The sequence below is a fragment of the Leuresthes tenuis genome, unplaced genomic scaffold (assembly GCF_036924035.1).
Source record: "Leuresthes tenuis unplaced genomic scaffold, fLeuTen1.0.hap1 SCAF_16, whole genome shotgun sequence".
Lineage (NCBI taxonomy): Eukaryota > Metazoa > Chordata > Actinopteri > Atheriniformes > Atherinopsidae > Leuresthes > Leuresthes tenuis.
Window position 1 is genome coordinate 27,142,786 of NW_027325370.1, and position 114,471 is coordinate 27,257,256.

Below are 114,471 nucleotides of genomic sequence, written 5' to 3' on the forward strand. Positions count from 1 at the left end.
GGCTCAGATGATGGGCTTTAACAATTGTGGAAAATTCTGTGTGTCCTCTGTAACAATTTGGATAACTTACTCTTACAATTTAGAGTCACCAATTAACCTGACATTCATAACAAAATGTTCACCATGCATATTTAATTGCCTTTGGTTTTACAAATTATATCCGTGATTACTGTACTGTTGCCACTGTCACAAACACCAAAACTCCTAAATAGAAGCCACATTATTACCAAATATTACTTTAATAGTTTTACAGTCTTTTATGATAGTTTTATTATCATTGTCAATAGACAATTCTTCTGAATTGTTGAATTCTAATAAGTTCAGTTCAGTTTGGTTTCATTCATATAGCCCAAAATAACAACAAATGTCATTTTAAGGCACTTAAAAAATACAATTCAATTCAAGCCAATTAGAATTAATTCATAGTAATACAATCAACTGCAATACCAGATAACAGCAGATTACATTTAATCTTCTTTCCAATTAACTTGCCTGTCCTGAGTGTGCACAAAGCGTGGTTGAAAGAAAAAAAACTCCCTTTTAACAGGAATAAACCTAGATCAGAACCAGAACCAGGAAGGAGAGGTTGTGCTCATTCAACCATTCAAAGGATACCTGTTGGAACAGGGAACAAGTTAATGACAACAATGATGCCATATGTTCATTGAGAGTAAAGAGAGCAGAGGGAGGAGAAGTGCATCATGGGAACTCCCCCAGCAGTCTGGGCCTATAGCAGCTTAACTATGGGATGTTTCAGGGTCATCTGAGCCATCCCTAACTAAAAGCTCTATCAAAAAGGAAAGTTTTAAGCCTAATCTTAAAGGTAGAGAGGGTGTCTGCTTCCTGAAGCCCAACTGGCAGCTGGTTCCACAGAGAGGGGCCTGATAACTGAAGGCTCTGCCTCCCATTCTGCTTTTAGAAACTATGGGAACCACAAGGAAACCTGCAGCCTGAGAGCAAAGTGCTCTGTTGGGGAAATATCCAACTATGAGATCTCTAAGATATGATGGAGCTCGGTCATTAAGAGCTTTATATGTGAGGAGAAGAATCTTAAATTCTATTCTGAATTTAACAGGGAGCCAATGAAGAGAAGCTAAAACTGGAGAAACATGATCTCTGCTGTTAGTTCTCATCAGAACTCTGGCTGCAGCATTTTGGATCAGCTGGAGGCTTTTCAGAGAATCTGTGGGACAGCCCAATAATAAGGAATTACAGTAGTCCAATCCTGAAGTAACAAATGCATGAACTAGTTTCTCTGCATCACCCTGAGACAGGATGTTCCTGATTTTAGCAATATTACGAAGGTGAAAGAAGGCAGTCCTAGAAACCAGTTTTATATTTGCATCAAATGATAAGTTCTGGTAAAAAATAACTCCAAGGTTCCTCACTGTAGAACTAGAAGCCAAGGAAATACCATCTAGAGTAACTATATAACTAGACAATTTCTCCCTGAAGTGCTCAGGTCCAAAGAGAACAACTTCAGTTGTTCCAGGTCTTTATGTCTTCAAGACAGGCCTGTAGTCTGACCAACCTATTGGTGTCATCAGCATAACAATGGAAATTTATGCCATGCTGTCTAATAATGTTACCTAATGGAAGCATGCATAAAGTAAAAAGAATTGGTCCAAGCACAGAACCCTGAGGAACTCCATGACTTACTCTGCCGTGTGAGGAAGATTCTTCATTTACAAGAACAAACTGGAATCTATCAGATAAATATGATTTAAACCAGCCTAATGCAGTTCCTTTAATCCCAATAACATGTTCAAGTCTCTGTAACAGAATTCTGTGATTGATCGTATCAAATATAAATAATATTGAAATTCCTTTATGCATTGTTGTGAATTTTCAAATCTCTGATAAGGTTGACTTGGTAGGCTTTTTTAATAATCATTCTATTTCTCTCAGTTTTTTGTTTTAGTTTCCAAGAACATTTCTACTGTTTGTTTAAATAATCCCACTTTGGTAAATCAACCTTTTTTAAAAAACAAAGGAGCTCATCTGAATGATCTCTTTATCTTTTTTCAGACTCTAACAAAATTTCTTTCATATGTAAAATCTGCCCATATTCTTTCCATTCTGCTTCTACTGCATGAAATCACTTTACTGGTTATAACAATAATGGTTATAATAATAACAATGATTATAATGGTAAAAGTAACAGTAATAATAATAATGATAATGATAGGTTAACATATTGGTTACACCTGCTTAGCAGTGAAAATGTATGCAGTATCTCCTGAAAACAGAAAAAAAAGAGCAATTTCCTCCCGGATAAATCAAGTTTTCTGATTCTGAAACATTGCCCATTGAAGCACTTATAAGCACAGGTTATTTGCACCAATGAAACAAGGTCAATTTGGAGCACAGCATTAATTTGAGCATTTTCCATTATTTCATAAACGTTAGCCAACTGCCCATCGACCACAGAGGATAAAGTTACAGCCTTCAAAACATAAGATGGAAGTTCGACCATGCAAGGTAATGTGAATTTGGTATTTTGCTAAGTACAGCTATGATTAAAATAAGTCAACAAACTGCCTCGTGCAGATTAGAATTGGTTCATGCTAGCTTAAGGTATTCTAGAATGTTCTAGTACCTCACTTGAGTCCTTCATGATTATGGTGTCCTGAATCAATATACATATGATCAATTAACTTTGTGCTATTGCTTAGTGGATTTTGGTTTGTTAGCATTATTATCATTAGTTTACTGTAGAATGTATTACCCAAAGGCCAATGCAGCTTACATCCTGTAGGTTTCTGTTCATTCTGAATGCACAGACTGTTCAGCTACTGAACTGAATCAGGTGTGGATCATAGTTAGTATAAAGTGTTTATGTGGAACATAAAAAGCTTCATATTACACAGTAAAATATCATCTGATCATGTGTTTACAGTTAATCAGATGTCATACCTGCCTGGATGAGGTGTTTCCATGACACTTACTTAGTTTTACAACAGGTACTATAGGTAGCATGTGCAGGTACTTTAAAAACAAGATAGATGTACATTATATGGTATTAGCAGGATACTAACCAGGAAGGAACCATATATGTGAATACGGCCACTGCTTTTTAAGGTGGAAAACAGTAGATATTAAACTGCATGATGGTCTTTCATGTCAGGCAGTTTTCACAGTTTTTGATAAAATGTGTTTATTTTAGAAAAGTTTCATGTATAGTATGTTATCTATCTATTTTGAGGGGCAATAAAGTCACACTACTGATGTTGGAGAAGTGTTTGAGTAAAATAAAGATGAAAAATAAAATATACTTGCTGTGGAACAAAAGCTGCTACACATTTGTAACAATTTCAGCATACATATTCAAAAATAATTCGATTTTCTGCCAAATTTAAACTATTATTTTTTCCCTTAGTTAAATTCCCTCGGGAACTTGTGTGTTGTGTGTAAATGGAGCACCCTCTGCTGGGCCCTTACAAGCCCTCTGCTGCCAGTAGGTTATACAGCTGTGGTACGTTGAATGTGATGAATGCCAATTATTTTTCACTTTACTACTTTTTAGAATGTTTCACAGAATGGTTTTTTATTTATGCATTCATTTATGTAATTTTATATTTGTTTGTTTAGCATTATTGGGCATAATTTGTACAGTTTATTCACATTTAGGAGAGCTTTCTAATTGAATATCTGCTTTTGTTTTATTGTAACTTGGTTTGATAGGATCATCATGCTGTCAGGGACTTTGCTACTTTGATCAAATTGAAATATTTGTGTCATCACAGTTTGCTGATTAATTTTATTCCTGATATTTTTTGTGTGTTTTAGTAAATATGAAAGCTTCTTACTATGAAGATAGCTGTAAGAGACCTAATATGAATCTGCTTCCAGCGGGTATGTTCTTTGGGTTATTGTATTCTGTCTACATTGTTATACTGTTGCCAGTCTTCTATACACTGTCCAATTTTTGGAGCTCATTATTCCAAACATGGATGTGGGAGATTGAAAATGAATGTTTACGATAAGCAGCATATAACAGTCCAATATGGAAGTGTCAATTAAGGGGAAAACCTCCTTGAACAGTCTGGTTGGGATTGGGTCTAAAATACAAGTTGATGGTTTAGAAGAGACTATTGCTGTTGTTAGAGTGGTGAATATGATTTATTTATTTCTATATTTCTATTTGTTCCTGGTGCTGGCTGGTTTTCTTTGTTTGTTGAAGGCTGGGTGGGGCGGCTTGGAGGAGCGCTCTCACACCTTTCGCACCTGTGGCTTATCATCAACCGAGCACCGGTTAAAGCCTGCTCTCTCCTGTGCCAGATGATTGCCTCTCTTCAGTGTGTAACGTATGCCTGCTCTTGCGCCCAGCCTGAAATCAGTTTTCCGCTCAGCCTTCCACCGAAACCAGCCATTTTATGACATCTATTTTCCAGTCTCCTGTTCGCCTCTGGGTCCAGTCTTCTCCAGCTCTAACAGTTAGCTCAGAGAGATCAACAGCACTGTAAACCCTAATAACTCAAAAATCATTTTAGTGATGTTTTTAAATGTTTTAAGTTTACATAAAATAAAAATCACGTTTGCAGTTGCCTTAAATTATCTCAATGTTATCTTATAAATATTGATATTCCTCAACTTATAATTAGGGAGTAATTCACTCAAAATTTTCAAAATTTTTTAACTCATAATCTGGGGGACATGTACTCTTCTGCATTCTAAACTGAAATACTGATGTTGGCCCACTACACAATTCTAATCAACTAATAATGTTAGAAAACTTGAAAGTGACACCACAGTGACAATTTAACAACTTTTTTTATTCAACACAATGTGCTTTTAAAAAGGCACGAATCAAAGGAGCTCAGTCAAAACAAAGTGCTCGTTATAAATTCAAATAAAAGGAAATTACTCCAGCAAAACAAAATATGTTTTAAAGTGCAGTAAGTGTTCATAGTTCCATATTCTGATAGTGGCCATTGCTACAAAGGGTGGATTGTATTTTGGGTCTCCATCTCACATTATTCAGTAAACATTATGATCAAAATTTACAAAGGATTCATGATAAAATTCAACAAGATTCTAAGTACAATCCATCCTCAACAGCAAAGACAACTATTAGAATGTGGAGCCATCTAACACGGTTTAAAAACATTTTGCCACTTACGTTACCTTGAAGGCTGCGACTCACTTTTTTAAAATCAAACATTCAAATAAAGTACTGGTTTCTACTATGCTGTACTTCAAGTGGCAACATCAAGGTAGGCATTAGACAACAGAACATTGAACATGTATAGTGCATGAATTGAATTGTCATTGTCATTTCCCACAAGTTATTCAGTAAATAAACTTGGGCTACACAATATGTCAGTGTTGTGATATTTATGTATTAGCAATCAGTGTATTAAATGTGAGGTAGAAGAGGCTAACTGTATAACATCTTAAATCAGGGTTGTACAGTGCAACATATGTTGCACGTGCTACATCAAAACATGCCTGTGTTATGAATTGATCTGCCCTGTAGTATGGATGCTATGGGCAGATTTAGCTACAAAACTAAAAATCTTGTTTCGAATCTCGATTTAAAATAATCCTTCTGTATCATATGTCTATGATGGTAACACGATTACCCTTCCTGGTAGTTGTAGTCAACTGTGGTTAGTGATTAACGTTATGTCTTGTGTATTGAACACCAATTCCTCACATTCACAGCTTCACGCTCTGTCCCATGCGGCTGGGTGAGCACAGGTACACAGTGGCTAACGTTACTCCCACAAACATGAGATTTTTTTTCAACCTGTTCGCGTTGAGAACACGAAAGAATGAAAGACACCCCGGACGACACAGACAACAACATAAATTAAGTTAACGGGGACCCACCAACAACGACCGAAAACGCACCAACGACAAAAGTGAAAGCTAAAACGTTTAGCTACAACACCGAGTGGGAGCAGGAGTTTGCCTGGCTCAGGCCCGGAGTGGCTAATTTGGAGGACCGGGACAAATTCCCGGTGGGCTGGTCTGATGTTGGGGCCACAAGGGCTGGTGTTCTCCTTTCTTTCTTTTGGGCCGGTGTTCAATGGCAACTGGCCACTTCCGTTGCTCGCTTTGCGTTTGGTGTGAATCCAGGGTCAGGCGGATCCCAGCCATTCACTCTGAATGGGGCGAAGATTGTATCGAGCTCGTACTTAGCGATTGAATCATGTCATCATTATAATCAGGTGCGCCTTATGTATGGGTTAAGTAGAGAAATAGACCTCATAATTGAGGGTGTGCTTTATAATCAGGTGAGCCTTATAACTGGGAAACGTTGTCTTGTAGCCCCTCAGAGTCAGAAGATACAGCACCAAGCACAAGCCACGAGCCCACAAGTCCAGAGTGGACAGGTAGGATTACTCATTGAGTGAATATTATTGTGAGAATGCTGTAAAGAAAAAAGTGCCCAGAGATGCTAGATGATTCAGCACTACATTAATAAAACTCACCTGAATTGATCAGAAGGCTTTGTAAAAAGGGGATAATTATGACCATTTTAAAAATTTGATTTAGTGTCAGAAGCAGAGCCAGGAGTGATGAGGGGACAAGCAAGGATTGGTTACAATATAACCACTTTCTATGCCCAAACAATCCTAATGACCCGTTATACTTTTATCATTAAAAGTAAGATAGTAAATACACAAAGCCCACAATTGAAAGGGAATAGGATGAAAGTAATATGAAATAAACCTGCATATTTTGCCATTGAAAATATCTATATTTGTTAAGTCAAAATTAGTTTTCCATATCAAATGTAAGGTTATAATTACATTATTTTAAAGATAGCTCGTGTTCTAAAGTGGACTGAGGGATGCAACTCCAGGGCTGAAAATGAGTCAGGCCCTGGCCTGGCTAAAGTTCAATGTGGCAAAGCTGAAGAGGTGACAGGCATGTGTGCTACAACTGTCAGCTGTCAGCCTCTGTAGCACTAGTACTATGTGCTGCAAAAGTTAACATACAGCCCTGCTTCAATGTGAAGTAGAAAAGGCTAACTGCGTCACATCTGTGTCACAAAATCTGCATGCAGAAGTCCTACTGCATCAGTTTCCTCATTCACCCCTCTCACTCAGACCAGTGTGACTAAACTTCTCACATGAAGCCCTCCTACTACATGCCCGCTGGACCCCGTTCCTAGTAATCTTCTCTAATCCATTGCTCCTACTGTAACTGCAGCAGTCACGCATGTGATTAATGCTTCACTGAGATCGGGCACATTTCCTACCACATTCAAGCAAGCTCAGGTTACACCGCTGCTCAAGAAACCTTCCCTCCCTCCAACTCATGTGGAGAATTATCGGCCGGTCTCTCTCCTCCCGTTTCTGTTTAAAACCGTTGAAAGGGCGTCTTTAAGCAGGTCACTGATTACCTCTCACATAACAACCTCCTTGACCCAAACCAATCTGGGTTTAAAAGTGGACACTCCACCGAAAAGGCTCTGTTGGCTGTGACAGAAGCCTTAAAAGAAGCCAGAGCGACAGCTGTACTTATCCTGCTCGACTTATCAGCTGCATTTGACACTGTCAACCACAGTATCCTTTTGTCCATACTCTCTAGCATGGGCATCACAGGGAGAGCACACTCCTGGTTTGAATCATATCTCACTGGTCGGTCCTTCAAAGTATCCTGGCTTGGTCACACTTCTGCAGCGCACCACCTCGCCACAGGGGTCCCCCAAGGCTCAGTACTGGGACCTCTTCTCTTTGCCATATACACCACCTCACTGGGACAGATCATCCGATCACATGGCTTCTCATACCAATGTTATGCTGATGATACCCAGCTCTATCTGTCATTCCCACCTGATGACCACACGGTCTCAGCACGAATCTCAGACTGTCTCTCTGACATATCAACATGGATGGAAGCCCATCACCTCCAACTTAACCTCCCAAAAACTGAACTGCTTGTCTTCCCAGCCAAACTAACTATACACCACAGCATCTGCATCCAAACCGAATCCCTATCTCTTGCTCCATCAAAGATTGCTAGAAACTTGGGTGTCATGATTGATGACCAACTAACCTTCAAAGATCACGTTGCCTCGGTTGCTCGTTCATGCTGCTTTGCATTACTAAACATAAGAATGATCAGACCATACCTAACACAACATGCCACCCAGCTCCTGGTGCAGGCCATGGTCATCTCCCACCTTGACTACTGCAATGCTCTCCTAACTGGTCTCCCAGCCTGTGCTGTGAAACCTCTGCAGATGATCCAGAACGCGGCGGCGCTTCTGGTCTTCGATCAGCCTCAAAGAACACGTCACCCGTCTGTTCATTGAGCTCCACTGGCTGCCCTTAGCCGCCCGCATCAAATTCAAGTCACTGATGTTAGCCTACAAAGTGCTTAATGGAACGGCTCCCATCTACCTGAATGCTCTTGCAAAGGCTTACGTCACAACTCGGTCCCTCCGTTGGTCCCAGGATTGTCGTCTAGCAGCTCCTACACCACGCCTAAGACAATCCAAACTCTTTTCATGTGTCGTCCCACGATGGTGGAATTACCTACCGAGCGCTACCAGAACAGGGACGTCCCTGTCTATCTTCAAGAAACTCTTGAAAACCCAGCTCTTCAGAGAGCTATGCATATGCCTGCACTCTATCTCTCCTCTGTCACCTCTGACAGAGTCTGACTAGTGGGTTCCTTCTATGTAGTTTATTGTAAGCTTTTTTGAAATAGCTTGTTATATCTTCACTTGCAAGTCGCTTTCGAAAGAAGCGTCTGCTAAATGCATAAACATCTTAAATTTGGCTAACTGTGTCACATCTTAAATGTGAGGTAGAAGAGGCTAACTGTGTCACATCTTAAATGTGAGGTAGAAGAGGCTAACTGTGTCACATCTTAAATGTGAGGTAGAAAAGGCAAATGATTCCAAAAAAAAAAAAATTCAACAAACACTGAGCCTAACCCTGAACTCTGAGTTGACTTACCCTGTCAAGTGAAACTCGAGTTTTCAGTTCCAGAACAGCAAATATGTCTGCAGACCCTGCACTGTGACTTTCAGCAGGTTCCTCAAGGCTTTCTACTGCAACTTCGGCACTATTATTGTCTGCCAATACAACACATTCACCAGAGTCTGAATCACCACCATGTTTTCTATTTTTTTGTGCACTGAGTAGCTATTACTTCTGTAATTACAGTTCTTGAATGGGCATGCTACCATCTCATGACTTCATAAATGACTTCTCAAATGACCAAATAGAATTTCCTCAGAAAAGGGCTGCTTGAAGTTACACAAAGGACACGTAAAACAATCACATGTTCCTTCAGTTGCATCTACTCTACATGAAACATTATGAGATCTTAACAGATGAGCTTTCATTGCTTTGAATGATGGAAAATACAAATGCAACTGCCAGATACATGGCAGTTGAATATTGGCTATGCACTACAGTATAGTTCCAAAATAATTGTCCCCGGGTATTTGAAGTTGCAGCACACAACATGCACTTCCACTCCATTGGGCCAAATTCACCCTGCAATTTGAATATTTTCAATTAATGTCTAAACCATTTCAGCCATGTTTTGCACTTTTGGCTATTCAAAAATTGAATTTGTACAAGTTAAAATATGTTTAAACATGATTATACCAACCAGTTGACAACACATCAATAATGTCTGTTCTGCTGCAAAAAAATCTAAATACTGAATAATTCAGGGCGAAAATCAGGGCGAAAATTTTTTATTCAAATTGGTACACAACTTACAAAACTCATCTATTGGCACCTGTCGGATGGTGAAACACTGACTCTCTGTAGCACTCTTTGTAGTCACATATCTGTACACAACATTCACACAAAGATGATTTATTAATGCTCAAAAACATTTTTAAAATAATACAATGATAAATTAAATTTTTAAAAAGTGACTCACGTTATGTTGTTAAGCGTTGTTCGTTTCACGCTAGCACACACATACACACAGCTCGACAACGTAAAAGACTGACTGTGTAACGCGGACACTTATTAAAATAAGTCTACTCACAGTGCGCATGTGCATTACCGGTGTTCTGCTGCTTTGTCGCGAATTTCTGCTGCCACATAAACCGATAGGTGTGTCAATCGATTGAAGTTACCCTATCGAAAAATGCTACTTTATGTTTTTGCGCCTGCGCACAGACATTTTTCCAAGTTGGATTTGCACGCCCAGAATTTTTTGAGACCCTTGCAGCTGGTTGCGGCTCGTCAGTCCACGCTGTTAAGCATGAGTAACATCCTCAAAATTCCGATTATTTCCTCTTTTGGCCTAGTTAAAAAGAACATTCAGCATGTAGATTGTACAATGATCGTTGTCTTGAAATTAAATATCAAATAATTGCATGGACTGTGTCATATTATCCTAATCCTTGCCTCCATCTACTGTGTCATATTATCCGTAATCTGTTTCGATTTTGTAGATGAGAGAAAGTTCAGTCCTGAGCTTCTCTATGTGTAGCATGGGGTATGCCCTCACAGTGGTATTCAGAGCCTCTTCAGGGAATGTGTTCAGATGCCGATCAAACAGCTCTCCCTCTAGCAGCACGGCACTCACAAGGTGGCTGGTGAAGGAGAACCTGTCCTTGGCATGGCCCAGGATTGTGTCACAGATCTGTTAAAATAATAAAAATGTATAGTCACATACACAACACAATTGTAAAAAAAAAAAAATCTTCTACTAGTGTTGCCATGAATGTGGCCATGATCCATCTATCTACTGTCTCAAAGTATGCATTTTGTTATTCATGCAGACTTATACTGTATCTCTGTGAGTATAATGGATAAATAATGAATGAATTAAAAAATGACTACCATCAATTACTAACTTTTCTATTACTTGGTTCCAACACTTGAGTATGCCTGCATCATTGGTCAGTAATGAATGCAGATGCCTCTTTTGACAGCCTCTGAAGCTTCTCTTGGTGTCCTAAGGCTCCCCTTGACCTTGTGGTACCTGGTGCTTCTTGCAGCTGTTGTTGAGAGAAAGCTTTAGTCCCTGAAGGGAGTCAGATCACAAGTGTTAGATTATGACTGAGACAGTATGTCATTGTCATTATCAACAATTCCTGTCTTTTTTTTAAAAAACTGTCTGTTTTGCATAACTTTCTGGAAATGGCTGAAATCACATTGCATTGGAGCCGGTCATTGTCGACAAGAGACCCGTTCTTGCACAGCGTGTTTTCCATCGATATATCTCAGCACAAGCACCAACTGAGTCTGTGTAGAGACGTCTGTGGTTTCATCTACTTGCATTGCCACAAATCTAACCGATTTAACCTCCTCCATAATACCTTCTCTGATGACAGATGCCATGCAATCCAGCAGCTCATTCTGCACCCTGAAGACTGTGGCCATTCTTAGGTGCTCCTCAAACACCTCGTTCAGCAAAACCACTAAGTCAACCAGTCCAACAAAAATCTCAGGGTTGCTGGACCCCTAGCTTTCATCCATTCCTCGCAAAGCTAACTCAAACACGCCACAGAATGTTACAGTCAATAAGGCGGCCTAGGATATGCCGGTTCTTGCTCATCTCATCGTTGTGACGACGCACAGCTATCCTGTAGCTCTCATCCAACTGTGTTGCTATGTTTACTCTCCCAAAGGCCAAAGGTTTTAGGCAGATGTCCATGTGCATCGTCGATGCTTCATGTTTCTTCACCTTTTCCGTGAGATGGTGCATATCAGTCACACCTGTATTTGTCCAGGCGGTGTCCATATTGGTATCGGGCTGAATTAGCACACAGGGGTAGCAGAACAGAGGGTTAGCCACTTCGCACCTTGCTAGCCATGTTTTCCACTCGTACCAGTTCCGGGAAAATCCGTGACTGTATGTTTTTCCCAGTTTTGGTGACACCTACTTGATATTTAAATTTGGTCTGGGTGGTCCTAATTCTTTAATAGCCAATTTATCAACATTACTTTGACGACTGAACGGTAATTCCCACTATGAACGTGTGTGTGCTTGTACTACCTCTTTTCTTATTTTTTTTTTTCGTGCTTTATGTGTCGTCTGAGCACGCATCAGTGCGTATGACGAAATCATACCATAGTAATTAATTGTAGTGTCCAAAATTTAAAAAAAATATCTCAACAAGTAAAGTCTATGAGAGCGCCTGGGGCGATTTTCTATCCAACTGAAATCATCCCAAGGGGGTGGGGCTGCTGGTTGGGAAGTGTCATTCAGGCTGCTGATTGGACAACAATATTAAAACTTAGACCGGCAAAATAAACTATTTTTTTCTCTCTTTTTTTTTTAGCTCTTTTTGAGCCAACATGACTTGTGCAGGTTGACTGATTACCTTCCTTTTCAGAGGGGCAACATTGTCCAGTGTTGTACGCATTGAAGCTATAGTGCTGTCAACAAGAGAGTCAAGTTCTACTGGAGTAAAATTTAGGTAGCCGTCCTCTGTCATATCTGCACATGGCAGTGAAGAAAAGGATGATGAAATCAACTCTTTAAATCTGGTTACAGCATTCTCTGATAGACACATTCTATATGTAGAATTCTTCTCAGAAGCTGCATAGTCAAGTAATGTAAATTCAAAAGTTATTAAAAAATGGTCAGACAAGACAGGGTTATGAGGGAACACTGTTAACTGTTCACTCTCAATGCCATAAGTCAGCACAAGGTCAAGGGTATGATTAAGGCAATGAGTAGGTCTGTGAACACTTTGACAAAATCCAAGAGTCTAATATAGAATTAAAGTTAATATTTAGGCTGTCATTTTCAACATCTACATGAATATTAAAGTCACCCACTATAATGACTTTATCTGTACTCAGCACTAACTGGGATAAAAACTCTGAGAATTCAGACAGAAACTCAGAATAAGGGCCAGGTGGACGATACACAACAACAAACACAAGAGGTTTTTGTGATTTCCACTTTGGGTGGGAAAAACTGAGAATCAGAGATTCAAAAGAGCTAGAACTAGTCTTGGGTCTAGGACTGATTAGTAACCCTGATCTGAAGATCGCTGCCACTCCTCCTCCTCTGCCTGTGGTTGGAGGAACGTGAACATTTAAATAGTCAGAGGGAGTTGATTCATTAATGCTAACATGATCCTCCTGCTGCAGCCAGGTTTCTGTAAGACAAAATATATCAATATGATGATCACAGATCAAATCATTCACTAACAGAGACTTCCAAAGGAGATATCTAATACTCAGCAAACCACATTTAATAGTTTGATGTTTCTGTTCAGTTAAAGTTTTTGTTTTAAATTTTTTTGCACAAGAGGATTTGCTCCTTTTGTGTTTTTGATTGGGGGGGGCAGCATCAGGTGGGAAGCCACAGAGCAGTGTGTAAGACTACAACTCTGTATCCTGGTCTCAACCCTGGGTTGTCATGTTTTTGGATGACTAATAAATTTGTCCATATTTCTAGAAATGTAAACCGGAAAAAAACTCTAAGGGCTTATCAAGTGGTCCTCCTACAGATAAACATTCAACATAAATTTAATTTACAGTAATGTGAAGAACAACATAAGACAATTAGTCTTGGAAGCTGCATCTGCAATGGAAGTCCTTAACATGGTCCAATCATATTCCATGGCCCTAACCTCACCTGATATGTGAGAAGAATTCTCCTGGAGGTGTGAGTTAAAGACCTCGTGGACAGGGGCCTCCACCAGACGTTTCCAGTTCACCCTCACTACTCGTTTGGGCTTACCAGGTCTGTCCAACAGTCCCCAGGAGGGAAGGTTGTGACTGTTGTGCGTATGTGCCAACAGCCATTCCTCCTCCAACTTGCAGCCACAGTGAGGTGATCCTCTCACTCACCGGGGAGAACTCCAACACGAGGTGCTCACCTGGGGGCTTGTGAGTATCCCCACACTCACCCAATACAACGCCTCTTGACATGGGCAACTCCAGAGTATCAGAGAGTTCAGCCTCTCTCCAGGAGTTTGGTTCCAGAGGGAACACTGTCTGTGGAGGTGAACCCAACTATATCCAGTTGGTACCACTCCACCTCACACACCAGCTCAGGCTCTTTCCATAGTAGCGAAGTGACATTCCACGTCCCTAGAGTGAGTTTGCAAAGCCAGTAATCCACCCAGCTCACACTGCATCAGACCTCAAATTTCCTCCCCGCAAGTGATGGGCCCATGTGGAGGTTGCTTCCTGACTCCTCTTCGGACTGAGTGCTCGACGGCAAGTCCCCCACCCCCATCCCAGGCCTGGCTTCAGGGGTGTGCCTTGTCTGTCTTTAAGCCATTAACAATTTGAATCTACTTCAAAATGAATTAGAATGATGTTCTTGGCTGTCCAGCAGATTAAATAATCCAGCTAAAAGCATGTAAAAATCTACACAATGCCTCCAAAAAAAACAGTTGTAAATTGATATATTTTGAGGTCCTCCATAGAATGTATCTCACTCCTAGGGAGTGCCATCTCATGAGGTTAATTTTGTCCCTTATCTTTTAACACATGTATTGGAGTTGCCCAGGGGCAGTGCATATCTTGAGATATGGGTGTGCAGCACTTTACCTGACCTGCTAGGTGCCACTGTGCCATAATTGCCCAAAACTGCTTCTATTGACCTCTCATGTCAACAATAGAGCACAACAATTTGATTGCCTGACAGCAAAAAAAAAAAAGATGCCAGTGATGGCAGCCTACTCCTTCTCTGTTAAGTTATCAGTGGATGTAATCTATTCTGGACATATTTTATTTGAAATTGTCAGTTGTGAGGATGCACATCCACCACAGATACATGGACTGTCTTTATTAACACAGTCAGAAATCTATATTTTGAGTATCAGGTCTCAGACCTAAATTGCTACTATACACTTCTTTTAGCTTCTGCTTTCATGCTGCACTATGAATGTACTGGATTGGAAGGTGTGGTTACGGTAAGGCATTCTTATCAAATATACAATTGTGTTACTTTTACTTTAATATGGTAAAATAAAGTTGATAACAAAATAAAGAATCAAGGTGTTGCAATGGTCCAGTCAGAGTCCAGACCTCAGTGTGACTGAAATGCTGTGGTGGGACCTTAAGAGAGCTGTGCAGAAACCAAAGCTGCAAACCTCAATGAGCTGAAGCAACGCTGGAGAGAAGAGTGGGCCAAGATTCCTCCACAACCATGACAGAGACTGATGACGTCCCACAGGAAACCATTACTGCAGCTCACTGCTGCTGAAGCTGCTTAATTTTACACTCACTGCTGCTGAAGCTGCAGGATCAGGGGTTCACTTAGTTTTAGAGTTTTTCCCGCACAGCTTCTGCACTTTGTCTTAGTTACTGTTAAATAAATAATGACAATATATTATAATATTTCATTATGTCCTAATCCATAAAACCTTATTATTGAAAGAGAGTTGACTTAGTTTTTCCACATGACTGTATGTATCCAGCTCCATGTGCCTCACTCTGTGATCCATGTTGAAGAGCACATAATGTTTAAATCTGTGCGTTTGCATCTTTTCTCAAATTGTGCTAATCTCCATTTGAGTGCACCTCAGTAAAATATTAGCATTTCTGCATGTGCTAACACACTCACATGTAGTTATCACTCAAAAGTCTGGACACAGCTACTCAAAATGATATGTATGACATGAACGGTCACACACACACACGTGTAGGTCATGTACTGTACATGTAGTGGGTGTGTGCTTTTGATGCTGCTTATGTCCTATTAGTGTGTGTATCAGAAAGATAGAATAAGGGAGAGAGGAGAGTCTGTGTGTGTCTGACTGTGCAAGCATGAATCTGTCTCCCTGTGTTGTACACACACACACACACACACACACACACACACACACACACACACACACACACACACACACACACACACACACACACACACACACACACACACACACACACACACACACACACACACACACACACACACACACACACGGTTGACTATAATGCCATATGACATTCACTCCAGGGGTTCAGAAGATTCAGGATGAAGTGGACACGTGCATCAGTACAGAAAATATGTGACACAGTAAAACAGTATTCATTGTACACGGCTTGCAGAACTATCACAGAATACATCCCCAAAATGTAAATGTAGTATCATGGTAAACAGGTGAGGAAAATTTGTGATATTTAAAGTTGAATTAGCTATGATAATATCTACTGTGATTCCTAATATGTGGACACATTCTGGCCTTTGGTACAGAAGTTGTGTGAAGCTAGATTTCTGTTGATGCATTGATAGATTTCCAGCTTAAGCCCATATCCAATCCAAGCCAGCCTAACTGAGAGTAGTCTGACTTTATGCCACTTGTTCTCCTGAGTACATGGTGTTTCACAGGCATGTTTCTAGCTGCATCCAGACAGGCTGGACTAACATGTTTGGTCAGAAAGCTTACTGTGAGCTGAGACCCTGAAACATCCCATAATCATCCTGCTATAGGCCTGGACTGCTGGGGGAGCTCCCATGACCTCTCCTCCCTCTGCCCTCTTTACTCTCCATGTATATTTGACATTATGGTTCTCATTAACTTGTGTTTCTCTTTCAGATATCCCTGGCCTGGTGTGATGGGTAACCTGAATATGGATTTTTTTCTCTCTTTCTTGTTTGTTCTGTGGCAACGAAACACATAAACTGATATGGTAAAATATCACCGTGAACAGACTGCTTATTTGAAAAAGTATTTAGCAGTGGATTATTTGCAAAACTAAAATTCAACATTTCTAGTTATAACAAAAAAGGAATAGTTAGTATCCTAACCAGTGGCAATACTGAATATTACACAGATGAGAAGCTGCAGTTTCTGTGGAGTCGAGCTCCACGTTATGGAGTCGATTTAGCCTACTGAGACGAAAGTAGGTAACTCGAGCGAGAAAAATGTGCTAAGCATGGAGCTGATGCTGTTGAGCTCTTATTTCTAGTGGTAGTTTTACTTTTTCTGCCGGTGATTTTTATGTTGGCGTTTGTACGCCTTTTATGTATGTATGTAAATGTAACTTTGTATAGCACTTCGGGTGCTTTAAATGTGGTATATGAATAAAGCGGGACTGGATTATAACATAGGATATTTACCATTTTATTGATGATCTTTTCAGCAGCAGAAGCAGTTGTAATGCTGGTATGTGGAGTGTCAGATGCATGCACTCCACGGGGTGCATCCCGTTGCATGTGTAATAATAATTTTGCAGACATTTAAACTAGCGCTGTTAGCAACATTGTTTGCGAAACATAGCCATGCTTTGGAGGGCTTCACCCTTTCTGCTACGTCTTCTTTTTTGTGGCAGAAGAAATAAGTGCAAGCGTTTCATGTTGTTGATTTGCAGTCAGTGTGCATTACCAGCACCTGTTGGCTCAGAATCAACCAATTCCACTGCTCTAGAATATATACAAACAGTTCCCATCCCTGACTGCTTTCTTTGTAAAGCAGTGCTCCATTTGGTCCTCACACCCATTTAGATGAGTTTAGATTCAGGCTTGGCTTTAAGAAAGACTGATGTCTATCTGTCTGTCTGTTTATTTTTTGTTTTCTCTCTTCCCAGGTATGGAGGGGATAGAGTGCTCCCTGCCTATGGATGGCCGTCGTGTTCCTCTCAGTTTACTTTCAGAAGATAGTTTCAGGGAGTGCCATGGTACCCTCACCCTCACCGACTACCTCATTGTAATCTTTTCTGGCATCTCTGTCTCATTTGCAGCCATCATGGCCAGCTTCCTCCTAGCTTCCATAGTCCACTGCTTCCATCGCCTCAGCAAAGGCAGTAAAGGAGATGAGGAGGAGGGGAAAGAGTGACTGCCTGGATACTGAGTTGAATAAAACCCAAAGTGTTTCATTGACAGCTCTTTCTGGGAGACCATACTAAAAGAAAGATCAGCTAAACCAAAGACGTCAGAGAGTTCAGTGTTGCAAAAATCCTGCAACAAGAGTCAAATCCAAATGACCCTTGAGCCATCATGAGTACAACAGATTGGTTTGGGCAGAAAGCCTATCCCTGCTGCAATTGGGCTCAAGACAGTGTACTCCCTGGATGGGTTGCCTGTCCATTGCAGGACTTCATAACCATCTTCACTTTTACATCATCAGAATCAGCTGAGTTCAATAGAGTCAATTGAGTTGTATGGAGAATATGAAACAAAGTGGAATGATCAGGTTTCTGAGATAGATTTCTCAGGTTCCCAACATTCAGGTATTACTCGAAAAGTTCCACCGGAAGAGATAGTAGTGCCTTAAAGGACAAGTTGTCATGAGCTATGTGAAATAAACATAAATTCTCATTTATTACACAATTTATCTGTGCATTTTATTTACAAAACGTAGTTTTCACTTATATTAGAAATTATTTTACCAGATGGCAAAATGATTCTTATCATCTCCAAAGAATTAATTGGAAAGTAACCACGAGGTGCAACGACAAAGTTGGAGGCTCACTCCGTAAACCATCTTTCACTGTTGTAGCATGAAGATGAACCCACACTGGAGTTAATTCTTGGCCATCCCCTCAAATGAAAACCAAAATGAAAAATATGCATAAATAGATGAACAAGTCTGTCAAAGCATCTCAGCTCCTGTCAAATCAGTTGATGAAATGTTCTGCATAGCATAGAGGTGTGCACTGAGAGCAAAGTAAGCATGAATCAGACCACAAATTAGTTTAGATGAACTAATCCTACATATACAAGGTTCATTACAGCAGCTGCCCATCATTGCTCTGCTGTTACAGCTCTTTTTTTTTTTTTTAAACAATGAGTAGAATGTTTGTTTGGTTTCATTTAAATGTAGGTATACCTGCTAAAACAAGCTGATGAAATCCTTTCCCAGTGCCAGTTGCTCTCAGGGCTATCATCTTTGACTGAACTGTGGCTTTCAGCGGTCTTACACAGGGTGAGAGTTGTTACTATCAGTTTCAGAGCCTTCATATGAGACATTACAGTGTGCTTCTGTAAGGGCTGTATGAGCTGTGTTCACCCTCAATGAACATTTGTGTGTGATTCTCACTGAGGCTGGGCCAAGCTGGAGCTGAAAAATACCCATGACTCTGCAGTGTTTTCTTATGCAGGACTGATGCTGATTGAACAGGTTGCACAAAAGCCAGATGTTAGCAGGTGTTAGAACGTTTTTTTGCTTTTTTTCCCACCAGGATAAACAGGACTGTAGCTGCGCTGACTTGAGCAGGAGTTGATGTTTGTGGAGTCAAAGAAATTGACTGTAACTAATGACATAAGATTTTGTAAGACTGGCCTCATTCTTTATCATTATCATAATTTTCATAAACATAATGTATGTCATCATGAATGAAAGACCACGCAGCTTCATTAAAAAGTCCTGTACAATGTGGCAAAGTCCTGGCTCTTTTGACATTTTTGCATTCTATATTTTATCTAGTAGTCATCAAAATAAGCATTATACATAATATTTGATTTCATATAATTGTCTACATTGTCCATCAGAGTTAACAGAAATCTGCCACATTGAAATATTTTAATTATTGAAAGTGTTAGTGCTCACAAGGAAGTTTTATAACAGATTTATCACTGCACGCAGCAAAAAAGAAGAGACATGTTTCAGACCTTGGTCGAGCTGAAAGTCAGGAGCAGAAACCAATCCTCAGTCCCTCTGCTTGTCCAAGTGTCCGTGGGAATAACACTGAACTGCTCTTATCCCCTGGAACGCTTACTGGTGTACGATTGTACAGAAAAAGCACTACAATTAAAACTGAACACGTACTCTAACAACACTTATCCAGTGTGAGTGTTGGGGAGAAAAAATTGTCCTGACAATTACCCTAACAAACAATGCAAGGATAAGCCTTTTTTCTCTTTGTGCATCATGTGGATTACAAGGTGTTTGTACCTTTTGAGAAGAAGGCAGCAGAATGCAGTAGAGAGAGAGTCCAAGTTAAGTGTCACAGTGTGATCCTCTGGGAAATGGTTTGTCGGCAAACCTTGAATCCATTCATGTGGATGTTACTAAGACATGTACCATGTTTCCTTATTACTGTATATCACATCCACTTTTTTTATGACAGCACTACTTAATGATGACAGAGGTCACATTGACCAGGTTTGCCATGAGACTCTCCCACTTATCAAATGAGCATCCAGGCCAAACAGTATTAGGGGACCTCTCAGGCTTATGGGCAACAGGGGAGCTCCCCAAAGGACACTAAATCCTTAAGGGTTTCTCACATGGTTGCAAAGAAATGGCGCGGAGAAAGAATTCCAAACCCCACTCCAAATAAGAGTTCACGGTCCTAAAAGGGGAACTCCGGTACATAGAATGAACTCCTCCAGCGACAGTCCGAGCTGTGCTCCCACTCGGAAAACCTCGAAGCTCTGGACGCTCAGCGGTCCTCGGCGGTCCTCGGCGGTGGCGGCTCCTGAAGATGTCCCTGCCGCATCTGCCAACCCTGATGTCCCCAGCACATAGGACGCTCACTCTTCCTCATGGTTGTCCGTTGATAAGACATGGAAACAGGTCGCTCTCCCCCTGTTTACGTCTGATACCGAAGATGATGATGGTCTCATTCTGCTGTCAAACTTCTTTGCTCCGCTAGCTGAGCTAACGCTACCAGCTACATGCTCAAACATCCCGCCAGAACTCCCAGCCGCACTTCATCCCTGGAGCAGAAAGCGTCGTACTACTCCAATTACTCCACCCATGTCCCATGGTAAACGGGCTAGATGTTCACCACCTTCACCATTAACTGACGCTGACTCCTGGCCCCCTCTCCCTGCCCCACAGTCCTTGCTCCGGCATTCATGGAGACAGTCACCGTAAAGGTGAGTGATGACATCATCCGTGCAGGTGACTCCAACTCTTCATCTACTACTCCGGGTGTCACAGTCATCGCCAATATATCCCTTCCACCTAGATTGTCTGTGTATGGTAAAGGCTGTAGGGGGCTTCCAAGGTGGCAGACTGAGCAGTCGCACAATACAAACTCTCACACTAAACTCCTCCAAACTCGTCCTTTTGAATTTATATCCCCTCTGAATGGATACTGCAAAGTTTGTAAGTTGTTCTATAAGTAAAAACAACCGTAAAATGTCTCAGTAAGAGCCTAAAAAAACTTTTTGTCACGCTCCCAAATGAGGGACCACGAGTATACTTCACAGCCTTGAATGGACACTGACAACAGCGGGGACAAACGGCTGTGAGAGGAAGACGGTGAGTCCTGTCCTTCTACCCCGTCCAAAGGAGCTCATACTCGAAAAATATCAAAACCAAATGAAGACTAAGTTTCGAACTCTGCAATTCTTGCAGCAATCAATACACTGGTGACGAGATTTGACACCCAAGAATGGAGGTTTGAAGAATTCAGCGTGCAGTTAAAACAGAACTGTGCGATGATAGCCAGCTCGAGTCTCGGTGCTGGAAAAAGAAGTGTAGCACCTGAAAGCAGTTAATGCGGAGATCAAGGAAAAAGCATGTGAGCAAGACAAATACAAACGAAGATGGAACTTGAGAATCAGAGGAATGAAAGAAAAGATGAACGAAGACACCAGGAAAGACGTGATTCAACTACTGAAGACAGCCCCTCGATGGCAGAGAAATATGGAGGACATTGTGGACATAGTTCATCGGATCGGCAGGAAGACTGAAAACAAGACACGACAAATCATCCAGTTTACAAGACGCCAGCACAGAGACGCGTTTTGGAAACTAACAAAGGAGTCCAGGGTCTGCACTGAACCAGGAATCAGGTTCATGGAGGACCTGTCGAAGGAGGACAGACTGGCCAGAGAAGCTCTCTGGCCCGCAGCGACCAGGCCAGGAAGAATGGAGAAAAAGCCTACTTCCGTGGCTTCGGATTCGGGTCCGGATTCATAAACGGTCGCCACATCCAAGCTGAAGATAAACACTGAACCTCACACACCGACAGTGAACAGGTTTACAAGGAACTTATCTCAGGAGGAGACGAGTCTAACGAGTTTACAACACCAAAGTAACCTTTTGTTAAATGGTTACTTAATGTTTACACTGCTGTGACGTTTCCCAGCAGGTGGTCTGTTTAAACACAAACTTATCTTTTGTTTCATTGAACACAAGGGGACTCAAAGACAATGTGCAGCGAAAGGCTATTTTTCTGTTTTGTAAAGGACGAAAAGCACGTTGCACTTTTATTCAAGAAACTCATTTAAGTGCTGCAAACTGCTCCTTCCGGTCGACTCAGTGGGGAGACGAGATTCTATTTAGCCCTGGATCAAACGAATCAGCAGGTGTTGCTATCTGCTTTAATAAATGTCCGGGGAATGTGAGAGGGCCATTGGTTGACAGCTGGTCTAAATATTGAAGGTTAGACCATCATTATAGTGAATGTTTATGGTTATAATAACACTAGTCAGAATAGCTTTTTACTGTTAGAGATTTCTGAGGCTACAAATCAATATAAAAACTGTTATAACACAAACTTAATTTTGCTTGGAGGTGATCTCAATGTTGCACCTAATGATTGGCTGGACAGATGCCCCTTAAAATGTATAGAGCATAATTTTAATACACTATTTCTTGAATTTTGCAATACACATTCTCTAACTGACATATGGAGAAACAAAAATGTACTGGTTAAGCAGTACTCATGGGTGAAACCCAATGGAAGATGTATGTCAAGAATTGACTTATATTTATCTACACTGGATAATGCTGAATATGTTTCAGAAGTTTGTCTTTATGTTTCACATTTAGCAGATGCTTTTATTCAAAGCAACTTACAGGTAAGGTAAGGGGTCTCCTGTACAAAAGGTGGCAATCATACCACTACACTATCCAGTCCTATATTAGTCTCATATATTAACTGGAAATTTCATTCAGACTTATTAAAGTCTGAACAGTATTGTAAAAAAATAAAATAATAACTATTGGGAGTTATAGTAATAGATGGGATTTTTTTCAAATATAAAGTTAGGCAACTTTCATAAGATCCAGGGCGAAATGGACTGAAGAAGGGGAAAAAATCCAGCTTATTTCTGTTCACTTGAAAAAAGACTATTAATGTTCTTACAATTAATAACTCAGAGTGTACAGATCATAAACTGATATCAGGTGTACTTAGATTTTATTCTACTTTATTCTTTCATTCTCTTGTTTTCGTCAGAGATCCAGCTCATTCCTTCGGTGAGTGATTTCACCGATCCTCTGAGGGCTGCGTTTTCTGCAGCCAGCGTCTGCACCTGTTGCTGGCTGAACTCCAACGACTCCCCTAATGCCTGAAACTCTCTGTGTAGAATCTCTAACAGAGACATACGGGCGTCGAAACTGGATAATTTCTGATCAATCGATGTTAAAATGACAGTCGAATCAATACCAGCTGGAGATATCACACCGGGTGGCTCTTTGTTGCGACTTCTTTTGGAAGTAGAAGCTGTCTTGCTGGCTGATGGGGTTTGGTTGGTTTTCCCCATGATGATCCTGTCAAAACACTCGTCGATGTAATCCATAAGGCTTTCTTCACTGTACTCCAGTGTTTTGTTTTTGTTTTACCCAAAAATATATTTATTCAAACAATAGTTATTGGCATAATTATAATCATCCTATACCGTTTGCTCTATTAGAGGCGCGTCATGTTTGAATCTGCCGATAGTCTCACAGAATCTCGCGACACTACAGTATTACACTCCCTCAAAAGAAAATTATTATTTTTTCTTTTCAGGTTTTTGACTGCAGTGGTGTTTCTTCATGGTGTTTTCTGGTAATCAATAAATTTGATCAATAAATCAAATAAAATACAGAAATGGTCAGACAAGGCCAAATCAATAACCACAACAGAAGAAACATCAATACCTTTAGAAATGACCAGGTCCAGAGTGTGACCTCGAAGGTGGGTCGGTTCTGTTACATGTTGCCACAAACCAAACAAGTTCAGCATAGAAGAAAATTCTTTGGCATTACCATCTGTCATATTATCTATGTGTCACAGTTTAGTCATCCAACCATCAGTAATTTTCCATTGATCCTGGTTCTGCCCCACTCAGCCTGTCAGTCACACACACCTCATCAGTTAACTCCACTCACCTGTGCACACAGCTGCCTCTCATCACATGCAATCAGCCCAGCATATAGTCACCAGCTCCACACTCTATCCTTTGCCAGATTGTTCTTTGCCATGCAAGTCTTTCCAGCGTTCTCCTGCCAGCTTTACCGGTACCGACCTCGCCTGTCCCTGATTCCCAGCTTCGTCTGCCTCCTGGTAATTCGACCCAGCCTTCTGTCCCTGACCAAGAACTTTGCCTCTCCTCTCCTGATTCCGGTTTGCCGGTTTCTAAACCGTTTGTCTGTCTGCCAGAGTTTCAGTAAAGCCTTGAACTTTTTACCACTGTCTTCTGACTCCTTTGTACTGCAATTGGGTCCATACACCACCCGTTACACTATGTGAATGTTAAAATCCCTGGTCAAGATAAAATGGTTAAAGTCAGTCGGAATAACAGACAAGAATTCAGAATATCCATCAATAAAACTTGGAATTGTAAATGATTAAGAACAGAATTTTAGGAACACCCTTTAACATAAAACTAAGATATTCAAAAGTGAATTCACCAAATGAGATATCTTTACACTGGAATGTATATTTAAATAAGGCAGCTTCTCCCCCACCTTTCCTTTCCTTACCTGATTCCAAAGTGTTTCCACCTGTTCCCCATGGATCCTCGTGTGCTCAAATAGTCTGCGTCTCCCTTGTCTTGTGCCAGTGTGTTGTTTCCTTTCATAAGCCTCACTCTGGCGCCTTGATCCACAGAAAGCCACAGAATCCTTGAGCCTGCAGTGCAGCGATCCTCCTCCAGAGCATATCCTTTGTTTTGTTGTAAGTTTTTCCATAGCCATAGTTTATATTCATGGTAAGTTTCACAGCCTGGTTTTGTTCCTCCCATTTGGAGAGATTTTGATTTGTTAATGTTTCATAGAAACCTCCGTCAGTGGAGTAATTTGTGTTTCTTTCTTTAAGATCTTTGTGCCGCCGTTAAAGGTGTGCTTATAGTTAATTGTCAAGTTTCATAGTGCCTCTGTTTTTTAAGAGAGCGTCTTTTGTTTCGGTCTGCCTCAGTAAGAGAGCGTGAGAGTTAATTTGTGATCTTTAATAGCCCTTTCTGTTTTCCTGGTGGAGTGGAGTTTTGTTTTGGATATCTTTCATAGCTGCACTCTCCTTCTCCATAGTTATTGAGGAGAGTGCTCAGGAGTTTCACAGCCTCTTCATTTGCTCTGTGTGGAGATCCTCAACCTGCTGTTGTTTATATTAATAAACACTCTTGATCTGAAACTGCCTCTGCATCTGTGTCCTGTGTACTCAAGACCGTGACACATTTCAGCATTTATCCATGAAACTAAAATTTAGGGGTTCTGTTTCATTAAGAGAAGTAGCACTTGTGCTCTCTGTTAACCATGTTTCTGTCAGAAAAACAAAATCTGAATTGTGTGAAATTATGAAGTCATTAACTAAAAGTGACTTATTGGACAGAGATCTAATATTAAGTAGAGCGAGCTTTGTGGAGTTTACTCTGGTCTCTGTTGTATTCTGAGTTGTACGTGATACCGTTAACAGATTAGATAGATTCACCCAGCAAGTCTCGATTCCTTCTTTTACTAACTAATACAGGAATCCTACTGGGTCCCAGCTTGTTCTCAGAACAGCTGTCAGTAGTAAGACTACTATGGCAGGGACCCTGAACGCATCATGGCATCATAGTTATCTTTGTTTTGAATTCTGCTGCTGCTCCTTGAACATCCTGCACATCCCCTTGTGTCCTGCTCTGCCAGGACAGATGATGTAAGAGGACGAGGAGGAGGGGGAGGAGGGTGTGCCCTGCATTTCTTGGTAGATGGTGGTCGCTGGAGTCCTGGCTGGGATAGAGACATCCTTTGGAGACCTTGGGTGATGTGGAGTAAGGGGTCTGGTGAGGGGGGAGGGCTGGGGGTCGTTTGCCTCACTGCTGTGTCCTTCACTCTCATCTGTATTGTCATGTTTGGGTTTGTCGTCCCAACAGCATGATGTAAGTGTTCACCAAGTAATCTTCATCCAGTTCGTTTTGGATGCACAACATCAGGTCTGAAATGCTCTTTACAGTTCCAAAAGATATTAAAGTTATCAATGAACTTAATCCCCGGGGCGATGCATGCATTTGACAACCATGTGTTCAGGCCAAGAAGTCTGCTGAAATGTTCAATTCCTTTACCCACAGCAGGAAGGGGGCCTGAAATGGAGAAACAGTTTGCCCCATAGTGACACAGTCTCTCCAACAGCAGAGAAAAATCTTTCTTCAGGATCTCAGAGCCAGTCTTCCTTCTCAGAATATCAAAAGACCCCGTGTGGACAATGATCCTCATGGCATCTGAATGTATAGACAGAATGGTCGGCAAGATGTCTATCAGTTCCCTGACTGATGTATCAGAAAAAGTTACATTTTCCATCTTTCCCCATTCTGATATGCTGTGTTAGAGTCCCCAATCAGAATGGTATCTATTCCATTTTGTGTGGAGGTGTCAATTACTTCTGTAGTCCTCACCTTGGTTGTGGGATTTCTTTTTCGAATTGTACTATCATGAACTTTAACATTTAACATGCTAACTGAGGCCTGTAGAGTCTGAGATGGAGCTCTTGGGTTTTTGACCTTGGGGTGAACTTGCTGGGATATCCACTCCGGGAAAACTTGACAGCTGTCTTGAATGTTTTCCACTTGTGAATAATCTTTCTCTCCACAGAATGATGGACTCCAAATAGTTTGGAAATGGCCTCATAACCCTTCCCAGATTGATGGGTCATAGTCTGTTTGAAGACACCAGGGGCATCATATACAAAGGGTGAGTACGCAGAAAGAAATGGCGTACGCTCTTTTTCATGTCAACAATCAGATGTATCAAGAGTGAAATGACCGTGGAAATGTGTGGTGCCTCACGCCAACTTCAGGGCTGGCGTACGCACTTTTCTACAACTTTTGATTCCTGGCGACAGGATATAAATAAAGTTTACTTACTTAGGCTATGTTTATGCATTTAGCAGACGCTTTTATCCAGAGCGACTTACAAATAAAGATATGACAAGCTATATAAAAAGCTAACAATAAACTACATAGAAGGAACCCACTAGCCCGACTCTGTCAGAGGTGACAGAGTAGAGATAGGTTGCAGGCATCGAGGGAAGTGCAGAAAGATAAAGTGCAGAGATAGAGGGGGTAGGGACGTACAAGGTAAGTGTTAGGATAGGAGATGCTCTCTGAAGAGCTGGGTGTTCAAGAGTTTCTTGAAGATAGACAGGGACACCCCTGTTCTTGTAGTACTCGGTAGGTCATTCCACCATTGTGGGACGACACATGAGAAGAGTTTGGATTGTCTTAGGCGTGGTGTAGGCACTGCTAGACGACAATCCTGTGACGAACGGAGGGACCGAGTTGTGACGTAAGCCTTTGCAAGAGCATTCAAGTAGATGGGAGCCGTTCCATTAAGCACTTTGTAGACAACATCTCTTCCTGTGATGCCCATGCTAGAGAGTATGGACAAAAGGATATTGTGGTTGACAGTGTCAAATGCAGCCGAAAAGTTTGTCAAGGGGTCTCTATCAAGGAGTCTGGCACTCCATACTCCCGGAGCACCCACCACAGGACTCCCCGAGGGACATGGTCAAACGCTTTGGTCCACGAAACACATGTAGACTGGTTGGGCGTACTCCCATGCACCCTCCAGGATCCTGCTGATGGTGTAAAGCTGGTCCACTGTTCCACGTCCAGGACGAAAACCACACTGCACCTCCTGAAACTGAGATTCGACCATCCGACGGATCCTCCTCTCCAGTACCCCCGAATAGAACTTACGAGGGAGGCTGAGGAGTGCGATTCCCCTGTTGTTGGAACACACCCCCTTTTTAAAGAGGGGACCACCACCCCGATCTGCCAGTCCAGAGGCAATCCCCAATGTCCACACGATGCTGCAGAGGTGTGTCAGACTAGACAGCCCTACAACATCCAGAGCCCTGAGAAATTCAGGACGGACCTCATCCACCCCTGGGGCCTTGCCACCGAGGAGCTTTTTCACTACCTCGGCAACCTCAGCCCCAGAAATGGGAGGTCCCGTCTCCGAGCTCTCCGACTCTGCTTCCTCTGAAGGTGTGTCGTAGGATTGAGGAGGTCCTGGAAGTATTCCCCCCACCGACTCGAAACATCCCTAGTTAAGGTCAGCAGAGCCCCATACACAGTGTTGATGGTGAGTCGCTTCCCCCCCTGAGACGCCGGATGGTGGACCAGAATCTCTTCAAGGCCGTCCGGAAGTCGTTCTCCATGGCCTCACTGAACTCCTCCCAGGCCCAGGTTTTTCCCTCCGCAACCGCCTCAGCTGTGATCCGCTTGGCCTGTCGGTACCCATCAGCTGCTTCCAGAGTTCCACTGGCCAAAAAGGCCCAATTGGACGACTCCTTCAGCTTGACGGCTTCCCTCACCTCTGATGTCCACCAGTGGGTTTGGGGGTTGCCGCAACAACAGGCACCGACCACCTTACGGCTACAGCTCCGGTCAGTCACCTCGACAATGGAAGCACGGAACATGGCCCGTTCAATATCCCCCACCTCCCCAGGGACATGGCTCAAGCTCTGCCGGAGGTGGGAGTTAAAGCTCCTTCTGACAGGGGATTCTGCTAAATGTTCCAACAGACCCTCACAATATGTTTGTGCCTGCCATGTCTGATCGGCATCCTTCCCCACCAGTAGAGCCAACTCCCTAGCAGGTGTTGATCAGTTGACAGCTCCGCCCCTCTCTTCCCCTGAGTGTCCAGGACATACGGCCGCAAGTCCGATGATACAACCACAAAATCGACCATCGAACTGCGGCCAAGGGTATCCTGGTGCCAAGTGCACATATATATATAGACACCCTTATTCCTGAACATGGTGTTCTTTATGGACAGTCCACGACGAGCACAGAAGTCCAACAACATAACACCACTCTGATTAAGATTGGATGGGCCGTTCCTCCCAATCACACCATTCCAGGTCTCACTGTCATTGCCCACGTGAGCATTGAAGTCCCCCAGCAGAACGAGGGAGTCTCCTGCAGGAGCACTCTCCAGTGCCTCCTCCAGGGTCTCCAAAAAGGGTGGGTACTCTGAACTGCTATTTGGTACATAAGCACAAACAGTCAAACGACCTGGAGGGGAGGGAGGCTACACTCTCGTCCAATGGGGTAAACCCCGATGTACAGGCACACAGCTGTGGGGCAATAAATATGCTCACACCTGCTCTGCGCCTCTCACCACGGGCAACTCCAAAGTGGGAGAGAGTCCAACCCCTCTCAATCACTGGTTCCAGAGCCCAAGACGTGCATCAAGGTGAGTCCGATTACATCTAGCCGGAACCGCTCAGCCTCACACACCAGCTCCGGCTCCTTCCCCCAACAGCGAGGTGACGTTCCACGTCCCAAGAGCCAGCTTCAGTAGCCAAAGATCAAACCGTCAAGGTCTCCTCCTTCGGGTGCTACCCAGCTCACATTGCACCCGTCCCCTTCTTGAACCACAAGTCAGGCTTTGTTAGAGGTGACAGGGGTGACAGTGTAGAGATAGAGGGAAGTACAGAAAGATAAAGTGCAGTAGAGGGGGTGGGGAAGTACAAGGTAAGTGCTAGGGTAGGAGATGCTCTCTGATAGGTCTTCAAGAGTTTCTTGAAGATAGGCAGGGACTACCCTGTTTTTGTAGCACTTGGTAGGTCATTCCACAATTGTGGAACAACACATGAAAAGAGTTTGGATTGTCTTAAGCGTGGTGTAGGAGCTGCTAGACGACAACCCTTTGTTGACCGAGTCGTGATGTAAGCCTTTGCAAGAACATTCGAGTAGATGGGACTCATTCCATTAACCACTTTGTAGGCTAACATCAGTGACTTGAATTTGATGCGGGCGGCTAAGGGCAGCCAGTGGAGCTCAATGAACAGACGGGTGACGTGTTCTTTTAGGCTGATCGAAGACCAGACGCACCACCGGACCGTTGACAGAGGTTTCAAACAACAGGCTGGGAGACCAGTTAGGAGAGCATTGCAGTAGTCAAGGCGGGATATGACCATAGACTGCACCAGGAGCTGGGTGGCGTGTTCGGTTAGGTAAAGCCTGATCTTTCTTATGTTTAGCAATGCGAAGCTGCACGATCAAGCAATGGAGGTAACGTGATCTTTAAAGATCTCCAGTTTTAGCTTCTCTTCACTGGCTCCCTGTTAAATTCAGAATAGAATTTAAGATTCTTCTCCTCACATATAAAGCTCTTAATGACCGAGCTCCATCACATCTTAAAAGATCTCATTGTATAATATTTTCCTAACAGAGCACTTCGCTCCCAAACTGCAGGTTTACTTGTTGTTCCCAGAGTTTCTAAAAGTAGAATGGGAGGCAGAGCCTTCAGTTATCAGGCCCCTCTCTGTGGAATAAGCTGCCAGTTAATGTCCGGGAAGCAGACACCCTTTCCACTTTTAAGATTAGGCTTAAAACTTTCCTTTTTGATGAAGCTTATAATTAGGGATGGCTCAGGTAATCCTGAAACATGCCATAGTTAAGCTGATATAGGCTTAGACTGCTGGGGGACCTCATCTGTCACACCTTTCCTCACTTTGCTCTCATTTTCCCCCTGTTTAATTTCTCAAATGATTTTATGTACATGTGACATTATTGTAGTCATTAACTTGTGTTTCCCTGTTCCAACAGGTATCCTTTGAATGGTGTTATGGTGTTCCCCCCCCCCTCTTTTCTGTCTTCTCAAACCCCAGCTGGTCGAGGTGGATGGCCACCCTTCCTGATTCTGGTTCTGCCAGAGGTTTCTTCCTGTTAAAAGGGAGTCGTTCCTTTCCACAGTTGCCACAGGCACGCTCAGGACGGGAGATTGGACTGAAGACAAGTTTCGGTGCAATCTGTTGGTACCCTTAGCTAGGATATTGTTTTTTGAATTGGCTCTATATGAATGAATTGGATTATTTTGAAATTAATTAATTGGATTTCATTGGATTATGATTACAATGAATTGAATTCCAATTGGCTTGAATAGGACTATATTATTTAAGTGCCTTGAGATGACAATTGTTGTAATTTGGCGCTATATAAATAAAATTGAATAAGTACTGAGGACTTAGCTGTTGCTCTCATCACAAACAATGATATATTCTGGAGAAAACTTATATGATCTTCTATATACATTTAAAGGCACTGGGTGTTAAGTTTCCTGCATTAAAAACATAAACACTTGCCATAAAATATCGCAGAGTAGTTCATATTTTATTTCTGTCAAAATCCCCCTGCCAACCTCCCAAAGCTCAGAGTAATGTCTTGCCATTTAACTGAAGACTTAGGGTAAACAAAACTTCTGGAAAACCATGAAAAGTATGGATTTTCTTCCCCAACAATTAGCTCAAAACTGAAAACTGAAAAAAAAAAAACCTGAGTACAGCTGCAACTTACCCCCCTTATCACGTCTGTACACGCTCAGCGTTGCTTCTGTGGATTAGACATGCCCGACATAGATCAAAGTACAGTGACTTTTACCTTTGTATATTTTGTTTGCTGTGTTTAGTATTATAAACGAACACTACATTAATTGCACACATCAAATGTGTGTATATTGCAATGTGTGCAGGAGCTGAGGAAGCCACCAACTGGAAGTTGAACACTGAATTAGGGGAGTTGGAAGTGGTTCTCCCTCATGGATAAGGCAATAGGTGGGAGGCCTTCTATTCAGCCTTGTCTTATTGCCTCAGCCTGGGGGGAGAACCCACTAGTCTCAGCATCAGCCTCCCCTGATTCAGTGCCACCAGAGCCAGAGGGTCAGGGTGCAGAGCAGGACTCTGAGTCTGAGGAGCTAGCTCCACTCAAGCGGAAGTGGCGTGACCCAGTTTTAGAACTGTTGGAGAGGCAGGAGAAGAGGGTAGAGGAGAAGGAGAAAGGGGAGGAGGACAGGGAGGAGAGGCTTTTGAATCTCCTCAAAAAAATAGTTGAGAAAATGTGAATTAAATTATTACATAAAAAAAGGAAATACATGTCTCACTTTGTTTTCAATTGAAATACAGTTCTTTATGGAACATGGGTGAACACTGACTAGAACTACTTGTAAATTATAACATGAACATTTCTTTCCATGGGGTTAAACAAAATTACAGAAAGCACATAAAACAGATCAAAGGCTACGTTATTAACTATAAACAGCTTCTGAAACTATTTACATTAATTGAAACTTGAACCAAGAGAAGATAAGAGGGCAGAGGAGAGTGACATTTGAAATTAGTTTAGAGAGAAGATAATTAAATTTGTGAGGAGAGAGCGAGAGAACATCTAATCTATTCTAAGCTTAACCTATTAACGCTTGTGATTTGATTTATTTATCTTTGTCTCTTCAATAATCATGATCCTGCAGAGCTGGAGGATTGTTATTCGGTGCTGTAATTGCAATGTGACCACTCAACCGTTCTCCACATGCCAAATCTGGCTGGACCTGATCACCACCATCATCCGGCACCAGTGCCTCCTCCACAGGCTCCAGAATATCATCATCCTTGAGGCAGAGATGATGAAGAATGGCACAACAAGCGATGACTTTGACAGCAAAGTGCAGCTTCACTTCCAAGGCCTTGAAAAAAACTGAGCGCCACCTGGCCTTCATAATACCAAATGCACTCTCAATCATGGAACGGGCCTTGGTGTGGTGCCTGTTAAACCTGGCCTCAACAGGCTTCCTGACAGGCTTCCTGTAAGGGGTGATGAGGGCGTTGGGTTGTGAGATGCAGGGATACCCACTATACCAGAGAATCTTGGAAGCCTTCAGGTGGGTATAACTGCTGAACATAAAGGGGGCTGTTTTTTAAAAACTCTGACGTCATGGACAGAGCCAGGGTAGCCAACAAATATGTCCAGAAACTGGCACTGGTGGTCACACACCACTTAAAGTTGAATGGATTAAAATAATTCTCTATTAAAATAACATTGGGCATCAACACTTGGTGACTTAATACGGATGTGGCAGCCGTCAATACTGCCCACAACCCTAGCAAACGCTGCAGATGCAGCCAAACGTTCGAAGCCCGTACTGGTTGTTTGAAGCTGATCAGCTGAGAGGAAAAAGATGAGCCTGTTCGTCAACCTGAGTACTTTTTCGGTGACCCTGTGAATGATGGATCGTGGATCGCGGGATGGCAAATGCTCTGGACACGACACGCTAAGATGTTGCGCTTGCCATCCAGAAGAGGAAGACCAAAACCTCAAGGTCATGACCCCAGCCATGGTCTAGTGGAGAGCGAAGGAGCAGGATAAGGTGGGCAACAGTTCGTCTCGAAAGGCGGAAGTCTGGGCGCAGGTCACTCTCACCATCAAAGTAGATAATCAAGACAGGGATGGGGCAGTTCAGTCGACAGTACTGAGATAGGTGACCACGCTGTAAAGAATAATTAAAACTGATAACATGTTATGAAATTAAGTGTATTAAAGGTATATGACAATACAATCACACTCTGTTGGGTAACTGTTTATAATAACCATTAAAAATTATATTGATAAAAGTGATGACAAAAGGCTTTCTTGTTTATCAATAACAATTGTTTTGTAAATCATCTATAAACATTATTTGGCTGTAGAAAGATGCAACTATCATTGATAAATGGTAAATTAATATTTAATTGATTAATCAGTTTGTCCAATAATGTAAGACAGGAAATAAAGGAGCTGCCAAAAGTTCAGAAAGTTTCGCCAGCAGGGGGTATAGTTTGACACTTTATTGTTTGAAGAATTTTAAAAAATTATTTCTACTCAAACTAAAAAGGCACTAAAAAGTAGGCTATCACTCACGATTTGATGACGTCTTGCTAGTCTTAAGTGAGATTTATACTCTTCCAGAACGTCGACAATTGTCGACGTGACGTTTTCATTGAGCATTCGAAGTCCTGCGTCGAGGGATCACTTTGCTCTGCAATTCCCCATGCCGGTAGGGGGGGTGTGGCTGTGTGGTTTGTGTGTGTGTGGTTTGTGTTTGTGTGGTTTCAGGGGTTACAGCCGAATCCTTGCTTTTTACTCCGTTTACAGTTAACAACAGTAAACGATGGCAACCGAGGTGGAGCAGCTGTATTTGCAGTTGGAGCTCATCAGTATGAAGAACAAATGCTTAAATTGCAAATGTTGAAGCGCAGGCGACAGAGAAGACGTTCGCGGGGGTGGTCTGTACGACCGGCCGAGGCTGAACGTGGCAACCAGTGTTGTAAATTCACACCAGTGTAAATTTACACCAGTGAATTTAAAACCTGGATGAACAAATGCACTTTAGATAATTTCAAATGTCAACGAACTTCTTCGCCGTGTACAGCCATTAAGACCAGAAAAGGTAACTGCTGGAAATTACGTTCAGAGCGGACCAATCACAGCTCTTATGGCCCGTGTTGAGGCAACGTGTAGTTAGAATTTTTGGGGGGCGCACGTCAGGCTACGACGGAGGGGTAATCGGCGCCGATGTAGCTACTAAGTACCGACGTCGTTGACATCACGCGGGAGCATAAACTACGCATAAGCAAGTGCTTACCTCCAGTGCCAAATGGTGTTGCATGTCTTCTCCCAGTGTTCTCTGTTTCTTTGTGGGTGGCTCCTGAACAGGTCCCTCATCCTCAGCCAGATTAGGAACAGCCTCCATGATCCATAGGTTTTATGAGTCAGTTGTAAAACCTGGTCAGGGATATATTAACCAAACCCAAGGCTTCACAAATAAATTAATTATTTGAATAAGACGACATATAAGCATTTAAGGCTATACATGATTTATGCAGAGAATTAACATTTAGACTAGGCTACATAATAAAGCATTTAACATACCTGATAGCCTGCATGCGGTTAATGAATGCCTAGGTGATTCCTGCGATGAAGACAGCATCGATGTTTCTCTTCTGGAGCTGATTATACAGCATGTCTACATGTGGCATGATCTTATGGAACAAGACCAGGAAAACACAGAAAGCTTCATCTTCCAGCATTCTCACATCGCCTCCAGCCTCTCTCTTCATATGGCCATCAAATGCTTCACTGTTTCGGATGGCCTGAAAACACTTCATCAGATCATTCCTGTGCTCATAGACTGTGTTGACTGCATGACTTTTGAAGTTCCAATATGTTGATGATGCACTTGAAAGTCAGTGCGCCACCATCTCATCTAGCACTGCAGTTCTCTTGCTCGATTTTGAGAAAAAAAATAAGCAAATTCCCCAATGTTGATCAAAAAAAGAGTGATTGATCTGAGGGATGTGGGAGGTTGCCTGCTGCATTACCAGGTTTAACAGTGACTGTAGTGAGCATTTGCATAGATGTCCTGTAGCCTACCTTTCGCTGCACTCCTCCAGTGGCACATCATATGCCTGGGCGATCAACTTTTTTTTTGTCCCTCAGGAAGGATGCTGTGCAGGCTCTCCAATAAGGCACCTGCTACTGAATCCGCACAACTGTTGGGGAGCTTGGTGAATTCATAGAGCTGCTCCTGTGTATTGTTGTGTCCATCGATGTATACCAGGACTAGCTGACTAGCTTTCCTGTGTGGAAATGTCGGTAGTTTCATAAGCTTGGATAGTTAAAAACTCACCTGTCTTTACTTCATCCACTGTTCTCTTTGACCTGCCAGCATACAGTTCTGAACGGTGCTCCTCCTGATCAATGGATGCCATTAAGTCGACTAAACCTCAGAATATTCCGGCGTTGTCTGAGGAATCCCTTTCAACATGTCCCCACATTGCTAATTCAAAAGCATCCCAACATTTAACACAAACGCTGATCTTAGATAAAATATTAGGGTTTTTATCTACCTCTTCATTGCGCCTTCTTACAGCACTGCGGTGCCCATCATCTAGCACCGATGCTATGCTAATCCCGAACACAGCTAGCTTTACGCAGTTTTCCATGTGAACTTTGGATCCATCATGCTTCTTGATCCAGTCGGAGAGGCGCTTTAAATCAGTTAGTCCAGTCTTTGTCCAAGTCGAATCACATCTGTAACTTCTAAAGAGGATACAGGGGAAACAGAAAAGTGCATTGGCCGCTCCACAACCTGCCAGCCACGTCCTACGGTTGAATTAGCCCCGACTAAAACGCCGTTTGTAACATTCATCTTTCACCGGCATTTGCTGGGAAATGTTTTATTTCAGGCTTGTCGGGTCCCAGCTCCTTAACGAGAAGTGTTTCCTCCGTCGTCAGTGTCGCAAAAGGCTACATTACCATTGATTTCACCGAATGTGGTGGAAGCTGCTGTTGCACTGCGGTTGCCACCGCCATAGTCTGATTCGCTGCGGGTCAGGGGCACTTTGCCGGTCGCCCCATGAGAGAATGATACACTGTCTGTCAGTAGAAATTCACTGTTTAATGAGTGTCGGTTGGTGGAAATGTTGTTTAAATGATTTATATTGCGTGTAGGCACACACACGTTAAGTAAAACTGACACTGATTAAAAAGAAAAATACAAACAATATTTTTCTGCCTCAACAGGTGGTGTGGCAGAACCCCAGCGCCCCCTACAGGCCCGCCGCCACTGGCCCACAGTTAGTCTCTGAGTTCGCCTGTGGTGGATGGGATGCCCGTGCAGGGTGTACACCAACAAGGTGACGTCAACACGATTAGTTTCGCGAGCTGCGAACCAGACACATTACATTACAGCGTTGTCATCTGTGTGAGTCTCAGAACAGATTACAGCTTCTGGATAGTAAAATTTCTTAGAGGAACAGGGACATTTGTCTTTCGGCGCACGTGATGTTGCATGTTTCCCGCAGGTCTTGAAAGCAGCACAAGTGGAATGGTTTGTTTTTGTCATGTGACAGGAAGCAAATGTTACTCGGAAGTGTGTTTACTGTGGAGACGGTGACATACCTCAGAAGTTTGAAACACGGCAATCGAGCCTGTATTCGTTGGGACTCTTCTATGCTGTTCATGGAAACCAACACGGTTGTTGTTACCTGTCAGTCCGACTTAAAGAAGAAGGGTTGTTTTTGGGTTTAAGCTGTCAGCTGTACATGAGAGTTTCAGCTAAGTAGCTAGCTAACTGGGATCACAACCTTGTCCTGTCGGTCAGTCACCACCACCAGCTGCTGTTGCTTTAGACCACTATTACTGCGTCTTGTCTTCGGTGAACTAATGTCTGTTGCATAGCTGAAGTGGGAACATATGCTGACAGTCGACGCTATGCAGTTCACGTACCGCTAACCCTCTCTATCGTGAGGGGTTTTGACCAGACATGAGCACCTGCTGTCAGTGGCATTAGCTTCACAGCGACATGGACTCAAAGCTCGCTCCATAACAACTTTCGTCTTTGGCGGTAAGTCAGCAGAGTGGGTAGCTTGGTGCTGTTAATGCTAACTTTCAGGTTGCTTTTAGGTTCCTTGTATTTCTGTTTTTTGCCAATGTTGAATCGGTACAGACGGCCTCGGCTACAGTTTGTCGTCGACTGCCGTTAGATTGTGTTACTCCTTTAGCTAAGCCATGAATGTTAGCTGCTAAAAACAAAACGACGTTAGCACCAGTCTGGTGTTGATATCCAAACTGTGGCCTATTTTAGTGTCAAGCTAACACCGAGAATACCAGCCTGTAGACGAACTTTAACTTTAGTTGAACTACCGTCTTAAACTATGACGAAGTTTACTGTTAAGACGCACACACACCTTCTTTTCACCCACATTTATTATCTGGACTGGCAATCATCTCTAATGATGATACAGTATGATATGGAGGCAGTGCAAACCTTACACCACAGAGGTTTTAACAGGAGGGTTTTGCCCAACTTTATCAACTTTTTATCAGTTCGGTTTTACCAGCAGGGCTGAGATCTAAAAGTGTCTGATGGTGGACCCTTAGCGGTCCAATACAACGACAGGCTCTGCCTCTCAGTGGTCTGCCACTGTGGGCTGGTGGTCGGCCTGTTACATCAATGATGCATATGCTAATTTAATGCTAACAAGCCAACTTTATTACAAAAGGTACCTTTTGTCTGCACGGAGTTATCCACACAGCCAGCTGTGGGAATGGCTCTTGGTCATCTACAGCTGTTTAAAATAATTCCTAGCTGCTCTTCGCTAACCCTAACCCTTAGGCTAGCCTTTAGAAATCATGAACCTAAAGAAGCACTGCACTCCAGCTGTCAGCGTCCTTCTGTACCTGGTGTCTCACCACACTGACCGACTGTTCTCTGCATGCTATAACTCCTCAGATGAATTGCACTTTGGACTGAAATGATTACTCGAGTAACAGTGTTGCAGACTTTATATTGAGCCCTTTCAACTGACTGTTTCGGTCAGTCGGTGTTAAACGGCAGCAGCCGTCAGACACCAGGTAGATGTGCTCAATGTGCTCTACAATAAAAAACCTAATTGATAATAATGGCCACCATTCTGAATGGTTGGCCAATTCAGTAAGCTGGAAAGTAACATGCTGACTTCATTTGGTATGTTTTTCCAGACAGCAATGCAGTGTGTGGGGGCCGGGGAGCAAGAAACTGGCCATAAGGGAAACTTTCTTTGTGTGATCCTGATAAAACTCAATGGAAACATTCTGTTCGCTGACCTGGTACTGCGAGCTCAAGCTTGAAACTGTAGCCCCACACTGCTGTAATTTTCAGTGATTGTGTCTAAAAAAGTTTTAGAAACTACAAACTGACACTTGGGCTGTATCTCAAATGTATCAGTAGAAGGACAGTTTTGAAATTCATGTAGCTACTTATGGATATGAAAAAGTAAGTTTATGAAATTCTCCATTTTAGAGAAGATTCTGACAAGTCTTGACTCTCCATCACTTGTTTCAGAATGAAAACAGAAATGTGTACCAAATGAATATAGAGTTGATCATCTCAGCAGTTCAATTCCATTCTGACACCATGAACAGATGCATCAGTTCTGTAGTTCTGTCCTGTCTTTGTTAGGCATTGAGGGCCTCCAACAATCCAGAGTCAAGCGGTTTCTCAACACCATTTCCTGCCAAACCTCAGAGCTGCTCTCACATCATCTCTGAGCCACCAGGATGTTGGAGGGTCTTGTTGCCTGGGTGCTCAACACTTATTTGGGAAAATATGTCAGCAATCTGAACACAGATCAGCTCTCCATCGCCCTCCTGAAAGGTAATTATTAGTGATACATGTTTACATATATAGATATGTCTCTCTCCCTCTCGTATTTATTTATATGTATGTATGTACATATATATATATATGTCTTAAGACATAATAGAGAAAGATTACTATGTATAGGTTTAGTATATAAAAAAAGATATTCTTCCTTTTCTTCCCTTGGATGCAGTCATCAGCATGTCTAAAGAAATTGTGGCATCTTGTCCGCTTGTGTCTTGTAATTCTACAGGTGCAGTGGAGCTGGAAAACCTTCCACTGAGGAAAGATGCCCTCCGAGAGTTTGACTTGCCCTTTGAGGTCAAAGCAGGTGGGTGATGAAAAAACCTAAAGAGTCGTCGGACCCGGCCTGTAAACCCAGCAGTTGCTTCTCCTCCCAGCTGCGGGCCGCTCATGTGAATTCACTCTGAAGTTGATTGAAAATAACTGCCTTCCTTTATGATTTCATCAGAGCCCTGTACTTTTGGATATCATTATTATTGTTTTTTACAATGTATGAAAACTATCTAATGAAGTGGAGAAAAATAGTCAAATTTTACAATAAATGTCAAATATTTGTAGTCACATTGTGTCATTTCTAAATAAGGAACAGAACAGTCATCCATACTGCATGCTGTTTCCTGCAGGGTTCATTGGAAAGATCACACTCCAGATCCCTTTCTACCGGCCTCACAGTGACCCGTGGGTCATCTCCATGTCCCAGCTCAACCTGATTGTTGGCCCTGCCCAGCCGCAGGAGTATGATGGAGAAAAGGAAAGAGAGGAAGAGAGGGAGCGCAAAAAACGCCTCCTCAAGGCTCTGGAAGACAAATTCAAAGTAGGTGCCTGGCTTGTCTGAGGTTGTGTGTTTTGTTCTCCTTCAGTTTCAGGTACAGCTGCCGTGTTCTCACCACATCTCTGACTGATGATGGCAGCAAGCTTCAGATATGTTGGCCTTTCTTTTAGTTTTGCTTTGACAGTTGTCTGCCTTCATTGTTCATCATCAGCAGTTGTCGGGAAGCTTTCAGCATACAAACTTGATTTTCATTGGTTTAGAGGGAGCTTTTTGTCTATACTGGCCAAAAGCCAGCTGGTAATCCTGCGGATGTTTAGCTCGCTCTTATATTTCTGTGCATCTAACTGAGTCTGGCAGCTTGGACCGCACCAGTTAGGTGTGGAAGCCCCCCTGAGTCTACGTTAAAAAGACCCCTGAACTCGTACTCCAATGTTCTGCGACTGATTTTTAATAATCTGGTGGAACTGACTGGTGCAGCTTGGCCTGCTTTGTATTTGCTGCCACATTGCCTAACTTTTCTAGTTGAACCCTTTTTCTTCATGTTCCTCATTAGCGTGGACAGTGTCTGTTTATGTGTACGTATAAGATGTACATATGTGTGCTGTGTGTGCTTCTGCAGAGTGAGTGTGAACAGAGAGGAGAGTCGTACTGGTACTCTGCCACTGCCTCAGTTGTCACCAGGATTGTTGAAAACATTGAGGTAAGCTACAGATCAGTGGTGTACTGTGTCATAAACAACCCAGTTTGTCCTCTGTCTTCAAGTGGTTTTCCTCTGTTTTGAGGAAGACTCTATGCACATTAATGGAAATGGAAACAACTTTCTGAATCACATCTGACCTGCAAAGATTAAAATGATGTGACTCACCAGCTGAACCAACAAAGAGTGACTTACCGGCGTCTTCCCAGATATTATATAGTATCCCAGATATTCCCAGAAATTAAAGTAATTCCCGTATTAGAGCTCTCTTAATTTTCCTTGTGCGAATTTCCACCACAGTAGTTGAGTCCAGTTGAATCGTATGTCCTGGGAGTAACTGAGTGGAAGCTTCCTTTATTATCACCTGTAGCACAGGAAACACAAGAGCGTCCTCTATGAAAGAAAGGACATGCAGTAAACACACATACTCATGTGAATGGCATTAAATTAAATGAAGGTACATTCCAGGCTGTTGTCATGATTAACAGCAGCTGACAGTTACAGACTGAATTGGGATTTTCCACCTCATGTGTGCAGCTGAACATCCAAAACGTGCATCTTCGTTTTGAGGATGACTCTTCCAGCCCAGAGAAGCCCTTTTCTTTTGGGGTTTGTATCAACAACGTATCTGCTCAGAACCCCTCCACAGAGTCGGTAAGTGTTTATTGAAACTTCATGCTTTAAACCTTTCTTTTGAACAACTATTTTCATGAGAACATCAGCAGTTAAATCTTATCATTTTAGCCTCGATGTGCTACTTTTATGTTTCTAGATAACTGACATAACTTTTAACTAAATGTCACACGCACTGAGGAATACTTCCATAAAGTCTGTCATCAAATTAAAACCCTTCCAGGTGTTTCTTTGTACTTTACCACGATACAGAGACATGAGAAGAGTCAGAGTGCCTTCATCTCCCTCTCTGTCACTCAGCAGAGAGCCCCCCCACTACACAGAAAGTGATGTAACTAAGCGTGCTTCATTCTTTGGAAGGTGAAAATGTTTGAGTCTGAGGAGGCCTAACAGAGTAACCCCTCCTGTGGAAAGGGGGAGGGTCCCGTGGACCGTAGTGTGTGTAGAAAGGGGGAGGGTCCCGTGGACCGTAGTGTGTGTAGAAAGGGGGAGGGTCCCCTGGACCGTAGTGTGTGTAGAAAGGGGGAGGGTCCCGTGGACCCTAGTGTGTGTAGAAAGGGGGAGGGTCCCCTGGACCGTAGTGTGTGTAGAAAGGGGGAGGGTCCCGTGGACCCTAGTGTGTGTAGAAAGGGGGAGGGTCCCCTGGACCGTAGTGTGTGTAGAAAGGGGGAGGGTCCCGTGGACCGTAGTGTGTGTGGAAAGGGGGAGGGTCCCGTGGACCCTAGTGTGTGTAGAAAGGGGGAGGGTCCCCTGGACCGTAGTGTGTGTAGAAAGGGGGAGGGTCCCCTGGACCGTAGTGTGTGTAGAAAGGGGGAGGGTCCCCTGGACCGTAGTGTGTGTAGAAAGGGGGAGGGTCCCGTGGACCCTAGTGTGTGTAGAAAGGGGGAGGGTCCCCTGGACCGTAGTGCGTGTAGAAAGGGGGAGGGTCCCGTGGACCGTAGTGTGTGTGGAAAGGAGGAGGGTCCCCTGGACCGTAGTGTGTGTAGAAAGGGGGAGGGTCCCGTGGACCCTAGTGTGTGTGGAAAGGGGGACGGTCCCCTGGACCGTAGTGTGTGTAGAAAGGGGGAGGGTCCCCTGGACCGTAGTGTGTGTAGAAAGGAGGAGGGTCCCGTGGACCGTAGTGTGTGTAGAAAGGGGGAGGGTCCCCTGGACCGTAGTGTGTGTAGAAAGGGGGAGGGTCCCGTGGACCGTAGTGTGTGTAGAAAGGGGGAGGGTCCCGTGGACCGTAGTGTGTGTAGAAAGGGGGAGGGTCCCCTGGACCGTAGTGTGTGTAGAAAGGGGGAGGGTCCCGTGGACCGTAGTGTGTGTAGAAAGGGGGAGGGTCCCGTGGACCGTAGTGTGTGTAGAAAGGGGGAGGGTCCCCTGGACCGTAGTGTGTGTAGAAAGGGGGAGGGTCCCGTGGACCTCTCCCATAGAAGTTGGCCACAGTTTGGCCAGGAAGTTGCTCCTGTAGAGTGGTTACCGTTTGTTAAAATAAAGCCTTTAAGTTGGCAACAATGAGGAGAGGTTGTAAGCAAGAGCAGCTCAAAGATGGAGGAGAGCCTGCTCTGCCAGGAGAGACGCAGACACAGCTGCATTATTGGAAACCTTCAGTGTATCATGTTGTGTCATCTCTGTATCATTTCTGTAAGTATGTGAGAGGTACAGCAGCAGGAACCAGGCACAATGATGATTACTGCCAAAGAAAACAGGCGTTGGAACAATAGAACTTCTCTTTGGGATGAAGAAAGTAGTTTTCATTTCATTTACTTATGAACTACTGTTGAACAACATTTTCTGATTAGTATTAGATTCCCAGATTTGAAGTTGAAATGAGTTGACTGATTATCAAGCAACACGTCAGTCTATTAAACTAAACTAAAAACACGGAAAGAAACTTGTTGGAAGTAGACCTAAAATATCAAACAGTAATTATTATGTAATAACACTGGATACAGCATCAGTCTCAGCTGGAACATGTTATTCATGTGATGAAACTGAAGTGCTGTGTGAATATTATCACTGACATCTAAACATGGCTGACAAATGGCTTTGGAAGTATTGTGCTTATCAGCCATGTGCTATCTACTTTATGTTGAACATCTGTCTCAAAAATTAGATTGTGTGTTTAAAAGACCCTCTGTGAGTGCTGGATGTTAGGCTTCAGGTCCTCCCCGCTGACATTAATGGTGCCGCAGTGACTTGTAGTTATCGGTGAAGTTAACTATGAAGTTACTATTAACTGTGATTACTGCACAGTGAAACATTACCTTAAAGTTTATCTGTCTGTTGCTTGTGTATCAGGTGAGCACATGGCCTCTTTGTTTGCTTTATTTACTCATCCATGTGTGGATGCTTTGATCTGATCTGGATATGAAGCCTCAACAGTCTAAAATGAATAATTATAGAATAAAATAATAATTTCTGTTGAACTCCAGATTTGAGGTGTAAAATGCTCTGGGCCAGCTTTCCGTTCAACAGACCAGATGTTTCCAGTATTTATGGGTGCCCTGTAAGTCAGAGCACTCTCCTTTGGCTTTTTTTTTTTTTTCTTTATCAAACTCATCGTCAATAAGTTCAGGTAATATTTCTCAGAGTCAGACTGTAAAGAACTTTGGTCTTTCAGCAGCTACAGAGCAGAATATTGTGAACAGATTCAGGGAGTCTGGGGAAATCTCAGTGTGGAAAGGCCAAGGACAGAGACCACTGTTGGATGAGCTCGGAGCCCTCAGGCAGCACTGCAGGAGAAACCGTCAGGCCACCATGATCCATACAGCCACATGAACCATATGTTGACTTGCGTGGTCCTATCGATGAATTATATCAATCACATTTAAGTCAACTAAATCTGTGTTGCAGAACATGAAAGTGAGTTGGTGGGTGTGGTCGGAGCGTCCTGTAGTTCTCTACATGGAGTAGAATACATCTGCTGAAATAATGTCACCTTCTTGCATAACTTTGTATTTTGATATTCATTCATTTTCCACAGCCACTTCAGGATTACAGGGTGCATTTTTATATGTGAGAACAGGTACAAAACGGTCAAAAGTAAATATCATGGTATGGAAATGATGGAGACTGACTTTGTGAATGTGTTAAGTAAAGACTTCATATTAGAACACTGCCTTGGTTCACAACTCTGAACTGAGGGACTCGATTTTTGCAGGCACAGAAGCTCGTCCGACAAAAGCAGCTGGAGATCGAAGACTTCAGTGTCTACTGGGATACAGAGTGTGAAATTCTTGGAAAGCTGCCTGCAAATCAGATTCAGGTCAGCTCTGTCAGGTTTTCATTAGGCTTTTCTTTTCCACAAGCTTTGTTCTAGGTGCTTCCTACCCACACTGAGTGACACAGACACAGATATGTCAGAGTTGACCTATTTTCTGTGGTAAATAAGATAAATATAATAAGTTAATCTCTGCTGTTGGGCACAAACTGACCAGCATCACGTCAATGGAAACATTTCAAAAGGGTCATGATGTCAGTTTTAGTGAATTGAAAGTATAAATCCATTGATAGGATGTAATGACAACCCCAACAACGTGCTTCAGTACGTCTCGTGAAGATTTCTGATAAAAGAAGCCAAAGATAAATTGCTGTGCTTTTGTATTTTGATTTATTTTTTATGTCATTCTTACATTTTGTTCTGTTGTGAAGCACAGAACACAGGCACAAGGAGATGTAGTACATTAAGTAAATGCACAGGCTTTGCACATTGTTTTCTGCTTCCATACAAGTAGTCTGAATTGTTTTCTAACTGCACAGGATGCAATGACCCAGTGTATGCAGTGTCGTGAACATCAGTACATCTTTGAACCAGTGTGTGCCTCTGTGCTGCTCAGAAGAAACACTTCCAAGGAGCCTCTGAGGTCTCGACACAGCCCTCGGATTGAAGGCCAGGTTCAGCTGGAGCAACTGTCCTTGCGTCTTTCACAGGTTTGTCTGAAAACTAAGTTGACAGGCGACCTGATTATTGCTCTATGGAGCAGGGTTCTGCTGGGAAGCCTCAGATCTGGGCATTCATGTGGATGATATTTTGGCATGCTCAGACCACCTGTGCTTAGGCCAGGAAGTATGAATACTGTGGTACCGTTTCAATACTTTTAGACTTAGAACTTTCAATCAAAATATCACGTGATGCCTGGAGACATTGCAATCATTTTTATTAACATTCACCTATTTGTGTGGGTTTAGATATAACTGCAAATATGAACTAATTTGTATAGGTATTAAATGTAAGATAATGCTTTGTCAGTTGCTACTTGAAGTCTTGAATGAATGAACATTTCCAAAGAATGGTGTACATACACCAGACTCCAACTCCTCTCCACTCAGCTTAAGACAATATGAGCTGACAGAGACATCAGGAGCAACGACAAAAGCAAGTGTGAAGGTATCATTGAGCTTGTTCACAACAGATGGTGGAATCCCGGACATGTCCCTGTGAAACAGAGGATCTGATTTTACATCCATATCACCTGGAAACAGAGTTGTACTGTTTTATTCTAGCAGTCTGTGCTGCTGCCGACACAGATTGTGATATCATAACCTCGTTTCAAGGCTACAGACACAACATTTCAATGCTTTCAAGGCGATTTTTGGAAATCTCAATTAGCTGTTCTCATTTATAAACGAGGATTGTGTCATCATCACAAATGCTGAAAAATGTCAAAAATACAAGAAGAGTCCACTCAAACAACACAGCTTCTAACCAGAAAAGTCTAAGATATTAGATATTCAGATTATAATCAGAACTACTGCGACTTGCTGCCACTTTGCTGCAATGCACCGCAGAACATCGCTGTATTTAGAATGAAGTGTGTGTGATAGAGTGTGACAAAGGGAGATGTGCGTATAAAAGTGAAGCTAGCATGAGCCCTCATTATCCAAAAGAAAGTGTGTCAAAGATCAAAGGTTAGGAAGATGTTTTTCTTGTTTTCAGGTCCAGTACCAGCAGATAATGGCTTTCCTTAAAGAGCTGGATCGCAGAGAGAGGGGGATGCTGTACAGAAAGTGGAGACCTCAAGTCCCAATTTCTGGGAAGTAAGTTGGAATTAAGAAAAAAGGGTTGGACTCTGACATCAGTCTAGTCTGTTTAGTAAAGCCCCCCACTTTGACTTCTACTGCTTGTGATGTTCGTTTCTTTGAAATCAGGTTTGATCCTGTAACAATGTTTTCTCTTTAGCTGTCGGGAGTGGTGGATGTTTGCCATTCAGGCTAACCTTAGCGAGATCAGGGAGCAGCGGCGGCGAGACAGCTGGATCTTTGCCCTGCAGCGGGCCAGAGACGTGCAGACCTACACCAGCCTCTACTTGTCAAGGCTCAAAGGAGTTCCCCTGAGTCCACAAGAGGAGGTATGACACAGTGGTGCAGACAGATGAATGACACATTTCTGATATGCTTTAATACATAGACTGCAACACTTTGATGGGTCTGCACATTTTAGCAATATAACTTTTAAGATGTGCAAACTTTAAAGCAGATTGAAGCATTTTGTAGACTTCCATTAATGCATAACTCTGCCTGACTGTGGAGGACAAAAGAAGAAGTGTCAGGCCTAAAAAACTATCTACAGCAGATGAACAGGATCTGAAAGTGATGTCCTTAAGAAAGAGGAAAAAATCCAGCTGTGACCTGACAGGACCTGAGAGATGCATCTGGACCTTCAGCTGATCCATCTACTGTTGGCCCAAGCCTCATCAGAAATGGGCTCCATGGAAGGGTGGCTGTCACGAAGCCGTTCTTAAGGAAGGGAAACAGGGAGAAAAGGCTGAGCTGTGCCAAATGACACAAGAAGTGGACTGAAAATCAGTGGCAACAGGTCTTATGGAGGGATGAATCCTCCCCAGAGCCCGGACCTCAACATTATTGAAGCAGTGTGGGATCATCTGACAGAGAACGGAACAAAAGGCAGCCCACATCCAAAGAAGAGCTTTGGGATGTCCTTCAAGAAGCCTGGAGAACTATTCCTGAAGACTCCTTAAAGAAATGACAGAAAGCTGGTCTCAGAGGGTTCAGGCTGTGTTGGAGAATAAAGGAGCTCAGACCAGAGATTCACTTTAAAGCTGCTGAGAACTGATAAAAACTCTGTTTCTGCCTCAGATTCTGGGTTTATGTTCATGTTTGAACATGTTTCAGTGAATCTCTGCAGCTGTTTCCTGTTTGCTAAGAAATATAGAAAGAAATGAGGAGCGAAACAGGACTTTTTCCCCACTTTATCTGAGATCATCATGAAGTCAAAGGTTGATTTGTTAAATATTTTTTGCTTCTGTTGTTGGTTCACTTGTCATTTCATTTCACTTGCTGGTTCATGTAGAGGATGTGCTCATTCACTCCGGTAAGAACGTCCATCGTACTCAAAGTCATCGTTCACGTTGTCAAAATCTGATAAATATCCTGCCATGATGCACAAAACTAGCAGTAGCAAACTCTGTGTGAAGTTAGCCGACTGTCACAGTGCAAGGAGTAAATAAACTGTCCTCCAAGGGGGCGTGGATGAAGTGGTCCCAGTAGAGTGCCTGTGTAGAAATCCCTCCGTTAGCTCTCCTATAGCTGCAAGTAGCCACATAACAGCAGCTATGAGCTAACAGAGCTATAGCACACGTTCATTCATTCATTCTTCTTAAAGTATTGGTGAAATAAAGACAGATAATGCCTTATTTAGAGGCCGCATCGTCCCTGCCCCATTCACTCCATTATATGGATATACGCCGATCTCGAGTAATCTAAATTTCATGCCAGAAATAAGGTGTAGGTTTAAAAATACTGGAGTTCCCCTTTAACCTTTCTGTTTTCAACTTACTTCCAACCTTGAATGTCTGAGTCGTTCACAGTCAGATTGCACAAATTGAACCCAGTTTCTGTGTAATCTCCTGAAACACAGACATAGGTTTAAGGATTATATAGGGTTATAGGGTTAAGGAGGTCTGTGTTCTGACTGTTCTGATGCTGATTTGGGATGCCAGATTGTGTTGAATTTGTTGTGAGGGGGGCCCACAGTGTCCTGTGGAAGACTTTTACTGAGCTGTTCACAAAACTGTAAAGAATGAAGCAAAGTTCTGAAGGGAAAGGTCAGACTGTGGCCTCTGTCTTGGCTCTGCAGAGGCCAGCAGTCACAGCAGAAGAAGACAGAAATGTCTGCTTCCAAACCATGTCTGATGGAGAATGTTGGCAGCTTATCCTCTGACCTCTGACATAATGCTACTTTAATATAAGTCTTCTCTCTAATTACATGAAGAGGAGCACAGTTTTTTTCACAAGCTGTGATGCAGTAATGCCAGACTAAGGTGGTTCTTTTACACGTTCTCTGGTCTGTCGTGCAGTGTGAGCTGGAACGAGTGGAGGAGGAACAGACGTTAGAGGAACTGCACTGTCTCAGAGAAATCGTCCACGACTGGTTTCGAAAGCAGGAGGAGATCGCAGAGGTATGTTCAGATGCTCCCTCAGAGGTATGTTCAGATGCTCCCTCAGAGGTATGTTCAGATGCTCCCTCAGAGGTATGTTCAGATGCTCCCTCAGAGGTTCAGTGTTTAGCCATGTACATGGAAGGTTTCAGATGTTTCCACACTTTGCTCTGTTGCTCACTCCTTGTCTCATCAGTCTGCACACAATGCTGCACGCTGACCAAATAAAAACGTGTTGTAAATTTCTTAAAGATAATCTCCCACCCAGACCCCAGCTTAAGACTTGGTGAAGGCACTTCTGGCGACAATGACAGACTCGGAGTTCTCCTGAAGACACTTTTCTGTGTTCTTGACTGTGTGCCTCAAGTGTGAATTCTGAACTTTGTCTCTGTCTGGATGCCATGATGGACAGTGCCTGGTTTCTGTAGGAAACTCAGTCCAGTGCAGTTTATTTACATGGCACTGGTTCACACTGAAAGTCATCTTAGGGCACTTTACAAAGAATGCAAACGAGTTCAGTACAAGTCTGATGAAATCGAGTTCAGTGCTGTTAATTCAGACAAATTGTTGCTAGAGAGCTGGCTGATGAAGGCTCTCAGACCCTGTTAGACATGTCGGTGAACAGCTCTCTCCCTCTCAGGGAATTCAGACATGTTCTATAAACTGTGGGACCTTCTACAGACACACATAGTCATGTCCCACACATCTGTACACAGTGTGCTTTCAGTGAATTTCACTCACGATTTAACAAAGAGTTTTTTCTTTGTTACGGTCTCGTATTGTGTAGTTTGATGAGAAATAAAGAACAGAATCCATTTTAAGATCAATGAAACGTAGAAGAAGGTGGAGGTAGTAAGAGGATGGGAAAGCTCCCTCATCTGAACTCTCCTTTGTGCTGTATGTGGCATGATGGCAGCACTCCTTGTTCTTAATTACAGTTTTCCTTTGTGTCCTCTTCCAGAATGTGCGAGAGCCGAGCAGCGACCCCCAGCCTGCGCTACCCACCACATCTATTCCGAAAAGTGGCAGCTCAGGGATGATTCAGTACCTGCAGTCTTGGTTCCCAGGTTGGGGGGGCTGGTATGGAGACTCCCAGGACCCGGACAGACCTGAAGAACTCTTGCCAAGTCCATCCTCCTGGGATATCTTAGGTGAGGGGCACACTCCTGACTTTTTCCAGAGGGGGGATGATTTGGCTTCTGTCTTTAGTCCATTTTTAAGCTTCAACAAATGCTTTTGCATCAGGAAGGGCTTTGATTTGCTTATTTGTGATGTAAGATGATGGATGCAGTCTAACATGGTTGAGTTTTTTTTCCTCCATGCTCCTCCAGCAGAGACAGAGGACTTGTTTGACCCTTTGGAGGATTCTCACTCTCTGAACACATTTACCAGGCGAGATCATGTGTTTGCTCGGCTGGATTTCTTACTGGAGAAAGGAGGAGTTACTCTCTTCCACCAGGACAGGAGGGGACACACGCTGCATGAGAGTGGGGTCATCCAGCTGGAATTCTCAGGTGCACTCAAGTCGTGGAAAGTCCATGAGGCACTGTGCAGCTGCATTGTGTTCTTCCTTGTGACTGCAGTGTGTGTTTTATAAAATCTGATGTTCATTCCTTAAGGCACTGCTGAGAGTACAGCTCTGAGAAATCTGGCAGCTCAGACTAGTGATTTACTTCTCTGTGCACACCACCTTCCCTGTTACTTTCTGGTTATTAATTGCAGAAATATTCTATTAGATGATGAAGAAATGTGTTGAAGCACTCTGTTTTGTCTAATAGAAGTCCTTTAGGGTCTGGGATTTATTTAGTACCCACCCCTGATCTGTGCTTCTTTAGAACGTTGTCCCAGACCCAAGAGCCCATTGCTCTTTGTGGTTGCTTAGTGGTGCTGCAAATTCTGGGTCATCTCACAACAAGTGTCCATCCACCCTCTCTTTGTTTGAGCTTCCAAGCAGCCAGACTTTCTCTGTCTCTTGAGCAGCAGTTCTCCAGGCTTTCTGAACGGGTTTCAAAGTTTTTCTTTGGACAATTGCTGCTTTTATAAAAACTCATTTTCTGTTCAGTCCTTGTAAGAGGATAGAACAAAAGGCAGCCCACATCCAAAGAAGAGCTTTGGGATGTCCTTCAAGAAGCCTGGAGAACTATTCCTGAAGACTCCTTAAAGAAATGACAGAAAGCTTGTCTCAGAGGGTTCAGGCTGTGTTGGAGAATAAAGGAGCTCAGACCAGATATTCACTTTAAAGCTGCTGAGAACTGATAAAAAAACTCTGGTTCTGCCTCAGATTCTGGATTTATGTTCATGTTTGAACATGTTTCAGTGAATCTCTGCAGCTGGTTCCTGTTTTCTGGGATATTTAGAAAGAAATGAGGAGTGAACCAGGACTTTTTCACAATGCTTTGCAAAAGTCCTCTATAAAACTTGACATAAATACTACCTCTCCCTTCATGCTCACATCTGTTACTGTTTTCCTTGTCACCCGTCTGTTTCTATATTTCCAGGAATCGTCTTATTTAGGACAGTAAATTTGTACATATATGAAAATCTATTAATTCTGGAACATTTTAACATGTAAAGATCTATCATCAGCGATTGTTGTTTCAGCTTTTCAAATGTAGTTTGGCAGGTCTAGATATCAGGGATTGTTGGACAATTTCATGACTTCCCTGCAATTTATTTAGAACAGTACGTCCAACAATTGAGTGAAGATAATCACCTGATAGGATGTGAAACTGCTTCTGAGGAGCAGGCCAAAGGCTTGTGTTATTGTGGCGCTGGGAAGACTCTTGCCCCATAGACTGGTTCAGTTCTTGCATTAGACTTGTATTGTGTACAGCTGGTCATACTGAAGTGAATTTCCTGTAACCACACTTGTGCAGGGGTGAAGGTGATGGTAGAGTCCCTTCCTCGCTCTGAGTCCTCTTTACTGTCTGTTAAGCTGGGCGGGTTGTTCCTGAGGGACCTGACCACTCAGGGCACCATCTTCCCGGTCCTGGTGTCTCCTAAAATGGTAAGCAGTGATGGGTGGAGATGGAAATATCCTAAAGTACATGAAAGCTGTACTTTTTTCAGGCTCTGATTCAAAGTCATCATGTTTTTAACAACTTCTTGTCACTTGTTGCAGGACAAAGTTGTTGTTGCTGTGAACCAGTCACTGAGCCAGTCCAGCAGTGCTTCTGGTAAGATCAACTCTAAGTTCAACTCTCCCCACATCATATGGTATTCAGTAAGGCTTTATCTGAGATGGTGGTCTTGTTGCCAAGCATATTCTTTTATTTTTGTTACTGGTTAGAAATGAACAATAGTTTCTTTCCTGTAGTTTTTTCCACTTTTTGACGCTCTGGGTGTTTAAGATGCTTTAAAGCTGCTTTCATACCAGGCTCCCACACCAGCCTGTTAGTGTGTGATGGTTACCTGAAAATCACAGAGTTCGAAGCAGTTAGGCTGAACTCACAGGTAGGGGTGTCACTTTAGTCTCACCTCTCATTGGTAACGTTGTGCATTGACAAATTGAACTCGGGTCCTTGGCCTCGCTTTGCGAGCATACAATGTGGTGGAAACGTGAGAATATTTGTAATTTTCAGATGAATTTGGAGGTACCAGCCAATCAAATCCTCTGACTAATCATATATCTGGTCTTATGACTGATCGTTGCTACTATTCTAAACATCAGGCCCGTCGAGTGTTGAAGCTTCTTGTTTGTGTGCATATTGGCTGAGTAAGCACAGCCCCCAGCTGCGTCCATGTGTTTGGTGTGAAGGGACCACAGCTCTCTTTTTCTAACTGTGGTCCAACATGGCCGACAGGATACAATGTAACACCCACCCCATCAGGCTCCCCTGGGAGGTAATATTGAAAAGAAAAATATTTAATTTTTACCAAAGGGAAATTATATTCTGTTATATCTAGTAATGGTTAGTGGACTGAACTCCAGTTCTGTTTGTTGAAGGCCTCGAAGCTCTGAGAAAACACACTGTTGCTGGCACTGGGAAAGGATTCAGTCAGATAGTTTTAGTGGGAACATCTACATGCTAAATTAGATGTGAAAAAGGGTATCAAAAAAAGGAGATGGACAAATAAAGTCATCACGTTTAACCTGGTGAACCTGTTTTTATGTGAAACGGTACAAACACTGCACTCTTTCAGGTCTGTGGATAATGATCGACCTGTTCTCTGGTGCACCTTCATATTTCAAAAGGTTTATTAAAGATAAAAAGTGAAAAATACTATCATTTGTACTATAATTGGTGGCAGACAGAAAATCAGTTACAGATTCAGTTCTAGTTAGAAATGTGATTGAATAGGTCAGACCTTTAAAGAGATCAGGAACTAAAATCAACCAAGACTCCTGATAAGTACTGTTTTCTGTGTGGTCAGGATGCAGTGCTGAGTGCACGTCCCCGGTCTTTGAGATGATATACGAGCGCAATCCTGTGAGGTCGAAGTTTGAGAGAAGACTGGAAGTGAACACTAGCCCACTGAACATCATCTACAATCCACAAGCAATAAAAAAAGTCACAGAGTTCTTCTACAAAGGAAGAGTTCACACCTCAGGTTAGTACCAAAACTTACCATTCCTCCTCTGAGCGCGCTGCGTTCACTCTTCACTACCTCCTCCAGCAGGTTTCCTAGCATCCACATTGGTCCAGATGGTTCTGAGCGTGGCAGTGTCTGGTGTTTGATCACATTTTGCTCCACTACTCACTGACCTTCGACCTAAAGCTGCCTTACTCAGATCAGTCAGGTCACTCGGGTCATGCACAGTGGAGCTGCAGTTCCATATGTCTGATGCTGTGGACTGTGAGAAAAGATTCAAGGTGTTCTGCTGCTTCTAACTTCCTCTGTGGCAGATTATGGAAGTGCAGCTGAAATCCCTGCACGGACGTTGTCTTTAACCCTTAGGAGTCTGTGCCCATGCTGCAGCGGGCATCACACGTTTTTTTTATTTTTCAGAAATTTAATCACGAACAGAAATGATTTTTTTACATCAATTAACATCTTTTTTTACCTAAAAGACGTCTGACATATATGTGGTGGGTTTTGAGATTTAACGAGTTTATCAGAAAGCAAAGTTAGCATGTACCGAGTTCTCAGGTGGATCGCTGGTTTGCACTTTCAGTGTGACAGCTGAAATAATTCTGCAACACATAGGGTATCAGGTTACATGAAGTGACTTTAAAGGTGGTTAGTAGCAGATATAGCAATATGGGGCATTTATAATAGACTCCTAACTTTCAGGGTGAGCGGCAGTCTGGAAAGTGACTACGAGTTGTTAATTGAATTGCACTTCCACAGAAAGATGAAACGTTGGAGCCCATACAGAGCACCATCTGAGTGATTCAACCCCACTTGCATTATCTGAGGCTGTTATTCTGGTCTAAGAGGCTTGATGTGGTACGTTTTCAGTCAGAAAAACACATTTACCTCCATGTTAAAAGTCCAGTTTGGTCGGACTAGCACAATAATTCAGTTTTTTGCTGTGTGAGGTAAACATGCTTAGCAGTGCAGTGACTTCTGGGTCTGCAGCAGCTGTTTAAAGTCGTACAGGCTGACGCTCCTTCTGGACCTCTGTGTTCCTCTGTGTTCCTCGCAGGAACCTCGTCTGGTTCTGTCATTCCTACAGACAAGGCAGTCTCAGTCCAGACTGTTCTCATTACTAGATGCTATCAGAGCAGCCTCTGAAGGCTCGTCTTTTCAGAGAACGCCTTCTCTCCTAACACTTCTAACTCACCCGTACCTTTGTATCTGTGCCTAAACCCTGGAATAAGGGCAACTGAACTTCTTTTTCTTGCTTCTTGAAGACGTTTCACCTCTCATGCAAAAGGCTTCTACAGTTCTAAACTAGTTGTTGGGGAGTAGGATTAATTATATTAAATATAATTCATTTACTGAGGCCGTCTCCAAGAAAGGACAGAACAGATTGCACTTCATATGGAAACGTAGGTCCTTCAGTGTCTGCAGCAGAATGTTGCATATCTATCTGTTGGGGCAGCAGCATCAGAGAAACAGCAGAGAAACTGAACAAACTGATAAAGAAGGCTGACTCTGTGCTGGGGACGGCCCCTGGAGCAGATTGTTAAAAGAAGAATGCTGCACAGGTTGATGAACACTGAGAACAACACTGACCATCAGTTATCAGGTATCAGTTTGAGGCTAATGATAAACACTTATAATGATTGCTTAAATGAAGAAAAAATATCAACTCATCTTGAATTTCATGGAAATTGAAGTGATACCGAAGAGAAACAGCAGGTGGAACATGTTGCAACTAATCGAGGTTAACTGGCAACGGGGTTAAAAAGGGCACCATAGAGAGGCAGAGTCTCTCAGAAGCAAAGATGAGCAGAGGTCTGCAAATTGTGGAGCAATTTCAGAAAAATTTTAATATAAAACTTTAAATATTCCATCATCTACAGTATTGGTGCATTAGTGCCTATAGAACCAGAAAGCTGCACATCTGGAAAGTCTCCATCAATGCTGAAAGGTATAAACAGGCTTTAGAGCAACATCTGCTCCTGTCCAGACGACGTCTTCTTCAGGGAAAGCCTTGTATATTTCAGCAGTTAAACCACATCCTGCATCTGTTCCAACAGCATGGCTTCGTAGCAGAAGAGTCCGGGTGCTGGACTCACCTGATTTGCAAGTCATTGCATTATCTTTTTATTTATATTTTACGCAGCGTCTCAACCTTTCTGAAATTTGAGTTCTACATATTTTCTTAAAGATGAAATGAAAACTCTACAACATACTGGAGAGTGTGTGTTGACAGTAAATATGAGCTGACTGAACAGTATTATTGCAGAAAACATCAAAAACAACTACACGTCATTTCAAACCATGTAAACCACTGGTACAGCCGGTGTTACTCAGAGACTTATTGATAATGTGAGCAGATTATTGAACTTATTTGTTTGTTTTTCATACCCAGGGTTCGGCTATCAGTCGGAGCTGGAGTTGAGAGTTACAGAGGCTGCCAGAAGGCAGTACAACAAGCTGAAGATGCAAACCAAGGCAGAGATCCGACAAACCATAGATCAGCTACTTGTGGGAGAGTTTATTGTAAGAGAAATAGAATCAACTGTGACATAAGAGAGGTGGCAGTTGGATTATTCATAGGTAACATATATGTGTTTGTTTTGCAGGAAAACAGTAAGCGTTGGACCATGAAACTGGACATCTGTGCACCTCAGGTGATCTTTCCTGATGACTTCCAGTCAGAGGACCCCATGCTGGTTGTGGTTGATTTAGGCAGGATTTTTCTGACAAACTCTCAAGGTGAAAAAATCCGAAGTTCCTCCCCTCCCCTGACCCCCCCTGCCCCAAAAAATCTTTGAATACTGAATCTTCTTCATTTTTGTGTCTGATGTTTTTGACTGACCCCACTTACCAATGCTACTTATTTTCTTTGAAGATGACAGTATGGTTGATTCAAAAGCAACTCAAGCTGAAAGAGAAGACATGAGTGATGATGAGTACAAGACTCCTCTTGCCACCCCACCAGAGTCTCCCCCACCTGAGCTGGACATGCCTTTAAAAGCACAGGTCAGGGGCCCTGAACTTCCCAGCCTAACATCCCCAGAGGGCACACAGGCCTACAGCCGAAAGCTGTATGAAAAGTATTCATTGTCATTTAAGGACCTGCAGATAATGGTCGGTCGCTATAAGGACAACTGGAAACACCTTCAGGAAAGTGAAGTAGGGCCCACACATGTGGTTGAAAAGTTTAATGTGTTGCTGCAGCTTGAGCAGAGACTGCGCTACACATCAGACCCCCAGCTGCCAGGGGCCGTGCTATCAGGAACACTACCTGATCTCAAGGTCCATATCAACCTTGAGAAGATGACTGCCATAAGGAGTTGTCTTGCTAGGCTGAACAGTTCACCTATGAGTGAAGGAGACAAAAGCCCAGAGAAAGGTCCAAATACAATGTCTGCTGATCCTCTTTCACTCCGCCATGACAAGATCTTTCTCAGGGAGGACAGCTCCTGGAAGCTGCAGGGTTCAGCCAAGAATCTGACTCAGAGTGTGATGACATTAGAGCAGCACACACGGGAAGTCCTGGTGGAATCCCGCCTGCTTTTAGCAGAATTTAACATCAACTACATGCAGCTTGGTGTCGAGAGTGATGGCCGCTACATATCTGTTCTCAAAGTATTTGGCACTAATGCTCATTTTGTAAAGCGGCCTTACGATGCTGAAGTCTCTCTGACTGTGCATGGTCTTCTCCTGGTGGACACCTTACAGACTTATGGCTCAGACTTTGACCTCCTTGTTGCTTCTCATAAGCATCTCAGTTTTGACATACCAACTGGCAGCCTCCGAGAAAGCCAGCCATCCTCTCCGGGGTCATGTGATGGTAGGTCCTCTGAGCATCAAGGTAACCATACTGAGTTAGCCTCTGATCTGCCCATCAGCAGCATATCCCCATTCAGTTCCATCCTCAAAGACCAAGAATCTCTCATTAAGCTGGAGTACCAGTTTGTGAGCTCAGACTGCCCCTGCATGAACCTTGACAGCTCCCTTCAGGTTACAAGCATGCAGGTCAACAACTTAGACATCATTCTCAACCCTGAGACCATGGTAGAGCTACTCAAGTTCCTCCAAAAGTCTTTCCCCAAAGAAGAAAACACTTGGGCATCATCAGCAACACAACACATAGCGCAGCCTAACAGCCAGGAAGCTGACGGGGCATATCAGTCCACCTATGATCAGAACAAAGAGTTAACTGTTGAGATCCATCGCCTTAACCTGCTCCTACTTAGGACTGTGTCCACTGGTACTGCTCTGGGTGCTGAGAAGAAAGGACTGAAGATTGCCACTGCCAGTATCACTGGTACCAAAGTCAATATGTCCCTGGGAAGTCGGTTGGACATCAGTGGTTCACTTGGTTCCATGCAACTTGTGGACCTGGCCCAAGAGGGAGGCCAAAGCCAATTTGTGGTTAGTATTGGTAGTGTTGACCACACCTCCACAAGTCTGGATGGATTAACATTTCTGTCTGATACAGGAGAATGTCCCACGGATGCTTTGAATTTTCGCCTTATGGAGAAATCCCAAGGGGAGTGTGCACTGCAACTCGAAATGGCATCTCTGCACTACAACCATTCAGCCAAGTTCCTGCGGGAGCTTAGTCTGTCGGCCAATGAGGTGGAAGACAATTTCCGCTCCATGTTGAAAAGTGCTGCCACTAGAGTTTCAACAGTTCTAGCCACTAAAACAGCAGAATACAGTGGTATGGTTTCACTCTTTGAGACTCCTTCACGGAGAACACGAACTTTGAGTCAGAGCTGGGCCTATTCATTTGAGGATGAGGAAGACGTTCATGCAGAGGAACTTGAATCCACCTTAGACACATTCTTGGTGAAGCTGACCCTAAACATCAGCATTGAGTCACCAGTTGTGTCCATTCCCCGTAAACCTGGACACCCTGAGCTATTGGTTGGTCATCTAGGAAGCATTAGAATACAGAACTTTCTCAATGGCCAAGACTCACAAGACGAGAGGCTACAAGTGTTGGTGAAGGATATACGACTGTATTCCCTCAACATTAGTCATTTGGTTTTGAAGAGGGCACCCAGAGGGGACAATGCTGACTATTTGTCACCATCCCACAATGGAAGCATCAGTCAAGATGAAGCACAATTCACACGTCAAGACTTCTTTGAATCCCTCAGTCGGGGAAAAGGTGAGAAGATTGCAGATGTTCACTTCTTCATCAAGTTGCATTTCAAATGCTAGGTTCTATTCAAGGAAAATGATTCAAGCATGCATTCTACTTTATATGTGGCCTATTCACGCAATTCTTTTTCCTCATCAGCCTTCCACATACTTAAAGACACAACAATAGAGTTTACCCTCGAGAAACTCCCTGCTGACGAAGATGCCCAGCTGATCTTACTCACCACAGAGGAGTCCTTCAAGAGTACAGGACAACTAAGAGTTCAGGGCAAATTTGTCAACCCTGTTCAGGTATACAGTCATCCTTTCTTTCGTTTTAGACAAAAGGTCCAGGCCCCAGTAATGGGTATGTTACTTACACAGTACCAGTCAAAAGCTTGGACAAACCAACAGTCATATGAATCCTGGTTCTAATCTCAGCTGAATTGGATTAAGTGGGTTTAGAAAATGGGGAGGTGTTGATGGATGGACATTCACATTTACCCTGTCCTCCCTGGTTTAACATACAAAGAAGGGAATGAAATTAAAGTGAAAGAGAATGAAGCATTTAACTGGGGAAAAAAAATACCATAATGCCTTATTGTGTCATACTAATGTATGAATATTTGACTTGTGTGATAGGTGTTCCTGTGCAAGCCTGTGTATGAACAAGTTCTCCAGACGCTGGATAATTTGTCCTTGATTGAGAAGCAACAGGTCACACCCAGCCAACCTCCCACTCCTCCCCCTCCAACTCCTTCTTCTGTCAGAGGCCACGCCTTTCCTGACCCCCAAGGAGGGCTGTTTGCGAGGGATCCTCCTAATATTAGCTTCTCCCATTCGTCCCTTTCTTCTCCTCTGGCTCTACAGTCGCAGAAACCTGCTCAGTACTCGTCATTCACTCAACTAAAAGTCACTTTGCATGTGGCAGAGTTGCAGGTCCAGCTCAGTGCTGACCTGACCCAGGGCTCTCAAGGCTTAGTCAGTGTCCGCTTTCAAGATTTGGAGGGAGACTTTACCAAAGATCACCCTCACTTACTTGGAGTACAGCTGGCTCTGCGTGCACTGCTAATGGAAGATCTCCTGGAGCCGAACCCCGAGTCGAAATATAAACATTTGATAGTGTCTCGTGGCGCTCCCAAGCCCTCCACATTTTGTCCAAAGGAGTATCTTTCCCAGAGCTGTCCATCAGCATCCAATGCTCTCTACCCAGACATGCCCCGCTCACTGCCTGCCCACATTGAGGAGGCCAAGAATGTCTTCCAGCTCTACCAGAGGCATCCCAGCACCCCTTCATCTGGCACTCGCAAGTCCAAGAGGGACCCAGACTGTCCCAGCACTCCACCTCCTTCTCCTACACATCAAAGGGCCTCTTCTCAGCCTCCCCCAGACTTTGATGATTCGTTAGTTCATATAAATGTGCTGCTGGTGGACCAAAATCACCCAGAGTTCAAAACACGTTATGGCAGTGTGGGGCGAAGTGTGGATGTCGACTTTAACTGTCTGGATGTTTTGATCACACTCCAGACATGGGTTGTCATTCTGGACTTCTTTGGTATTGGCTCCACAGCCAATAATCATGCAGTGAAGGTTCCAGTGTCTCTGCAGACTGTACCAGGACACCCTCTGTATGAGCCAGACATCGGTGAGGAAGAGGTAGCACAGGTCATCAACACAAGAGTGGACCTAAAGGTATGTCACACTGCTTGATGCGTGCGGTTAAACGGTCTGGCTCTGGAGAAAATGGTCGACTGGTGTTAAACGTTCATGGACACTTCAAACCCCGTGTGAAAAATGATGTTAGTGGCACTACCCATCAGTAACTTCCTGTTAGCCATCACATGTTTGTTATCAAGTTGAATATTTCAAAATTATTTGACAGACTTGTGGAAAAAGAGGTAGACATTCAGGGTGAAGCTAAAACAACCATCATTCACCATTTTCAATTCTTATTGGAACCCACATAGTCTTTTGTCATTTGTGACCCCAGTTTTCATAAAAATGTATCATTCTTATCTTGATTTTCTTCGACATGTTTGGTGATTCTCCATGACTGGTCTGAAGTGAATGCTGTGTAACCAAACCTGTCCCTGATTTCCGTTTTAGGTTCATTCTTTGTCTCTTGTCCTGAACAAGAAACTCAATGAGCTTGCCAGAGCTAGTGTGTCCAAATTGTCTGCTCATCTGGAAATGCTTGGTGTGTATGAAAAGCTTAGAAGTCATCTTGCATAAATAGAACCAACCACTCCTCACGACATCGTTTTCATGGACCTAATACGGCAGCTCCATACAGAGGATAAATGTTGAGTGTTGTCACTTTATGTGTGATGTTCCAGACGGGGACCTGGCAATACACGGCAGTTTAGGAAGTTTGTCCCTGAGTGATCTGACGCCACATGGTGACCTGTACAGAGAGCGCTTCACCACACAAGGAGGAGATGCGCTTGTTTTCAACATTCTTAAGTATGAGTCGCACACTTACTCTGAACTATATGGAAGACCTCAGAAGGGGTGATCTGTTTTTGATCACCTTCATACTCTTTTCCATCAAGGTACGGCCAACCTGATCCTTACCTGGAGCGGGATTGTGACATCAAAGTATGTTTGCAGATGGCATCGGTGCAGTATGTCCACACCCAGCGCTTCCAGGCCGAGGTGGTGGCCTTTATCCAGCACTTCACCCAGCTGCAGGATGTCCTCGGCAGACAGAGGGCTGCGATGGAAGGCCAGGCTGTGAGTGCTGGCTGCTGGGGCGTTTTTTCACCGTTTGATAACCATATAATGCCTACTGGTTTTACATATATTATCCAGTAATCTTTCCTAATATTTGCCAGCTGCTTTCTCTTCAGCTAGTTGGATAAAAAGTCATCTAGCTTACGAGCTGACATGATCTTGGCTGCGTGCTTGTGTCTTTTCTTCCGTTCCACCTTTTCTGCTCACTCTTTTACTGTTTCTGCCTACAGGTGCGCGATCATGCACAGCGGGCATCCAGAGTCCTGCTGGATATTGAGGCTGGAGCCCCAGTTATCGTCATCCCAGAGAGCTCACGGTCGCCAAGGGTCATTGTGGCAAACCTGGGCCAGCTGAGGGTGCAGAACTGCTTCTTGCCCGCTGGGGCTCATGGAACCTTTTCCCACCGAGACAAGGTAGAGAAACTCACCATGGCTCATGCCTTTTTCCCTTCTCTGGTGAGTCACACTACCTGTTCAAAGGCATCTGCAATGCTCCCAACCGTTCTTTCTAATTACACTGTATTCATTCATGCAATTAATGGTAATGCCAATATGAATTTATACCAAAAGCCAAACATTTTACGACAAACAATGATAATTTCTCATAATCTTATAGTTGATAGCTTTAGTAGTATTATCTGAAACTGAAGTGAAATGCTCAATGAATACAACATTGCCCGTTAACTGTAAAGTACGTTTCCTTAACTAACAAACTGTTTGATGTTTGTTCAGCAAGTCATATGTTTAAGGGTCTTTTTGCACTTGAAGCTTTCACCAAGTTGCATGGTTTTGGTACCTTGTTTATTTTGTATCTGACCCATCTGCGTGGGGTCTGCGGAGGGATCGCTTCCTGATTAGTGGGGGGACACAGCTCCACGCCAGTTTGCGGGGCTTGACTTGCTCTTGGGTTCTTTTCAATAGTGTGGAGCCGAGATTCCAATTCAGATAACCTCGCCTCCAGAACACAAAAAGGCTCCATTTGTTACATGTACCATTATCGCTAAAGGAGGCAGAGGAGTAACTAAACCTTAGACATACAGCCTTGCTAAGCTAGCAGACCTTAGACACACAGATGGAAGAGCACGGAAGTGGCTCTGTTCACCGAAATGTTCCAGGAACTAAGTGTGTATTACAGAGTTTACAGTGGGACATTTTCTGTTATATGAAGGATTTTAATGATGTTCATAAAGCCCAGAGCAGCTAGCACGTATGCAGAGCACAAGAGAGCTAAACAGTGTCCTGTCATCAGCTTCTTGAGGCGATCACCTGACATGTTCTCCAACAGTTTTAAAGGAGTTCCCAGATATAAAGAGCACTCAGCTGTGTTTAGGTCAGGTGACTGTGGAGGTCATGTGATGAAGCAGTCCTCCATCCTTGTGTGTTCTGGTTAAATGTGCCTTCAGGTTAGAATCATCAGCCGAGCACCCCCACACCATCATACCTCCTGCTCCATGCTTCAGGGAGGCAACCTCACAGACTAAAATAATTTTTTGTGTAATAAATAAGTAAAAAACAGAAACAACAAAATGTACAAGCCAGTTTTTGAAGTTTAATTTGTTATAAAAATAATTGATAATGATAATTATTTACAGCAGCAGCTCTCATGAGTTATTAATGATTTTTTTCCTTTATGTTGTTGTTTTTTAACGTAAAGAAGTGGCCTTTTCCCCCCACGTGCTACACTAGCTTGTTTTGTCCTGTGAAGGTAGAGTTCTAATTGAACTGAAAGTCAGGCTCATCTTAAAAACATCCACACTAGCGACTCAAACCATGGTCCTGTTGGGTCCAGATGAGAACATCTGTTTTTACTGAGCTGTTGGACAGTTTTGTGGGGGCAATGGTCCACAGGAGAAGTTTCAAGTCATTTGTCATTTCTGCTGCAGCTTAAGTGTGAAAGGACCCTGAACGTGTTGTCCTGAAAAACCTTTAAAACTGTGCAACGTGCCAACACAACTAACCTTCAGGACAATCCTGGATGTGTTTTTTTTCTTGTGAAGAATATTCTACTACATGGAAGTTCATACAAGGAACTGTCCCACTACAAGGTAGAGCAGCATGCTGCTGTTTGGTGTGAGTCATCATGCTGTGGGGCTTTGAAGCTCTGAGTGATAACTGATGTATAATGGACTGAACCAAGTTCTTAAGCTACTTGATCATGTTTGTGGGGCATGATGTCTTTAAATGAGCACAATTCACATAAATATCATCAAATAACTATTGGAAAACATGCTGTAGAAGAGTTACTGAGTTTGTTGATCATAAGTTAACAAGAACGTCACTTCCCCTTCCAAAACCATAGAGCCAACAGGGTGAAGCTATTTCTTTTGCTTTAGCGTCAGACAGACACAGAGCCATGTTTTGTCCACTGCAGGCTCCTTGTAGCCTGTCTGCACCCCCACAAACATTCAGACCATAATGGCTGTGAATGGTCACTTGGTGTGTGTTGACATGGTCCACTGCTTTGATCAGATCCAGAGTGGTAAAATGTTACAGACTGTAACTGGAAGCTAACACAATAACCAGCATTCTACCTGCAGCTGTAGAAGCTCTGCTGAGTTCTGTAGTGGGTTCTACCTGCAGCTGTAGAAGCTCTGCTGAGTTCTGGAGTGGGTTCTACCTGCAGCTGTGGAAGCTCTGCTGAGTTCTGGAGTGGGTTCTACCTGCAGCTGCAGAAGATCTGCTGAGTTCTGGAGTGGGTTCTACCTGCAGCTGTAGAAGCTCTGCTGAGTTCTGGAGTGGGTTCTACCTGCAGCTGCGGAAGCTCTGCTGAGTTCTGGAGTGGGTTCTACCGGCAGCTGTAGAATTTCTGCTGAGTTCTGGAGTGGGTTCTACCTGCAGCTGTAGAAGCTCTGCTGAGTTTTGGAGTGGGTTCTACCTGCAGCTGTAGAAGCTCTGCTGAGTTCTGGAGTGGGTTCTACCTGCAGCTGTAGAAGATCTGCTGAGTTCTGGAGTGGGTTCTACCTGCAGCTGTGGAAGCTCTGTTGAGTTCTGTAGTGGGTTCTACCTGCAGCTGCGGAAGCTCTGCTGAGTTCTGTAGTGGGTTCTACCTGCAGCTGTAGAAGCTCTGCTGAGTTCTGGAGTTTGTTCTACCTGCAGCTGCGGAAGCTCTGTTGAGTTCTGGAATGGGCTCTACCTGCAGCTGCGGAAGCTCTGCTGAGTTCTGTAGTGGGTTCTACCTTCAGCTGTAGAAGCTCTGCTGAGTTCTGGAGTTTGTTCTACCTGCAGCTGCGGAAGATCTGCTGAGTTGTGTAGTGGGTTCTACCTGCAGCTGTAGAAGCTCTGTTGAGTTCTGGAGTGGGTTCTACCTGCAGCTGTAGAAGCTTTGCTGAGTTCTGTAGTGGGTTCTACCTGCAGCTGTAGAAGATCTGCTGAGTTCTGGAGTGGGTTCTACCTGCAGCCGTATAAGCTCTGCTGAGTTCTGGAGTGGGTTCTACCGGCAGCTGTAGAATTTCTGCTGAGTTTTGGAGTGGGTTCTACCTGCAGCTGTAGAAGCTCTGCTGAGTTCTGGAGTGGGTTCTACCTGCAGCTGTAGAAGATCTGCTGAGTTCTGGAGTGGGTTCTACCTGCAGCTGTAGAAGCTCTGCTGAGTTCTGTAGTGGGTTCTACCTGCAGCTGTAGAAGATCTGCTGAGTTCTGGAGTGGGTTCTACCTGCAGCCGTAGAAGCTCTGCTGAGTTCTGGAGTGGGTTCTACCGGCAGCTGTAGAATTTCTGCTGAGTTCTGCAGTGGGTTCTACCTGCAGCTGTAGAAGCTCTGCTGAGTTCTGTAGTGGGTTCTACCTGCAGCTGTAGAAGCTCTTCTTAGTTCTGGAGTGTTGGAGTGTTCTGATGTTGAAGTATAAACCAGGCTGGTGGCAGCGCTTCTTTGTTCCCATGGTAACAGGAATGAAACTCCATCAGACCCGTTATGTCAGTTGTACAGTTTCATCAAGTCAATTGCGACTGAAGTAATGAGAACAGAGATGAGGAAACCCCTGTGCGACACACACTTTTGGCTCCTGACAAAGGTCCAGGTTGAGTGAATCATCACCCACATCGGCCTGTCTCTTATCATGCTCCACACACACTGATCCAGTTAAAGCTTGAATTCTGTGTGTTTGATGAATCTTTCTTGACTGTGTGCTGCTTGTTTTTTGGTTTTTTGGTCTTTTGTTTTTTTTTTTTTAAAGACACTGGACTGTCTAAAATGTTACTGCTGCTCCAGCGTTTTCCTCCACAGTTAATACTGAAGGACAGCATTAAACAGAAAGCTCAGTACATACTGAACCCATATCAAAGCTTCACTGAAGATGATCCAATTCCTATTTAGTCATAGTGCGTTTTAAGTGTGTATGAAGTGATCACATGTTTTGGTCCTGTTTTAAAAAAGGAGCGAGTGAGGAATGCAGCTGGAAGAAGTAGTGAGCAGGAGAAGCCCAGACGCTCCCCCTCCAGCTCCTCCTCATCCACAGGGTTCACCCTCGGCAGGCCCGGAGCCTCAGACACAGGCAGGAGCCCTGAGGAGGAGCAACCTCACTGCCCAGGTTGGCATAGTTTCAAAGATTTCGTTTGAAAAGTGGGATCGCCATGATAACTTGTGGTAGGAGGCAAAATGGCTGCCACAAGAGACAACACAACCAGGGAAGATTGGGTAGACATGCATATCTGATTTCTCTTGAATGGGTAAACATGTGATGTCATTTAGTTACAGTGCTGTTGTTATCTGTCACTACTAACATTTGTAGTGTGAAAGGAAGGACGGGCCCCAGGTCAAGCTCGAAGCAAATCAGAATGTAGCTGTCCAAAGTGTAGTCAGGAGATTCTGGAGGTTCTGTGACCAGAGCACAGTGCTCCACAGTCTCTTGGAAGTTTAGGTGGAATAATTCATTTTAAAGCTACAGAGTAAACGCATTGTAGACTGACATTTGTCTTCATTTTGTCAGAAGGCTGGAATCCTTGATGGCATGTCTAATCTGCTCTGTAAGCTCAAATAACTGCTGAAAGCTGCTGGCTTTCTGTCCCTTTAGAAGACCACGTGTGTCTGTTGGACTGCATGGCCCTGGACCTGCAGGAGATGGATATCTTTGCTGCAGAGCGGCTTCCCTGTCGTCTGTGGGATGGTGGCGGTAAACCGGAATCCTCCGACCTCATCTTTCCTTCATTCTCTGTCCGTCGAACTGGAGACAATCTGCTGAGAAGCTGCTGCCGCCTCAAGCTTAAAGTGGAACGCAACCTGGACAAGTACGCCCTGTCTGAAGTTATGAGCCCCCCCTCTTCTTTCTTGTTAACCTTCTGCTGGTTTATTTTTGTCCAGCTAACAGCGGTGCTTTAAAAGAACTGAGGTTGTCAAAAAAAGATCCTCTAAACTATACTTCTCTCTGTGTTATATTAGCTTTTAGAATAGAATAGAATAGAAATAGAATAGGAAATACTTTACGAAATACTTAGGGGATGTTTATTGTTCTCCAAAACAGAATATAATTTCTTCCTCATCCGTTGCTCCACCACAGCACTGAGAGGGTCTAGCCTTCTGCTTACAACATAACTGGCCTTTTTTACCAGTTTGTCCAGGCGCCTACAGTTTCTGTCTGTAGTGCAACTTCCCCACCAGACAACAGCATAGAACAGTGCACTCTCAGTGATAGTGTGATAAAACATGCACATCATGTCACTGCAGGCATTGAAGGACCTGACCTGGTCCCTCCTGTACATTGTTTCTATGTTGGCAGACCACTCCAGTTTATTATCCAGCACCACTCCCAGGTATTTGCAGGTCTGAACAGTCTCTATCTCCCCTCCATCAAAGCAGACTGACTGGTATGGAGTTTTAAATCTCCTGAAGTCCACCAGCAGGTCTTTGGTTTTGGTGGTGTTCAGGAGCAAAAAGTTATTTTTGGTCCAGCCATTGAAGGACTCCACAAGGTCCCTGTACTCCTTCTCCTGTCCACTGTGCACACATGCCACAACAGCCATATCATCAGAATACTTAACAATACCTCACTTTAGGTAGCAGTTTGTAAAGTTGATCAGATCAGGTTTTTAACTTCAGTTCTTTAGATCTTTAGGCAGATTTAAGTGAAAGCTTCAGTCAATTCAGTGTTGACTGTTGAACTAATACTGAAATACTGTATGATATTAGAGCCAGGACCTCCCTGTATTGTCCCCTTCATGTCCTTCTCTACTCTTTGGTCTAGCTCATTTTTCAGAGACTGTACTGATTTTTAGGAATGGCCTGAGCCATCTCTACTACTCTGGTTTGGTATGTAAAACTAAAAGTGAGTAGGTGTTCAGATTCTGTCATTTAAAAAGATTCAATTGCTCCATGACAACAAAACATTAAAGATACATTTTCCAGTGGTTAATGAGTTCCCAAACACTTATCTGGTTGAAGCTGAACCTGTTCTGTAGCAAACTTTAGATTCCTTTGAACGTTTGCTGCTAACACTCACCCCTCTGAGCCCCGTCTTATCAGCTGTCATATGTGCTGGTGTGGTTTTGCCCTGGTTTGGTCCACTTGCAGTGGCCTCTTTATGTTGGTACCTGCTACCATTTGGTGTGTGCTCTGCTGCTTTAAGACTGTTTCAGCAGTTTAGTTTTATTCATGTTGTTGTTGTTGTAAACCGCAGCATCTAACATTAGAGTGCTGATGCTCAGGAATGGTTTAGTCGGTTTCCTCTGAGGAAGTAAACTGTATGAATGTGCCCCGTGCTGGTGTCTGAGCAGTGTATTAATCCAAACTTATCGTTGGCAGGGAGCTGTGCCATGACGTGCCTGACATGTCCATCCACGGTAGCCTGTCGTCTGTGCACTGCTGTCTGGACATGAAGCACTACCAGCTGATCAGAGGCCTGTTGGAGAACAATCTGGGAGAGCCTGTTGAAGAGTTCCTGCGACCCTACAACCTGCAGGACCCCAGCAGCTATGTGAGGATCAGACCGACTCTCACATATACAAACCTGTTGTTTATGTGGCAGATATGTGGTGTCTGAAATACAGTAGCTCACAAAAGAGAGTACACCCCTTACATTTTTGTAAATATTTTATCAGATCTTTTCAGGGGACAACACTGAAGATGTGACTCTTTGATACAATATAAAGCAGTCAGTGTACAGCTTGTAAAACAGTATAAATTTGTTGTCCCCTCAAAATAACTAATCACTAGTCACTGGAGCTTCACAGGTCGCCACTGGAATCCTCTTCCAGTCCTCCATGATGACATCACGGAGCTGGTGGATGTTAGAGATCTTGTGCCCCTCCACCTTCCGTTTGAGAATGCCCCACAGATGCTCAATAGGGTTTAGGCCTGGAGACATGCTCGGCCAGTCCAGCACCTTTACCCTCAGTTTCTTTAGCAAGGCAGTGGTCGTCTTGGAGGTGTGTTTAGGGTCATTATCATGTTGGAATACTGCCCTGCAGCCCAGTTTCCTAAGGGAGGGGCTCATGCTATGCTTCAGTATGTCACAGTACATGTTGGCAGTCAGGTTTCTCTCAATGAACTGTAGTTCATCAGTGCCGGCAGCACTCATGCAGCCTCAAACCAGGACACTCCCACCACCATGCTTGACTGTAACCAAGACATACTTGTCTTTGTACTCCTCACCTGGTTGCTGCCACACAAGCTTGACACCATTTGAACCAAATAAGTTTATCTTGGTCTCATTAGTCCACTGGACACGGTTCCTGTAATCCATGTCCTTAGTCTGCTTGTCTATAGCAAACTGTTTGCAGGCTTTCTAATCCATCATTTTTAGAAGAGGCTTCCTTCAGGGACGACAGCCATTCAGACCAGTTTGATGCAGTATGCATTCCACTATTCAGACATGGAAACGTCCCGCCATCCCGCAATTCCGACATGCAAACGTCCCGCCATTCTGACATCACGCCATTCCGACATGCAAACGTCCCGCCATTTTGACATGCAAATGTCCAGCCATTCCGACATCCCGCCATTCCGACCGGAAAACGTCCCGCCATTCCGACATGCAAACATCCCGCCATTTTGACATGCAAACGTCCCGCCATTCCGACATCCCACCATTCCGACATGCATATGTCCTGCCATTCCCACTTGCAAACATCCCGCCATTCCAACATTCCACCATTCTGACATCCCACCATTCCGACATGCAAACGTCCCGCCATTCCGTCCGGCAAACGTCCCGCCATTCCGACATGCAAACGTCCCGCCATTTTGACATGCAAATGTCCCGCCATTCCGACATCCCACCATTCCGACATGCATATGTCCTGCCATTCCCACATGCAAATGTACCGCCATTCCGACATCCCGCCATTCCGTCCGGCAAACGTCCCGCCATTCCGACATGCAAACATCCCGCCATTTTGACATGCAAACGTCCCGCCATTCCGACATCCCACCATTCCGACATGCATATGTCCTGCCATTCCCACATGCAAACATCCCGCCACTCTGACATCCCGCCATTCCGACATGCAAACGTCCCGCCATTCCGACATGCAAACGTCCCGCCAATCCGACATGCAAATGTCCCGCCATTCCGACATCCCGCCATTCCGTCCGGCAAACGTCCCGCCATTCCGACATGCAAACGTCCCGCCATTTTGACATGCAAATGTCCCGCCATTCCGACATCCCACCATTCCGACATGCATATGTACTGCCATTCCCACATGCAAACATCCCGCCATTCCAACATCCCACCATTCTGACCACCCGCCATTCCGACATGCAAACGTCCCGCCATTCCCACATGCAAATGTACCGCCATTCCGTTGTCCGTCATTCCGACATGCAAACCTCCCGCCATTCCGACATCCCGCCATTCCGACATCCCGCCATTCCGACATCCCACCATTCCAACTTGCATATGTCCTGCCATTCTGTCAACCCACCATTCCAACTTGCATATGTCCTGCCATTCCGTCATCCCACCATTCCCACATGCAAACGTTCTGAAATCCCGCCATTCCCACATGCAAACATCCCGCCATTCCAACATCCCACCATTCTGACATCCCGCCATTCCCACATGCAAACATCCCGCCATTCCAAAATCCCACCATTCTGACATCCCGCCATTCCCACACGCAAACATCCCGCCATTTTGACATGCAAATGTCCCGCCATTCCGACATCCCGCCATTCCGTCCGGCAAACGTCCCGCCATTCCGACATGCAAACGTCCCGCCATTTTGACATGCAAATGTCCCGCCATTCCGACATCCCACCATTCCGACATGCATATGTCCTGCCATTCCCACATGCAAACATCCCGCCATTCCAACATCCCACCATTCTGACCACCCGCCATTCCGACATGCAAACGTCCCGCCATTCCCAAATGCAAATGTACCGCCATTCCGACATCCCGCCATTCCGTCCGGCAAACGTCCCGCCATTCCGACATGCAAACCTCCCGCCATTTTGACATGCAAATGTCCCGCCATATCGAAATCCCACCATTCCGACCGGCAAACGTCTCGCCATTCCGAAATGCAAACATCCCGCCATTTTGATATGCAAACGTCCCGCCATTCCGACATCCCACCATTCCGACATGCAAACGTCCCGCCATTCCCACATACAAATGTACCGCCATTCCGTCCGGCAAACGTCCCGCCATTCCGACATGCAAACATCCCGCCATTTTGACATGCAAACGTCCCGCCATTCCGACATCCCACCATTCCGACATGCATATGTCCTGCCATTCCCACATGCAAACATCCCGCCACTCTGACATCCCGCCATTCCGACATGCAAACGTCCCGCCATTCCGACATGCAAACGTCCCGCCAATCCGACATGCAAATGTCCCGCCATTCCGTCCGGCAAACGTCCCGCCATTCCGTCCGGCAAACGTCCCGCCATTCCGACATGCAAACGTCCCGCCATTTTGACATGCAAATGTCCCGCCATTCCGACATCCCACCATTCCGACATGCATATGTACTGCCATTCCCACATGCAAACATCCCGCCATTCCAACATCCCACCATTCTGACCACTCGCCATTCCGACATGCAAACGTCCCGCCATTCCCACATGCAAATGTACCGCCATTCCGTTGTCCGTTATTCCGACATGCAAACATCCCGCCATTCTGACGTTCCGCCATTCCGACGTCCCGCCATTCCGACATCCGGCCATTCCGACGTCCCGCCATTCCGCCATTTTGACCTGCAAATCTCCCGCCATTCCGTCATCCGTCATTCCGACATGCAAACGTCCCGCCTATCTGACATCCCACCATTCCAACTTGCAAACGTTCTGAAATCCCGCCATTCCCACATGCAAACATCCCGCCATTCCAACATCCCACCATTCTGACATCCCGCCATTCCCACATGCAAACATCCCGCCATTCCAAAATCCCATCATTCTGATATCCCGCCATTCCCACATGCAAACATCCCGCCATTCCAAAATCCCACCATTCTGACATCCCGCTATTCCCACATGCAAACATCCCGCCATTCCAACATCCCACCATTCTGACATCCCGCCATTCCCACATGCAAACATCCCACCATTCCAACATCCCACCATTCTGACATCCCACCATTCTGACATCCCGCCATTCCCACATGCAAACATCCCGCCATTCCAAAATCCCACCATTCTGACATACCGCCATTCCGACATGCAAATGTCCCGCCATTCCGACATCCCGCCATTCCGACCGGCAAACGTCCCGCCATTCCGACATGCAAACGTCCCGCCATTTTGACATGCAAATGTCCCGCCATTCCGACATCCCACCATTCCGACATGTATATGTCCCGCCATTCCCACATGCAAACATCCCGCCATTCAAACTTTCCACCATTCTGACATCCCGCCATTCCGACATGCAAACGTCCCGCCATTCCGTCGTCCTTCATTCCGACATGAAAACATCGCGCCATTCTGACGTCCCGCCATTCTGACATCCCGCCATTGCGACTTCCCGCCATTCCGACCGGCAAACATCCCGCCATTCCGACATGCAAACGTCCCGCCATTTTGACATGCAAATGTCCCGCCATTCCGACATCCCACCATTCCGACATGTATATGTCCTGCCATTCCCACATGCAAACATCCCGCCATTCCAACATTCCACCATTCTGACATCCCGCCATTCCGACAGGCAAACGTCCCGCCATTCTGACATCCCGCTATTGCGACATCCTGCCATTCCGACCGGCAAACGTCCCGACATTCTGACATCACGCCATTCCGACATCCCACCATTCCAACTTGCATATGTCCTGCCATTCCGTCAACCCACCATTCCAACTTGCATATGTCCTGCCATTCCGTCATCCCACCATTCCCACATGCAAACGTTCTGAAATCCTGCCATTCCCACATGCAAACATCCCGCCATTCCAACATCCCACCATTCTGACATCCCGCCATTCCCACATGCAAACGTCCCGCCATTTTGACATGCAAATGTCCCGCCATTCCGACATCCCACCATTCCGTCATGCATATGTCCTGCCATTCCCACATGCAAACATCCCGCCAATCCAACATCCCACCATTCTGACCACTCGCCATTCCGACATGCAAACGTCCCGCCATTCCCACATGCAAATGTACCGCCATTCCGTTGTCCGTCATTCCGACATGCAAACATCCCGCCATTCTGACATCCCGCCATTCCGACGTCCCGCCATTCCGACATCCGGCCATTCCGACGTCCCGCCATTCCGACATTCCGCCATTCCGACATGCAAACGTCCCGCCATTCCGACATCCCACCATTCCAACTTGCAAACGTTCTGAAATCCCGCCATTCCCACATGCAAACATCCCGCCATTCCAACATCCCACCATTCTGACATCCCGCCATTCCCACATGCAAACATCCCGCCATTCCAATATCCCACCATTCTGACATCCCGCCATTCCCACATGCAAACATCCCGCCATTCCAAAATCCTACCATTCTGACATCCCGCCATTCCCACATGCAAACATCCCGCCATTCCAACATCCCACCATTCTGACATCCCGCCATTCCGACGTGCAAATCTCCCGCCATTCCGTCATCCGTCATTCCGACATGCAAACGTCCCGCCATTCCGACATCCCACCATTCCAACTTGCATATGTCCTGCCATTCCGTCATCCCACCATTCCGACTTGCATATGTCCTGCCATTCCGTCATCCCACCATTCCGACATGCAAACGTTCTGAAATCCCGCCATTCCCACATGCAAACATCCCGCCATTCCAACATCCCACCATTCTGACATCCCGCCATTCCCACATGCAAACATCCCGCCATTCCAAAATCCCACCATTCTGATATCCCGCCATTCCCACATGCAAACATCCCGCCATTCCAAAATCCCACCATTCTGACATCCCGCCATTCCCACATGCAAACATCCCGCCATTCCAAAATCCCACCATTCTGATATCCCGCCATTCCCACATGCAAACATCCCGCCATTCCAAAATCCCACCATTCTGACATCCCGCCATTCCCACATGCAAACATCCCGCCATTCCAACATCCCACCATTCTGACATCCCGCCATTCCCACATGCAAACATCCCACCATTCCAACATCCCACCATTCTGACATCCCACTATTCTGACATCCCGCCATTCCCACATGCAAACATCCCGCCATTCCGACATCCCGCCATTCCGACCGGCAAACGTCCCGCCATTCCGACATGCAAACGTCCCGCCATTCCGACATCCCACCATTCCAACTTGCATATGTCCTGCCATTCCGTCATCCCACCATTCCGACATGCAAACGTTCTGAAATCCTGCCATTCCCACATGCAAACATCCCGCCATTCCAACATCCCACCATTCTGACATCCCGCCATTCCCACATGCAAACATCCCGCCATTCCGACATCCCGCCATTCCGACCGGCAAACGTCCCGCCATTCCGACATGCAAACGTCCCGCCATTTTGACATGCAAATGTCCCGCCATTCCGACATCCCACCATTCCGACATGTATATGTCCCGCCATTCCCACATGCAAACATCCCGCCATTCCAACATTCCACCATTCTGACATCCCACCATTCCGACATGCAAACGTCCCGCCATTCCGTCGTCCTTCATTCCGACATGCAAACATCCCGCCATTCTGACATCCCGCCATTCTGACATCCCGCCATTGCGACATCCCGCCATTACGACCGGCAAACGTCCCGCCATTCCGACATGCAAACGTCCCGCCATTTTGACATGCAAATGTCCCGCCATTCCGACATCCCACCATTCCGACATGTATATGTCCTGCCATTCCCACATGCAAACATCCCACCATTCCAACATTCCACCATTCTGACATCCCGCCATTCCGACATGCAAACGTCCCGCCATTCCGACATCCCGCCATTCTGACATCCCGCCATTCCCACATGCAAACATCCCGCCATTCCGACATCCCGCCATTCCGACATGCAAACGTCCCGCCATTTTGACATGCAAATGTCCCGCCATTCCGACATCCCACCATTCCGACATGTATATGTCCCGCCATTCCCACATGCAAACATCCCGCCATTCCAACATTCCACCATTCTGACATCCCGCCATTCCGACATGCAAACGTCCCGCCATTCCGTCGTCCTTCATTCCGACATGCAAACATCCCGCCATTCTGACATCCCGCCATTGCGACATACCGCCATTACGACCGGCAAACGTCACGCCATTCCGACATGCAAACGTCCCGCCATTTTGACATGCAAATGTCCCGCCATTCCGACATCCCACCATTCCGACATGTATATGTCCTGCCATTCCCACATGCAAACATCCCACCATTCCAACATTCCACCATTCTGACATCCCGCCATTCCGACATGCAAACGTCCCGCCATTCCGTCGTCCTTCATTCCGACATGCAAACATCCCGCCATTCTGACATCCCGCCATTGCGACATCCCGCCATTCCGACCGGCAAACGTCCCGCCATTCCGACATGCAAACGTCCCGCCATTCCGACATCCCACCATTCCGACATGTATATGTCCTGCCATTCCCACATGCAAACATCCCGCCATTACAACATTCCACCATTCTGACATCCCGCCATTCCGACATGCAAACGTCCCGCCATTCCATCGTCCTTCATTCCGCCATTCTGACATCCCGCCATTCTGACATCCCGCCATTCTGACATCCCGCCATTCCGACATGCAAACGTCCCGCCATTCCATCGTCCTTCATTCCGCCATTCTGACATCCCGCCATTCTGACATCCCGCCATTCTGACATCCCGCCATTCTGACATCCCGCCATTCCGACGTGCAAATCTCCCGCCATTCCGTCATCCGTCATTCCGACATGCAAACGTCCCGCCATTCCGTCATCCCACCATTCCAACTTGCATATGTCCTGTCATTCCGTCATCCCACCATTCCGACATGCAAACGTCCCGCTATTCCCACATGCAAACATACCGCCATTCCAACATCCCACCATTCTGACATTCCGACATGCAAACGTCCCGCCATTCCGCCTTGCTAACGTCCCGCTATTCCGACAAAGCTTTCCACATAAGGAAATGTGCGTTACTCAACAGGTAACAGTCCCTCCTTTCTGTTCATGCATTTGACATGTTTTAAGACACGTGTACAGATGTGATACAGTCTTTAAAAGCATTCTCTCCGACGGTTATTCTTCAAAGCTTGTGATGTTTGAATGATATTAAATTGATACTGAATGATAATTTAAGGGTCAAATCTACAGTCACATGGGAGGACCAGATGGATGTGGGTTTTCAAATTAAAGATAAAAGATGATGGCACTCAAGATCCATCCATAACAGCTGTGTTGTTACTATTTACTATAAATCTGGTGTGTGCGTGTAACAGCTGTAGGTGTGTCGGAGATCCTGACAATGTCGTGAGTCCGTGGTCATTTTCAAAATGCACTCCAAAAGCAAATGAATGATATTCAAATAGTTAATTGCGCAAAAAGGAGCAACAAACATAGACAAACACTGTTCACTTCTTGATTTAAAACTAATAAAAACTAATAAGAAGACGTTTTGGGTAGCACCGGGACGTCTGACACAGGTGCGCTGTCATTGATATCTGTAATTGCAATTATTAATGCATATTAATTGCATATGATGCCAGCATGCATAAGACGCATGAAACAGATGCAGCCAGCTGGCTGCTGCAGGTCACTGACACTGTATTTCTGCCTAATCTAACATGTTTCAGACTCGCCCCGGTTACATAAATACATTAAAAAAGTTCAGGGGATTTTGATGATAGATTATTAAAGTTCGTTTGCGAGGTTTTGGAGTTCCTCTCAAATAAAATAGGCTTTAATAGGCTATTAGAGGAACTGTCGGAATGGTGGGGAGTTTATAAAAAATAAAACATACTGCCCTTTCAACCATAGGAGTAAAAAAGTGTCGGAATGACGGGACGTTTGATAGAAAATTAAGTGTCGCCATTCCAACTATTTGAGGCCCATGTTGGAGTGGTGGCAGCATGTAACCAAACCACTGTAAGGTCTTGGCCACCGTGCTGCGACTCAGTTTCAGGGTGTTGGCAATCTTCTTCTAGTCGAGGCCATCTTTATGTAGAGCAACAATTATTTTTCTCAGATCCTCAGAGACTTCTTTGCCATGAGGTGCCATGTTGAACTTCCAGTGACCAGTATGAGAGTGTGAGAGCGATAACACCAAATTTAACACACCTGCACTCTCTTCACACCTGAGACCTTGGAACACTATCAAGTCACATGACACCGGGGAGGGAAAATGGTTAATTGGGCACAATTTGGACAGTTTCGCTTTGGGGTGTACTCACTTTTGTTGCCAGCGGTTTATACATTAATGAGTGTGTGATTAGTTATTTTGAGGGGACAGCAAATTTATACTGTTATACAAGCTGTACACTGACTGCTTTATATTGTATCAAAGAGTCACATCTTCAGTGTTGTCCCCTGAAAAGATCTGATAAAATATTTACAAAAATGTGAGGGGCGTACTTTCTTTTGAGATACTGTATATGTATAGATGCTCATTTATGATGGAACTCTACTGAACATTCTTTCAGAAGCTGCACATTTTCATTTGATGTTGGACTTGAGAAAGGAGTTACTCTTCCATGTATGCTTCATCCTTTTCAAAGTGTTTTGTTCCAAAAGGCTGTAAATATGAGCTCCTACGATGTTCAAGCTTAAAGTGTACACAACACCATCTACAAGCTATGGGATACCCTCTGACTTGAGATCTTTGTGGAGATTTCATTCAGCCTTTTTTTTTTTACCTCAGAGAACCCTGAATGTCTCAGTTTGTGCACTGATGTTGTCTCTCTCTAGACGGTGTTGAGTGGAGATGTCTTTACCAACCTGTCCTTCTTGGTGGACATGATGGATGTCAGCCTGGAGCTTCTGGACAGCCCAACACCCACTGATTGCAGGCGCTCATTGGCAAGGTGGGCCTTTTCTGACTCCTTGATGAGCTTTACAACCTGTAAATCGCTGTACAATATGTGCTGTGGAAAGCACACAAACATCCATCATCTGTCACTGGATCGAGAAACGGTGGCCTGCTCTCCATCAGTGTTAACGTGGTGGATGGAATGTCATGAAAATGTCATGACAGGACATCTTGGGTAGTTACAACAAGTGTGGATTGAAAATAATTCTAATTAATTTACCTGTGTGTTACACCGTTCATGTGAAATCATATTTCTGCCAGAGTCTCAGCTGTTGAAGGCCTTTATGAAACTGCTGAGCGGGAGTTGCAACAGCTTACTCTGCGGTTCATTTTTGAAGGTGTCCCCCTCTCACTGTAGCCGTGTGAGTATGAACGAATTGGAAGCCAGTAATGAGTCAGAGCTGATGCCCAACAAGAGCAATGTGAAAACAGTGCAGTGAAGTTGCTGTGGTTTCTGTGCTGCCGTTTAAACTGACGAGCTTGTGGCAGCAGCACATGTGAAACCGTCCTTTATCACATGTCCCTCTTGGTAGGGTAGCCATGTTTTACTCATGTGGTCCTTAAGATAAGGGGAAATAAGTCAGAAGAACCAAATGTCTGGGTGTTTACAATCACTGTGAATGATCAGAATTTACCTCAGCAAAGGGCAAGAAAAAAAAAGGATTCTCATGGCTCAATTTGCCCCTGGTTCAGGATCAGTTGTTTGTTCAGTCTTTTTTGGGCCTAAACTGAACATCTGATTAAATCTGAATTAAAAAAAAAAAAAAAGAAATCTTTTTCCTGCTTTTGGGAACTTTGAAACAAAGCAACAGCTGTAGTTTGAAGACTGTTGAACCTTCTCTTCATCGAAGACAGCAGTGAAATATAGAATATCAACCCGTCCAAACCTCAAACCTGGCTCATTTTGCCCTACATCAGATGTTTTTGAAAAAAAACAAAAGAAAATAAGTCTGGTCAATGTTTGGATGAATCGTTTGTGCGGTTTTATGTGTTGACACATAACCAACACGCAGCATGAATATGTTGCAGCCATTACATCTGAGATGTCAGAATTTGACTTTGATGAGCTAAAAACAGTTTTAAAGAAAACTTGTGCTTCTCACCCCTCCCATGTCCTTCTTTTTACACTTGGCAGAAATGATGTGTGCTTCCAAAGTGAATGGTCACATGACGATAAACATCAATTGCTGTCCAGATACAGAGGGCGGATCATCTTAGCCCCTGGCTTATCTTAGACAACCCTCCCTTATTGTTTGAATAGAAGTGGCGGCTCTCCCTTGCATGGGTGTTGTGAACTATTATACAGTTAACTCTAAGTTCCTTTAGTGCAGCAGTAAGAACAGCTGCTGGCTGTGTGAAGGACCAGCAGTGTGTTGATGCTCTTCTGTTATCCAGCTGCTGCAGCAGCCGGTCTTTACTTAAACATTCTGATGAGATGGTTAAAAACATGTTGTAATGACACGAACAGCAGTTGTTTCCTGGAACTGAGCTCAACCTTCACAATTCACAAACCGCAAATACTGACTGAGTCTGAGAGAAAGTTGTTAGGGTTCCCTCTCAACAGACCATGGTCACAAAGACCACTTCCACATCCAGCCCAGAGCTTTTTTTTCTGATCCGGTCTTCAGCACTTGGAAACCTTGGTGAGCTAACGTTGAAATTATGCTAACTGAACGTTTTCTTTTGACGCGTCCTGCAAAGGTTTGACTTCATGAAGTCTAAGGTGCTGTTTGAGAGTTTCTCCAATGGATCCAAGTCTGTCAACCTGGTGTCTCACTCACTGCTGGCGTATGACACTCGCTACACGGGCCCAAAGAAGCGCACTGATGGCGTCAGGCACAATGTGTTCGACTGCATTCTCCAGCCCTCCAAAACGGGCACTAACCGTGCGTCCCTGCAGCTGGAACTGCATTATAGGTAACCCTGTGAAAAACAGAATGTTCATTTAAACCTTTCCAAACGCAGGAGAGAGATTTTCACTGAGCTCATGTTCCATCTTCCTGCAGATCCACACGTGACTCGTCCTGCTTCACCGTGGTCCTCAATAACCTCAGGGTATTTCTCATCTTTGACTGGCTGCAGCTGGTGCGAGACTTCCTTCATGTGCCAGCTGAGAAGGCAGCAGGTGGCGCTGAGACCCGGCAGCGCTGGCCCAGTAACACCAGCACTGACTCCGGCTCCACTGGAGCGGTCATGCCAAAGACGGTGAAGAGTGGAGTGGTCACCAAGAGATCTACTGTGCCAGTCACCCAGGACCGCTGCCTGGAGGTGAAGATCAACGTGACAGGTGAGAAGAGGAAGATGGCGTGCTTGTTTTTTGTGGCGCTCTGTGGCTCCCATCAGCGCTGCCCTGCCCGGTGTGCTGATGGCAGGTGGCCTGGATGCCTTCACACAGTAGAATAATAGATTTTGTCCTCTGCTGATCGTCTCCAGCTGTTTTCAGTGGGATTCTTTTGTCATAGACAGAGTCATCACATTGTTTCAGTGATGATGTTCCTTTGAATTGTTGTGGTGAAAATGTGACTAACAACCACACAGAGACTGTAAGGAAACACTTCACAGTGACACTCAAGGTCATCAAGCCGTAATGTACCTGCACCACCTGAAAAGCAGGTCTTAGAGTTCTCCTTATTAGGCTTAATATTAGGCAGGATTATTAGGCTCTGCAGGGAACTGCCTGAAACTATTTCTACTGATCTAGCTCTTTATTGGAATCCCTTGACTGGCCTCTGCACCCTCCTGAATGAGTTGTTTGGTGTACAGGCACTGAGTTTGTGGTGGTGGAGGACCTGTCCTGTCTGGATACTAACGCCATCGTTCTGAAGGGCACCACAGTGCTCACGTACAAGCCCCGCCTGCTGGACCGACCCTTCTCTGGCAGCCTGGCAGGAGTAGAGGTGACACATGGCTACACACTCTCACCGCTGTTTGTTTGGATAGAACTTGTGTGTTCCACTCTGAAATTGCTCCCAGCAGGTCCTCCTACTTTGCCTAACCAGTGTAGAGTGAGGCTCACTGCATGGTGACATGTGCAAGAGGACTACACCTACCCTGGTTGTGATGAAACGGCTTAGATTCTGAGATCTGTCCCTGCAGGTTTTCTCATGTCGGCTGGGCAGTGAGCAGGAGACGGCGCTGTCCATCATCGACCCGGTCAATGTTCAGGTGGACCTGTGTGGGAGTCCCACATACCAAAGCAGCTCTGGTCTCCTGGATGCCTTCAATGTGGAGGACATCCCACCGCTGCTGGAGGTCAGGAGTCTGGGGTGGTGCAGTGTTGCCTCATTTATGTTCAGGTTCTAGCTGTTTAGTTTCTTGAAGAGACACATCAGAAAAAGGGAGAGCAGAGGGTAATAGATGTCCTGATGTCCAGTGTAGCTGAGGTCCTTACTGTGTGTCTGTCACTTTGTCGTCTCCATTAATGTCATTTACCATTTCCTCAGACTGACAAAGCAAAAGTTCAAATTTGAGAAGTGAACAGGATGTATGGGCTGTGTTGACTGTGGCTGTTCCTCTGTGGCAGATTCAGTTTCCTGCTCTGGACATCCGTCTCTCCTACAATGACATTCAGCTCTTTTTAGCCATTGCCAAGTCGATCCCCACTGCCAGCACTGCGCCTCCACCTCCCCATGAGTCTGACTCCACTGAAGCCACAGCTCCACCCAAAGATGGCTTCAGGAACAAAACTGTCACCCTCACAGGTATGGAGAGGCAGGTGGAGTGGGCCCAGGATGTTGCAGTTATCATCCATCCAGTTATGTCCATGAGCAGCCAGAACCCAAGCTCAGAGGCTGCCAAAAGCTGAGGTTATGCATGATGTTTATACAGAAAGAAGTACAATTCAGGTTATCAGTAACGGCAGAGAATCAAAGAAATGTCTGTTCAGTTTGTTTGGAGTCATCTCATTAAAAACACTGTGAATTATTTGCTGCATTCACAAACACACGCTGCAGACATCATGGATGCTGTGTCCTCCAGGCTGGAGAGGATAGGGTGCATTCAGCCTTTCACAGTCATGGTGTGGGGTTGCATTTGTGCATGTGGCATCTGAAGCCCTCATTAATGCTGCAGAGGCTTTGAAGCACCGTGCTGCTATCCAGATCTTTTTCAGGGGGAGCTGTGTGTATTCCAGCAACACAAGCCCTGCTCTGCACACATTGCAGCATCATGTCAGACTGCAAACCGAACACCCCCCCTCACAGAGGTCACTGTTTGTGCTGCATTTGCTCTGCTGTCAGCTGACAGGTCACACGGCCTCTCAGCTGTGTTGGACACTGGCTGATATTCCCTGTTGTATCTCTGCAGAGACCCAGCTGAGACATTTACAAGACCTTGGTTTCAGGAAAGAGGACTGCAAAGCAGCTCTTATCTACTGCAAAGGTGAGCTTTTTCAAACGGTTTGTCACACCTGCTCAGCTGGAGCCAGAACTAATGTGAGCATTGTTTCCCAAAGAGCTTTGTAAATCTGGCTGTATTTGTTCGGTAGGCCAGCTGGACCAGGCTGCCACATGGCTGCTGGAGAACGCTGAGAACATGGCGGGGCAGCCCAGAACCAGAGCTGGGTCTGTCACCAGCAGCCACTCGGCTCCTCTGTCAGGGGTGGAGGTCAAGGCTGAGAGTGTCTGCATCTGTTTCATTGACGACTGCCTGGACTGTGACATCCCACTGGCAGAGCTGACCTTCTCCAGTAAGTCTGCTTAACGTGAGGCATCACTCCGTGGTCACATGGGATGAAGAGAAACTGCTGCTTCAGTGGAGATGAAGGGCTCAGCTGCGTCAGTGTGTCCTAAGTGTTTATTAAAATCAGTCTTTGTCCTGCCTCCCAAAGCCTCAGACATGAACTCCTGATCATTTAAACTGTGGGGCTGAGAAGCTGCTGGATGAAGCTGCTGTGAGGCCAGTTGTACTGAGGTGTCACCTCATACAGTTCAGTGAGGATAGTGTTTTTGCTCAGAATGAGCAGTAAAAACCTCTGTGTGGAAGGTGGAATTAAACTTGAAGAGAGAATCTGCACAGCTGAGACACGTGGTGAGGTGGTGAACTGCTGCCACTGTAGAAAGAAATGTGGGCCTGTTATTGTCTTTTCAGCCGCTTCTTGTAGATGCACCTCTTTTTCAGCATTTAAACCTGTAGTATTTTCGGTGCTGGTGTCCAACTTAACATCAAATACAGTAACATTCAAGAGTTTTGATAACGTTACAAAGTGATTCTGTATGTGAAGCAGTGCAGAGGTAAGACTTCCAGCAGTGTTCCTGTACATTTACAAAGCAAGCTAATAAAGCACAAGCAGACCAGAGGACAGAAAGTCCCAGGCCCAGTCACTACATGAATCAGATCACACTCCACCACGGTTCTAACAGTGCTGTGTGTTTGTTCGCTTCATCAGAGTTTTCTTTGTGAAACGTGTGGTGAGAAAAGTGGAACTGGAATAGCATCACTTTAACAGGCTGCTGAAGACGTGGATGTTACAGCCCCCGTGTGTAAAGGCCTTTTGTTGTTGCAGGGCTTTATGTGCTGCAGCGCATTGGTTCCACCCAGGAAGGCAACGCCAGCTTCACCCTGTCTGGAGACTACTACAACAGAGAGCTGTCAGGTGACTACATCAGCTTGCAGTTTAGTTCATGTTCTTAATGTTGACATGTGGATTGTAGTGTCAGCTGCTCTTTTTGCCCATGAAGGCAGTAAAGCTGTTAGGTTTCTTCGGATCAGGTGATGGCTGATATCTTGGAGGAGTTCACTAACATATTTAAATTAGAATTAGATCATCTCAAACGTGTGTGTGTGTGTGTGCGCGTGCCCCCCAGGCTGGGAGCCCTTCATAGAACCCTGGCCCTGCTTCCTGTCCTGGCAGCAGCAGGCTGCTGGCCGCCTCCACCCTCCACGTTTCAAAATGGGTATTCGAGCCAAGCAGAGACTGGACATCAACATGACTTCTGTGCTGCTCGGTAAGTGAAGGAGAGAACATTGTTCTTTTCACAGTTTTCAGTCAGATCTCAAAGCGTTGGTTTCCCACAGAAGGTTTGAAAAGTTCCCATATGCCAAGAATCTTTTTATCTGACCCTTCCAGAACAATACAAAACTACCAAGAGCTCCTGGATGGCTGACTACTGCAAGGAGGAGGAACAGACCCCCAAGTCTTCACCACCTCTGCCCTGGATAGGCTCCTCAGTCGACCCCCCCAGCTTTGGACAGAGTGAGTTCCAGCCACACGCAGAAACACAAAAAGACCTCTAATGTAGAACTTATCAATAAAAATGTATTTAACCAGATAAGGAGGTTACTGTTTGACAAGTGTTTGTAGTCAGCAGAAGTGACTCCCACCCTGTGGATTATCACTTTTATGTCCAGTAATGTAATTATAGATCACATCTCAGTAAGGACAGGGTTTTAAAGTAAGCATGTAGAGTTCCTTGTCTTTCTGTATCATGTCGTGTTTTTAAGGAGAAACTTGAGAGAAACAGGTAAAACTACAGCTTATAAAGTAGCAGCACACATCTGTATAAATGTGCTGTGTCTGCACAGCTCCATCATGGTGAATGCTCTGCATCACACACACTACAAAGCACGTTACAATGTGTCCTGTCATTCACACATTCATATTCTATAAAAGTCTCTATCTGTCACACACACAGGAGCTGCTTTAACATGAAAAACAGTCAGCTGTACAGTCTTATGTGATTTAACACCTGATGTGAAAGGATGCAGGTGCAAACATAGCTGCAGCCCAGTAACACTTGTAATCTAGAAGAAGAGTAACAGAGCCCCTCCAACACAGAGCAGCTAAACAAATTGATCTTTAAGGAGGAACAAGACAGAGATGTGCTGAAAAATAAATCTCATGAATTACAGCCATACCAACAGCAGAATTCTGCTGTATTTAATGTGTAAGAAATCTAAATTAGACATCTTAAAAACATTCAGCATGAAATAGGAAGTGAGCCCAAAGTCCATTCAAGTGGGATTTGTTGAGGCCTTCAAAGGGCCAAGTCATTAGACCCTCACTGACTTTAATGATGTCATGCTGATGTGTTTGAGCTCTTGAAATAGCATGAAAAAGGGAAATTGAACCATCCATCATAACATCATCACCATTTAAAAAAAAAAAAAAAAAAAAAAAAAAAAAAAAGAAAGTTTCAACATTTATACAATTTATATTTTAGTCAAAGAGACCATGGACATAACATATGTAATGCAACAGATGCTATTGGCCCTGAGCTCTCACTCTCCAATGTCACCTCATCTAAAGAGAAGGATTTGGGATATTCAGCCAACGTAGATGGACTAGCATACAGTCCTTCTGAAAGCTAACGACTAACCGTGCTCTCACTATATGAAGGTTGAATGCTGACTGGTGACAAATTAGCTCGGAGGGGCTAATAACCAATGCCATCACAAAGCACCGAAACTGATAAAGAACCGACAAACACGGGTGAAAAGCTCAGACTGTTTTCTTTATCCGACACTTTGTCTTATTTTCAGCTAAACTAAAGGACCAACAACAGCACCAACATAACCAAGAGCAGGCCACAGCTCAGATTGTTCCACATATTTACGAGACTACCCCCAAGTGGCAAAATTACACTACAACATGTAGACTGAGCGCAGGCAGAACATTGCTGGGACCTTAAAGGAAGTGCACCTCTGACTGGGCTGCTCGGTCTCTCTGAAGATGCTGCTTTTGTTGTCCAGTCTGTTCTCCCTGTTAGTCTTCAACATCATTTAACTCGGAGTCTCCCAACCCTGGTCCTCAAGGCACCCCGCCCTGCATGTTTTCCATGTTTCCCTGCTCCAGCACACTTGATTCAAATGTCTTCTGCAGAGCTTAAAGACCTGACCATTCATTTGAATCAGGTGTGCTGGAGCAGGGAAACATGGAAAACATGCAGGGCGGGGTGCCTTGAGGACCAAGGTTGGGAAACACGGATTTAACACGCCACTGGCCTCATTGCTAGTTTGGAACACCTGGAACAAATAACAAGCGGACACTTTCCTCTCATTTTTGTCCACACAGAGCAGACAGAAGGGGTGTCTCTGATTGAAAGAAGCTAAAACGTAGAGTGCATCAGATTAAAGATAGATACCGATATTAAAGTAACGCACTTTGAGAATAATTTAGTTCTTTGAACAATAAAATCACGTAAACCTCTTCAAGCAAACTCCCTTGATAAAATAAAGGGCCTTTGAATGAGTTTGGTATCAGTACAGACTGTGAGAAATTTCAAGTCTTGGAAGGTGTTAATTGCAGCTAATTGCACACTGAAGAAGGTGTACTGCTTCTGCTCACTTACCAACTTTTACATGTTTGCATTGACTGCACCTCTAACCTGTGAGAAAGTAAGCAGTGTGATGATGAGGAAGGACTCTTGCACACTGTCTCACTAACAGCTGAAGCCTTTCGGCATACTTGACCCTGTTCGACCTTCATCAGGTGTATGGGCAGCAGTGAGGAGTCAGAACAAGACAGACTAACACACATTTTTGTTAATACCCAGCTCCAGGATACACCACTTTGGGTGGATATTGGCCCAGCCTTACACATGGCTGCACTCATAACAACATTTGATTCTAACTTTGTGCAGAGAATTTCCAGCAGGCCCCCTAATAAGATCAGCAGGTGAAGGACATGTGAAAAGCAGCTTTGGAAATGTCAGGACGACAGCGTCTGCACGCTCAGCTGACCGTGTTTGCTGCTCATGTGAAGACAGCTGCAGAGAGACTCTAAATTAGCTTCTTATGTAAGAAGGATAGAACGTGGTGAAGCTGAACACTGGTGTGCTTACTCAACAGTTTGAAACTAAACTTCTCTGGAGCTAAATGATGTGCTTGTTCCCAGTTGATTTTTTTCCTTCATCATGTGGGGTCTGACATGAAAGCTTCTGTTAGTGGAGCTTTCCTGAGTGAAGTGGGACGTGTGCTCATGTGCCCCTCTGCAGTATGAGGGATGATATGCAGTGAAATTCTGATTAATTTCCAACGTGACATCATTCAGCTCCACTGGACCGAGACATTTTTGTCTTGGTAACTTTGCTCAGTGACTGAGTGACTTACTGTAGTTTCCCATCAGTCTTTATGGTCAGTCTTCTGCTGGATGATTGGGACCCGTGTATTTATGCAGCTCCTCTGTTCCAAACACACACTGATTAGTATATGTGGGATCAAGTGTTAGAGCAGCTGGGGTTGAACAGTGACCCTCCAGTTAGCGGACGACCTACTGAGTCAGGTCTTTTGTACCAGATGCACTAAACCAGTGTGCAGCAGTCCTTCCTATCACTTATTCAGCTGTGCCAGGAGTTTGGTGAACCCTCACTGAACAGGAGAACAGTGGTTCACTTGAGGTGAAAAATGAATTGCAGTAATGAAAACTGTGTAGTCCTGCTGTGAGTTTGTGGACCTTTAACCATGTTGTGTGTTCCCTCTGTTGTGTCTCTGTTGTGCTGTACCTATCTTTCTCCGTTGTCAGGTGTACCTCTTGCTCACCTTAGAACTAGGAGCACTGCCAGCTTGACCTGCCTCGAGCAGCAGATTCACTCCAGAGGTACAGTTCAGAGTTTAGTCGTCCAGTCTTTTTCTCCAGCCAGCCTCAGTCACCACATCCTGATCACACTGATCACACCATAGATTTCAGCCTGCATTTCAGCCCACAGCTGTTACTCTGGGAGGGAAATGTATAAAATGAGATTGTGTATTTTCGGCCTCTGAGTGCATGTAAAGATGACTTGAACATGCACTTTTGACGAAGGCTCTGGATAATCTGCCAGAGCCAAAAGCAGAGCTTGTGGGAGATGGAGAGAAGCACTGAGATGTTGTTTCAGATGCTCACACTGATACAAAACACTGTGCAGTGAAAAGAAAGGAAAGGTGAAGCCGTGCACACCCACAGGGGAATCAAAACAAAGAATCCTTACCCCAATCCAGTTTGGAATAGGACCATTTATGACATGTGACCAAAAATCTGTGACTTAGGCAAACAGCATTGGAAAACTGTAAGAATTAGATTGTGTCATGTCTGTGAGCTGATTTATCTGTAAGCAGCAAACGGCGTCAATCTTCTCAAAGATGGCCAACATTTTCAGATGAGATGCAAAGAGAAAGATTCGTCTGTCTTTATTTTACATCAAAGTCAGTTCTGTACAGGTGTGAACATTTGAACAAATGCACCAGACCCACGCTGCTGAACCATGTGAGTTAGAATCCCACATGGTGCTTTTCCTGCTGTGAAGTGAAATGTGCTCCACATCTCCGTGATCCCTGACTGTGTATTCAGTGCTTTGGCAGACATCAGTAGTGATGACTGGTCTCTTAAGATTTCACTAATTATGGCCCGTCTCTTCTTTTGCATTTCACCTGAACAGCATGAGTCCTTTGTTTCTATCCCGCTGCATGTTCAGAGGCGTGTACTACAAAGCAACATCAGTGGCTTTGTCTCACTGCTGGGATTTACCTCAGAATATCCAGTCATTAAGATAAGTTTTAGACTGGAGAGATTTCCTCATGTCCTTCATTCCCGGAGCTGTGTTCTGTCAGGTTTAAAGTTTCAGAGCAGCTGTCACAGCAGCAGCAGTGAGGTTGAGTGCATGGTCACATAGTTACAGCATGGTGCAGCTCTCCTCTTGGCTTCTCCATCATAACAGCCTCTTCCTGTTAACAAAGTAGCAGCAGCTGATCTGCTGCGTTTTGTCTGGAAGAAGCATCGGGTGATGATCGGGTGTCAGATGCCTGATTCTATGGAGCATGCACCTGAAGAACAAGAGCTGCTAACGTCTGCTGTGACAGCGGGGGTTAAGGTCTATCCAGACAGCTAAAGTGGACAGCTGTGATCAACTTGCTTTGTAGTATTCTGCCTGGTATTTGTGAATTCACGATGCGCAGTTGACATTATGGTGTTGTAATCTGCCACAAAAACATTAGGATTCTGTGAAAAGTCCAAATAAAACCGAATGCAGTGATGAAATAACTGAGCCTTACTGACCGCCGGTAGCTGACAATCATCCTCAGTGGTACCTTTTAGCTCTGCTCATCTCCTCCAGGCTTTGGTGAGTTGGTTCTGGAATCAGTCAAAATTCCACACATGAACAGATGAGAATCCTCTGTTGACTGACTGTATTTAGAGCTTCCACCCAGCTGTATGATCAGACTGTAGAAGGCATGTTGTCACATGTGAGCTCAGTTTGTGTCCAGTAGTTTGTATGTTGCACTGACTGTAGTATAATATATGTTTGATTTTTTTACTACTGAACACAGAGTGAAGGGTTCACATGAGCTGTGTGCACAGGACATAACCTGATGATAATATTTCTGTCAAAAAGCTGCTGTGTTTATTAAATAACGGCGACTGATTTCTTTTTTCTTGAATTTTTTTATACTTTTGTTCACACCATAAAAAAATGGCACCTTTTCTGGTATTTTGTGAAATTGCTCAGATGCGGCAGTGAAAACAAAAGTGTTGTCTTAAAACACTTTAAATATTTCACCTTCTCACTGGCCCTACTTTCACTGCACTCTGTAACCAGGTTGTCTGTTTTCTGTAGTTTAGCAGCCATTTAAAATGCCAGCTGGTGCTGACAGATCAAGACGGGGAGTCTGTAGCGGCTCAAAGCCCAGCAGAGATATAATCCCCTGATGAGCTGATCGGACAGGCTGTGAATTTATGGAGTGATAACAGGCCACAGAAACTGCTCTTCTACCTGACTTTGACCGACCTGATTTTGTTCTTGTTTCCAGCAGACGCCAAGCTGTCCAAGAGGAGGCAGCCATTTGTGCCATACGCACTGCGCAATCACACGGGATGTACCATGTGGTTCGCCACAATGACTACTACTCCCACAAGGTCTGTCTAACCATAACCTCCTCATGTACGATATCTGGAGAAATACTATGCTTGAAGGATCGAAAGGGATCTAAACTCAGTGAAGAAGCTGGGTGTATTACTCTTTTGGAAATCATACTGCTCAAAAGACCTTTACATGGCAGCAGGAGGCCTTAGAGAGAATCTTATAATCACTAAAATGTTCAATGTTTCAGCTTATTAATGATGGTATTGCTTTTAAGTCAGTGTGTAGGGTGTTTGATCCTGTGTAGAAACATTTTGGATGTGCTGAAGTCCAGATATGGAGTTTAAGCTATGTACAGCCTTAATCCGGTGAAAGTATGTCTAACTTCAACTGCTGATCAAGTTTCAGTACTTTACGCTTCCAAATTTTTAAGATTGAAACCATAAACCGTAACATGTACAACTTTTCAGATTTTTTTTTTTTTCATTTAGCTTTTTTAGGCCATCATCCAAAACTGTAGTGCAGCCTCCTCTGTGACTGGTTAGCACGAAGTTAGCAGATGCAGAGCTCACTCGTTACGACAGAACAGCATCTGCAGTTGTCTTTGAACAGTGTTGTGCTCACATAAATAAAGACGCTGTTGATGTGATCTCCTCAGGGTGGCGCTGTCTCACAGCAGCAGTGCAGACTCCATCTCCGATGTCCACAGCTCAGGAACTGACGACACCCACAATGTCAGCCAGTGGAGAGAGGTGTTGCCTGGGGAGGAGCTCCCTTTTGAGTTCGAGGCCCGAGAGAAACTCCGGCACCGGTACGGTTGGATTCCCGTTTATCAGTCTGTTGACTGCTTTGGACTTTACTGAGGGCCAGGCCGCAGAGCTGCAGAGTGATGATGTGTGGCTCGAACGATGGCTGGAGAGATGGGGCTTGGGGAAGTTGGTTAAATGCATGTATTCAAATTCCTGATCAGCACAAGCACAAATAGTGCTTCTGGCTTTTTTTTTTTACACGTTTGTACAACTGAACAATAAAGCGAAAATTAGCCTTAGAGATGTGCATTTATACGGATACAGGTTCATCCACTTCTCTCTGTTGGAAGACCCCATTTTTGACAAAAAAAACTATGAAAAGACACGTTGACTTGTCTTAATGTCCTCTGGACAGATGAAACAGAGTTAATGTTCCAGTTTGAAATCAGGATAATCAGGGTGTGCTGGAGAGCCACGTACTACCTCTGCCCCAAAGCCTGTCCCAGTCATGGCTCCTCATCAGGATCAGGAACCAGAAACTGGTCTCACTCCATTTATCAGCAACGCTCTCATTTTGTCTTGTGTTGTGAACGCACAGCGTCCTTTTCCTGTGTAGCTGTGGCTTCTCCCCTCTCTGTTCATTCATTCAATATTTGAAGGACAGGTTTAAAGATTAATTTCTTCAAAGTGAACTATCAGTATAAATGATGTTTAGATAAAGGCCTTTAATCCATTGCTGTTCTGTGTGAGTGACTCCAGCTGCCTCCTCCTCTGTAGACACACTCATGAGCTGAAGCTTCACCAGCTGCTGGTTCGGGTCTGTGGATGGGAGCAAGTCAAGCCGGTGTCTGTGGACAAAGTGGGCATTTTCTTTCGTTATGCAGCTCCAGACAGGAACAACTCTTCAAACACTGTGAGAACAACTGCTTTTTGAAATATTCAGCCTTATAGTCATTTAGCTTTGCTGTTGTTTTGGTTGATCCTGACTTTTTCCCCTTTGCCCTCCCAGGTCGGCAGCCCGATCAGCAGGACCAACATCATCCACCCTCATGTCTATGTAAGCCCACAAAGACGTTTCCCTGCTTTGGGCTCCCACTGGCGGACTCTAAGGATACCGTATTAGAAATGACTTACAGCTTCATCCTGTATCTCTGTGCTTCAGTAACTCAGTGTTAGCATTGAAAAGGCCGCTGTTGCCCGGTCAGCTGCGGGATTAGTGCAATGTGCTCATTCACACACACACACACACACACACACACACACACACACACAAGCCACTCCTGCTGTATCACTGCCTTTGTTGCCACCTCTGAGGTGCATCAGCGCTGATCTTTTGTTTCACCTCTGTACATACAGGCACGGTGCTGGTGAGTCCCACGTTAATCAGGCAGTGTAATGTCAGGCAGATGCAGAGTCTGCCGTATGACAGGGATATCTCCCTGTAGCCTGACTGCTGTGATTGGTCCACGCTGTAAAATCTAACCCCACTATGGAACACAGATGAAGGTCTGGCCCTTAGAAGCTTCCTCCTGGTTGCTGCTCATGAGTCCACTTTTTGTCTTCAGGGTCTTTCTTCAGGCTCGGAGCTGTAAACATGCTGCAGTGTCTCCATGTCTGTCTCAAAAGTCCACATACTTTACTCTCCACATCTTCCCCTAAATGTGTCATCATTGTAATACATAACAGTCAAGACAATCAGTTCATCCATGTAGTCACCAGTTCACAAGTAAAGACAATAACCCGTGTGTGAATGTGTGTTCCCTCAGTTTTCGGCTCTGCCTCCTGTCAGGGTGGTCTTCGCCATCACGATGGAGGGCAGTGCACGGAAGGTCATCACTGTGCGCTCCGCCCTCATGGTGAAGAACCGGCTGGATGTGTTGATGGAGGTCAGACTGGACAGTCCCTCGGCACCTGACAGTAAGATTCTGCTCTGTTTCATTTAAGGCCCGTGTGGAGAATACTAGAAATCACCACGTCCTGTTTTGTGGCTTTGTGTCATTTCTCAAGAAGCCTGCTTTGTCTCTGCTTTGATAGAACCAGTGGTGTTGCCTCCTATCTTGCCCGGGCAGGCCCTGGCGATCCCTCTCCATCTGACCTCCTGGAGACTGCAAGCTCGGCCCAAAGGTATGGGCTTGTTCTTCTGTAAGGTTCCCATCCACTGGACCAGCGTGGAGCGGGCTGGAGAGATCAGCAGCAGTAAAAGGGAGTGTCAGTCTGCAGATTTTGATGACAGCCTCAAGCGTAACTTCAGGTACAATGAGTCAGTTTTACTTTGAGTTTTTCTTCCCGACACTTGTTATAACTTACTTGTTACGTGTTAATTGTCTGCATGTTGCAGGTTTTGTGTGGTCATCAAAAAGGAGAACTACCCAGACCAGCAACCGGCTAAGAGGCAGATGTCCGGAGGTGCACAGCAGATCTATCGACAGCCAGGCCATACCGTTTATCTGCTGCCCACCATGGTGCTGCACAACCTGCTGCCCTGTGACCTCAACTACTACATCAAAGGAACGTCCATCAAAGGCGCTCTGAAGCCGGGGAAAGAGGCCGTGCTTCACTCTGCAGACACTTCACAGAACATGGAGCTGGGTGAGGAGCCTCAGTCCCTGATGGATGATTCATCCCTACAGATGGTCCTTGTTCTCACTCGCTGTGGTTCTGCCGTTTGTTCCTCAGGAGTCCTGCTGGAGAGCTTTCCTGTGTGCAAAGAGCTGCTGATTCCTCCTGGCACTCAGAACTACGTGGTGCGCATGAGGCTGTATGACACCAACAAACGTCTGCTTTGTCTCACCATCCGCATCATCCTGCGTGCACAAGGGGCTCTGAAGATTCTGATTTCTGCCCCCTACTGGCTCATCAACAAGACTGGTGATGTTTTCATTCACAGCTGCAGTGTTGCTGATCTTAGAAGAAAAAAACCGATTGCTTTAAGACAAGAGCTTCTGGTTGATGTTCCCTAACAGCACTTTGATTCCTCAGGTCTGCCCTTGATCTTTCGTCAGGATAATGGGAAGGCTGATGCAGCGGGACAGTTTGAGGAGCACGAGCTGGCCCGAAGCCTCAGTCCGTTACTCTTCTGTTACACTGACAAGGAGCAGCCTGCCATGTAAGTGTCTTTGTGTTTCTGACTTGAGTTTGTCTCTTGAGGTTCTACCCAACTGATCGGGTGTTTTATTTATTCCACCTTTTCCAGGTGCACAATGCGTATTGGAAAAGGAATCCACCCAGATGGAGTTCCAGGCTGGTGCCAGGGCTTCTCCTTGGATGGAGGGAGTGGAGTCAGAGCAGTGAAAGTGATCCAACATGGGAATAGGCCTGGACTCATCTACAACATAGGCAAGCTGCTCCATTGAACCAGAGTCTGACATCACTATGTCTGTTACTCCTGATCCAGGATCCCATAATTGCGTACACATAATTTAAAGTTAATTGATGTTGTAAAATGCCAGCAATGATGTACCGGCTTCCTGTTTTGTGGCATATTTTGGTAAATGTTCTCCCTTAATGTGAAGAGTTGTAGAGTACATTTCTGCTCTAACTTTTCCGTCTACACAGGTATCAGTGTTCGCAAAGGAAAAGGACACTACAGAGACACTCACATAGTAACCTTTGCACCGCGCTACCTGCTGGACAACCGCTCCACCCACAAACTGGCCTTTGCTCAGAGAGAGTTTGCAAGAGGAAAGGTGAGTGAGATGTTCTGGTAGTTGTCCTCAGTGATGGAATTGTCTCCAGTTCAGTTATTGGCAGGAACCTTTGTTTCATCCGCTTCTCTAACAAATCAGAAGAGAAGGAAACGAGTCGATCCAAAACCAGTCTGCTTACAGTCCACTTTAAGCCCTTTGTTACTTAGCTCATTGTTTGTGCTGTTGCTCTTTCCAAGCAGACAGTGAATAAAATATCCTAATTTATTGTGTTGAAGGGTACTGCCAACCCAGAGGGGTACATCTCCACCCTGCCGGGCTCCAGTGTTGTCTTCCACTGGCCCAGGAATGACTACGACCAGCTGCTGTGTGTGCGCCTCATGGACACGCCCAACTGCACATGGTCAGGAGGCTTTGAGGTCAACAAACCGAAGTCGTTCCACATCAACATGAGGTGAGCCGAACAAACAAAACCGTGCGTGCGTGCGTGCGTGCGTGCGTGCGTGCGTGCGTGCGTGCGTGCGTGCGTGCGTGCGTGTGTGTTGTTTTAGTGCATCTAATGTACCACACCTCTCTGACCCAGTTATTTAGTCCCGTTATGCTATCTTAAACTCTTGGACCATTCAAGGTCATCTATTGTGTATTATGAGCAGAGTGGAAAAGCAGCAGCTGGGAACAGAGGTTATTTAGTAAAATACAGAATATGAATACATAATGTCTGACAACAAAGGCAGTTCTAACAGCATAATGAGCCTGGTCTTTGCTTGGTGTCACAGAATGCTCCTTCATACCTTCCGCCCACTTGCATGTGCAGTATTTAAGAGGTTCTATGTGCATTTTGGTTTGACCAGGGACACACTGGGAAACTGCTTCTTCCTACGGACAGAGATCACCCTGAAGGGTGCCACCTACCAGATCTCCTTCACAGACACTGACCAGCTGCCTCCACCTCTCCGCATCGACAACACCTCTGAGGTACGTCAGTGTCATGACAGCTTCATTCACGTGAGCTCTTACTCAAGAAACAAAGGCTCATTATGTAGCCTGTGAGTGATATATGCTGATCTCACTCCATGAGCCTTTTTCTGCGATGATGAATTATTTTATTGAGAATGTCAAGCGCACAGCCCACCTCTCAGCTCCAGCCAGTTAAATTCACATAGAGCAGGTTGACAATAAATAGTCGTGTCAGGTCCTTTACATCAAGAGGGAAACCCAAGCCAACTGTTTCCTCTGAGCAGCACACAGCGACAGACAGGATCTAATCTCAGATCAGAAACATGCAGCTTCAGAAGCAGAGGTCCTGTAATCTACAGCAGAGTGAGTGGCATACAGTAATGCATGGGGAGTGATCAAGGATGGAGGAGAAAGCTCAAGCAGATGTGATGTTTGAATCTCCTCAGGTGCCGATTCAGTTCTGGCAGCATGGTGTGGCTGATATCCGGCTGCACACTGAGGTGAAGGCCGTGTCAGTCCTCGACTACGCCTGCGACGAGCCCACGCTGCCCCCCTACCTCACACTCACTGTGAAGGGAGCAGGATCCTCTGAGGTCACGGCAGACATGAACTTCTTCAGAGAATACAACAAACTCTACTACGAGAACTTCATCTACATCGCAGCCACGCACACCTTCTCACAGTACGCCCCAATGACTGACTGACTGAAAACAGGATGATTTTCAAAAGTTGGTCACAAAGGTTAGCAGCCTCCTCTTGTGTGTGCAGGAACATTGAGAAGAGACCTGTTGGGAAAAAGCATCTTGTGAGCTGTGCTGAGCTGGTTCTGGACGTGGACACCAAGACTCAAAGAGTCATCCTCAGAAAAAAGGTACGAGACAAAGAGGAGAGACGCATTTTATTCCAAAAGTGAAGAAGAAGGCAACAGTTTCCCTGAAGTGGGCAAAGTTCCAACCACAAACCATTTTTCTTATTTGATTTCTCAAAAATAAACATCAGTTTTTCTTTATTTTAATGTCAGTAAAGGAAAAAAGTGAAAGTGCCAAAGGGTTAGGGTTTGACAGACAAACGAGGCATTTTCAAAGTGTGACCACTGGAAACACTGAAAGAAGTGAAGAAAGTAATGAAAATGTTCCTGCAGTCCATGAGAGTGAATGTGTAGTAGCAGGCTGGTTGTTGTGCAGGAGCCGGGGAAGCGCTCCCAGCTGTGGAGGATGACCGGGACCGGCATGCTTTGTCATGAAGGTTCATCTCCACCTCAGAGCAAGCCGTCCCAGCCGCGGCCCCTGGACTCGTCCCTGGTGCTGGACATCGCTGGGCTCGCAGCTGTCAGTGACAACAGGTTGGTGCAGTGCAGGGGTATCACAGCAAATGTTTTCCGGGAGTCATTTAGCATAAATCAGAAAGAGACTACTACTGACGACTGTGTATCAAGGGTTTCTGCTTATTGGTGTCTGTCAGTTTTGAGCCATTGATGCTGCGGAGGCCAGACTCCCGGCGCAGCACGACCCAGACTTGGTACTTCAGCTCAGGCATGCTGACCTGCGGCCTCCCTCGGCTGGTGGTGCAGGTACGTACCTGCAACCTTAGTGTTATCTGTATGTTCTTAATATGTTTGAGAAACAGTTTTCGGTATGTTGAAGACAGAAAGGAAAGCCCAAGTTTTGGCTTCAAATCTGGGTGAGAAGGGCCATGTGCTGCAGGCTCCTCATTGTTGTCTCCACTGCACAGTCCCCAGCATCATCTTAACCAACAACTTGTCCCTTTCAGGTGAAAGGTGGCATGACAGGCCTGTATGATGGAGCAGAGGTGGTGCTGGGACCAGATTCAGGTGTGTTGGAACCTGGCCCCGAGCAGCAGTTCATCAACCAGAAGATGAGGCCTGGCTCTGGGGTGCTGTCTGTCCAAGTGCTGCCTGATGGACCCACACGTGTCCTTCAGGTGAGAAGAAAACCCAGTTATGTGCCCCCCTTAGCCTCTTTTACATGTAATAAAAAGAGCACCTTTGTGCCACTTTAATATCATCTTACGGGTCATGCCATTGATTTATCATGTTATAATCACAGCCAGTTCTGATATTATGAAATCTGTCTCAAAGCCAGTACAGTTGTTCTTGTTTTGGTTTGTTCTCTTTGAAAAATCTCCCACTCAGAGCAGTTATTCACATAAACTCCACTCCGTGCACCATTTATTCAGCCTGTAGATTAGCTACAGTATACGGTTTCTGAGGCATGTAATCCCACACTTCCTGCAGGATGTTGCCACCACAAGAGCAGGGTTCATGGTTATGTTGCAGGACACTGTTGTTTTTGAGCAACATGTAGCTCTTTATGACTGCTGCTCAGAGACCGGAGATGAAGTTGCTGCTACACTCTGAATTTGATGGTCAGACACCTTCCTGACGTAACTGCACTCAGAATTAGGACGGAAGCATGCTCTCCTAGAACTCACACAGTGATTATTTTCATCACAGAAAAATAACATAGCTGAGTGATAACACCTCCTATGAAGCCCTGAGGAGGGACCCCACAACAACTCCAAGAAGAAAGTCACAGATTACCTGGAAAAGGACAAAGTCATTGACCGCTCCTTCTACCACAGACTTTACCCTGGGGACGCCACACCGTGTATCTATGGACTGCCCAAGATACACACGGAGGGAGTCCCACTCAGACCCATTATTAGTAGCATCAACTCGGTCACCTATAACATTGCTAAACACCTTGCCTCCATCTTAGCACTGGTAGGAAACACTCTGCATCATATACAGAACTTCACAGACTTGCAAAGAAGATCCAACATCTGAAACTGTCCCGAAGTGAAACCATTGACGTGACCTCACTTTTTACCTGCATACTGTTTTCAGCAGCAGTGGAGACTGTACCAAGATGTCTCATTGAACGACAGAACCAGCTTCAGTCCTGATCAGATCTGTGTCCTGTTGAACCTCTCCACCACCTATTTCAAATACAATGACTGTTTCTACAGACAGAAGCACGGCTGTGCCATGGGATCTCCAGTGTCCCCGTGACAGGCTGAGAGTGTACCCAGTAAGGCTGAGGGAAAACTAAAGGAACATCACAACCGCATGGCACAACATAGGAGAGCCACCTCTTCAGATCAAGACACAACAGTTCAAGGACAAAGGACACTGAAGAGAAGACAGATGGTTTGACAGAGGAGTCAAGGAAGCCATCTATGTTAAACTGGAAAAACACCTTTGAATTCATGGTGCAACAATTTAAAAAATTGCTAACATAATTAGTCACCAACGTATTTAATTGTCGATAACTGTCGGTTACATCATCACACGTCTTTTTCACGCTGTCGAACTGAATATCATTTTTCATACGGAGTGAGTCATCTCACTTCCTCCCTATATCTGCTTAGAGATGCTTGTGCGTCACGGTAAATAATAGCGGGAGATGACCTGCAGAAACACAGTGAAATGGCTGCGGCGGAATTATCGTCCTCTCGTCCGAAAGTGTCCAGGGTCTAGGAGCATGTCACCCTCGACACCCAGAAACAGATTACCTGCAAGTTTTATAAAGCCGACCTCTGTTAAAACTGAACATTTAGTCCAGGTCATAAAAGATACCTGGACCATACCTCTTCAAAAATGATCAGTTGAGTCAAATTGAATAAATGATGATAGAATAAATGTACACTAATATGAAATACAATATTACCTTTAACGTGTTTGTACATGTTTCTCTATGAGCTCCAACTGCACTATTGACTGTATTTTCTGTTTGTAACTCTCTGCTTCTTTCAGAATTAAGAGTCTTTAAGGGTGCTGTTTTGGCATCAAATAAAAACTGCTATCTGTATGGTTTTAATGCCCCCGTTTCCAGATCAGTGACTTCAATCAGAGGAGAACGGTCCGGAGCTCAGCCAGCACAGAGCAGGACCGGAGCAAAGACAGTGGAACGACGAGTGAGCCTGAGCAGGAGCTGGAGGTGAGTGACTGTCACACTCATTCAGAGTACCCTCAGAACTTAAAGCCTCTGTGCAGATACTCACCTCTCAGTTGGCCACAAAGAAAAAAACCAGAGAGATGGTTTGTGACTTTCAAGCAGCTGTTATAAAGGACAGCCTGGTCTTACCTGGAAACCCCGAACAACAAACAGCCCAGACACAGTCCACAGAAACTCAGAGCAGGCTCTTAAAAACACAAAACATGTTCAACATACAGAAACCTTAAAAAAAGAGTAGGAAGTAGGATGCATGTGACATGGATGGCCAGTTTCCAAAAGAAATACCTTGACATCAGTACTGTGCCTGAGGCCCAGACTGCAGGGTGAACGGGCCACCGTGGTTGTAGACAGGACCGCTGCTCCAGCATTCATCCATTAGGCCCCAGAAGCTGCGTAGACATAGGCAGGATACCTTATAGAGGATGAGAGTCCACTGGAAAGACACTGACCCCCACATCAGTGTGGCAGTGTGTGTATGGCAGAGAAGCAGAACTCAGACATGCTGTATGTGTGAATGGGCCAATATGGCTTGTATTGTAAAAGTGCTGAGAGTGTTCAGTTAAAAAAAAAATCTAGCTTATCTTCAATCAGTCGGTCAGTTTATCTTCATCCAGTGTAAATGTCAGCCTAAGTTTAAGATGAGACGGGCAGAGTGCACTGAAGACAAGTTACCTTCAGTTCTTTGGCAGAAGTAGTCATTGGACTGAAATCTGAAACAACTTTACTCCTGATACTCCACAAAGGAAATACTGAAAATGTCAAACATCAGCACAATTATTCATGCAAAGGCTGAGATAAAATAACTACCAAGAAGATTAGAAAACTGTTACATATCTTGTTAAAGAAATAAAGAAATCGTTCTGCAATCCAAGACACCAAGAGAGACGTATTCACAAGTACAACCCAAATAAGTACCAAATATAAAGGACTTTTACACCTTCCTACACAGAACTGCACGTACATACAAGGTGAGTCACATCTCAGTATTTGGCAGACCAGTGAATGAACTGGAATCATCAGGAACTATTCTAACATTTGAACACAGCTCCTATTTCAGTTTTTAAGCCTGACAAGCACCCGACCCTCACATCCAGCCAGATGTTCTTCACTTCACGCTGGGCAAACCATTCAGAAAGGGCAGCCGTCATTCAGAAAAACACCAGGAAGACATGTATAAACTGGAGAAATGCATCAAGATGCATGGAACCAGATCTCACTTAGCAGATCTGAATGCAAATAATCACATGGCCTTCGTCACACAGTCAGCTGTGAGCTGAGCAACAAACAGGAGACTGGCGGTTCCTGTAAAATCACTGATACTTTCATCAACTGAGCTGCATCATGCACACATCTCAGCTCAGTTCTGTAACAGAGGTGTTATGAGAGAAGTAAAGGAGCATCTGACAGGTGATCTTACAGAGCTCAGTCTACAGCTCATCAGTCAACACAACTCTTCTGTGTACACCAGTTCTGTGAATAAATGGGAGCACAAGTGACATACTATTGGAAAGCTGAGACTTTTGTGCTTTGATGGATGCCAATCATTAGACAGTCCACTCATCTGTATATCCCCAGCCAAAGCTCCCTGTACCGGATCCAGTTCAGTAAAGCTTTTAGCCAAAAAGGAAAAGTTTCCTCAATGAATTCCCACAGATTACAGTTGTATCATTTCCAAAGAGCTGGCACCTCTTTCTAATCTTTCACATATTGCCTCTTGTAAATTCAGTCGGAGATTAAACCAACCATCTGAGCTTTTGTCTGACTTCTCACTAAGACTACAGGAGCTTCCTTGTTGTGTCCGCATACTACAACAGAACATGTATGGTTTCTCCTGCCGTGTCAACGTGGAGCTACCTGTACTCTTTAAACTCCTCCATAATTGAATATGAGCAGTTATGTGTTTCCTCCTGAAACATAAGACAGACCTGCACCTCAGATTTAAACACGCTAACCGCCCTGTCTGGAAAAAGATCAACATGATTACTAAGAATGTTAAATACCTCCTTTTCTCAGCCAGTCAATTAAAGAATACAGCTGTTTCAAAACCTGTTCAGAGCATACGCTTAGCCATTCCTTTACATATGCAACAGCATCTTTATGAATGCCTCATATGTCCAAACTACAGTTAATTATTCATGATTTAAAATGATAAGCACATACACACCGCAGCACACGGCTGTCTGCCACCCAGCTCGTTCAGTCATTGTGGGACAGCATCACACACACTTTCCTCATGGTGGTAGCATCTCAGCCCCTCCAGCTGAGTGTGAGCTGCGGGACCTCACCAGCTGACTAATAATGGTCACTGACACATCTTCAGAAAAACAGTCCCCTATGCTGTAAAGATGCAAAACACATCTTCTGACATCTGATGTCTGTGTTCTTGGACAGGTGTTGGTCAGTTTGGAGGAGGGTCTGGGTGTGTCTTTGGTAAACAAGGTTCCTGAGGAGCTTGTTTTCACTACGCTGTCTGGTGTTGATGTTCACTTCACTCGCACTGCAGCCAACGAAGTGTTGGAGCTGAGCATTCAGAACATCCAGGTAAGCTCAGTCACGTTAATTTTTCTGACATATCTCCACAAAATCATTTCTAGAGTCTTCACATGAACACACAGCAGATGGCAGAGATGCACTTATACACTGGCGCTGGCATGTGCCAAACATAATGATTAAAGAGAACAACTTCAGTTTTGTCTGAATTTAAAAGCAGACAGTTCTGAGTCCTCCAGGTCTTTATGTCTTTAAGACAGGCTTGTAGTCTGACCAACCTTTTGGTTTCATCTGGTTTCATAGATAAGTACAGCTGAGTATCATCACCATAGCAATGGAAATTTATGCCATGCTGTCTAATAATGTTACCTTATGGAAGCATGTATAAAGTAAAAAGAATTGGTCCAAGCACAGAACCCTGAGGAACTCCATGACTTACTCTGGTGTGTGAGGAAGATTCTTCATTTACAAGAACAAACTTGTAACAAAACAAGACTTGCGTGGCGTGAGCGTGGACGGTCAAGTGAGGATTCTGCAATGAGAGAGACTGCAGCTGAGACTGAACCTGGAACCTAAATGCTGTGGGGAGGTGATTGGTGATGATGTGCAGCTGTGGAACAGAAAACGGGTGACAGCAATAATCAAAACATAAACCGTGACAAAAATGAGATCTAGTACTTTGCCAGCTTTATGGGTCGGAGGACTGCTGAGCAGTTGTAGCTCAAACGAGTGCATTAGTGTCAGAAAATCTGAAGAGTTAGTGCTGTCAAGGTGGATGTTCATGTCACCAAGGACAATTATGGGACAGTCATGCTCCGTGATAGAAGAGAGCAAGGTGTCTGGTTCATCTAGAAAGTCACCGAGTTGTCCTGGTGGGCGATAAACGACAATCATATAGATTTGGACCGGTGCAGTTACCAGGATGGCGTGGTATTCAAAGGTATTGTATTTAGCATCAGGTAGCAGTTGGGTGTATTTGGTGGTGGAACAGGCCTGTCCAGGGTGTACCCTGCCTCTTGTCCAATGATACCTGGGATAGGCTCCAGAGCTCTCATCGGTAAAGAAAGAAGCTTTTGTCCCAATGACCCCATCTTCACGGTCAAACAGAGCCACGTGATGCTTTGGATCTGTTTTTTCAGGCTGTGGGCCAGGGAACCTGATGACTCAGAACTACAGTAAGCTTGGGGGTGAATACATGGGAGAGTCTGCAGAAAGATGAGGCTTTGGGCTGCATCAGAAGTTTCACAACTTCCCACAAAAAATGCTCAACAGAAAACTACATGAACATGTTTCTGCCAGAGTCCGGAGCTGAATCCATCCAACGTCTGAGGAGGACAGAGTGATAAATAGGCCTCTGGACTTTCTTCTGCTGATTATACACATCAATGTCGTCCTCAGCCTAAACTGGGGTGTAAATTGTGGATCTGTGCTGATTATCAGGTGGACAACCAACTGCTGGGTACCACCCAACCTGTGATGCTGTGTGTGACTCCCAACTCTGGTGACAGCAGTGTAAACGACAGCGGTCCGGCCCTGCAGGTCAACTCGGTCAAAGTGCCCAGCAGCCTCATGCTCACAGACCTCTTCAAGGTGAGCTTCCATGCATACAACAAAAGGTCTGAGTGGAGTGTCCTCAGAGAGGACTAATGATGTAAGCATGATGTGTTCACAGCACCTCATGGTGACGGCCCGACGCTTCACTGTCATCATCGAGGAGAAACTGCTGCTTAAACTGCTCAGCTTCTTTGGCTATGGAGAAGCAGAGGCCGGTGGGTCTGAAGTCCTCTTAAGATTTGTGTGCTACTATGAATAAGCAGTCATGTGTGTGTGTGCGCCCAGAAGTAAGGTAAGAAATGCTTGTTGTCTTGAACACAGAGCTGGAGAAGCTGGATGAAAGCCTACACGAGAGGCCCAGTGAGGAAACGGGACCTCCCAAACGTTACTACTTTGAGAACTTGAAGATCAGCCTCCCTCAGGTCAAACTCAGTGTCTTCACCTCTCACAAGCTGCCACCAGACCTCAAGGTACCCTCATGTCATGTATTGTCACTCAGATGATGCAGCGACATCAGCTTTGATAGAGAGCAAAATGTTACATGGACCTTTGACTTAAAGAAATGTTTGTAGTTAACACGAGTGAACAGATGCAGGTTGTGGTTGGTCCTGTTTTCTTATTTGTATGTCATATGGATGCTTATTTCTCACTGCAGGCTCTGAAAGGCACTCTTGGTTTCCCTCTGGTTCGCTTTGAAGATGCTGTCATCAACATGTACCCGTTCACCAGAGTGCACCCCTACGAGACCCAGGAGATCATCATCAATGACATCCTTAAGCACTTCAGAGAGGTCAGGGGACACACACAGCTCCTGTTTGGAGCTGCTACTGTGATGAGATTCCCTTTACACTTTTACATTAATAATGAGTCTGAAGCGGTGGACAAAAAAATAAAGCGCTGTTATACATATGTACATTTATATGTGTATGTATATATTTATAGGATACATTAGAGTTGTCACGATACCAAAATAAGTAACCACGATACTATACCAGACAAAGTATCACGGTTCCAGGTATTATCGCGATACTGCAGCCTTTTTTTATTATTATTTTTATGAACTGCAAGTTAGAAATACTTATTAAAAATACCTATATTGTTATGTGCATGATAAACATAATACTAATATAAATAATCGACTTAGGATAACAAATCCACTGTCCTTTTAAAAAAAATCTCTTTGACAATAATGCTTCTTCTCCAACATAAAACAGAGGACAAAATACAATAAACAGGAACTGATTCCCTGTGAAAACCATATTTTTATGCATTTGCAAGGTGCTTTAACAACGTTTAACTCTTCATTCTTCAGCCTGTACACGGAGCATATAGCCTAATATTAGCCAATGAGAAAATAAACGGGGCATACTAACCTGGTATTCAACATATAAATCTGGGCGACGACACTGCAGGTGTTTTACGAGGTTGGATGTGTTCCCTCTTTGGCTCCTATAGCTGGTGGCAGCGTCTGCGCAGTGGACGGCCATCATCTATTGCTTTACCGTCTGTGCCTTGTTTAAACCCAGAATAGTTCCAAATGTGGCTTTTGGAGTTTGGTTTCTAGCACGCTGCGGCAGACTCCGGCCCGCTGCTTCTGCCACGGTGTGTGTGTGTGTTGTCTGGTGTTTGTGACCGCTGTGTGCGCGTCTGGGCGAGACAGAACTTTAGTTTTGAAGCAAATTTCTATCGAAGCGGAGCTGTCTACATGGAGTTCGTTCGAGCCGTCAGAAACACACAAACAGCCAATCAGCTAACAGATGGGCGGACCCAGCGTGCGGAAACAGCCTATCATATCCCGGAGGCCACCAGTAACAGGCAAACAGCCAATCATTCAGCAGCTGAGTAGTTCGGTTGCAGTGGTTGCTGTGTGGGTTTGTCTACAAGAGAGCAGCATGTGGTGAGAAGCCGGGAGGAGAGTCTAGGCGGCCGCTGTGTAGTGGTAATCCACAGTAGTACCGTCGTATAGAATTTCTAGTATAGCAGGACCCGTTAGGATTTGGCACCATGAGGTACCGTGCAACTCTAGGATACACACACATGCATACATACATAGTGTTCAAGTGATGTGTCTGGAGGACGGAGCTTGCACAGGAGCAGCAGTTGGATTTTGATGTGGAAAAGCAGATTTCCTTGTTAAGTTATATTTTAGCTTTCATTTGTTTCATGTGTCTTGTGTTGGCTGTTTTCTGTCTGTAGGAGCTCATGAGCCAGGCAGCTCAGATCCTTGGCTCTGTGGACTTCCTGGGGAACCCCATGGGCCTCCTCAATGATGTCACTGAGGGCATGTCTGAGCTCATCAAGTATGGCAATGTGGGTGGTCTCATCCGCAATGTAACCCACGGTGTGTCCAACTCTGCAGCCAAGGTATGTAACTGATCGTACCCGACTCTTCCCCCTCTGTATTCTAGGTAATACGTCCACCCCTGAGTTTTTACCTGCAAAGAAGAGTACCAGAAACATGTTGTACACGGCACCATTGTCTGTTAGTTTGCAGGCACTTTATCGGACGGGCTGGGGAAGACCATGGACAACCGGCACCAGAGTGAACGGGAGTACATCAGATACCATGGAGCCACCAGTGGAGAGCACCTGGTAGCAGGGATTCACGGACTGGCTCATGGTATGATGTGGCAGCATTTCTGTGCCTGTTGTTTCTTTGTGAAGTGCTGAGAGGTGGGGAAGGAAGGTTGGTGTTGAAACAAATGATACAGTGGAAAGAAATGAGCAGCTCAACTCAGTCTGATGGCAGGTGGATTACTGTGTACTGCTGCAGCATGCTCCAGTGCTCCAGTGCTTTCTCTCTGCCATGTGTTAGAAGCACACACACACACACACACAGCATGCAGCTTGTTGACAGTAGGAACAGAGAGGCCATTCACTGAGCCACAGCCAATGTTCATGCTGACAGATACTCATCTATAGACCTTTCACACCTGCCTTTTCATGCTGGGACTGATGCGCTTTCGTTGCACATCAGGTCATGTGTGACAGTACAGAGGTGGAAGAGGGGGTCGAAGTCAATCCACCTCTGTTACGCCTCCAAGCCAGCAAAGGAGGAAGTAACAGAGGTAAAAAGATCCCGCCTCCTGTGTGCTTTCACACAGCAAGGCAGCATCGTAGAACGTGCCATCGTCAGTAAGCTGATTCCACGGTGCTGGCTTGATGTGTGAAAGCACACATTGATGCAGGACTGAGATCCCTCTGTTTAGCCGCGGTCTTGATAAGATACAACGCATGTGTGAAAGAGGCTATTGTCTCAGCAGTCTGTGTTGGTGACTGTGGCTATCCCTGTTCCCATCTGTTGCCATGGCTACAGGGCACCTTACATATGGATGCGTTCAAAAGCACAGAAATCAGTTAGATTATATTACACAGGTGTAAGAGTAAAGTCTAACAGAAAAGGCTCCGGAGAGTGTGCTGCTGCCCATGTGTGACTGATGTGATATGCTGGGTTGATACTGGGAGAATGTGATGATTTTTATTTCACTGCTAATGGATTAGAGCAAACACAATAAAACACTTCCGACAGTGTTTTCAGAAACATTAAAGCTACAGCTTATCTTTTCCAACACTGACTGATGATGGTAAAGAAGGATTTCTTCCAGTTTGTCCTTTTTCAAATCATATAGACTATTGATTACACAAAACTGTGCGTTTACGGTCCTTACCAGAGGCATCCCTCTGTGTTACTGCTGTGAATATTTGGCAGATCGTAATGCACACAGTGTGCACATATGAGGATCACAGTGGGAAGATGGAGTGAGGATGAATTAGGGATGAGCGTGTTGTCTCACATTACAAACTGAAGTCTGCTTTGTTATGAATACTTTGAATGATTTAAGAAATGTATCAAACAACAAAACAGTGGAAAGATTGAGTAGGTCATGGTGCGATTATTTATTTAGCACATTTATAACAACCCCAGTTGCCCAAAGTGCCCCCAAAGAAATGGGTCTTCAGTAGTAACTTAAAATCTGAGTGTGTGAGCAGCTCTGATGAGAAGGGACGAGAAACCTCACGCCTGGTTTGCAGCCTGAATACAAAGTTCTGAAGAGCTGGACTGATGATTTGAGCATGTTGGTGTAGCATCTGTGCCACAGAGCCATGACATTTAAAGCTTTAAAAACTATTCATAAAACCTTTTGCTGTACCACGAGATCTCGCGAAATTAAACTCGACGATAATTGTTTTCGCGTTAAAAATCTGTCTCACGAGATTTGTGAGCTATCCAAACTTCTATTTGTGACCTGTGGGGGCAGTAATGCGCCTTTGCCATGTCAAGCCTGCCAGAACCTAAAGGAGAAGGAAAAGAAGAAGAGGAGGAGCAGCAGCAGCAAGCAGCCAGAATGACGTAGGAAAATACCGGTATTACCCCTGAAGACGCCCCCGCCACTTTCAAATCGTTTGTTTGGCAGCATTTTGGCGGAAATGATAAACGGCAGCAGAGCGACCGATAAGACACGGACGATATGCAGGCACTGTATGAAAATAATGCCGTACACCGCGGGGATTTAGTTTCACTTTGTGGAAGAAGAAGTTTATCAAAAGCTCATGCTTACATCCTGCATGGAAAGAGTTATAATAAAACATCTCAAAGTGCATGTGCAGCTGGGTTAAATAAAAGTCTGTTGGTCCAGTCATATTTTGTCATGGTAGTTTTCTTAAAATCTCCTCTCGTCTCGTCTCGTGAGCTCAGCGTATCGTCACACCCCTACTGGATCCTGAAAGCCTTTCTTTTCCCAGGATCATTTAAACTCCTCTTCCGCTTGTCTCTTCTTCACCTCCCCTGCTCTCATCTCAGGTGAGAGATGAGGAGAAATGAGAACTGAATAGAAGGTGTCAGCTTGTTTAGGGTAACCCTAACCCTACCCCTAACCTAACCCTAACCCTGTTAACATTTAGCAGCAGGAACACACTGCATGAAAAGCTTGACTCCTCAGTTTGCATTGCTCTTATTACAGCTCTCTTCTCTTATCTTCCCTCTGTCCTCTAGGTATCATTGGAGGCATGACGAGCATCATAACTTCCACAGTGGAGGGGGTGAAGACGGAGGGAGGAGTCAGTGGTTTCTTCTCCGGCTTGGGCAAAGGTCTCGTTGGCACTGTGACCAAACCAGTTGCTGGAGCTCTGGATTTTGCTTCAGAGACGGCCCAGACAGTCCGGGACATGGCTAGTCTTAGTAATCACAGGTGGGCTGAGTCTATTACCTGCATGTCACAGAGATGTGCCTGATTGTACAGCTAAAGTGTGCTGCAGCACTATCTCCAGGGTGGGGGCTGTTACTGTTGTATTTCTGTGTTGCTCAGACTCGGTGTGCAGCGTGTCAGGAAGCCTCGCTGCTGTAAAGGGCCTCAGGGCCTTCTGCCTCGGTACTCAGCCATGCAGGCAGACGGTCAGGAGCAGCTCTTCCGCCTCACTGACAATATACACTCTGAGCTGTGAGTCTCCCCGTTCGTTACCTTTTAAATACATTATGTGCACCCTCACAATCATTTTGACATCTGTTCTCCACTGCAGCTTCATCGCTGTGGAGCCAATCGACAGCTACTGTGTCCTCATCTCCTCCAAGGTGGTCTACTTCCTGAAACCGGGGGACTATGTGGACCGTGAGGGCATCTTCCTGGAGGTTAAGTACGATGATCTGTACCACTGTCTGGTGTCTAAGGATCATGGGAAGGTGTATGTCCAACTGACCAAAAAGGCGGAGAGCACCAGCAGTGGGGTGGCTATTCCTGGCCCCTCCCACCAGAAACCCATGGTGAGCTGTCATTGATGTCTCTGGATTGTGCAGCAGGAGCTCATGTGGTGTGTGTGATAAAGTGAAAGGGCTGGAATAGACAACTCTAGAGTAAAAAAAGGTTTTTCATTTTGTACAATTAAAGGTTACAAAGTAAATATGTGAACGATTGTGTGGTCCGCAGAGGGTTATCAGTGTGTGGGAAACGCTGATCCCTGTTGTTTCTGCTGAACAGCAGAAATACCTGCCACTTAGTACAAACTGTCAGCTGTGAAGCATTCACCTCCACAATCAGGCCTTTTTTAACTTCCTTTTGCCAGCAGTTTCAGTTCCAGGTCTGCCACAGGATTCAGATTCACTCTGAGTTCCTCTTGTTAGCTGAGCAGTGAGATGTTTCAACTCCAAGTCTGTCTGAAGGTGAAACTCAGCTCCATCTGGCTGCTGGCTGGGCGTCTCTGTGCATGAGGTGGACAGCTTTGAGTGGTTCTAACTGACTTCTACAGGATTCTGACAGGTTTCTTATGAAATCTGCTTCATGTGGTCATGTGGAAGGTTTATTATGGCCCACGTTCACATCCACCTTTTTTTTTTTTAGCATTTCCTGTGCAACAGTTCCACCTTTACATCAGACTCAGAGCATTTCCTGTGCAACAGTTCCACCTTTACATCAGACTCAGAGCATTTCCTGTGCAACAGTTCCACCTTTACATCAGACTCAGAGCATTTCCTGTGCAACAGTTCCACCTTTACATCAGACTCAGAGCATTTCCTGTTGCATACACTAGTGTAACTGACCACAGTCACAGTAACTGACTGTGGTCAGTTACACTAGAAAAGTGCTAAAAAGTAGTCCATTTACCATTTTACATTATCCTCAGACATCCAGAAAGAAACAGCAGATGGTGAGCTGCTGATTGTCTGTGCTCTGAAACACCTGCTCTCCTATATATATGACCCATAACTGGGAACCAACTTCTCTTATAAAGAATACACACACACTCAAATGTATCCGTTCACTAATTCTCTGCTTCAGTTCCTGAATGTCTTGTTTCAGTGGAACACTGCTCATCGGTGTGTCCTGGTCCCAAAGCACCTGATGTGAATCTTGTTAATCCAAACTATATCTGAGCCCACATTCCTTCGTTTCTAGCTGCCTCACTTGCCTCATTTCAGTTCATTTCAAGGTTGCAGGAGGCATGTCCTGATCTTCTGATCCAGGGGTGTGGATGATGCCTCTGCAGCAGCCTCACTACACAAACTGTACGTGTAGTTATTTAAGAACAACAGCCTGTGTGAGGCTGTGATCGGCTGATACAGTGACCATCGCAATTGACCTCATTTTCTGTAGACTGATGTTGTATTTTGGACCTGCCCCAATCTGGCTCTGAAAGTTTAGAGGGAAAGAAATGAAAGGGTCTGCATTTGTCTCCTTGGAACTGTGCTTCTGCTTTACAGTCACTTCTTATTCTGTTGCTGCACTGTTTTTCACATACAGGTGACACCACCATTCTGATTGGTGGGGGGCTGCTGACTTCTGGGATGGGGAAAGTGGGGCTTCTGTACATGTGAATGATCTGTCCAACCCTCAGTGGTTTAACTGTGCAACACATTTCCTCCACAGGTCCATGTGAAGAGTGAGAGCCTCGCCATCAAAATCTCTCAAGAAATCAACTATGCTAAGAGTCTGTATTACGAGCAGCAGCTCATGCTGCCTTCCAGTGAGAACGAGGACTGTTTACTGCTCGAATCCTGATCAGGACTTTTTCAAATGGAGTCGGTCTGAGAAGACTGCAGGCCTCGGCATTTGAATGGATTTAACAAGATGCTGCAAAGGGAGTACACACTTGTGACCAGATGTTGAACTAAGCACATTCAGCACACTGATCCTCTGACGGCATCAGGCGCTCGCTCACATCATTTGTGAATAGACAGAAATGTAAATAGAGCTGCTTAGCAGAACTATAATTTTGTGTATATACTGTTAATGATTACCAATGAAAGCTGATAATGTGAACTCTAACAAACTGCCTTTACATCTCTGTTTTGTGTGTCAGAGACTATGAAAGAGGGGGGGAATGAGTTGCACTGACAGAGAGAGGGGAGGGCCAGCACCCCCCTGCTTCTCTCACACACACACACACACACACACACACACACACACACACACTGAGGAGCTGCCTGCCACCATCTGCTCTGCCTTTTACACAGACAGGTCTGTCTCATGTCTCTACTTGTATTTAATAAGGTTTTTTAATGAACCCAGTTTTGTCTGTAAACCACATGTTGAAGAGTGTCTCACTACTGTCAGAGCATTGGTTCTGGTCCAATCGAAGCCGTGTCTGATAAGGTGGTGACTCCATCTGGATCAAATAAAGCACCAGACTGCAGCACTCACTGTGTGGCACCTGTTATTTGCAGATTTCACCTGGACACCATAATTCTTTTGTTCCACAGGTCGGGTCTGAAGTTCACCTTTAGTTCAGATTTTCTGCTAAATCTTTTTGTTTACGACACATATTTAATTTGCTCTTGTACAGTGAATATGACTTGAAAGTGTAGTCGGTTAGAATTGAAGATTAAAATCCAAACTTGAGGAGGGCTTCAGGAATGACCTCTTGTTCAGGAACTCGAATGTAATGGGACAAAAAGGCTGTTTGACAGACCTGCAACATCATTCTGTGGACGCGTGAACCCAAGAATGGTGTGAGAAAAATCTGGAGAAGGTTTGGAAAGATTCAGTGTTTCCTGATGTAACTGACAACAGAAGCAGCTGGATAAGCTCTGTAACGTCTTCATACATTATTTCACTGCTTTAGATTAATGATAAAATGATTAATTTCCAAAGCTACATTATCACGTTGAATTTCTAATTTAAAAATATTCAGACATTGAATGTTACAGTGTGACCTGTCCTGTAGACAGCCTCAGTGGTGTGGATAAACTCCCTGCTTACTGCTGTGAACAGTGAGGACCTAGAATCTACCTGATGGCCAGCAGAGGGCGACAGCGGGTGGAAGGATAAGTTCCACCCCTGACTCTGTATTACATTAAAACACTGCCCATTGTTAATCAAGCCTGTTTCTCTTTTCTTCTTCTTTATTCTTGTTGTGAGAATGCAATAAAGCAACCTAACTAGTCCTGCATACTTTCAGTGATTACTACAATTTTGGTATCAAAACGTTCAGCTCGAGATTTTTGGTGTTTCTAACTTTTATACTTTTTAAAATATTTAACATTTTATTCAAATTTCAGCTTTCTCCTCTTTTCAACCTAGCTACTTCCACATACTTTAAGCTGTGGGGCCGCCATTTTGGACCGATCACCTGCTCTACTCAGTGTAGCGCTGAATACAAAACTGATTTTCTGGTTTCTTTCTGCAAACATCATACATGTAGGCATGATACCGGACACATGATTCAGCGTATTTGAATTTTTATAGTAGGCTTAACAGTAATAGAATTTTCTGGAATGTGATATATGTTATGTATAATAGGTAGGCTAGTTTGCAAAAGACAAGATATATAATATAATAATATGCACACACGCACACATATATATAAAAACACTAACATATGATAGAGAAGCAGATTGTATTTTAATCATTTAAAAAATGAGGAAATAATATATTATACATGTTTATATGTTTATGTTTCTGTATTTATCAGACGCTTTTATCCAAAGCGACTTACAAATGAAGATATAACAGCTATATAAAAAGCTAACAATAAACTACATAGAAGAAACCCACGAGTCTGACTCTGTCAGAGGGGACAGAGTAGAGATAGGGTGCAGGCATAGAAGGAAGTGCAGAAAGATAAAGTGCAGAGATAGAGGGGGTAGGGAAGTACAAGGTAAGTGCTAGGATAGGAGGTGCTCTCTGAAGAGCTGGGTTTTCAAAAGTTTCTTGAAGATAGACAGGGACATGATGCCCCTGTTCTGGTAGCGCTCGGTAGGTCATTCCACCATCGTGGGACGACACATGAAAAGAGTTTGGATTGTCTTAGGCGTGGTGTAGGCACTGCTAGACGAAAATCCTGGGATGAATGGAGGGACCGAGTTGTGACATAAGCCTTTGCAAGAGCATTCAAGTAGATGGGAGCCGTTCCATTTAGCACTTTGTAGGCTAACATCAGGGACTTGAATTTGATGCGGGCGGCTAAGGGTAGCCAGAGGAGCTCAATGAACAGAGTGGTGACCTTTGATGGAGCAAGAGATAGGGATTCGGTTTGGCTGCAGATGCTGTGGTGTATGGTTGGTTTGGCTGGGAAGACAAGCAGTTCAGTTTTTGGGAGGTTAAGTTGGAGGTGATGGGCTTCCATCCATGTTGATATGTCAGAGAGACAGTCTGAGATTCGTGCTGAGACCGTGTGGTCGTCAGGTGGGAATGACAGATAGAGCTGGGTATCATCAGCATAACATTGGTATGAGAAGCCATGTGATCGGATGATCTGGCCCAGTGAGGTGGTGTATATGGCAAAGAGAAGAGGTCCCAGTACTGAACCTTGGGGGACCCCTGAAAGACCGACCAGTGAGGTATGATTCAAACCAGGAGTGTGCTCTCCCTGTGATGCCCGTGCTAGAGAGTATGGACAAAAGGATACTGTGGTTGACTGTGTCAAATGCAGACAATAAGTCAAGCAGGATTAGTACAGAGGACTTAGCTGTCGCTTTGGCTTCTTTTAAGGCTTCTGTCACAGCCAACAGAGCCGTTTTGGTGGAGTGTCCACTTTTAAACCCAGATTGGTTTGGGCAAGGAGGTTGTTATGTGAGAGGTAATCAGTGACCTGCTTAAAGACCGCCTTTCAACGATTTTAGACAGAAATGGGAGGAGAGAGACCGGCCGATAATTCTCCACATGAGTTGGACGGAGGGAAGGTTTCTTGAGCAGCGGTGTAACCTGAGCTTGCTTGAATGTGCCCGATCTCAGTAAAGCGTTAATCACATGCGTGACTGCTGCAGTTACAGTAGGAGTAATGGGTCCAGAGATGTAGTAGGACAGCTACATGTGAGAAGTTTAGATACACTGCTCTGAGCGAGAGGAGAGGGCTAATTCTCAGCACAAATCTCCCCTTTTTACAAAGCCTTGTGATCAATTCAGGTGAGTTTTATTAATGTAGTGCTGAATCATCTAGCATCTCTGGGCACTTTTTTCTTTACAGCATTCTCACAATAATGTTCACTCAATGAGTAATCCTGTCCACTCTGGACTTGTGGGCTCATGGCTGGTGCTTGGTGCTGTATCTTCTGACTCTGAGGGGCTACAAGACCAAGTTTCCCAGTTATGTGGCGTTGCATCATACTATTTTTCATGCTATTTTTTAAATAACGTTACGTTATGTGCCACACAATTAATTGACTTGATAATAAATTAACTTGAACAGTGGTTTGCAGGCAAAGTTTAACATATTGCCTTACCCGTTTCATCGTTCTCTCATTTGAGAACGTTACAAACCAAACCGCGAGCTTGTTTTAGTGAAAAAGTTGCAAATATTTGCATATTTAGCTGTGTCTGTTTCCAGAGCTTTCCTACTTTTATTTATAGCCTTCTGCGCTTTCTATTGCCATATTTCAAACACCACTGAACGAGTGCACTGACGTGTTATGTCAGGGCGCGTCTACAAAAAACCCCCAAACAAAGGCGGCCCAGTGACAGCGGTAGCAGCATGTTATCAACCCCCTGCCATGACTGAACACCGGCTCAAAAGAAAGAAAGGAGAACACCAGCCCTTGTGGCCCCAACATCAGACCAGCCCACCGAGAATTTGTCCCGGTCCTCCCAATTAACCACTCCGGGCCTGAGCCAGGCGAATTCCTGCTCCCAGTTGGTGTTGTAGCTTTCACTTTTGTTAGCGCGTTTTCGGTCGGTGTTGGTGGGTCCTTGTTAACTTAATTTACGTTATTTCATTCATTTCGTGTTTATCAATGCAAACAGGTTGAAAAAAATCACTTCATGTTTGTTGGCTTGTGGGAGTAACGTTAGCCACTGTGTACCTGTGCTCATCCAGCCGTCGAAGTCGAAGTGGCCTGACTCTCTCCATTATAGGAGCTGCATCATGGACCCAAAGTGGTAAGTGTAATACCTGGGTCTGTTGTGTGCAAGAGCTTAAGTTTTAACTGGATTATTATTCCTCATTCTCACTTATAGACGCTGCTGTTTGTCCTTTATGATCTGATTGCCTGACTGTAGTCCTGCATCGTGGGCTCGGGCTTGTCCTGCATTAGGCGGCTGCCCATTAACGCCATTTGCACTCCGCAGGCTAGTGCTACTTTGTGTGGCCTCTTCTGGTGCGGCCCGGCTGCTTGTCCTAGCGCCAGGACAGCTGTATTTGCGTTCACCAGTCTACTGCACCTTGGCAACTTGCT

At 44.6% G+C, this 114,471-nt stretch overlaps 2 protein-coding genes across 8 annotated transcripts in view; both read left to right on the forward strand.

Annotated features, from left to right (window-relative positions):
* Positions 1 to 17,689, forward strand: part of LOC140271863 (leucine-rich repeat-containing protein 38-like) — a 19,126-nt gene extending 1,437 nt beyond the window's left edge. The window contains exon 2 of the mRNA XM_072367173.1: positions 17,442 to 17,689. Within this exon, the coding sequence (XP_072223274.1) occupies positions 17,442 to 17,689 (248 nt within the window). The remainder of the gene's footprint in view (positions 1 to 17,441) is intronic.
* Positions 17,690 to 36,669: 18,980 nt separating this feature from the next.
* Positions 36,670 to 110,495, forward strand: vps13d (vacuolar protein sorting 13 homolog D). Of its 7 annotated transcripts, none has more exons than XM_072366704.1 (70): positions 36,670 to 37,162; positions 38,739 to 38,953; positions 39,192 to 39,269; positions 39,586 to 39,776; positions 40,354 to 40,434; positions 40,969 to 41,085; positions 44,210 to 44,314; positions 44,809 to 44,979; positions 45,986 to 46,086; positions 46,229 to 46,397; positions 48,366 to 48,467; positions 49,408 to 49,597; positions 49,778 to 49,960; positions 51,323 to 51,453; positions 51,568 to 51,622; positions 52,821 to 52,997; positions 55,372 to 55,502; positions 55,586 to 55,718; positions 55,855 to 58,128; positions 58,261 to 58,412; positions 58,743 to 59,792; positions 60,207 to 60,297; positions 60,437 to 60,563; positions 60,653 to 60,833; positions 61,064 to 61,246; positions 65,200 to 65,353; positions 65,837 to 66,050; positions 67,561 to 67,732; positions 77,109 to 77,224; positions 78,931 to 79,146; positions 79,236 to 79,516; positions 79,993 to 80,126; positions 80,326 to 80,481; positions 80,753 to 80,930; positions 81,535 to 81,609; positions 81,716 to 81,916; positions 82,733 to 82,822; positions 83,034 to 83,174; positions 83,297 to 83,422; positions 86,690 to 86,764; positions 88,951 to 89,056; positions 89,659 to 89,811; positions 90,527 to 90,662; positions 90,759 to 90,806; positions 91,516 to 91,666; positions 91,784 to 92,000; positions 92,088 to 92,338; positions 92,426 to 92,617; positions 92,729 to 92,855; positions 92,943 to 93,085; positions 93,305 to 93,435; positions 93,672 to 93,847; positions 94,245 to 94,368; positions 94,797 to 95,032; positions 95,119 to 95,221; positions 95,535 to 95,692; positions 95,812 to 95,920; positions 96,121 to 96,291; positions 98,205 to 98,309; positions 100,719 to 100,868; positions 102,258 to 102,407; positions 102,490 to 102,586; positions 102,693 to 102,841; positions 103,027 to 103,161; positions 104,568 to 104,735; positions 104,859 to 104,991; positions 107,365 to 107,560; positions 107,678 to 107,809; positions 107,889 to 108,129; positions 109,730 to 110,495. In XM_072366704.1, exons 2-70 carry the CDS (start codon positions 38,857 to 38,859, stop codon positions 109,859 to 109,861), a joined length of 13,119 nt encoding a protein of 4,372 aa, XP_072222805.1. In that variant the 5' UTR covers positions 36,670 to 37,162; positions 38,739 to 38,856; the 3' UTR covers positions 109,862 to 110,495. The 7 variants fall into 7 exon arrangements, with proteins under 7 accessions (XP_072222805.1, XP_072222804.1, XP_072222806.1 ...); XM_072366703.1 differs by having other exon boundaries at positions 38,759 to 38,953; XM_072366705.1 differs by having other exon boundaries at positions 38,759 to 38,953; positions 88,954 to 89,056.
* The last annotated feature ends 3,976 nt before the right edge of the window (positions 110,496 to 114,471 follow it).

Excerpts from the sequence above, each read along its gene's own strand:
- vps13d (XM_072366704.1), top strand. The coding sequence starts at position 38,857 with ATGTTGGAGGGTCTTGTTGCCTGGGTGCTCAACACTTATTTGGGAAAA. Across the intron at positions 48,468-49,407 it reads AGCAGGAGGAGATCGCAGAG|AATGTGCGAGAGCCGAGCAG; the intron begins GTATGTTCAGAT and ends GTCCTCTTCCAG. Across the intron at positions 82,823-83,033 it reads CTACAACAGAGAGCTGTCAG|GCTGGGAGCCCTTCATAGAA; the intron begins GTGACTACATCA and ends CGTGCCCCCCAG.